The sequence below is a fragment of the Ictidomys tridecemlineatus genome, chromosome 1 (assembly GCF_052094955.1).
Source record: "Ictidomys tridecemlineatus isolate mIctTri1 chromosome 1, mIctTri1.hap1, whole genome shotgun sequence".
Lineage (NCBI taxonomy): Eukaryota > Metazoa > Chordata > Mammalia > Rodentia > Sciuridae > Ictidomys > Ictidomys tridecemlineatus.
The window spans coordinates 61425186-61569364 of NC_135477.1; the positions used below are offsets into that span (position 1 = coordinate 61425186).

The 144179-nt window shown below is 36.6% G+C and overlaps 1 long non-coding RNA gene across 1 annotated transcript; it reads left to right on the forward strand.

Annotated features, from left to right (window-relative positions):
* Positions 1 to 7379: 7379 nt before the first annotated feature.
* On the forward strand, positions 7380 to 109098 carry LOC144366268 (uncharacterized). The gene is made up of 3 exons (XR_013425282.1): positions 7380 to 7427; positions 87284 to 87648; positions 107379 to 109098. It is a non-coding gene; the product is annotated as an uncharacterized LOC144366268 (long non-coding RNA).
* The last annotated feature ends 35081 nt before the right edge of the window (positions 109099 to 144179 follow it).

Here is a 144179-nt window from a genome sequence, read left to right on the forward strand (position 1 = left end):
TCTCCTTTTCTTATTGATTTTATACTCCATATAAGAATATGTTAAACTTTTTTTGCAAGATATTTGAGATTGCTTCTGGAAGAAGAAAGATTGTAAATTATAAATAAATGGTCATGAATTATAAATATTTGGCCTTAAGATTTCAGCAATCATAGGTTATCTCCCTGGGGCATGCATTAGAGCCTTCACCAAAAGAAAGTAGTTATTAAGGAGCAGCAATACTCAGACTTGGTGACCTAGCATGAACATGGAAAGTGAGTCCAGTAAATGTCCATTTTAACATTTTCTCCCTCTGTAAATGACACATGAAACTGTGGCCTTACCTTCTCCGCAAATTAAACAAATAGCTGCTGAATTCAAAGACCTGCTTCTGAGATGGGTAGGGATAGAATAAGAGCAAGAGCTGAAATGTTCTTCAGTCTAGGCAGCTCTCCTAGAGATATTTCTGTTTGGTGAGCAACCACTTCTTATGTCAAATCCTGTGGTTAGACTAAATAACTGTGTGAAATCAAAATGACAGTGAGGATAAGTTACTCTATCTTCCTCACATTTAGATGACCTCTTGTCATTGTACTTGGGTGCTGCTGCATTTCCCTGACACTGAACTGGAGGAGTTAGAGATTGGCAATAGAGAAATGAGAAACCTATAGTTTGAGAGGAAAAGACAAGATGCTCCAGGTGAGAGATCTTAAGGAGATAATGGTCTGAAATGCAAGTAGCTTGAGAAGATATCTGGTATGAAAGGAAATGGAAAATATATGAAAAAGAGATTTGAAGTAGTGTCAAAAAAAAAAGAAAAACTGGTTAGGACCAGATTATCAAAGGCCATAAAAGTGCAGTAGTGTTTCTGAAAGGCTTATATATACACACAATACGGATTAAAGGCTATAAAGTTCACAGCAAGGAAGGATATAAAGGAGCTGTTATAAAAGTCAAGCAAGAGATGAAATGAGGAGTTGAAGAGCTCTTGGACTATAGTGCTGGCAGGAAAAATAGAGAAAAGCTATGTTCAAGTGAGTACCTATCCTATGACTTACCTTTTACATAATTACTGATCCCAACAAATTTGAAAGGTAGGTAAGATTATTCCAAATCTATAATAAAGTAGAAGAGCTAACACTCAGAAATTCATCGAGCTACTGTCAACAGATTAACAGTCAAAATTTTAACTCAGTTCTTTCCAACTCCAAACTATTATCTTTTCATTAGTTTGCTTAAATATTAAAGAAAAAAGATATATTTCCAAAAGAAAATAATTTCTACATGTAATATAAGAAATAAAAATGATGTAAGAGAGAGAGAGACAACAGTCTATGAAAAATTAGTGAAAGAAAGAATGATAATAATCCTAACTTTTGTTGATAATTACTTTGTCCTAAGTGCTATTCTTAAGCACTTTTTCTTTATTATCACATTTACTACCTTTTCTGGTAAATGTAATTATCATGCTCATTTAGCTGAGGCTTATTTGTAAAAGTGAAGGAACTCATCTGATGTCTTAATTTAGGATCCCCAAAAGCCCTGGCACAAGGATTTGCCTGTCAGGTAGTTCGTTTTAGAAAGTGACCCTAAGGAATAGAAATCCGGGCCTGAGAAGAGTGAAGGATGCAAGCAGGAAAAGTCAATACAAACTGTATAAATGACACAATAACTGAGTAGACAAAGACTCGCAATCTTCACAGGACCAGAGAAGCAGCAGCCAAAACCTTGCCCTCAAGGGAAGGAAGAAAGGGCTATTTAATTACTGACTCCCATCCCTACTGGTCAAAGGTTACCCACAGTGATTAATCCTCTTGTACTTTAAGGTTTGCACATATAACAGAATGTAAAACATGTTCTTAATATGTCCCATGTGGAGATAACAGCAGAAAATGAGTGACATAAGTACAGCTGAGAGAAAATGTTCAGGATAGTTCTTATAGCAATGCCTGGAGTAAAAAATGCATATCAAGAGGATGCAAAATGGAGCATTAGAGGTATACAAGGTACAGGGACAGAACTAGGATTTGAATTTCAGTACTCTGATTCCAGAACAAAGGTCTTCTTATAGCACTAGTTCTCAAACTTGGCATGCTTTAGACTCACCCAGAGTGATTGTTGAAACAACTTACATAGCCCATTTTAGAATTCCTGATTCTGTAGGTCATAGATAGAGCCTAAGAATTTGTTATTATTATAGTTCCCAAGAGATGCTGCTAATACTCATCTATGGGCCACATTCTGAGAACCACTATCTTGGCAAGGGTCTCACAGATCAGCAAAGGGAAGATTCATTTCTGTAAAGGGAAGCTGTGATCAATTCACTGATTGATCTTCAAGATATTGAGAAACAAATTAAATTCCCTGAAAAGGAAAAGCTATTTCTATACAATAAATTCATGATCTATATCATAGACACTTGTGTAAGAAATAATAAGCTTGGTTTAAGAGGCTCTAAATAAACAGAGAAATGCTACTTATGGACTGTCACACTTCAGGAAGAAACCCTAAAGAAAAAAAAAATCTATGAAACTTGGAGATTCATGAATAACTAGGAGGTTTGGAGCATGATGAAGCTTATGAGAGTGAAAAACAGAGCAACTGTCATAGTTGAATCTTTGTATCTGGAGTGTCCTATGATGAGCTCTCAATTTTTTCTATGTTTAATGAATACCTATTAAATATGGGACTGAAAAAAAATAAACGATATTCCTTCTACTTTCAAGGAGTTTGCAGTCTAGTGTGGTTGGGATGCAAGAAGGCAAAAGCATAGAAAAGGAAATTGCAAAATACCTCAAAGGCTGAAAAAGATTTTCACAAGGAAGTGGGAATTAAACTGGGTATAAAGGAGAAATGGGAGTTGGCATGTAAAGACAGGAAAGAACATTCTGAGCAGAGGGGACATCATGCAAAAAGTTATGAACGACCTGGACTGTCTGGGGAACAGTGTTTCACTCAGCTTGATTGGAGAGCATCAAGGTTTATACTAGAACCAAACTGTGAAATTTCCATATGCCAAATAAAAGGTTTTAACTTCATTTGATAAGCAGTAGAGAGAGAGTAGAGGTATGAGAAAATAATTTGGTATAAACAGATTTTTTAAAGATTTTATTTTTAAAAATATTTTTAGATGAAGCATGGAAAATAAAGTTGATTAGAAAAATGAAGTGTGGAATATGAAATATGGAAATGAAAGTTCTAAAACAAAGCAATAAGGACACTCTATTACAACTGAAAAGGTCAGATTTGAGAGTCAAAGAAAGACTAGAACAAAAGTTAAAATGGACATAGGATATGGGAGAGAGAAGAAGGAATTCAGGAACTGAAGGTCCTTCACAAGTGAGCCCTTTAGCTGGTACTAAGGGTAATGGTCCCTGTTTTTTTCCCGTAAGTTTTTTTTTTTACTGTTTTGTTTTGTTATTAAACATCTAGGCATAGATATCTCAAAGAGGCTAAGGCAAGGCTTTCCATAGTTTTCTTTAAGATAGTAAATATAGGTAGAACAAATGATTCATGTTTAAATAAGCTCTCAACACCTTCTTAAATGTGTGTTGGGATCCTCCAAGTGCTCATTGTTTCCAAATTTTTCCATGATTTTCATAGAAAATCACTTAGGACTTCTGTTCTACTGAGCATTCTTGGAAAATTCCAAGATAGGGATACCAGAACCTCATCCTCCTTGGCAGTAAGGTAACTCTTAGCAGGTAGGAAAAAATAAAGGAATATTATTTCCTCAATGGAGGCCATATGATAGAGTAGATAGGTCATGGATTCAGAGATAGTCACGCCTAAGAGACTGTCCTGATCCTTTTTAGGTATATGATTTGAGGCAAGTTAGGGAAACTGTGTGTCAGTGAGCATATCTATAGATAGCAAATAATGATGCTTACCTTGCAAGATTATTAGGGAATTGTGGAAGTACTTAAAGTATCTTGTACTTAAGCAACAAATTATGCTAGTTTTATAATAGGAGTCTCAGAATTTTAGATTATATTATTATTATTTCTCTTATTCTGACTTCTGACTGAATTAAGGGTGTCACTTATCCCTCGTTATCTCCTGGTCCTTTAAATCTTCACCTGTTGACTCACTACTTTTGTTATTTCTGCCTATAACCATCTATTGGTGTTTGTGGTTGTTTAATTTGACTTTTATTTGATGAACCAACTGATTAGTTTATGAGAAAATAAAGAGTCTGTTTTATGGATCTAGACTTGGTGGTTTTTACAGTCAAAAAAATTACACAATTAAGTAAGTTTGCTTTTCAAAAAAATTAAAGAAGAGTGAGAAATCTGGAGATCTAAACCATGAGCTATACCTATACAATTCCATGGCTCCAGATCATTTCTGTTTTGCTAAGAAGGATGACTCATAAAGCTAAATCTCAAACCTGTCAGAAAAAAAGAACTATTATGACTGCTTCAGATTGTGGTTGAAAATGATAATCACACTATCATGAGGATGTCTCTTCTGGCAGGAGAGGAAATTTTAGCTTAACAAAATTTGACATAGCTATTGACATATCTATCTATTCTCAATTATAAAATTTTAAGCCAGTGATTTTTTTAAAATAGTGTTTCATGTTTATGCTAATATCTGAATCTAATATCAACTCCTACTCAAATATCAATCAGCTATTATTCAAATTCTCACACAGGCCAAAGTAATTTAGACACTTTAGTACAATAAGACTCTCATTGGTCATCAAGACTAACAAATTTCAAGCATGTGCCTTTTCATTTTTCAGCTCAAAATTTTTCATGTCCCTCCATTGCTTACTGAGTTAACCACAAACTCCTTAATGTACAATTTGAGGTTCTCCATGGACACCATAAAGCAAGGGAACTAAATTATGGGGTAATCTAAGTGCTTCTCAAACTTTAACACACACATAGATGACCTGGAAATCTTGAAAAAGTGTGATTCTGATTCATCAGGACTGGGATAGAGCTATTCAGAGAACAGTCATGGCAAGATAGTGAATGATGAGGAACTAAGGAAATACTTTAAGCATTAAATCCCAGTATGGTGGGAACAAACCAATGGGAAATAGGAGCAAGGGACAAAAAATCCAGAGATCCCCCCAAGATATTTTCCCTCTAAATGCAATATGCTTTTAAACAGCATGACTGTAATCCCAGCTACTACTTGGGAGACTGAAGCAGGAGGATTGCAAGTTCAAGGCTAGCCTAGGCAACTTAGAAAGACTGTCTCAAAATATTTTTTTAAAAGGGGCGATGTAGCTCAGTGCTATAGTGCTTGCCTAGCATGTATGGGGCTCTGGTTTCCATCTCCAGTACTAAAACAAAAAAGGAGGTGGAATCCAGTACTGCTCAAATATTTGACTTGCTCTTTGTGGTTTACATTTTTGTCTTCCCAGGTACTTTATACAAAGTTTCCTAGGGTCCTGGAACAAATACTTTAAGCTCCTTACCCATTTTTTCAATACTAGTTCTGTGTTCTAAGATAGGCAATATGTTCTTTGATTCTCCCATACAAGAAAATATCTCTGTTTTCCTGGGGATAGAGGATAGGGAGGTCTTCATTTCTCTTTGGTTTGAGAACTTCAATCAAGTACTTAGGGGTCTGGTTCTTAGTTACAAAGTCTAGCTCAGAGTCAGCTGGGAGTTGTCATGACATTAAACTTGGTATGAAATTCCAGAATCCCAAGGTGTTAGGATTTTAACTTACTAAATTCTTACCATACAATGGATGCATGATAAAGGCTCTGTTTATTATCTCATTAGCCATAACACATAAACACTGAATGAGTGTCCGTTCAATTGAACTGCATGTCTTATAATAGTAAAACCTTCCTCAGGGTTTTAGTTTTACCCAGTTCTTTGTACAAATGTACACAGTGGTTGTAATTTTTTGTTGTTGTTACTGGATATTGACTGTTTAACTTCTCTTCACAATTTTGAGAGTATGAGACTCACTGAAGGCTCTGTTTCTATAACTGGAGGCACTTTTAAGCATTAATATGTATCCAAAGTGTTCTTATTTGGTATTTGGAGAACAAACTGTTCTTAAAAAATGTGAGCTCCTGGCACCATTATTCTTTCTGGGATTTTGCTTAGCTCCTTAATTAAGTCATTTTCATTTTAATCAAATTGTTGCTTGGAGCTATGATAATACCATGGGAAGTCCTAGTATGAATCTCACTCTGTCCTTCACATGGCTGATACTCCATTTTGAAAATCATTCCATGGGTTTGTCTCCCTTCACTGACTTCTGTAAAAGTAAAACATTAACAAGCATTAAAGTGTTACTTGCTTACTTGCTAAGAGGAGTCCAAAAGTTAATAAAATGGAAATGTTTCCTGAGTGAAACTTGCTTATAATATTTAACTTCCAGTTTGTTTCTGGGACCAGGTCCACAAGGAAAATTTCCCTCTCTGTGTGGAATTATTTAAGTATGGATTCTTTTGGTATGGTCTCGGTGGCTCTAATTACATGGCTGTGTGTGGAATAACCTTGGGAGATTTGTGAAAGTATAAATCTTCAGCCCCTAGCCACAGCTCTAGTTAATGAATATCTAGGGTGTGGGCTGAACATCTGTATTTTAAAACAGGACACACTGGCATCACTTACTACCAGCTCACTGAAGGAGTCTTGCACCCAGCCAAGTTTAAGAACTACTGCTTTGAACAATAAAGTGGCCCTAGCTGATCAAAAAGTGGAAGTGAGCCATGTCTTTACAAGTTAGAAATTCAAACATATGCTCTGGCGAACACCTACATAACAATCTGTTAAAGCTTATTTAAAAGGTCAAATTGAGGAACCTAGCCTGGACTTTCTGCATCTGAGATTTAGTCTCGAAAGTCTGTGCATCTATCAGGGTCTCCAAGGGATTTGCTTGTCCACTGATGTGTTAGAACTCTTCTCTAGATGAATGACCAATGAAACACCTAGATGGATACTTTGTTTAATTTGTGATCATATTTAATTCTATCCCTTATCTATGGAAACCACTAGAATCATTCTAAGAAATTGTTCTTAAAATTTTTTATATTGAGTCCCCTTTAGTGAAATCTGTGAATCCTCTCTCTAGAAAATTTCACTTAGACACATGCATGTTTGTGAAATATATGCTTCTTGATGACATGCAAGTCATCGGTAAAATAAAGCTGAGTCAGAGGCTGGGAGGGGATGTTAGAGGTGTTAAAGTGAAGAAATGGTACAGAATAATCATCTATGCATGTGGGAGAGAAAATAAACTACAGAAAAAGTTGGATTAGTGGGCATCCCTACAGTTCAACTAACCACTTTGGGCACTCTTAGCAGGATATGTATACTCGCCTTGCCCTTCTTGAGTCTGCCAAAATAACTGAATGCTGATGACTCTTGCCCTCTGAGTGTTAATGAATCATTGTGGTCAACAAATCCATTTCTCGTCCTGGTCTTAGCTGATGCACAGTCAAGTCAAGTGGATGCAATTCACTGAAGGTATTGTCATGTTTGCTCAGATTTTCTGGGGGTTTATGTTTCTGTGAAAATAGAGACTTAAATTCACATTTTAGCAACAAATAGCTATTCTGCTTGCATTGTGAAATTTTAATTGTATTACTGGAGAATAGCTGTTCAATGCGTGTCTTTTATTGGTGATGCTCTGTTTTCTAGCTTACTAGACATTTACTTTACTTCAGATAATTACTGTGGCTTAGATTTTAATGTCCTAATTAACTATCCTTATTAGCTTTATGGCAAGAACTGCAGCATAACAATTATGTCTCACAAAACATGCTTGATAATATAAATATTAAACCCCTTTCACCTGCAGAGAGAAGAATAAGGCAAAGAAGGAATATTCAGTTAGGTTTGGTTGCTGAACTTAATTTTTTTTTAAGCCCAGGCACGTGGACCAGTCCTGTATGTCATGGTGAGACATCTTCACCAAGGCAGCTGTTTTGGCTGGACAGTTTATTTTCAATCAAAACATTCACTCCTCAGACACTTTTTAAAACTGCCAAGAGAAACACAAAGATGCCTCTATTTCCTAAATAGACTTTATTCAGTCATGAACCTCTGATGTTTATTTGTTGTGATGACTTAATTAGCTAACCTACAGGCACTTCTCAGCACCTCCCACATATCCACATTGCTTTGTATATCAGTCAAGATAGGGTAGGGTCTGCCATGGCCATAAATAAACCCCCAAATCTCAGAGGCTAATACAATAAAGATTTATTTATCACTGCACAGATTGGGTCAGCATTCTTTATCTTTTAGCTATTCAGTCTGGGTTAAGGGGCCTCCAATGTTCCCATGGTATGGGACAAAGGCCCTAGGGGATTAAGCAGGATGGATTTAGCTAATATTACTATTATCTATAGTATGTTATCTATATATTTAGCTAATATGTACTATTATCCATAGTATGCTGGCCAGAATCCATGACCCTAATTAACCCTGGATATTGGGAAGCAGAAGAATGTAGTTAGGTAGTCCTAGTGGTCTGTGTTATACTGTGTCAGGTGATAATAAGGGACACAAAGAAGAAGGCAGCTAAATCCTTACCCCTGAGATTTTAACCTATTAGTATGATAAAAGACAGGAAATTCATATTCATGAAGTACTTCTCCATGGCAGATTCTTTGCTAGAGATATTTTAATATTTTAATTAATTTATATAACACTAGATTTATCATTTTTCCACCAATTATTGAGCAACACCTATTTTCCAGAGACTAATACATACATTGTATTTCAAAGATATCAAAGACTCAATGACACTTTTCAAAGAGAAAAGAGGAAGACAAGCAAAAAATGCCTAGTTAATTCAACATAGTGTGATAAGTACCATGACAGGAGTATTAGTTTCCTATGGCCACTGTAACAAAATCTGGGTGCTTCAGAGCAACAGAAAATTATTCTCTCATAATACAGGAGGTTAGAAGTCTACAATCAAGATGTCAACAGGGTCATGTTCCCTCTGAACAGAATCTTCCCTTGCCTCTTCTCAGCTTCTAGGGGTAGCTGTCAATCCTTGGCATTCTCTTAAGACTGCACATTCCAAACTCTGTCTCTGTCATTACATAGAATTCATCCTGTGTATCTCTACCTTCATATGATGTAGTTTTCTTCTTATAAATAGGTCAGTCATATTGCATTATGGCCTACTCTAATGACTTCATCTTAACTTGATTACATCTGCAAAGATCCTATTTCCAAGTAAGGTCACATTCACAGATTCACAGAGGGTTTCAACATATTTTTAAGGGGACACAATTTAACCTGTAACAAATGATAAGCTAAGGATGCTAGGAAAATTCACAGGCGCAACTTTGGTCAGAAAAATTTCCTAGAGGACATAATGTCTAAATACCCCTAAACCAGCAGTGGACAGTCAAAAAAATTGTGGAAGAAAAGCATCCTAGGAAAAGCAACCAACATGTGTAAGAGTCCAGCAACAATACAGAATCTGATGCACTGTAGGAGCAATTTAGTTCAATTGGAGATGAATTTCAAGATAGGTATAATGATTAATTTTGTGTCAACTTGCCTAGGTGAAGTAAAAGATGCTGAGACAGCAGATCAACTATTATTTCTGGGTGTTTCTATTAGAGTACCTCTACAATAGATTAAATTTGATGAGTGAAGAAGATAGATCTGCCCTCACAAGATGTATGAAGGTATCATCCAATCCCCTGAGCACCCAAATAGAACCAAAAGGTGGATGAAGGGTAAATTCTCTCCTTGATTTGAGACATCCATCTGCACCTTCTCTCAGATATTGGAACTCTGGGTTCTTGGGCCTTTAGACTCTGGGTCCACCTAGCAGTGTTCCCCTCAACTCCTGCTATCCTGTTCTCAGGACATTACCCAAGTTCTCAAGCCTTCAACCTTAGACTGGGAGTTACACCACTGGATTCTTGATGCTCAGGCCTTGGCATTTGAACTGAATTATACCACCAGCCTTCCTGGCTCTCCAGATGGCAGATTGTGGGGGATTTTTTTTGGCCTCCATAAGCGCACACACCAATTCCCGTAATCTTATCACCTGTCTTATTGGTTCTGCTTCTCTGGAGTATCCCAACTTATATAATAGGAATGGGGAAAGAAATGGGGCTGGAGTGATGAAAAGAAACTTAATCATGAAGACCTTTGAATGGGTTGATACGTTATCAACATTGTCAGAGCTAAAAAGTTTAAGCAGGGAAGTGAGAGTATCAAGAGAAGTGACAGTGTCAGGTGTGGTGGCACACGCCTAAAATCCCACTGGCTCTGGAGGTTGAGGCAGGAGGATCATGAGTTCAAAGCCAGCCTCAGCAAAAGTGAGGCACTAACTAAGAAACTCACTGACACCCTATTTCTGAATAAAATACAAAATAGGTTTAGGAATGTGGCTCAGTGGTTGAGTGCCCCTGAATTCAATCCCCAGTACCCTCCACTCCCCCAAAGAGAGAAGTGACAGTATGAGAATTTTAAAAAGATCATCCTGGTTGTAGAATAGAGCAATCATTTAAGTGGGCAGGGTGGGATGTAATAAACTATAACAATCTAGGTAAGAAGGGGTTCAAACCTAAGAATGGTAGCAAGAGTTGCAAAGAGATGTAGATGGATTCTGGAGATGTTTAGGAGTGAAAATTATACTTTAGGAAGATGACTCCTGTTTCGTGGCCAGATGCAGACACATAATTTAGTAAGAAGGGAAACAGAGGAAGATGAACAGGTTCCATTAGGTGGGGTTGGGTGGACTGAAAATGAGAAATCTCCAGAGCTAGTGATTCCCGTAAGACATGATGTAGTGAACCCAGGCAGATAGCAATGTAGACTAAAATTTTTATCCTCTTTAATCATATCCTATTGCCTACCAAAGCTTCACTAGCAAAATTCTAATGGAAAACAAAAATACCAGTATATACTATTCAGTATTGAGAATAACAAGTTCATTAAATGGAAGGTTCTTATGACCCAAGAAAAAAAGTTTTGAATAAGGAGACAAAGACTAGATTTAGGTCTTTGAATGACAAAATTTGGAGAACTAAGGAAAGGAAAGGCATTTATTAGGTTGGGGCATAACAGGAGGAAAGTTGAAGAGAAAGAATGAGTCCAGCCTCCTTGGGGGCGGAGAGTTCAAATGGAGAATCAGTGAAAAAGAAGATTGGACAGGGCAGGTAAAGACAAGGAGTAGAGGACTTAGCAGCCAAACTGTAAGATAGTTTACAATGTTGCAGTACTCAAATGGCACTGCCTTCTCTTGGGAACATTTCCTGCTGGCTATGAGGAGAACTATCACTCCACATACCTACTAAATGAAGAAATGAATGAATGGATGTTAGGGATCGTCAAATCATTAAGATTTCCTTTTGGTCCCTGAGTCAGCAGCTTTGTTTATAGTTTTGAATGATTGTTTTCTTTCAACAAGAAGATGAAGACACATTTTCAGGAAAAAAAAAAAGATTGTTTTACCTTTTTAGTAGTGAGGATTCTAGTCTCAGGGGAAGCACCATGGAAATAATCCTCTACCAGAAGTAATGAGCCTCATGGCCTTCCTTGATCACTAAGTCCTTCCAGGCTCTGGTTTTTGAAAACTCCAGACCAGGTCCTCTTTAAGGTACCTTTCAGCTGTATTATTTTATGAGTTCCTCTGGGTCTTTGTAAGCCATGGCTGATGAGTTGCCTCAGTGAACTCAGCTCAAATGATGCAGAGGCATTGTAAATAGCTGACTTCAAATTATAGTACAAAGCTATAGCACTAGCATAAAAAGAGATACACAGACCAATGGTACAGAATAAATTTATAAGGAAGGACTGCTGTGAAAAACTCTTGAGATGACTCTCCTTTTAGACTAAAGACAGTTTTGTATTATTGACTCCTGGAAAATTTTAATCAAGATCTTCCGTGTCAAACGGAAAGAAGATTCTCTTCAGAGCTGAGGGCAGTCTGGAAAATATTTTCCCTTTTTCAAATGGGTTCGGTTACATCTTTTCCTTTCAATTCTGAATTTACAATGAGAGGCTTTCTGTTTACAGAAGTTTTACAAGAAATTTACAATTTGCAGTGAGCACATTTAGACCTCAATTGACCATTCCGTCTGATAGAATATAGGCACATATCCACAGCTCATCATAGAGTCATTGCTTATTTTTTATCCTTCCCTACATTCCCCACCCCAACCTTGGGCAGGCTAAACCAGACAGTACTAAACTTGTATTTGTCATACTTTCTCAATAGGTGTCAGGGTGTGTGTGTGTGTGTGTGTGTGTGTGTGTGTGTGTGTGTGAGAACCTCTATGTGAAGATTCCTAGTCCCCACTTTCAAGTATTTTGAATGAATTAGTTTGAGTCAGGAAGCTAAAAAATTAAACACCCAACACAACATAAATGTCCTTTTTCCTATAGCATTCTCTCAAATTCTTTTCCCCCCATATTTTTGGGTGTATTTCAGTTGTACAAAATGGTGGGATTTGTTGTTACATATTCATACATGTACACATTATAAAAATGTAATTTGGTTAATATTATTCCCCAGTATTCAAATGATGCAGAGGCATTGTAAATAGCTGACTTCAAATTATAGTACAAAGCTATAGTACTAGCATAAAAAAGATACATAGACTAATGGTATAGAATAAATTTATAAGGAAGGACTACTATGAAAAACTCTTTGAATATTTCTCCTTTCTCTCCCCTCTTACCTCTCCCTGGTCCCTGTACTTTACTATTCTCCCTTCAATTTTCATGAAACCCCCCAAAACTTTACCTTTGTTCTTCTCTAGCTTCTACATACAACCCTTGACCTTCTTAGTTTTGGCTTATTTCATTTAACATAATGGTCTCATGCTTCATCCATATTTCCTACAAATGACATAATTTTTCTTTATAGCTAAATAAAAGTCCATTTTGTATATATACAACATTTTCTTTACCTATTCATCTGTTGATGGATACCTATGTTAGTTCCATAGTTTGGCTATTGTGAATTATGTTACTGTAAACAAGAGTATGCATGTAGTATTATAGTATGATAACTTTGACTCTTTAGGATAAATACCAAGGAGTGGTATAGCTAAGTCATATGGTGGTTCCATTCCTAGTCTTTTAAGAAACCTCTACACTCACTGATTTCCATATTAGTTGTACTAATTTACAATCCCACCAATAGGGTAGAAGTGTCCCTCTTTCTCCACATCCTTTCCAGCATTTGTTATTGTTTGTATTTTTGATGGCTGCCATTCTACCAGGAGTGAAATGAAATCTCGGGGTATTTTTTATTTGTATTTCCCTAATTGCTAATGATACTGAACATTTTTTCATATATTTCTTGGCCATTTGTATTTCTTTTTTTGATAAGTGTCTGTTTAGTTCATTTGCTCATTTATTAATTGGGGTTATTTATTTTTTGTGGTAAGTTTTTTTTAGTTCTTTATATATTCTGTATATTAATCTTCTGTCAGAAGAGTAGCTAGCAAAGGACTGGGATTGTGGCTCAGGAGTAGAGCACTTGCCTTGATGTATGGAGCAGTGGGTTTGATCCTTAGCACCATGTAAATAAATAAAATAAAGATATTGTGTCCATTTACAACTAAAGTTAAAAACAAACAAAAAAAGAGTAGCTAGCAGAGTTTCTCCCATTTTATAGACTCTCTTTGCACATTCTTGTTTCCTTGGCTGTGTACAGGCTTTTAAATGTGATGTCATCTCATTAATTAACTCTTGGCATTATTTCCTGAACTTTACAGGTCCTATTGGGAAAGCTGTTACCCTGCCTGTATATTGCAGTGTTGACCCTATGTTTTCTTCTTGGAGTTGCAAATTTTCTGGTCTAATTCCTAGGTTTTTGATCCATTTTGAGTTGGGTTTTGTGCAGGGTGAGAGATATGGGTCTAGCCTTATTCTTTTACATGTAAATAACCAGATTTCACAGCACCATTTGTTAAAAAAGGCTGTCCTTTGTCTACAGTATTTTTGGCACCTTTGTAAAGGATCAGATGACTGTATATGTGTGGGTTTGTCTCTGTGTCTTCTATTCTGTACCATAAGGGAACTTCTAAAGTGCAGATTCCTAGTCCCAACTTTCAGGTATGTTGATTGAGTAAGTTTGAGTCAGGAAGCTAAAAAATTAAACACCCAACTAGGTGTCTATTTTTATGCCAATTCCACATAGTTTTTTTAATTATTATTATACTTTTGAATTCAAGTATTGTGATTCCTCCAGCATTGCTTTTTTGGTTTGGATTGCTTAGGCTATTCTGAGTCTTTTATTCTTCCAAATTAATTTTAGGACTGTTTTTCCTGCTTTTGTGAAGAATGTCATTGCATTGAACGGGGATTGCATTGTATCTATATATTGCTTTTAGTAGTATGACCATTTAAACAATATCAATTCTGCCTATCAATGAACATGGGAGGTCTTTTCATCTTTTTGTAGCTTCTTCAATTTCTTTATTCAATGTTCTATAGTCAAACTCTCTCTTCTCCACCATATTTCTTTACTACTTCATCTGTACTCCTATTATATTCTAAGTAATAATGTACAGATATTTTTTCCTATCTGACATCTAAAGCGTTAACTTCTGAAAGGCAGGAGCCCTATCAATTTTATTTCCTTGGTGTCCAGTATTATATCTAACATGTCTTATGGACATACATGCATTGTGCAAAAATGCATTGATTTCAATATACCAATACAGACACAGCTACAGGTATATGATACATCAGCACAATAAAATACACAGCTAATAATTATTTTCTTGTAAACATTCTAAAGTATAACAGTATTCTCTCAACAATATAAATGCACAACTGGATATGAAATCTTGGTGGATTAATCAGGACACCCTATCCTTGTGTGAATCAGTCTTTCCACTTAGGGTCATATTTACCAAAATTGGGCTGTAGAATCAATACTTTCTCTTGTGTGTTACCTTGTAAGGGAGCAATTGATCCTGGGATGCACAATAATGAAAAACAGTCAGAAGAGACAGATTTTAGTAGTGGGAGCTGGCAACTGATTTCCTCGACCAGACTGTTTCTTTTTATCTCCAATAGGAGGCCATTTTCTGTCTTGTTCTTTGTCTGTTTCGAACTTTCTCAGATGCAGTGGCGCCATGGGAACAGACATTGCTGTCACATGTCAGGCATTTAGGCATCTATTAAGGAGAGATGAAAAGAATATTAAATGTGGCAAGGCAGAAGAGAGGCAGTGGAGAAGAGATATGGGGACATGATTTGGATTGGGAATGGACATCTTCTTTCCAGTGGGAATAACCTGTGCCTAGAGGGGGGATGTGGTGTCTTCTGTTGCTGTAAGATTAAATTACCAAGGGACCTACAGTTTCCCTCCTTTACTCCAATCAGCTGAAAAGATAACAAAGTAGGGAGCACCAGAGAGTTTTCAGAGTCTAAAAGTGATAAAGCTCTTGAAAATATTCAAGTTAATCCTGTAGTCAGCTTTCCTCCTCTATCACCCCAAAGATTTGAAATTCAGTTTGATTTCAGCCCAGAGTCAAAATGTCTCAGAATCTCTGTTTCAGTAAATATTTTAAAAGATGGTTATATTTATTATATTTGCTTTTCACTATCACACTGTGAAAGAAGCAGGCAATATTAACAAGTCATATTTTTACTGATGAAAAATCTAAAGTCCAATAATTTTTCTGAGATACCTCCATTAATTTATGACAGAGCAATAGCTGAATGAGAAATCTCCCCTCTGCCAATCATGCTGAGATATAGGTTTGGGTGTGAAGACAAAAATTTTAGAAGAATCAGAAAACTAAGAAATTAAATAAAAAGCTCAGTCATTTCAAAGATCATGGTCTTAAACTCAGTGGGCTATGGTGGCAGATATATAAATAGTGAAATCAGAGAGGAGGCTTTAAAATCCAAAGGTAATGACAAACCCAAAGTGAGAAGAATCAATAGACTATTATGTGAGTCATTGAGTACTGTTGTGAGCAACAGCCTTTCTCAGCAAGCACCTTATTGTCACAGAATAGCACAGGGCTTCTAATTCTTCCCACCATAGGAATTAAAGCTATAAACATGTTGGGAAGACATTATTTTTAAAAACTTTTATCACTTATCTACACCTGTGGAGTGCTAAGACAAAAGGGGGTAAGCATTCTTTTCCAGACCTATGATGCCAGACTATCTGACACCATTTATTACAACTCCAGACCTCTAGTAAATATTAGTATTAGTCTACCAGCTTCTGGAGCATTTAGAGTTTAGATGATGGCTGGAGTTTAAAGTCCTGAACCTCCAAGCATATACCCTTAAAAAATCAGTTAACCTAATCAGTTATACATTTATAAGAACCTGAACCACTTCAGACCATATTTCTTTGATGGAGCAAGATGGGTGCAAAAAGTACCAATCTAGGGGCTGGGTTGTAGCTCAGTGGCAGAGCACTTGCCTGGCATGTGTGAGGCACTGAGTTTGATCCTCAGCACCAGATATAAATAAATAAAAAATAAAGGTACATCAACAACTAAAAAATATTTTTTAAAAAGAGTACCAATCTACCAAGCCTATACTTCAGTAATCCTTTCAACATTGTTTTGTCATAAAAGTCCATGAAAAAAACATATATGTGGATTACATAGCTGAAGTGATATAGTAATTGTTTTCTAAAAGTCTAGATTAATAACAGTGCTGCTGGTTTTTATTCTTCTCCTTTAAAAAATTACTTTATTGAGGTATATATCACATATTGTATAGTTCATTCACATCAAGTGTATAATTCAATAATTTCTGAGTACATTCCCCATGTTGAGTAACCATAAATGAGTTTTAGAACATTTCCATCACACCAGTAAGATAACTCATGCCAATTTTATGGATTCTCACTTGCCTAACTCACCCCCAACCCAAGTAACCACTAAACTACTTTATGTCTATTACAGTTTATATTTAAGGCATCCCCCAAAAAAGCTCACATGAGACAATGCAAGAATTTTCAGAAGTTAAGTGATTAATGAGAGCCTTATCCTAATCAGTAGATTAATCTACTCATATGGATTAATTGGACAGTAACTGTAGGCAGCTATGATGTGGTTAGAAATGGTAGGTCACAAGGGGTGTAACTTGGAGTATATATTTTGTTCCCAGTGAACAAATCTCTCTTTTTCTCTGTTTCCTTGTTACCATGTCTTGAGCTGCTTTCCTCTACCATGCCTTTACACCATGTTGTTCTGCCTCCTTACCTTGGACCCATTGTTGTAGAGTTGGCTGACCATGAACTGAAACTCTGAAACATGAACCAAAATAAACTTTTCCTCTGCTGTGTTGTTCTTTCCAGGTCTTTTGGTTACAGAAAAGAAAACAGTGTTTCTAGAGATTTGCCTTTTGGGAATATTTCAAATAAGTAGAATCATACAATATGTGCTGGTATCTGGCACCTTTCACCTAGCAAAATATTTTTAAATTTTATCAATGTTGTAGGATGTATCAGGAGTGTGTTCCTTCTTTATTGCTCAACAGTATTCCACTATATGGATACACATTTTTTGTCCATCCATTCCCCAAAAGTTGATGGACTTTTTGGTTGTTTACCCTGTGGGGCTACTCTGAATAATACTACTAATACCACTAGTGTTCAAATCTTTGTGTGGATATATGTTTCATTTCTCTTGCCTAGGAATAGAGTTTGTTTTTGTTTGTTTGTTTGTTTGTAAGTTAGTCTCAATTCCTTTACCATAAAATTCCATTTTCATGGTGACCCATTCTTATGTTCCATCTAACTGTCCCTTTGGAAATTCAAAGTGAAAAAAGATGGTGGATCAAGTAACCAAGAGATATTTGGAGGTAGAATTCCTCCCATGTGAAAGAAAACAATTTTTCCAAGATAAGCCATATCAGGGAATGGGTAAAACATGAGATATTAGCCAACTCAGAGGAAGAAGGGTTGAAATATTCTGGTTTACATTTTCTCCTGTCTTCCAATCTCTTGCTAGTGTATCCCTTTAATCAACTCCAGCTGGAAGCCAATTGGCAAGGATATATGGAAAACAGAGAAGGGCAAGAGAAAGGTAGGAAAAAGATAAGAGAGCAAACAGGTAAAAGTCTAGCTCTTCTGCCCACAGACTTAATTTGAGCCTTCCAAATAAAGCCAGCATAAGTTTCTATAAACACTGTGTGTCTTGAATAGAATTCTAGTGATAGAAGGGATGTTATTGACCATTCAGGCCAATGGTGTTTAAAATCACATGGAGGAACTGCTGAGCAGAAAAAAAAAGCAATGTGGTTTATTTACTTATTTAGGGTACCAGGAATTAAACTCAGGGGCACTCAACCACTGAGCCACATCCCCAGCCCTATTTTGTATTTTATTTGGAGATAGGGTCTCACTGAGTTGCTTAATGCCTTGCTTTTTGCAGAGGCTATTTTTGAATTCGTGATCCTCCTGGCTCAGCCTCCCAAGATACTGGGGTTATAGGCAAGTGCCACCACACTCAGCTGCAATGTGTTTTTTTCTGTTTTACATGTCAGCATTTCCAACCATAATTCTCATTGAATAAAGGAGTCTGTGGCTTTAAGAAGGTATAAGTTCATTAGGGAGTCCAGCTCTGCATTGTACAAATAGGGAAAAGGAAACATCGTGGAAAATTTAGTGGTCTTTTCAGGATCATACTGCTGAACTTCCTCCCACAGTACAGAAATGTTAGTTAGGGGGACAACCAAGACTCAGGTGACAAGAGCTTTGTTCACTCACCACCAATATTAAAAAGTGGTTTTCAGCCTCTGGTGTCCTGAAGAATCACCTGAAGAATATTAAATATTTGTGTAGATGTCCTCCTTCTCCCACATCAGAATATCTAAGGTCAGGGCCCAACATACTATGTTATTTTCTAAAGTTCTACTGGCTCTTAAGTACAAGCCCTTGAACAAAACTGCTCTACTGAATAGTTAACTAATCACCAAGGCGCCCCAATCAATAGCAAATTCAACTACAACCAGTACACTTCACATTTGTCAAGCACTTTTCCATTTATTATGTAATTTAAGCACTGCAGAACCTTAGGTGGTAGATGGCAATGGAAACTAAAATTTTCTAAAGTTGCACAGCAGAAAATGAACCCCAGTATTAGAATATTTTGTTTCAGATATCCAGTCTAATGTTCTTTCTTATCACTGCAGGTTTACTTTCTCTACTTGTGTTAGTCAGTTTTTTTGTTATTGTGATAAAATACCTGAGGAAATCAACTTGAATAATGATTTATTTTGGTTCATGGTTTCAGAGGTTTCAATCCACGGTTGGTGGGTTCCATTGTTTCTGGCAAGACAGAATATCATGATGGAGGGTGTGGCAGAGAAAAGCTACTCACCTCATAGCAGTTGGGAAACAGAGAGGGGATGAAGAAGGGACTGGGGACATGATATACTTTGCAAGGGCACATCTCCCTATTTCCTCTAACTAGGCCACCTCCTAAAGTTTGTTTCCACTACTTCCCAATAATGCCATCAAATTATAAATCCATCAAAGGATTAATCTACTCATGAAGTGGAGCCCTCATGATCTATTCACTTCCCCAAAGCCCCTCCTTTGAACATTGCTGTATTGGGGACAAAGTCTTCAATACCTGAGCCTTTAGGGGACATTTCAAATCCAAACTGTAGCATGACTCCATTCCAATTACTATGGCAGGAACATGGCATTTTAGAATGATTTCTGAGAAAGAGACTATATACAATCCCTGTTAAGCATTATGAATTTAATGAAAACAGCATACATTAAAAGATAGATACTGGCAGTCACTGATGAACCCAGCCTAATTCCACCTTAAAATTGGGAGCCATCTTGTCACAAAGTCATGAAAAGTTCATTTCTGTTTTACTGTAAAATACTAAGATTTCTATTTGGCCTGGCCATAATTTCATGTTTTAAAAACTTGCTTGGGATTCTTGCCTGTGCTTTGAACTTACAGGTGCTGGTTCTCCTTGACCAGATAACAACCCTCCCTGAAATCCCAGCTTCCCCTCATTAACTCTGATGTTGGAGTTAGTTTCCTCCCTACCTTGAGATGTTAAACAATGTAGATCATAAACCTACTATCCGCCCTTGTATTACCCTTGTCTGAACCCTGTCCCAAGAAAACCCCTTTTTTGTAACTTTTTGTGCTATTAAAACTTCCCAGTAATCAGACCAGTTGCTGTTCTCTGGCCCTGTTTTTCTGAGTGAGACAGTCACTGACCAGCTCTCTTGTGTACACAATATAAGCTAGCTTTAATTTGGTTTAAATTGGAGTCAGTAGTCTTTTCTTTGCATCGTGGTTCAACAGTCATCAACATTTAGTTATTCTAAATCAGAAATTGTAACTCACAAACATTGGTGTGTGTGAGAACAATCTGGGGAACAGATTTAAAGTACAGTTTCTTGACCTTCCCATTCCACAGGTTGCAATTCAGTAAGCCCCGGGAAAAGCCTGAGAATAAGCTCTTTCTTAAGCATTCAGGGGAGTCTAGTTAGAACAGGATTACAGCCTGAAAAATACTAGTTTACAAGCTAAGTTCTCTAAATCTGAACTGACCGGGAAGCTTTTCCTAAAAAGCTACCACATAGATTCCACTTCAGAGCCATTCTGAGCAAGAATCTAATAAGAGAAAAGGAGGTAGAATAGTCAAATATCACTGCAGTAGATCTAAAATATCATTAGAACTGGGAACCAAAAGTTCAGTTTTATTTTGGAATTAAAAATCATTATCAACATATTGAAAATTAATTCTTTGATTCGAGGGCCAGGCTTCTCATAAGTCTAATAAAAAGAAGGAAACAACTGGCTTTTTTCTATTGATCTATTGAACTAACAAACATTTAAGATATTAAGCACCACAATAAAATATAATACCTTAATATTTCATCCTTAAATGATAACATTGCATGTTTAATAATTTTCCTAGATTTTGCTTCTCTCAGACTTGTATCACCAGACTATTTGACCATGCTGAAAGGTTGAAATTAGGATAAATCCTGTCATTCCATCAGTTCTTTTATACCTTCATTTTCCTGACTATTTTCTATTTTAGCAACTAGACAGATTAATTTTATGTATTGTTACCATATCTCTACAGATATCAGAACAAAAATCTAAAACTAATATGCTTAAAGAGACAATAAGACAGAATGTTTAAAATCAGAACTGCCTGGTAAAATGCAAAACACATGTGTTTCTCTGACTGCAATCCTGTGATTTTCTTATCCTCAATTATATCTCTCAGCTGTTAGAAGCCACCTCCTCCTGGCATACCAGCTGCTAGGTGTTAGCTTAATTAATTTAAATACAATGTAGAAGCTTACTCTGCAACTACTGCCCTCAGATTTACAAACATGTTTCCAATGCAAACTGCTTTGATGATGCCTGCTTTGGAATTATAGAAGCTCTAAAAACTCTTTTGTAAAGTACATGTAAACCTGGTTGGATTTAATAATAATGGTTTTCCTTCTTCCTTTCCCTCCCACTCATTTATTCACCTGTTTGTTCTACAAAAATCTGATGTGACAGGGACTCTGTTAGACCCTAAGTACAAAGATGGAAGGAGCCCAATATATCTCAAGGTCTGAAGAAGGAGAGACAGTAAAACAAATTATAATAGCCATGTTAATTATAACTGGGTATTAAGAACTACAGTAATTTGAACAAGAAGTTGTGGAGAAACTGCCTGGAGAAGGATGAGTGAGTGGATGTCTCTCCAAGGAGATGACAGTGCAACAGAATGTTGAAAGTTAAGCTGGGGCAGTGGAATGCAGAGAGGAACAAATAGCATAACTAAGAAACAAATTCATTCAAAACCATAGAGTGAGGCATGAAACTAGAGTGGTACACCCAGATCATCAGTGAGCTTCTAGGGGACAGACAACAGAGGAAAAGTCACTGAAGTCTTTTGCAGGAGAATTGTAAAGGACTTCTGGAGTCTGCCCATTGTCCTGGGAAACTGTTTTATCAGGTGTTTGAATGAGAGCATCCATCTTCGGAGGGGACATCATGACCCCACCTCCCTAGTGACACTGATTGGCATGAGTTTAAGTAGTAACTAGAAAGGGACCAATCAGAAGTATTAGACTCTCCTGCCTCAGTGATTGGCCAGAGACTTCATAAATAACCAATGTCAGGCTCAAAAGAGGGATTCTTACTATTAGAGAAGGAGGTAGACAGGCTACTGCTTCCACAAGATATTCTCCTGCCTGAAAGAAAATAATTTCTGGCAAGGAGAACTGTAGTGGACCCTCCATAACTCTGCAATTTCAACCAAACGTGGATTCATCAAGTGTGAATCAAAACTATTTGAAAAATAATCGGGTCCATGCTGGACATTATTATCTCCTAAACAATATATGACAATTATTTGTATAGCATATACACTGTATTAAATATTAAAAGTAATCCAGAGGTGATTTGAAATAAATGAAAGAAGATATATGTGCCACACCATTTTATATGAGACTCGAGCAGAGTTTGCCTTCAACAGAAGTCCTGTAACTAATCCTCTGTGGATGCTGAGGGACAACTCTATGGTTTATATATTGAGGGGAATGTACAACACAGGGAGAACAAAAACTGAGCCACTGAGTAAAAGAAAAATTTCTAACAGCTTTCAAAGCTCTCCTGCTAAATTTTGAGTTCTCCAAAGCTGCCCAGGTTCCCCTTTCCTAAAACTTGATTCTTTAGGAACCGCTCCTCTCCATTAACCTTCTAATTGTTTGGGCTACTGTCAATAAAGTTTTGGGCACAGAAAACCAGGTGCACTGACTAATGATGAGGCCTCCCATTTTCCCCTCCTCTCAGAAATGCCTACAGCCTTCCCACAACCCAGGGAAAAGAGGCTGTATGTGAACTTCTCATGTCTAAAACTCCTGTTCAAACATTTCATGGAAAATAAAACCAGATGAAATGTAAAAGACAATACAAAACAAGACTATTCTTGGAAGGAAACCGCTCACACCAAAATTGAAAGCTATCATACGGAAATCCTGATCATTTGTTTTTTAAACAATTAAAAGAGTTGAACAAAAGAGCAAATCGAAGAACAATTGCAACTCTAAAACACTAAACCAAGAGTCACTGCTGTTTGGAGCTTCCCCAATTTTTGTCTATTTGAGGATGTTAAATACCCAATTTAGAAGGTTGAGTCTGTGGTTTTTATTTCCACCACACTCAGAATATAATCAGAAATGGATTTTATTTTTTTTCCAGTTTGCTTCTTGGAGAATCCCTGTGCTTTAATTCTTCATAAAGTGAGTTTATCCAGTATATGGTTAGAATTAGAAACCATGTTTATTTCAAAAAAATAAAAAACTACATAAAGTAATCAAGACAAGAACAAGTAAATCAGTTCTCTAGGCCTAAAACCAACTACTTAGAAAATGCCCGGGAATTAAACTTGTTTTTATTCTTTAGAAAATAAACGGGTGATCTACTTCAACATTAGGGGCTAACATGAAGGCCTTTATAAGCAGAGTTCTAAGTCATCCAGCTGAGCTGGCAGGAGCCTGGCTGTCTCCAACCTGGGAAGATAATACAGTCTAGCACCAGCCTCAGCTTCTAGAGGCATTTTGAGGGCAAACCCCAAAGTGACTGCATTGTTGTAATTTGGCCTTAGTGTTCCCACAGCACAGAGGGAAGTCAGACTGTTTCTGAGTTGCCAAACTCCATCTGAAAAAGCACACCCATTGGCAGAGCCTCTTCTCCTAAGGATTCTGGGAGAAGATCCAGACAGAAGCACTTTATGTGGGGCAAACTGGGCACTTTAGAATCCTGTTTCCTCTCTTGGCAGGCAGACATTTTATTTTTTGTCTCTTGCAGAAACTAGAACTGGATCATGTGCCTAGGGCACCTATAAGATGGAAATCAGCGACTAAGGGAGAACTCCAAAGGTTAATGTGAGGAGGCCAGGAAGAGAGGAAGGAGGGCAAAGAAGACTCTAATGTAGGTTAACAGTGTAAATATCATGAGTTAGGCTAGTATTGACAGAGGTCCTCTACAGGGAGATGGGGCCAGCTTGCTCCAGGCACTGATGTTGGCAGAGGAAAATCTAGCTTTGGGAACTGTGGGCACGACCTGCCATGTTTAGGGTGAAAGTCTCCTATTTTTATCTGAGGATGAAATGGTTACTTTTTTGGTGGCAAGAAAGCACTAAAATTACACTTGAACTAAAAATCTGTTCTTCTTGTTTTCAGACTACACTGGAATTTCTCATAGATCCACAAATTTGGTCAATACATATTCAACTATGAAGTTTTTATTTATTTGTTTGTTTTTATTATTTTAACTATACATTCTCCTTGGAGGAAAAGAAAGAAATTAGGGAAACATAGAAAAGTACTATGTTAAAAGTAAAACCAAAAACAAGTCCATCAACCACTATAAATATTTTGGCAAAAAAATCCCCCCATTCCTTTCTTCTTTCCTCCTCCAAATATTTGTTGAACATTTACCATGTGACAGATACTACAGATTCGAATGTGTATGTGAGAGAAAAATCTCTCTGTCCACATGCCTTAGAATCTGTGTTCTTTTAGATCTCCATCTTTCTCTGCATAAACACTCATATGCATATTTATATATATACACACATATATATAATTTAAACATTTTGTTAGATACATATATAACTTTACATAAATAAAACTGCTTTAAAATCATCATGTAATCTACTTATTTCTCTTTTAAATAATAAGCATAAAAATTTTGTTAATGGTTCTAAAATAAGATTGCTCATTGAATAAATATTTTACATTTTGGCACAAATGCCACACTGTTGTCCACAAAGATCATGCCTGTTTGAGCAGGCAATAACAATGTACAGAAATATAGTGCCTGCACATACAGTTTACCATTGTCACTCAACCATATTTATACAGATTTTTTACATTCATGTTTTGCCATTTTTTTATGGAATTAAATTTAACTTTCTTTCGTTCATGGTTTATTTTTTATGATGCTTAGAAAGGCTTTCCCTATCATAAAATTAGATACTTTCTTCTAACATTACTATGTTATATATGTTTTATATATATTCAAACCTTTGATCCATCTGGAATTTAATTTAGTATAAGGATTTACATAAGCATACAGATTTATTCTTCCCCAAATATAGTTAAAAATTATAATTTTAAAGGGCTGTTTTTATACATTGACTACAAGATTCATGGTGAAATTTTGTATTTTTTCCTATATGCACATTAATACTAGAAAGTTCCATAATTTTTCCACCCTTCATTAAAATAAAATATTCTATTAAGATGAAATACCTTATTTATTTGTTTTGTTATACCTTATTTATTTCTTTGACTTAGTATAAACCATGACTTTTCAAGAGCAATGTAGGATTGTGGGATGAATTTTGGAATAAGAAGGTGGATGATATAACATTTCCGGAAGAAAAGAAACACAGAAATGAAAATTTGGCATTGCTGGAGTGTGGAGCTAATGGCAAAATATGATGAGAGATAAGACCAAATACAAAGACAGAGTCAGTTGCTGGCAAGTCTTATATGCTATTTCAAGAGGCATAGGCTTACTCTAATCTGTGTGAAAGTGTAGAGAGCCATTGGCATGGTTTAACATGATATACACATGTCAGATTTGGTTTGGGGGTAGATCATTCTGAAGACTTTGTAGCTAATTTACTTAGGGGCTAAGAGAAGAATAATCTACTGAGGAAAACTGAGGAAAAATAATTAGTCTGTGAACAGGTTTTGATGGTAACTGGTAGCAGTGAGCTAAGAGATTTGACATGTATTTATGTGGTATAATTATTATCGAAGGGTAAAGAAAGAGAAAGGAAAAGTTGATGCCCAGATTTCCAGCTTGTGACTAGGTATATGGTAATACCAACTTAATAAAAACATAATATGCAAATTAAATTTATACCTGCCCCTAAATGGCTAACTTAAAAAAGAAAAAAACCAATGCCAAGTGTTGGTAAGATAGAGAAATTGAAACTTTTATGTGCTGACGATAGAAGTATAGATTGGTACAAGCACTTAGAAAAGTGTTTAGATATGTCTACTAAGGTAAAATTGATTAACGTAACCCTGAGTCAGCAATCCCACTCTGTATGTTTAGCTAACAGAAATGTGTACTCATGTTAGCCATAAAGCATGTGCAGGTACAACAATATTACAGCTTCACTGTATATAATGCCCTCTCACTTAAAAGAATCAAAAGTTCATCAGTATTAGGATGTAAAACTAAATTGTGATGCATTATATAATAGAATGTCAACTACTTATGATAATGAACATTCCATAGATATATACAATAGCATGGATGTAGTTCATCATTATAATATTATTCTAAAGAAGCCCAGCACAAAGGGAATATACTATATGATTCAGTTTTTATAACATTTTAAAAAATCAAAGCTAATCTATGTGTTAGAAGTAAAGAGAATATTACTTTTAGAGTGGGGAGTAAAATGACTGAAAAGGACTATGAGACTACTGGTAATATCTTCTTTCTTAATATGGGTTCTGCTTGCACAGATATGTGCATTTTCTGGAAATACCACACTTAAGATATGTGTTCTCATTGGGCACAATGGCACACACCTGTAATCTCAGCAGCTTGGGAGGCTGAGGCAGGGGGATTGCAGGCTCAAGGCCAGCCTTAGCAATTTAGGGAGGCCCTGAGCAATTTAGCAAGACTGTGTCTCAAAAGATTTTTTTTAAAAGGCTGATTAAGAGCCCCTGGGTTCAAACCCTGGTACTAAAAAATTAAAAAAATAAAAATAAAGATTTTAGGTGGTGTATGTATGTGAATTACTAATTCAGTTTCAGATATGTTGGATATCAAGGAGCACAATCAGACACATAGATCACTGGATATATGTCTGGATCTCAGGGCAGCAGAAATGGGCAGATGATAAGGAGTTTAGCTACACAATGGGAGAACACTGTGCATGAGAGCAGTAAGCTTTGGATATATTGTGGACGGAAGAACTCACAAAGAAGGAAAGAAGCAAGGAACATGTAGAATGTGAATAGAATTGTTAGAAAGGACAATGTAGTAAAATGCTCAAGAAATAAGTGATCAACAATATTAAATGAAGCTGAAAGATTAATTAATTAATATTAGAAGTGAAAATGTTCATATAAGTTGGGACTAGTAGGCCATAACCCATCTCAAAGTGATTTCTGCAGACCAGTAGAGACAGCAGTGGTGGGTTCTAGCTGGTTTGAAGTGAGGCTTCAATATTGTCTAAAATGCAGATTTCTGAGAGCCACCTTAGAGATTTTGGTACTGTAAATCTTGCTTGGGTTTCTGAAGAGTTTGAAATAAACAGTTATTTTCTCAACTGCATCTTGAGAAACTCTAGATTAGAACACAAAGTTTGTCTTCTATAAAACAAAAGCTTCCCTCAAAATTGCAGGAGTCAACTGATCTCTGAGTTTGTTTACTAATTTTATTAAAATGAGAGTATCAATACCCAATACTATTAAATGTGTGAAAATTAAATAAGTAAGTGCCTGTTAATGTGTGTTTTCCCTTCCTCTCCTATTATATGTATATAAGCCTATGACATTCTTTTTGCTGAAGGCAAATTCAAAAGTAACAATGACAGTGCTAAAAAATAGTGTCTAATGGGAACCCAGCCTGAAGACAAGTCTTGATTTTAAACAATTTACAATTTTTAATGAATGCCAGCAATTCACAATCTAATATTTACTGTATCCTGCAAAGTTATCTGTTGAAGAGACTCAGATATAGCACAGAATTAAATGTTTTCATAAAGGAAAATGGAAAGCTTGTCTAAATTTTAAAAAATAAATAATGCATTGATAAACTAGATGGATTATCAATGGACCTTGTGGGCATCAAGGGGGCACTAGGGTCACCAGTTTATTGCTTAATAATTCTTGCATGACCAAAGATAGCCCTGGGAACTATGAAAAGTGGTATTGTGCCTCAAAGTAGATATTTTCATTAAAGACCAGTCAATTTAGTTTCCATAGTAGGATATATACTACGAAAACAAGTCAAAAGTATAATGAATCAAATATGGATATAAAACTAATCTTTCTTCAGATATCAAATTAATTTATTTTTTCAGTTTTTTAATTTATTCTAATTTGTTATACATGATGGCAGAATGCAATTCATTTCATATTACACATATAAAATACAGCTTTTCAAGTTACGGATTTTACACAAAGTATTTTCACACCATTCGTGTCTTCGTACATGTATTTTAGAGTAATGATATCTAAAGAGCTTCTTATGTGCCAAGGGCTTTTACCCTAATTTAAATATGAGGAAATTGATGATTATAGAGATTAAATGAGTTACTAAGGTCATGCCTAAGTATATTTGGTCTATTGCCTCTGCAAGTGCTACAATAAAGCTTTGGGGTCTTGTTATTCTTTCAATAAGGAAATGAAGTTTAGACTAGGTTCTGAACTTATTGTACTAGGAAAAATACAGCTTAATGTGCCAAGCAAATGAGATAGCAAATGGTATCACCTATCTGGCACAAACTGGCTAGGGATTCCCCTCACCTATTTCCTCTTATTCCTGGGAAAGCAGGAATAGTATTCCCCAAGCTGATAGCAGTGAGGTGTGATCATGTGATTAAATTCTGACTAAAAGAAGTTCATTGGACATGATATGTGGCACTTTCAATCCTAGCCTAAGAGAAATAAGCTGGAAGAAAATTAGGCCTCTTGATCACTGCTCAGAAAAGAAGCATCCTGGTAGTTAGGAATATCCATTTTGGTTTTGACCCAAGTTGAAGGGAAAAAACCTTTTATTTTGTAAAACTATTGAGATATGAGATTCTAGTCATTCATTTTCTGCTCCTATAACAAAATACTTGAGCCTAGCTACTTTATTTTAAAATAGATTTATTTAGCTCATAGTTTTTCAGTTGAAGTCCAAGAGCAAACAGTCCCATTGGTTTAGCTTCTGGTGAGAACCTCATGTCAGATGGCATTACAATGGTGAGATGTGCACTGAAGAGATCACATGTTGAGACAGGAAGCCAAAGAAAGACAAAGGCCAAGCTCACTCTTTTTATAACAACTCACTATCACAGAAATTTACCAAAGTCCTGAAAGAACTACATTAATCCCTTCCAAGGACAGTGGCATCACAACCTAATTGTTTTGCACAAGGCCTTCCCTCTTAAAGGTTGCACAATCTCCCAGAATTTAGGATTGGAGAACATGCTTCCAAACTTCCAGCACATGAACCTTTGGAGACACATCCAACCCACATCCAAACCATAGCAGGGAGTTTATCTGTTATTGATAATCAGAATGACCTTGAGACTTTCTCATTGGTATCATAGCAAGCAATCCTATGATCAATATCAAAAGCCATTAATTAAGATGGTAGCTGGATCAAGTTGGTAAGAGCTGACAACACCTTTCAAGATAAAAATCAACTTTATTGTAAATTGTGAGAAGATCTTTTAGAAATGAAACAGAAATTCATTGACTATAAAGAACACAATTAGAAGCAAACACAAACATAAATATATAATGAGGAATATTAACTAACTGTTTTATTTCTACAAAAAAAAACATTCATGGTAAAAATGGAACACAAGTTCCATTTTGGATAGGCATAAGCAATAATGTTGCTAGTCTAAATGCAATTTATATATATATGTCTAAGGTATGGAAAGAAGAAAGTCACAATGGCACAGGAATTTGGGGTAAAAGGAGCTTTTTAAAAATCTGAGAGCCTATTAACTGTAAGCTATTAAGAAAGTGAAGATTGAACAGGTTTTTGGTATAATTTACTATTCCTTGGCCTTTAAGGAATTGGTTATGGTTAAGGTAATTATGTGTCCTGCTTTGCTCAGGACATTGTTAGTTTGTGACTTTTGTCTAGGCCTAATTATTAATAGTGCATTCTTTCTTTCTCTAGAGTGCCCTAGTTCGAATGATATCTTATATAATCACCCTTTTTTTGGGCCAAACTTCAGGAGATGAATACAGAATTTTTTCTCCAATTCCCAAACCAGATGCCCATATGAGGCTATCAATATTGTTAAAATATGACCACAAAAGTTAGCTTGATGAAGCAGAAAGTATTCTTTCCCTTTTAACTTCATATGATAATTATTTGATTAAATTTTAGAATGAGTTTGATGCACCATCTCTCTCCTCCAGGTTCCACTTCCATAAAATAATAGAAAGAAAAGCCTTCTCTTAAAGGCAGGTATCATGGCCTTTCATTACACACCCCGAATGAGCTTAATAAACAATAGGTTCTTTATTATATATAATCATTAGTAGAATTAAATGCAACAGAGCAAGGATTTTAAAATTAAAATCATTATTTTAGGTAGATGTTCCAAATATTTTACCTGGATAGTTCTAAATAACACATACCATAAGGCATTGAATTATCATAACAGACATTTAACAGTGTTAATAGAGGACACACCAGGATGTCATTCTGAGTCATGTTTAGTCTCTTACAGTGCTTTATCAAGAAGATTTGGGGATGGGGGTCTGAGGGGTGGTAAATAATTAAAACTCCTTTGAAATATTTTCCAGGGTAAAGTTATTAAAATCATTCCTTTGGCTCTAGTTCTCTATTTGGGTTTTTCCATCCCTGAAGAATGTGAAATAACAGAATAAATAGGATGTGTCTGTTTAGATATTCAATTTTACTTGGTGTTTATAACTTTAACTTTTTTACGTTTGAATAAACATGAATAGATCATGAACGAAATGCAAAATTTACATGAATTTTTAAAATAAAAAAAAATGAGTTCCTAAAGAATCCCATTTCTGGTGGACCATATTATTATTCTCCCCATGTCTTCTGAATACTAGGCTGCAAAATTAGAGAAGCACTACTGTAAGGTAGAGCACATTGGGTCTTTAATCATTAAATCATCTGTTTGTTTCCACAGTCCCAAACTTAGTGGGCTGTAACATACCCTGGAGGTTAAGAGCCCAGGCTTTAATATTGAATAGGCCTGGTTTTGTCCAGGTTCTGCCATTTACTATGCCTAAAAGTCTTACATCAATGTAAAATGGGAATAATGATAATTAATTCATTTTCTTTTGACTATTAAAGAATTATGTGAATTGCTTAGCACAATACTTGGGGCATAATAAGCATTCCACAATTGTTGATCATTATTATTTCTTCAGGGTTTTCTTGATCTTATTCAATAGAACTCTCTATAGTCACCTAGTCTGTACAATTTTGTTCTAGAAAATATCAAAGGAGATGTGAAAAGCTGCAAGTGATCCTGAAAAAAAAAAAAGGAACAACAAAGCCATTTTTAAAAACTGGGAAGCTATAAAGGAAGATGAAAGAGGCTGGGTGTTTTTAGCTTAGAAAGAAGAAATCTATAAAATGGCAATAGCATTCAAGCATAAGAATTATTAGGAGGATGATTCTAAAAAGTTGTTTGCCATTGCTCTTGTTGTTTCTGTAGGGGTTAGCATACATAAATATTATGGCAAAATAACTTGATTTGACACAAATAAGAGTGTCTTTTCAGAGAGAGTGACAACACTACAACACCATGCAAGAGAGGGCATGGCTACATGACCCTGGGTGCATCTAAAAATCCCCTGGCTAATTTAGGTGACAATTTGGTTGTGGCTGCCATGACGGACCTTTTAAATCAGAGTCCTGGGTATCAGTTTTCAATCATTTTGATATACAGTTTTTTGCAGACTCTAAAATATATAAGACAGAGACAAAATTCTATCTTTTGGAGACACATTTATAAAAATTAATGGGATATATAATCGGAATAATAGTCTTAGATTTTTAGTGACAATAATAATACTTAACATTTAGTAACTATTATTATGAGAAAGACTCTGTTCTAGGTATGCTACATATCTTACCTCTTGCTGTTTTATTAATTAATGTTTGCATTTAATGACATGAAATGTTCAAATCCAATGTTCCTTGAACCTTTTATTTCAAATCTACATAGGGGTGAATGCATGATGAAGAATACCCCACCTAATCAAATTCTACCTATCCTTCCATGATAAGCTTAACTTATTCCTACTCTATAAGATTAGCCTGACTTTCCCTAGTCATTTCTTTCTCTCGGAACCAACAGCATTTAGCCTCAATACCATTCATATATGACTTATTCAGATCATTACTTTGAAGTATTAGTGTTGTTCGTTTGGCTATTCAGCTCTCAAACCTTCATTTAATTCTTCATGGATATATGCCCTATCTTCCAAGCCTGTTTGTAAAATTTTCAGGGAACCAACTGTAGTAGTCATATGTTGACTTCATTGACTGTCCAGTATCCATTTTCCTACATTGGTAACAGTAATCACTTTTGCTCATTATGTGCAATTTTAATGGGACAGTCATTCAAGGCTCTCTGACTCTCTTTTTCTAAGAATACCTGTGTGACTCAAGCTAGGTGAGTTGGAATTTTTCTCTCAGGATTTTGAAATGAATACATTATCACAAATACAGGGACAACAGTTAATTTATTCTAGTGTCAGTAACCAGAGAAAGTTGTCTGTTTTCTGCTATTTTGGCCCCGCTATGTCTACCAGATTCTGCTCTGACCCAAGCTTGCTATCCCACTTTTCTTTATACTACCTGATAGTCTTGCAATAAGCCAGCCAGACTTTATGTTCCTGGTAACTGAAGCATGCTAATTGTCACAGGGCAAATCCTTACCACTTTGTATGCCTTACCCAACAAAGCACAGTAATTGGCACAGAGTAGGTGTTCATGAGTTGTGTTCATGGGTGGAAAATTGATCACTGACAGAAAGAAATAAGATCTGTGAAGGTATTTTATAAACAAGAGGGGAAAAGAATTTCAATAGAGCCCCTAGAATATTACATTAATTATAAAATAATTAAATAATCATTTTATATAATATTACTGTCCACCCTATCTGCCTTGACTTTGCTCATTAAGGCATCTGAAAGGAGAACACACATTCTACAAATCCCACTAAAATGCTCCAAACATGTTAATATGCATGTATTTACTGCTAAAGTTCCCAGCACTTCCTGGTCCAGAAGCCCTTCCTTTTTGGAAAGTTAAACCAATTGATCTGAGCCAGGATAAATGACACTCACTGGATCACACCAGGAAGGCAGTCCTATTTTTACATTTTCAAATGGATTTAGCACAGTCATGCAAATGTGTACTACCCAGAATTGGAAAGAAATGAGGGCAGAGCTCAGACAAGTCAGGCAGGGGTCAGAAATGAGACCAAAATAGAAAGTAATACCCAGAGCAGTTGTACTGCTACACACATTAGGTAGGGTGCTGGACCAAAAGACCCCTAGTGGCTCCTCCAGTTTAGAACTTCTAGAATCTTCTTTAAGTTTTTCACAGTTATAACTCTCAAAATTAGCCCCACCTAAGAGGAAGTGATAAGTGTAGAAAGGGTATTGAAAACGAAGTTTCAACAGTTTTCTTTACAAAAAAAGAAAGAAAAGAAAAAAGAAAAACAAATCTGTTAGCCTACAAATATAATTCTTCACTCAGTAAACATTTATTAATGGCCTTTTATATACAAATTACTATGCTAGGTGCTAGGTGAAAGGATGGATAGGGATGCAAAGAAAAATAGTTGCATCTGCTGCCCTTGAGTAACTTTTGATTTCCTTTAAAAAGATGCCGTGTTATTTTGCACTTTTTTGCATCAAGAGAACTTTTAGTAAATATCAGTGGTTCCTAAAGTAAGTGACAAACATTTCTTACCCTCAAGAGGCATTTGGTCCTGTATTGATTCACTGATTACTTTAGCAATGTTTGCTAGCAAAGCTTCATTGTATCAGGCTTTGAGGTAGGTGCAGGGGACAACACAGTGATTAACAAGATCTCTGCCTTCAAGGAACTCAGAGGGAAACCCTCCTATTTAGTTTTACTATGGAAATTCTTAATCTTCTCCAAGTCGACTCCTCCTGTGGTCGCAGTGCCATGCTGAAAATTTTAATTTTTGATATTTCACCCCCTTCACTCTACCTCCTACCAACCCCCACACTCCTGTTACCACTTGCAACACTCCATTGGTTCCCCTTGGTAATTCACTAATTTGTGGAGGCAGGTGTGGTTGAAATTGTGAAGATCCAGGCTTGAAGCTCATGGAGAAGTAGACCAAAGGCAATGCAGATGCCTAGGTAAAATGATTCATCTTTTATTGCTTCCAGGCAAGTACTCTAGCCTCAGTGAAATAGATAGAGGGATGGATGCTGGATGCTGAGTTGGGAAATAAGAAAACATGATATCCTGAAAAGATAATAGAGGCAAGGATTTTTATTGCATTGTTAGACCTTTGAAACACTTTCTGAACAGTTATTCAAGATATTCTTAGATGTTCTTCAAGGCTGCCCTTGAAGATTATGAGTCAATTTGACCCTTTACCTAAAAGATACTCTAAACTAAAAATGAATTTCAAAGGATCTGTGATTTCTGCTGCCATCTACACTATGTTCATCAAATTCCCTAAGGAATTTATAATTCAATAAAGGTTATAAAAAACACAATGAATACACCAAACCTGTGGTCATAATTCCAATATTGGATTCTAGTTATATTTTTAATAAGAAAGGCAAATCACATTTCCAGATTACTATATGAGCCAAGTAGTCACTGAGATGTTAGCTTATTGAATGCTTAGCTTACTTAATAATAGAAAACTGTCTACAATCTCAGTTTCCTTAGCTGTAATTGGGAATATAAATACTTATTCCACAGGGTTATTTTAAGTGTTAAATGAAATAATGTATTAAGAGTACCATGCTTAAAAATTGATAGGCACCCAAATTGCTGTTTTTATTGATGTTATTTCTCTGATTCTCCCATAGAGTTCATGTTCACAGAACTGAATTTTCCTTAGGATTCTCCCATGTGCCATTTTGTACACCCTGCCCCTGCCCTTCAAAATGAACATTCTTCTATATCCTCCAAATATTTGTAAAAATATAGAATGTTATAAAAGGAAAAATTTGGAAAAACTCCTGATTTAAAGGATGAGTAAGATGAGACACAAAGATTAAAGTGCCATGACTAATTACTTGCAAACTGGAGCTTTATCCAAGCTTTCTGCCTATTAATCCAGTGAATTTTCACCTGTATTATCACTATCCAAAGTTATTAGAGACAGTTCAAATCAATACATCGACATAATATATTGAACACCTACCTAAATGTACTTAATCTGTGCTAAAACTTTGGAAAATATAAAAGAACTATGAGATGCATTCTTGATAATTAAGCAATTATAATTTATGACACAAACAAACAAATTGCTTCTCTCAATGCAGACTTCTTTCCTCACTGGTTTTATGCTAATTTTGAGTGCACCTTTTTTGTTTCTGTCTTTGACAATAAGAATAAAGGAATGAAACTAGACATAAATTCTTGCCAAGCACTTGATGGCTGATTATTGCTATGTGGTAAGCCATGTTGAGGGTCAGGCACATATTCATTCATTTTACACACGTAGTCCAATTAGATTTCCCAATAATAATGTTTTATAGATTAAATGAAAAAAGCATGAGGACATGAAATTACTTGCCTTAGTCTCTCTGAGATGCCAAAGCCAGTGTTCTCACCACATAGATTTCTTTGAACTTTTTAACTTCAATATTAATCCCTTACAGCAAAATAAACAAAAAGAACAAGACACAAGTAGGATGCATATAAATTGCTTAATTAGTGGTAATTTATTCCACAAATGTTTGTTAGGTGTGGATTATTTACCAGGCTACATTGCAAAAGGGTAAAATAAGTGTCCCAGCCAAAAAAAAAAAAATAGCCACAAATAATTTTTTTTCACTTTCCCCCTATTCTCATCACAGTACCTCACATTCCTGGGTCATACTGTGTTGTAAATGGTCATTCCAGCTTCTAAGAGCTCCTAGCTATTTCTGCGTCTGCCATTTCATTTCTGACTGTCCAAGATTGCTGCTTAGGCATCCTTGACCTTTTTAGGTTCTAAAAGTTATCTCTGGGGAAAAGTTTACTTCAAACTGGTTTGTAATATCATGCTCATTACAAAACCATGTAAACTTGTGCTCTGAGTGCCCTACTGAAGTATAGTGGAGGTTATTTCTTTTTATTTTAATCTTATTTCACCCCTACAACTTCAAGCATGAGTCCCAGAGTCTGGACCACAGAACATTTCAATAACACATAAAATGAAGAATTCATTATCACTCTTCTCACTGAGCCTGACCTGTGTCCTTAAGTTGAAACTAGAAAAGGTCTTGTCCAGAAGCTTGCTCAGGCCATGTTATTAGACAATGGGGAACCAGACACAGAGACCTCTGCATGTGCCCAATCCCAACTGTGAAAAATGCTTAGGTTCTGAAAAATTAATTTTGTCACATTCTCTTATATCATGTGGAAGTGCTATAGGTATAAAAGAGCATGACTCCATTTCCACCAGTAAGTCATACCCTATATTTACCTGCTAACCCAGGCCCTCAGATCCCTCTTGAGTTTATAAATACATGAAACTCTTCTATCTTCAAGTCTGAAATAGTGATTCTGTATATAGTATGAACGAGAAATCACCATCTACCCATCAAAACACCTTTTATTTGAACTGACATTAATTAGTCTTTGACATGAGTCTGATATTAAGCTGCATTTTTCTATGTCATTTAGGCTTCAAAAGAGTATATTGCATAGGTATGAAAATAGAGACTCAAAAAGTTTAAATAATTTACCTTAGGTCATCGAGACCTTAGGTAATGGAGATGGGAACAGAACAGAAGTCTGATCGCAAAGCCCCTTCCCTGACTACTAAGCTGCTTTGCCTTGCTTGAGCTATCTCAGCTTAATACTGACTTCTGAAATACAAAACAGATAAAAGGGCAACTTAAGTAAAGGAATACAAATACATAATTAGCATGAGTAAAATGTGCATTATTATTTTTATGTCAAAACTGTTTCTGTGAATGTTTCATTAAAGAGCATTTTAGTTGATAAAAATTCAAAGATGCACATTTGCTAGTTGAAGCAAGAAAATGTCAATAATCTCATTTTATTTCATTAATTTAGATAAGGCTCAGGCAAGTACAGCTGGTACTGCTATTCTTAGAAGGAACGAGAGGGGGAAAAAAACATTTCTGTTACCAGACAGACTCAATCAGATTCAGGAGATGACTCCACTATCCCAAATCCCTAGTCATCCTGCATTCTCTCTGCCCCTAACAAATCATCCACCACTGAAAACTGTGCCAGAGAGACAAATGTGAGAATGGAATTAATCAAAATCAGACGAGGGACCGGCAGTCTATCACAGGTGGCAGTTTGATTAATGAAAGCCAGAAAGTAGCTAGTACAATTTGGGAAATCAATGAGATCCAGGCAAAAGCAAAAACAACCAGAAAACTCTAGCTTTTCCTAGAAAAAATATAAAAGACTTTGTATTTCTTTAGACCCTTTGACCTGAGGATGTCAAGGCATTTCACAAGCAATTTCTTTTATTCTTGTTTCTGTTATAGAGAAATCAACAAAGACATTAATGCAACTTTCCCTCTAGGCTAACAGAGGAAACAGGGCAACAGAAGAAAAAAGTCATAGAGTTAACAAATTTCCTCGGAGTTGATGTTACCATGAAAGAGCAACAGAGATTTTGATTGATCTTGTAATAGATTTCTTTGGGAGCATCTGCTTAATTCAGAGTGCTCCTTCTCTGACACTTACTCCCTGCATTCAGAGAAGCGAGTCCTAGCAACCACATTTGTTCTGAGGATCTTTTCCCATCTTCATACTGACCATGGTTGATTGGATCACAACTGATACACTGGGGCCAGTCAGTTTCTTTCTATAATGATTTGGATTAAAATTCAGGGCACTACTTGATATGTAAGTCTGTCGTGTGAAGTGGACAAGAACAAGGAGATGGTCTTCACAAAGAAACCGTTGCCTCGAGAACTGAACAGGTTTCTCAGTTACTTGTAGCTATCCAGTTCCTGGTTTCAAACCCATAAGACTCAGCAATATAGTCTGCTTATAAGTTGATTGAAGTATTCTGGAACCATATTATTAAATTCTTATCTTCCACTCAAGATAGTACAAGTGGTTCTGCACTTACAATTAAAAGTTGTCATCACAAGTATTTTATTGATGGGTCTGTTGGTACACATTCTTACTGAAATGTCTGCCTCCTAATCGAAAACTAAAAAATTTTAGTTTTTCTCCTGTGTCTCTATTTTCTCCATCTCCATTCACTGTGCCTTTTCTCCTCCTGCCTATCCCTTAAATACAGGTATTTTCTAATGCTCTGTGTTCCATACATCTATCCATTCATTTCCTGGGGAACATCACTTACTCTACGGTTTCAGTTAATACTTAAAAGCACTAAATTCCAAATCTATATCTCTAGTTTATACTTCTTAACTGGTATTGCCAAGTCACTCTGGATAGGCATATAGACTCCTTAAGCACCCCCAAATCTAAAATTAGTTGTTGTTCTTATTCTCATCTCAATTAAATAAATCATATAAAACTCTTTTCCTTATGTTTTCAATTGGGAAATGTTATTACACTCTTGTCAAGTACTTAAGATGGGTACTACAGAATAATTTTCATGTAGTTTCTCTTGTCATAGTTAGGTCTTTTCAGAGTTCAGTCTTTATCATCTCTCAATAGTTTCCTAAGAATTTTCCTCCTACAATATAAACACATCCCACCAGGGTCAATCCATCCTCTATATTCTGCTAGAATTATGATTCTTAAACAAAAACCAGCCAATGTGATTCATATGCTAAAACAAAAAAATAGACAAAAAACAAAAGTCAGTGGATCTATATTTTTTATAAAGGATAAACTCCCTTATTTATGACATATAAGTCCCTTTAGAATTTGGCTTCAAAAGGCCTTTTTAACTTCATTTCCCACTCTACCTTGTATGTTAATCACACTAATTTATCTGCTATTTCTCATTTTATAGTGTTCATTAATTTATTCAATCATCCATTCATCCATATGTCCATATATCTTATACATCATAAGTACTTTTCAAGGCACCAAAATTATAGCTATGACATGGGATCTAGTAAATTCTCTAAAGGATCTTCCCATCTAAGATGAGAGACAGGTAAGCTTCCATGTAGTTTTCATATTGTACTGTTTGCTCAAATATTCTTCCTTGACTCTTTAACCAAAGAAAATTCTACTCATTCTTCAAAACCAAAACACAGATGCCACCTTCTCTCACTCTCTCCAAGCCTGAATGTTTCCTCAGCATCTCTTCTCCACAGAACTCTATTGTAATATGGTCTGAATTAAAATTAAGCTAGTGTAAGTCAATTTCTCTCTCATGAATTTATTGAGGATAATTTGTTTAAAATTTTTGTGGAATTTAGGAATAATTCTAGACAAAATGTTTTGAATGTATATCATGTTTGCTGAAAATTTTACTTTGGAGCCAAAGATTTTCTCTTTGCCTGTAGTCAGGTTGGATATAAAAGAGCAGGACTTGTCTCCTAGTCTTCTGTGAGAATCAAATGAGTTAAGAATATGAAACTTTTAGAAAACTGAGAAGATACATAAATAGTTAGCTATTACTTTTATCATCAATCTAACCAGAAGATTGCTAACTTCACTTTTACGTGTCCTCAAACTTGAGAATATATAGAACCATATGAAGAATTTTTTTAATAATGCCTTTATTCACCATAGAATTTAATCAAGTGTATAATTCAGTGATTTCAAATATTTTCATAGAGTTGAAAACCATCACCAGTTTTATTACATTTTTATTAGGGTTGTATCCTTTAACAGTCACTTCCCATTTCCTACGTCAATCACCTATCTATGTTTTAATGATGTAGATTTGTCTATCCTGGATGTTTCATGCAAATGAAATCATACAATATATGGTTCTCTGTGTCTGGCTTCTTTTACTTAGCATAATATTTTTTTCTGTTTACCATTCTTTTTTTTATTGATTGTTCAAAACATTACAGAGCTCATTATATATCATCTTTCATACATTTGACTCAATTGGGTTTTGAACTCCCATTTCTACCCCAGATATAGATTGCAGAATCACATCTGTTACATACTCACATTTTTACTTAATGGCATATTAGTGACTGTTGTATTCTGCTACCTTTCCTATCCCCTACTATCCCCCCTCCCCTCCCCTCCCATCTTCCCTCTCTACCTCCTCTGCTGTTGTTCAATTCTCTCCCTTTTTCCCCCCTCCCCCTTGCCCCTCATAACCTCTTATAATTTTGTGTATCATTGAAGGTCTCCTACCATTTCCATATGCTTTCCCTTCTCTCTCCCTTTCTCTCCCCCCATTCCTCTTTGTTTACTGTTAGTCTTTTCCTCATGCTCTTCCTTCCTGTTCTGTTCTTGGTTACTCTCTTTATATCAAAGAAGACATTTGGCATTTGTTTTTTAGGGCTTGGCTAGCTTCACTTAGCATAATCTGCTCTAATGCCATCCATTTCCCTGAAAATTCTATGATTTTGTCATTTCTTAGTGCTGCATAATACTCCATTGTATATAGATGCCACATTTTTTTTTATCGATTCATCTATTGAAGGGCATCTAGGTTGGTTCCACAGTCTAGCTATTGTGAATTGTGCGGCTATAATCATTGATGTGGCCGTATCCCTATAGTGCGCTCTTTTAAGGTCCTCAGGGAATAGTCCGAGAAGGGCGATAGCTGGGTCAAATGGTGGATCCATTCCCAGCTTTCCCAGGAATCTCCATACTGCTTTCCAAATTGGCCTCACCATTTTGCAGTCCCAGCAGCAGTGTACAGGTGTACCCTTTTCCCCACATCCTCGCCAACACTTATTGTTGTTTGACTTCATAATGGCTGCCAATCTTACTGGAGTGAGATGGTATCTTAGGGTGGTTTTGATTTGCATTTCTCTGACTGCTAGAGATGGTGAGCATTTTTTCATATACTTGTTGATTGATTGTATGTCCTCCTCTGTGAAATGTCTGTTTAGGTCCTTGGCCCATTTGTTGATTGGATTATTTGTTATCTTATTGTTTAATTTTTTGAGTTCTTTGTACATTCTGGATATTAGGGCTCTATCTGAGGTGTGAGGGGTAAAAATTTGTTAGAGCGCTTGCCTAGCATGTGTGAGGCACTGGGTTCAATCCTTAGCACCACATAAAAATAAATTTTAAAAAAGGTATTTTGTCCATCTGCAACTACAAAAAAAAAGAAAGAAAAAAAAAGTATTTTCAGTACTTGGCAATGCCTTAAAAAACTGTTTTGAATAAAAAGAAAAAAAACATGCCCACTGATTAGCTAGCCTGTTTTTTTTTTAATTATGGGAAAATATATGAGGCATAAAGTTTCTATTTTTGCTCTTTTAAGTGTACAATTCAGCAGCATTAATTACATCTGCGATGTTGTACAACTATCACCTCTATTTCTAAAACCTTTTCCTCACCACAGAAATTCTGCAATGATTAAATAATAATTCCACACTTCTCTGCCCTTGGTAATCTCTAATCCACTTTGTACCTCTATGAGTTTGCCTCTTCTAGATATTTCACATAAGTGAAACTATGAAATATTTCTTCTTGTGTGTCTGGCTTATTTCACTTAGCATAATTTTTAAGCTTTCATCCATGTCATAGCATATATCAGAACTTTTTATGGTTGGATAATATCCCATTGGATGAATATATCATATTTTGTTTATATAGCCATCTTTTGATGGACAATTCGATTGTTTCTACACTTATATTGTTTTGGCTATCGTGAATAATGTTGCAATAAACATTGATACAGTGCCATCTATTTGAGTCCCTGTTTTCAATTCTTACTGTCATATATTTAGTTGAAGAATTGGTTTAACTGAACATTTATTATAAATAAAGTGGTGCTTTGGAGTAAGGGGAGTCCTTTGTGTTCGTTCTCTCTCTCTCTCTCTCTCTCTCTCTCTCTCTCTCTCTCTCTCTCTCTCTCTCCTTGTCCTTATGAGGCTAATCTTGTCACTATTCCTTTGACCCACACATCTGCAGTTCATTATAACTGCTGCCTGGGCCATAGAGATGTGAATACCTCTAAAGCAGGGCAGCATGGAAACAGGGAAGTTTAGACAATTCCCAAATGACAGGAATCAGTGGCAAGGCTCAAAAGAACCAAGGAGTCTACCCTGTAGTCCTTCTTTGCTTCCTTTATTCTGATACCTGTTGCTTTTGACAGAATGTTCTGGTCATCTCAAGAGACTAGGAGGTCCTGAAAGAACATGGAAAGGGGTAAAGAAGGACTCCGTGATTGTACATAATTGACCTTTCCAGTTTCCCAGGCTATCATATCCTGCAGGAGCCATGGAGGTAAAAGTACAGGGAGGTTGGGATGAGGTTGATAAAAAAAGTCTTCAGGTTGCTAAGGATATTCATAAATTGGAAGGAAGTCCTCATTGCAGTTGTGCGTCCCACTTAACATCTTTACTGGAAAATTTACTAGCTTTGCCTTGATCTTAAACCAGGCACTGCAGCCCTTGATGCTGCTCTGACCTCCCCAGCTCACAGCAACCTTTCCCCTTAGTTTGGGAAGGATGAATGCAGAGGGAAGTGATGTTGTTTGTTCATCCTGGTAGAGAGAAGTTTTCACTCTAAGCACTATAAAAGAAAAATACACCTTCTATTATATTCAGTACATAAAAGGCCTAATTCTTTTTTTTTTTAAGGCCTAATTCTTGTGGTTGTCTACATTTGAATCTGTTTTGACTTATTTTTGGCAGAATGAAATATAATATGGTAGTAGAATTAACCAAAAACAAGCTAGTGAGTAAGAATATTATGCCACTACCAGCCTATTTGGGGTATACAGTCTTGTTAAAGGAGAAAGAATTATATAGAAGCTTGAAAGAAGTTTCTAATGGGATTTGGGCCCCATTACTGAGAACGTCTGGAATTGTGAACAGAAGAGGGTGTCATAAATGACACTTGAGGCCTCAAGCAGCATTCTTGACTCTTTTTTTTTATTTATATATGACAGTGCCTATTGTTTCTTCATTAACCTAAGAATCAAGATAAGTATAGTGATGTCTATAATTGCCTGTCCTATCTGCTACGTTCATTGAACGGCAGAAACTCTAGCGTGGAGATAGGAAGCTGGTTCTCCTGGTGGCCTTTGGGAGTTGTCTTGGATCACTGACCTTCTTGATAGCTCACTTACTTGAATATTTGTATTGTTCCTTGCTGGTGGCAGGAAGTCATGCCCAGCTGAAAAAAGTAGGTCAACAGAGAGAAAGGTGAAACATGCAAACCAAGTATATCAAATGATTTCAAAAAGTCGTTTTTTTAGTGTATATAACTTTATTGCCGAGATAATTAAACATTATCAAAGACATTTTGACTAATATAGGTTAAAAGACTTAAAGGCCTCTCTTAGTGTCCTCAAGCTATATTGTTGTAGTATTACCTAGACCAGCAGGTCTACTTAATAGAAGTAGTGCAGATTTTACAAAAAATTTTAATCCCTCCCAGTACTTGGTTCATATAGGAATGAGCAATGAAAATGAATCCACTTCTCCCAACCTGAGCTGCCATCATCTCCTTACCTACTGCACTCTTGCCAAATTAGTCCTGATCCTTAACCCCTAAGGAGAGAGGCTGCCCTACTTGTCATTTTTCCATAAAGTCTAAAAGAGAATTCCTATTCACGATTTCTCTTTTAGACTTTATGGAAATATAATGTTTATTGACACTGCCTTTGTCTCTCTGATTTTGAGTTACCAAGTGTTTTATTCTCACTCATAACTTTTATTTATAATATTCTTCAGGTGGTTATAAAAGACATTTTCTCTGACTTGATTTTAAGGTTCCATTTATATCTCAGAGGTGCTGTGTGGTAAAACAGAAAAAAATAAGCTCTGCACTTGGGAATTTCTGTTTGTCAAATCTAAGATCGACTCCATATTAATTATTTATATTTCACTAGACCTAAATTTTCTCAACATATAAAATGAGATATTAATAGTTCACAAGTTGTGGTGGGGGTGGGGAGAGAATTTAAAAAAAGGGTGAGTATAAAGCGCAAAACAGAGATCAGTATCAGGTTCTTGATCTCCTTCTTGTCCCCTCCCCCATAGAAAGTTCCCCTTGCTTATATATTATGCAGGTAATAAATGTGCATGTGGCTCTCCTGTGATGATTATCATCTAACATTTCCCAGAGCCTATATCATGTCACACAACTTTTCTCACATCAAAATTTCATTCTCTGGTTTGGAAACCACTGAAAATCATGTTCCTTGAAACATATTTAATGATACAAGAAAATGAGCATAATATATTATTGAAAAAGATAGAAAATAAGAATACAGTTTTCCAAAAATAATAGAGGTGACTCTTCATAATCTATTTGTTCTAAATCTGCAGATTCAACCAACTTAAGATCAAAAATATTTGAAAAAAGAAAATTGTGTCTGCATTATTACAGATTTTTTTCTTGTCATTATTCCCTAAATAATATCCCAACAACTACTTACATAGCATTTACATTGTATTAAGTATTGTAAGTAATCTAGAGATGATTTGAAGTATACAGAATGTGTGCATAATCATATGCAAATACTATACCATTTTATATAAGGGATTATCCCATCTTCAGATTTTGGTGTCCTTGGGGGCTCTTGGAACTAATCCCTTAAGGATGGTGAGGGACAACTGTATATGTCTAAATATGTATATGTTTATATACAAGATATTTGGTGCCATCATCATTTTAACCTCACCTGCATAATACATGGTTAGTTGTTCATCAAGAACAGGTGCTTTTTTTTTCTGGTCTTGCTGAATAGTGGCATTTTAAGCTGAAAAGAGGAGCAGAACTGCCTACATGTGGGAAATATCCAAAGGGAGGGAGGATTTAGCTAGGAGCTAAATAGAGAACAGAAATTTTTAAAGCAAAATGTATGTGTTCTCTGAGGCTGTTTCAACCCTTTCTCTCATCTGTCTGAAATTATCAGAAAAACAGCAATTGCTCCTTGTATGTGGAATTCTACAAGATGAGTATGGGGGAAGCCACAGGCTGCTTATGCACCCCAACCAAGTGAAGAGGTTAGATAGTCACACACACTCACAGGCACATGTACCTTGTAAAAAGACAACTCTGTGTAACGATATTTCCTACTGAATTGCACTTTGCAAGCTTAAAAGTGCATCTTGGACTTTTATCATTTCTGAGTAGATATAATGGAACAACAATGAGTACCAAGAACAAAAACAAAAACAAACAAATAAAACAAAGCTGTTTTGGGACACCATTCTAATCCCTCTACTTTCCAAGAACTTGGTATTCCTAGTAGATTCCTTAAAAGAATAGTGTTATCAAATTTTGGAGTTAATAGTTTTTCAACACCCAAATCTTTCTGATTGTACAACGATTTATTACACTACGAGGAGATTACTTAGAGAAACTCACCACACCTAATAAGTAGCAGAACACACTTGAAATCTTTGACTGCATGTTACCTCGAGACTCCTCCTCCTTTCCTCATTGCTTTTGGTATACATGAGCATTAAAAAACTAAAGAACAACAACAAAAAATCCACGTATGTGTTTGTATATGTATACACATGAGCATATGTGTGTAGTAGGGACAGAAAAAGAGAGTGAGACATATTATGTATATATGCATATGTATACTATTTTTTCTTAAGGATGTAACCATCTGTATCTCCATGCTAGAAATATCTTAAATTTTTTTAAACCTCTATCAGGGTTACCCCATGATAGAGCTGGGATACTTAGCTGACTTAGGAAGCCAGCCAAGAAGTTATGCTCAAGAAGCAATTCTTGGGAACTGATCTTTCAAATAAAGGCTTCAGATATCACATAAAACCTTCAGGGCCCAGGGCCCAGAAAGTGCAGATTTCCTCTTTGGAAAATGGCCAGCCCTAAGTCTTTTGATCGGTTTGTATTTTAGTCAGGTTTTGTTGTTGTTGTTGTTGTTGTTGTTGTGACAAGAACAATTTTAGAGGAGGAAAATTTTATTTGCTGCTCAAGGTTTCAAAGGCCTCAGTCCATCCATAGAAGGCCAGGGCCATTCCTTGTGGCTCTAGGTAAAGCAGAACATCATGACAGAACAATGTGGCAGAGGAAAGCAGATGGGAACATGGAATCAGGAAGCAGTGAGAGAGTTCCTCTCATCATGACAAAAGAGAAACCCCCAAGGATATTCCCCCAGTAACCTGTTCTCCTCCAACCACCCAGTTCATCCCCAACAGGATTAGTGCACTGATTAGGCTAAGCTGCTTGTAATCCAATCATCTTACCTCTAAAGTTTCATTGGGAGACACTTTACATCTAAACCATAACTGGATGGAGTCTGTATACTCCATCAATTGCAACCCATAGTGAGCCTTGGGCAGATATTAAGTCTCGGTTTCAGCCATGGGTCCAGTCCCCTTCTATGGGTAGTATCAAAGAGTGTCTCCTACTACTAGTGCCTCACATTAGAATTACCCTGTGCAAAGGGAGACTGAATGAGTTGGAGATGCTCAACTGCTTAGCCTAAACTTCCTTCTTTCTTAAGTCAGTTAGTGCTCATCTCTCTTCTTCATTAACCCACCCAAAATTCCACCTCACTATTCAATGTGGCTATTATCGTTGTCAGAAAAACCTCCCAGAGAAGAGTTAGGCTCTAGAAGGGAAACTAAAAAGAATAAAATATCTGTTGTTTTAAAAATAGGATTTTCCCCTATGTTACAAATTAAAGGTCAGTGAAGGGCAGATGTAAGTTAAACACTGGAGGGGTTCTTCATTAAAGATTATCTTAAGGATTTTTGGAACTGTTTTGTGGTACTCAGTACCTGTTTGGATGATTGTTAAGGATGTGTGAGTTGAGGGCTTTTGTTCTGCCTCATGCTCCTTTTCAATTGTCAGATTATGCTCCCATCATCCCTCTGGTGCAGGACACATTTCCCGCATTGGAGCCACATGGCATAATGGCATGAACATGGGCTTTGAAGCCAAACTAACGGGGCTCCATTTTCAGGGCTGTCAGGGCTCCATTAGCCTGGTGCTTTTGGCTCTGGGCCTCAGTTTCTTTATCTGTAAAATGGTGTGTGGGTGGGGGATGTATGGGAAAAATTAAGTGAGATTATTGCTTGAACAGTGCCCATCACATGGTAAGAAATGTTTGCTATTATTATTGCTATTGGCCTAAATGTCTGAGCCAGGTCTCTGTATACTGCTACCTGGGGGAGGAAAATTAATGGCTAATTTGATGCCTCCAAACAGAATGATACGGAAAAGAAATGAGAAAAATACTGTAACATCCCACCCCTGATCTTATTTCTAGTACTTCATTAACATTGTTATAATTTTTGGAGTTCCACATCCATTTCTGCAATTTTTTTTTTAATTCATGGATCATAAGTTTCAAGCTGCTGTAATTCATGATTCATTATAATTTGCCATATGTGGACATGTTCTCTATATTTAGCCTACAAATATAAAACTTTACCATGTTGCAAAAATGTCAGGATTATCGAAATTTGAATATAGTCAAAACCGTTTCGTTTGCAGAGGAAATAACTGGCCCAGGAAATTAAACAACCAAAATGGATCACAGACCAAAATTTTTATTTTTCTCTTTCCCTACCAGATAAACCATAACACTCAAAGAGCCTCAATTTTAATAAGATACCTAAGAAGCACATTTAACCATGAGTTTGAAGCAGATACAGCCTGAAAAGCAGTGAAGTTATTATCCTTCATCCTAGCCCACATTCTCCTTCCAAAGGACACCAGGAAAAGAAACAGCCTGAAGAATTAGGGTCCAGTGCTCCTTTTTAAAGTCCAGCCAAGGATTTTTGTTGTTGTTGTGGTGGTTGTTGTTTGTTTGTTTTTTTTTTTAACCCCTGTAGTAGGGGGATGAATCCAGGGCCTTCACTTGCTCTACTATTGAGCTACACCCCTATCTCCAGGATTTTCTTTTCAAATTCTAGATTTTTAAAAGAAAAGGAGAATGGAGTTGGAAGTGGAGGAGAAAATGGGGAGGGGTGCATCCGTTTTCTTTGTTATCTGACTTCTTCACATTCTTTCCCTCAGAATATCTCTTGGTTAGTTACTATATATGCCATTAAATTTATTTTCTCATGTGACAAAAGGTTAGAAAGATCCTGAATATTTTAAAGATGATGTCTAAATTACTAAGTGGCTGAAAAAATCTAGTCTTTTTTTTAAAAAACAAACAAAAAAAGAACCTATTTCTACTGTGATGATTAATTTGAGAGAAGATTTTTAAATTCATTCTTTTATTATTTGTATTATTGTTGGTTTTTTTGCTTGCTTGCAAGAAATGAGCTTATTTTCCTGTAAATCATCTTGATAAGGTAGCTGTAGAATGTATTAGGAATCTAAAGAGGACTTTGAAGAATGCTTTCTAAAAATAGTTCCATACACACTAGAAGATTGATTAACACTACAAAGTGAATGCAAGCAATTGCTAAGACAGCAATTTACTCTCATCAATAAACATGGCTGCTATAACTTGCCTAATGCCTAGGTCCACCCCACTTTTCTCACTGCCCTTTCCTGGGTCCCCTAACACATGTCTGAACTCAGTACCTTCCAGGCTGACTCCATACTGAGTTAATTTCCAACTAGTGACACAATGCCAGGACCTGAGCTGCTATTTTTGTCCCCTGTATCATTATCTTTATGCCTTTTATCTATACAGTGCCAAAGTTTTGCCAGGATAAATGCTTACTTTTGTTTCTGTCAAATTCCCCTAAAAACTAGAATGTCACCCCACACTTGGGATTTTGTTTCAAACCGTCCCAATATCAGTTCCTAGATTGTTGGCCTGGCTCACTAAACATCACCTCTTCTTAATCTGTTTCTGAATGTCACCTGTTCTGGCTGGCTGCTAACCCTGTCTTATAATTTATTGAGCAATTGATTATGGATCAAACACCATAATTAGCACATAACTTACTATAAGTAGTATATTGTGCTGTAGTTAAGAATACTAACTCCAGATCTTAGAAAAAAGAATACTGACTCACAGTCAGTAAGTCAGAGTAATTGTAGCTCCACCAACTATTAGCTGTACGATTTAAGGCAAGATGCTTAATGCCATTATGTTTCAGTTCCTTATCTATAAACTGAGGATAATAATACTACCCACTTCTTATGGTTTCAGTGAGAATCAATTTAAGTAATAACTATAAATCATGCATTCTTCTTGGCATTCAATGAATATTAGTTATAATTATTATATAGTCAAGACCACAGGAATTACATAATGACTTTATGCCATAGACATTTTTATACCCACTTCACAGATAAAGTAAATGAAACTTAAAATCTTAGAGTTAAGTAAGCTACTCACGAACAAGTAATAGGACTAGGATTTGAACCCAAGTCTGACTCCAAATTCATTCATGCCATAAATATTTCTTCACTACCTAAGAGATACTGGGTGTCAGTGCACTACATCATGTCAGTGTTTCTTCGTCACCTATAGCTGGGTTGGGTTCTTCTTCATATAGTCATCTTCATGCACTCAAGCCATATCGATCGATGTAGTCATTCACCAAAAATGTGAGAGGTACCACTTTCTGGCCTCATCCATAACACTTTCCCATATATGATCCTCCCAGTCTGTTTTCCCAACTGATGGCTGCAGGGAGAAGACTAAAGATCCTAGAAGATTCTGAACAATAAGACTCAAACAACCTTGGTTCCACAGTAGCTGCTTGGAGAAGAAGTAACTGACCAGGGACACCTGTGTAACCTGTTGAATGGAGAAAAAAAATAAGTAGTAAATAGTGCTATAGTTAAACCACTGAAATATGAGACTTTGGTTATTGACTTAATACAACCTCCATTGGGTGTAGCGTTCCTGCTACTTGTGGCGTTGCACGCAACTAAAACACTCAGGGGTCATTCCAGGGGAACTGTGGTGCACGAAATAACCACACAAGAGACAGAAATACCTTTTTTTGGGGGGGAGGGGGTGCTGTGATTGCTCCTCTGATCTTAAGGGTCCGTAGAAAGAGAGAGACAGCAAGCATGTGTTGACCCCTTTTAATGAGGAGAAGCTATTTAAATGAGGCAAGGAGTCAGGTGTCAAGGGGCTTCATGAAGTCTACTGTCAGCAGGTTGACTGACAGCTAGGAAGGCCTCACCCAAAGACAGAGTAAGAGAAGGGGATACACAAAGGGCGTTTCCATGGAACATTCTATCCCAAACAGAGCAAGGGGTAATATCACAAAGGAACAGGTGAGCATAGCTAGACCCATTGGGGCTGTAGGAAGGCACACCTACGCAGGAAGACACATTTGGTTGCATTATTTCTACACTCAAGATCGGGGCAACAGTCTTCAGCAACTTAAGAGAAGCCAGATCATCAGCAATGACCGACAGTGCCTCAAACCAATCAGGAGGGGAAAAAATGATGGTCACATGATATGGCGGCCTCCCACAAGTGGGCATGCAAAGATTGACCAAATCTAGGTCCATCCTTGAATCTTGTGCTATGGCTATGCTGAGCTACTTGTAGGCAGGTCTTTCTCACATTGAGCCTCTGCTATTGTAGTCCTTCAGGCCACAGGGCCAATGTGACATCTGTGAAAGAAAACATGGCTGTGAAGACCGAGCCTTAGATCTGACAAAGTCTTGGTCAACACAATCAGGAACTCTAGAGTAGTAGAGTAAAAGTCCCATGTTGTGCAGAAATATTAGACCCTAGTACTCTTGCTGTGCTTAGTCAGTGACTGGGCTATCTGAAAAAAAAATCATGGCCTGAATTTAAACACTGAGACAGTTCCTGAAGGCCCGTCAGGCAGCCACTCAGCTAATTTGCTGATTATAACTAAATAACACACCTCTTCTTAAAGGAAGATCTAAGCATCCAATTGATATACCCATAACTGCTACAGTCTGCTTATAAATGTCTGTTACTCCAGAGGAAGCAACTCCTCTTCAATTTTAGTATCTTATTTTAGGCATCAGTTCTTCCAAGAAATTTTTTCTGATTCTCCAAATTCAGGTTGGGTGCTACTGCTGACAGAAGAGCCCCCTAAAGATGCTTATGTCCTCCTTAGCACTGTGACTATGTTCAGTTACATGACAAAGGGAATTTAATGTTGCAGATAGCATGAGGGTTGCTGATCATATGACCTTGACAAGGGAAAAGTAACCCTAGATTATGCAGGTGACTCGAATCTAACCCAAAGTCTTTAGAAGTAGAAGAGGAAAAGAAGGAGCGATCCAGAGTGAGAAAGATTTAACCAGCCATTTCTGGCTTTGAGAAAATATGGCCTTTATCAACTAAGAAATGTGAGCAGCCTCAAAAGTAGGAAAAGGCAAGAAAATGGATTCTCCTCTACACTCTTCAGAAAGAAATTAATAATCCTTGCTGACACCATGATTTCTTAGCCCAGTGAGACTCATTTCAGACTTCTGACCTCCAGAACTATAAGAAAATTAATTTGTGGTGTTTTAAGCCACTAAATCAACAGAATTTGTTACAATGGTAACAAGAAATCAATACAGGTACCCACCTTATGTGACACAACTTGTATTTCCATAATCACTGCATATTTTTATGCCTTACTTAATAGCTCACATAGCATGTGCTTAATAAATATTTGTTGAGTTATTCCAGCCTGCTCCATTCTTAACTATCTATGAACATATCATAGTTGGATATATTGATACATTATCTTCAAAATTTCAATCTCTACTTCTCTCTGTTTCACATCCAGATTAATAGATTTTTAATGCTATCTTCTTTTAGGACCAACTCCAGGTACACAATGAGTAGTTAAAATATAGTTGCAGAAAGGAAGAATGGATGGATGACCCATCATTGCAAGGAAATCTTTATGGGTTCAATTATCTGTTTGTGTTCTGTGAAACCTTGAAGAAATATAGTACAGTTAGTCTTAGTGAACTAGAAAGAATTAGAATATTCAAAATAGACAATTGTGTCATGAAAAAAATATTACTTTGGTTTCAAGATATCTTTTTGCTCTCAGCAGATCCACAATTACTTAAGGATGACTATTAGTGTTGTGTCTTTAAGATGCAAACATTATATTATATATTTAACTTATATTTTACTTTCCTAAATTATGTGTAGAATAGACTGTTTAAAAAAATTTACAAACCCTGATAACTTATATTTGCTTATTCCACTGGTTGATTAAGGGAAAGGGGGAATATAAAAAGAAAAGGTAACAATGAGTCACAGGTCATTGATTGTTAGGCCAGGAAAGCCCACAGTCCAGTGTGACTCTGAGGATTATTGTGGATACTTCTGTTTCAGATTCCTGCTTAGATTCCATTCTTCTTTCATTTGATGAGTACACTACTCTCTTTAGAAGCCAGCCCTTTCCCATTCTTCATCCTTATGAACTGGGAAGGCTCACTATACCCTCTAACTACAATGTCATCCTATGATCTAAGTCTCAAACCAATCATCACATTGTATTTCCCTGGCCCCACATTTACCCACTTGACTCACATCAAGGAAATTAGATACTTGTTCAAGATTTAGGGTTTACTATTGGAAATAGAGATTTTCTTTTTTGCTCATTGGAGTGAGTTAAAAATTAGGACTAATTTACATCTATTTACAACCATTTTATTAAGACAAAAAGACTAAATAAAAATGTAGATATTGGAATAGAATGGCAGAGCCTAATGAAATGTCCTTAATTGAATTATTGAAGGCCCTGCATCCTATTCACCTGAAGGCTGTGCCACTATAATTATCTAAGTTAAATGAGGCAGTAAATTTCTAATTTTGTTTATGCAAGTTTGAGTTTTAATTTATCCTGTCATGTGAAAACCAAAAATTCTCAACTAATGGGTATTCATCATAGTCTTACAGATCCATAAACTTAAAACCCAGGTCTTCATGATCAGACTTAAAGAAACGAACTTGCATTAACCCACTTTAAAAGAGGCTGACATATAAAATAGAATAGCTTTGCAGGTCTCTTCCACCTAGGCAAGCCACTTGCCAGAATTCAATGACCTTAAAAGTCAAATCAACAAATGAAAGGTTACTTCAAGATTGAGAGTCAAAACAAAGGCAGCTAATTGTACCCTATTTAATCTGTACTAAGATGAAGTCTTAGGATCCACATAGCAGCCCAAAGAGAACAACTGAATTTGAATCTATTAGATTCAGCCATTTCCTCCCTGGATGGCATTACATAATCCTCCAACTTCCTTTTCATGTTTCAAATTGACTATTCCTCCTCTGTTCACAGAATCAATTGTTTAGACTCTTTGCTTTCTCCAAACATTTAATCAGATTCCGTTTCCTAAATTCCAATCACACTCTTTTGCTGCCATCACAATGTCCTGATCACCATGATTGGCATTACAGCTTTTTTTTTTTTAACAGTATCAAGACATGCTTTCACAGGAAATCTCTTGGTTTGCAGTCACAGGTATGCAATTTCTTTTCCTGATTTTGATTTTTAGTAGTTTAACTCACAGAGGACAAATGTTGTCTATAAAACGAAGGCTAACTAGAACTTGAGAAGTTGCTGTACATTTGGGTTGTCAACTTTTCCAAGTATCCAAGGACTTAGCTTTAAATATTGAGATAAAAATTTATAACAGCATAACAACATAACAGATATTATATATAAATATATAATTCAATGCATTTAAATAAATGTCTTTGGGTAGCCAATACCGAAATCAAGATATAGAACATTTGTATAACTTAAGAAAGTTCACAGAAGCACATTTTAATACCCAAAGTTTCACAGAATCAAAGCAATATTAGTCACACTTTCATTATGCATTCTTTGAGAAACTACATATTGACAGAAAGCTACTATTAATTCTGTGATGTTTTTACTTACTTATTTGTTTTAAGAGTCATAATTCTATTTAAATATTTGAAAAGCAGAACTATTCACATATGTTTGTGATACTATCTGGTGTGTAGAATGCTTAATGTCCATGAAGATTGCCTTTAGAAATATCCTTCTAACCACCATGCTAGGAGTCTGTGTCTCATAGATTCCTGCTTTAGCTATTCCAAAATGTTTATGGCCATGAGAATGTGGTTGAAAGTTGGAAGGTATATAGCAAATACCAAAAGATTCCTAATATCATTGTTTCCATTTCCATAAATAATTTACAGTGGGGTTAGTGTCCATCTTTGTAATTTACAAATTAGGCAAAAATGAGCAAGATATTAATCCTTTAATATTTTAGTTCTTTCTTTCTATTAAATTGAAATGATGACATTCAGAGTTTTCATGAGGTTAAAATGAGAGAATGTAGGAGAACTATGAAAATTCTAGCTTTAAATCTTATTACTACTCATTATTAAATGTGGTATTTGAAGATATTTGCTTTACTGATATATTCTATTTATTGTTTTTTAATCTGACCAGTCACATGCTAACTTATGTGGTTAGTCTTTTGGCACAGTTCAAAATGTCCCTTCTGTTTGAAGAAAAGGTTTAATCCCAATCAGAAATCTCAGAATCTCAGGTAATCTTAGAGCTGATATATCTGAACTTTATGAATGAGAGAAATAGACCAACTGATTTACCCAAGTCAACATAAACCATTGCAGAGCAAGGACTCAAATTCAATTTTGACTCCTCATTTAATTATTGATGCTACTGATTAATAAATAAACTACTCAAAAGGTATGTTTTTCTTAAACATTTTTCACTACATCCCTAAACACAATTAAAAACTGAAATTCTTAGGAGCTTCTTTGATATGTGGAATCATATCCCTACTTAAGGAAATATATCTGCATAAAATTGCCTTTCTGAGACTTTCCATTCTCCTAGTCTTTCTGAGTATTTTAATTGCCCAAGAGACTAAAACAATCATTCTCCCTGCATTCTTATAATTCGCTGTCAGTATAGAGTTTGTCCAGGGCTGGTTAGGCAGCTAACAGCCTTAACAGGAATTCTAACTTCATAAGCTCTGCCATCACCATTCTCTAACAGTAAGTACGCTCTTTAAAATCACAGCTGTGCTCCACCTCTGCTGTCCAGAGTTAGTAACAGCCTAACACACCATGGAGTCCCCAGGGGAAATATTAAAGTGAATGATTTCAGAGTAACCAGAACTGAATAGCAGTTGAAGCAACATGCTCAGTTAAGCCATAAAACACACCTTCAGTCATTCCTTTGGGAACAAGAAATTTGGCTTTCTCTCTTCAAATCCACAGTGACAGAAATAAGAAAGGTCATAAAAGGAAGCCAGGTTTGTACTTCCACTATTCAGTTCATCTCCAGCCCTCAGACTTGATGGAAGGCAGCAGTATTGGTAATTAAGCTGAGACGGAAATGAACAATGCTGCCAAGTTGGCCCCTTTGTCATTTGATACTCTAAGATACTCATCAAAAGGCCTATGGAAAGTTCTGATGGCTCCTAGGTGAGACAAATGTACTTTTCATTAATCTGGGGACGTCAAACTATATAGCCAGTAATTTTGAAGAGATTACATTGGACAAACTTCACCACTATAAGTATAATCAATAGCTGCAAGCTCAATACCACTCAGTCATTCTATTTGGAACTACTCAAGATGATTTATAATAAAGCTTATTAGATCTATTTGTACCATATATTTCTACCCATGCTCTCAATGTGACTATAAATTGCACATATTTATTGAAGCCTACACATTACAAATTTAATTAAGCCCTGGATAAGAGATGAAGTTCTGACTCACATATCCTATAAGTAAATTCAATCTAATAAAAATAGCTTCTATTTTTTGAGCACTTATTTGTCAGACAATAAAAATGTATTTATGTGTAGCACATTAGTCTTCAGAGAACTCTGCATGACTGGTATTACTAACAGTATAAAGCTGAGGAAACTAAGGCTCAGGAAGGCTAAGTAAAATTGCACATAATTTCTAAGCTGATAAGTGATGGAGTCAAGAATAGGACCCAGGTGTTGCCAATCACAACTCAACCTTTCTATCACATGCAGCAGCATTGTGGTAAATAGTTCTTTACCAGCCACTCAGCTTTCAAAGACTACAAGTCTTGCCATTTCCATGAAGTCTTGTTGGAGTGTTTCTTGTTATTTCCTAGAAAAACCATAGATTCCAGAATTAGACAGATATTCATGATGATGAATGATTGGATCAAATCATACCACCAGCAAGTGAGAGAGCCAGTCAAGCATTTTGACTCCAGAACTTGAACTTGTCACCACTACACGATCTTTACACTCATTAGAGAGAAATGGAATCAACTTAAAGTTTCATTAACCACATTTTTTAATGAAATAGAAGAAAAAATATAATAGAAAATACCAGTATGCTTTACTCAGTAAAGGTAAATATCATGTGAAAATTTTGTTTCAAGTTGTGGGGGAGTGTGTGTGTGTGTGTGTGTGTGTGTGTGTGTGTGTGTGTGTCCTAGACCATAATATAGTCTATTTATTACTGTAAGTTATGAAAAATTCGAATACAATACATTATATTCTTTCTAGATAATAGTCTCTCCAAAATGTATCATCATTCTCTTCCCTTTCTAAGCAATATTTCACAGTCTTATCCTTATTTTTAGTTTCACTTGGTAACATTTAGTTTGACTACTACTTATTGGCCCATTCTGATATTTAGTGACAATGACTCTAAATAGTGATTTCATTGATTTCTTTACTCATTTATTTAATAATTATTTATTAAGTACTTACTATGTGTCAGGTATTAAACTAGGCTCAGGGGATTCGACAGTGAACAAAAGATAGTTCTTGCCTCAAAGACATTACAACTTGAGTTGAATTAATTCAGGAGTAGGATAGAAAGCTTCATGACAAAAAAAAAAAAAAAAGAAAAAAGAAAAAAAAAACCATTTATACTTGAACCTGAAACCTGAACAAGAAGATGGAAAGCTGGGCACAGTGGTTCATGCCTGTAATTCCAGTAGCCAGGGAAGACTGAGGCAGGAGGATCACGAGTTCAAAGCCAGCCTCAGCAATGTAGAGAGACCCTAAACAACTTAGTGAGACCCTGTCTCAAAATAAAAAATTAAATAAAAACAAAGGTCCAGAGATGTGGCTCAGTGGTTAAGCACCTCTGGATTCAATCTCCCCAGTACAAAAAAAAAAAAAAGGTAAGTATGCTGGGTAGAGAGAAAGAATGTGAAAAGGCCTGGAAAATTAAAGAAAGAATAGTCCCAAGGTATGGAAGTATGGAAAAATCTGTCATAACTGGAGTATAGGACATGAGGGAGATGGAGAGGGAGCCAGGATGTCGTCTTAGGCATCAGCTCTTACCAGTCCATCAGTAAGAAAATACAGCACTGTGCTAACTTACAAATTGCTGCAGACATTCCTAGACAAACTCCAAGATCCAAGATCCAGTCTTTATTTATCTTCTCCAGAAAAATTGCTCTTGAATAGCCTGAAACTAGTAACAGAGGAAGCCATCTTGCCTTGTTCTCTCCACCAACAACCCTTAACTTTAGGGATCCTTAAGAATCCATGAGCTAACAAAACAGAACATCCTTTCCTTTTCTCAGTCTCTCTGTGATTGTTAAAATCTTGGTCTCTGGATTGAAACAGACTTGACTTGAACAGGTTTCTTGGTCTCTCTAAACCTGTTTTTTCACTTACAAATGAGGAGACTAATTGTTTCATTTTCAGTTACTGAGACCAAGTAAGGTAATACATATAAAATGTTTGACATATAAGAAGTGCTCAGTACTGCTGAAATGTTATTTTTAACTTTACTGGAAGCTTCTATATTTGCCGGGGAGGGCATTTCATGTAGTTACAAAGTCAGTCTGTATTTTTCTTACTTCTATGCAATGATCACTGAAGAACAATTATGTTATTTGATTATATAATAAGTAGCACAGAGAGACATAAAAAATCAAGGATTTGTCAAGTCAAATTAAGCAAAGGAACCCATTTTTATCTTTATCATTAAGCTGCAATATTGCTGTTCCTCTATTTTTCCTTAAATACAAATCTTCCCATTTGCATCTTTTCTAAGATGCTAGAATAATATATGAAGGTTTCTCCAGTACTAGTAAGATCAAAGTAATTTCCTACATAATGTACCACAAACAGATCTAGAAATGTCTTATTTAGATGCTATGATGCATATTCAAATTTTCCATGCAATGGATTAAATAGCAGCATGACTAAGTTGAAGAGCCAGTGATCTAAAATGACTCCTTTATGTTTCATATACTGAAATATTAATAAAGTAGAAAATCAAAATGAGAGCAATTTAGGGATTCTCATGTCCTCTGATTACAGGATCATTTCCGTGGGTCCAATTTCAGACAAAGAAAAGAGCCATAATGGAAAAGAACAGAGCAGAGGAAACACGAATGACAAAAGGAACAGAAAAAAAAAAGGAATAAAAGCAAAATCAAAGGGTCAGCAGCAAAATATTCCATCTCCATGAAACAACACTATTATAGTCCTCCCTCTTAGCAGAATTCCCCCAGCTGAGCCACTGTGCTGTTCTGTCGAAAATTGGCAACCTTCATATACTGCAGTGCATCACTCATTGTTTATTGCCAGTTGGAAAGAAAGCTTCAGTTTGCATTTTTGGAATACTATAGCTTGAGATGAGTTTTCATGTTCCCCCGAAGGGGTACAGGGTCTCTTTTTCCCTCACCTTTTCTTGGACCTGTTTAGTGTATGAGGATATCTTCTTCCTAGAAGTTGGACTACAGAAAAGAGTCCTGCTCCACACTGAGAAGCTCCATATTAGAGTGAGGTTGTAGCAGTGCTGACATGGCAGGGTGACACTTTCTTAGAATTGAAATATGAGAAGAAACAGGCAATAAGGATGGAAATTTTTCATTAGAGGCAGAAGGGTAATTCTGTATTCATTAGATTTCTTTACCATGCCAGTGAATTTACCCCAACTCAATCATGTCAATAACAAAGGACACTTGACTGGCTTGTGTAATCCAAAAGTCAGAAATCACAGATATTCAGTTCATATGTTCCAATGATGTTTTTGTATTCTATCTCTATTTTTTGGCCAACTGTACCCTTTTATTCTTAGGCAGAATCTTCCCAGTGATAGCACAAATGCCCAGAACAACACCAAACTGATTTCTGAAGAGTTTCAAAATCTCATCTGAAGAAAAAAAAAAATCTCATCTGAAGGAGTTTGCTCCTCAATAATTTCAGTAGCGATCTTGGGACTATGTGCCCAGCAAATGGGTATGAATGACTATCTAAAGGAAAATTAAGATTTTGTTGCCAAAAGAAGGGGATATGGACTTGGGACAGGCAAAAAACAACAAAATCACTTACTTGCTAAGCTCTTTGGATTATCCTTTTGAGCATCAACCAGAAAAAGAACTTTTAAAATTGGAGATAGCTCTTTATTTATCCCTTTTTACACATTGACTCATAATCTATTATTTCTCCTGAGAAAAATGTCAAAGACCTTATGATACACTAGGGCATCTGAGAACTAGACAGAACATCAGTAGAAATGATAAGTTCTTCCTGTAAGTTTGCTGACACAGAGTACTTTAACACCCATGCTAAATCAAGCAGCAACCTTCTATAACTTCAAGGTAAGCAAGGCTATGTCAGCTAATTTCCCTACAGGATTTGATAGCTTTGGTTGGAGACTTCATGCGTGTGTGCACGCACGTGTGTGCAGAATGCCTTTATATTTCTGATTTCTTTCATGTTTTCTCTCTTTTTGCTGGTCACTTGAGAACTACAATTATTTAAGCAAGTGCTATACCACTCAGCTATGTCTTCAACTCACCACCATCATTTAGATTAATGATTTCCTACTGTTTGAAAAATGAGAACTTGCCAGGCACAGTGGCACACACCTGTAATCCCAGAGGTTGAGGCAGGTGGATCACATTTTGGAGGCCAACCTTGGCAGCTTAGTGAGATCCTGTCTCAAAATAAAAAATAAAAAAAGTTTGTGAATATAGTTAAGCAATTGAGAAACCCTGTGTTTAACCCCCAGTACCAGGGGTTGGGAGAAAGAACTCCTTTCTAATATATGAATTTATAAATGTCTCATGATAATAGTCAACTCTTTCTGGCTTCTATATATTAACTAAGAAAACACATATTATAAAAAGCTTTAATTATATTAATGATATTAAAACAGTTGTCATCATATTGACTACAATAAACCTATTTCCATGTGAAAAATAAGCAGTACATGTACATGTAAGATGTATTGTTTATTCCACCTGCATAGGGATGTATAGATCTCTTGCAGTAATTGCAGGTATTACCCATTCTGTAACTGATCAAGAATTTGGGATCAAGTGACTTAGAATGATTCTTTTGTAAACTCTGATATTTGTTTGAATCCAGAAGGCCAATGCTATAAATGTAAGGTCAGAGCCATATGTTCAGCCTCCCTTTCCCCTCTCTGTTTCCACATCCTTTATATAAATAGATCAAACTCTAATTTCAATAGAAAGAGAACCAACAGCAGCCAAAGGAGTTGGCATAAGACTAACTACCGAGCTGATGACTTAACACAGCTTCTAGACACTGAAAATCTAAGTTACTGACACAAGGCATGTACTCCATGTTGAAGGCATATCCCAAAAACATAAAAGTGGGACATATTGATTTTAGGCCTATCTTTTCCAAAGAGTAATGGTGAATCTCATTAGAGGCATAGCATTTTACTTTCAATCAGGTACAAAGATAGCAAGGACATATTTATTCCAAAAGGGAAATGTACTCAAAAAGTAGAAATGTAAAGCAAAGATCATTTTTGAAGTGGATATTGGACAGTGGCCCTATTGTCTGTTTAGAATTCATTGTACACACTCTGTGGACTATCATCACTGCCATGCTCCAATGAGCTCCTAATCTCCCTCCTAAATCCTTCCTCCAGCTTCTCAGATGAGGCAGAATGGAGCTGAGTGAACCACTCTTAGGAAACAGTCTCAAAATTTTAACCCTGGGCTAGACAATATCCTCTGACCTTCTGGACAGAGAACAATTTAAAAAAAAAAGGAAAAGAAAAAAAAAACAAATTTGAATTTCCCTTCCAAATCACAAGCATTTGTAGTTAGGACATTTCAGTAGTAATTTGTAAATGACTAACATTAGTAATCAGTATGTTAATACAAATCTGGGTCCAAAATAGTACATTTAGCTGAAAAAAGCAATGGAAGTAAATCGTATTTCTTATATTCAAACAGCGCCAGTGTTTCAATGATTGCTTTATTTTCACTGTCATCTTAGCCATTGGGAGATGCTGATTCACAGAGGTTATAATAATTAAGAACATGAGCTTTGGAAGGAGACGGAGATTCAGAAGCACTAATTCTACCATTAACTAGCCATGTAACCTTGAGTGAGTCACTCAACCTTTCTAAACCACTGTTTACTTGTTTGTACAGTGATACTACACATAAGATGAATTAATCATAATTAATAAAAAGATACTTAGGAAAATTAGTGGAATTGTTAACTACTATCAAATGTTAGCTCTTACTTTAGAATGCATGGGACAAGATATCTTAATGCAGCAGTAACTTGAACCCCTGCTCCCACCCAGCTAATGAAAAAACTTTTGTGTTTATCCAGATTCTTCACTTGCCTTCCCTCTGAGAGAATTTTGGCAAGGTAGTTCCTAACCCTTTTATAATTGGTAGAACCACATTAAAAAAAAAAAAAAAAGACAGGGAAAAAGCAAAAACAAACAAACAAAAAACAGAGTGGCTGAGTTGACATGCAAAATAAAGAAGTGAAAGTGTGGGATTAGGGATAAAAGGTCACATGGGCCCCGGGTTATGTGAGGAAAGCCTTCTGGGATTTGATGTGGAAGCTTCTAGAATATCTTTGGAGTCTGAGAAATTGGAGAGGAAGCAAAGGGAGTTTTGAAAGTTGTTTTGAAATGAATTATAAATTGAATCCTATTGTCTTTAAGAGATAAAAATAAAGATTGGTTTCAGTTGTCGTTGCCATGATGCGAGGACTATGCTTTTTCACGGAGCGACACATGGAGATTAGGTCATGTTTATACTTGGTTTATGCAGCAAACTGCATGAAGTGGCACCTTTGGACAGTGCTGTAACAGGTTGCCCTGATGGGAGTACTCCTCCTGCTGGTTTCCATATTTATAGGGTGCAATTAATTCGCCTTCCATTTTCAGAAGTGGGTCTTTATTCTTTCACCTTCACCACCAGGCTCTTCTCTACCTGTAACTCCTCATAACATAGCACTGGCATCAGCAAAGGAATATACAGTAATCAATAGTGCACTTGAAGATACACAGTCTTTATTGCTATTACCCTAGATTCTAAGCCTAAACTTGGGTATATTGGAGCAACTGACTAAAGAAGGCATCCTGTAGACATTAGATTCTCCTATGATAGTCAAGTGCTAAAGCAATCACTGGTACCATAGTGTTGGCATTACCTTCCAAAAGATAAAGTTGTGATTTCTCCTTGGAAACAAGCATTACAACTATTCTTTATGGGCCTGTTCCATGTCATACACTGCTCTTCTAAAGACAAAACATCATCTGTTACAGAGATTTGGATACTGCTGAACACCTTAAACTCATTTAGTGACTGACATAGTACTGAGGATTCCAGAAGGAATAGATCACTTTCACATATTTCAACTACACAACTAAACAATCAACACCATTCCAATGTTTCAAACAATTTAATTCATTCCTGTTCTGACCTATCCTTCAAATAACAAATTCCATAAGACAGGCAGTTATTACATCAGCCTCTAAATCACTCTTGTATAATCAATTAACCTCATCACATTCAAATATTCAGTTTCACCAATGGATAATTTTGTCATCATGAACTCATTTTGTTTTCAATTACCAGCCTCACTAATGGCCCACAGAAACCAATGCTTAGGGAAATACTGAAAAATATACTGTGCTCTCTCAGGGTGGTATACATTTTCTACACAGCAACACAGTTATTTGATGTTATTACATACATATTAAGACTTGGGGATTTTACTTTTCCAATAAAAAAAATGTGTAAATAAAACAACCCAAACCACCCCATTCTATACAGAGAACTTCAAGCACCCTCTCTATTTTCCAAACAAATAAGCTCTCCACAGGCTCCTAACCCCAAGGACTTTGTTGTGTTTGTTATAAATAAGTCAGTGGATAATCATAAAACACTTTTTGATGGTAACTAAATCAGGAAGATCAGTGATAGCCCGCCTAAGCCAACCATAAATTTTATGGCTATTTTTTAATGAGGCAGAGAAGGGAGCTTATCAGCATTCTTTCTTTCAGGGCCAAATGAAAGAAAGAAGAAGAGAGGCAGGGAAAGGAGTCTAAAGTACCTGGTGTGAAGGGAAGGAAGAGAAAAACAATGAGTAAAGAGGAGAAGGAAACAGAAGCTGGTCAGGCTTATACAGCCTTTGAGCATACAAAGTTTAGTTTGATGTTGTCCTTCAGGGAAACCTGAAGAAAGATTTTTGTGCCAATGCAACATTGGTAAACATGAAAGTAGATCATAACTTTGTCATTTGGGCTGAAATATCAGGGAGAAAGAAGGGAAGAGATAAGGAATAGATTGGCTAGAAGCAGCAGATAGCAGAAGAGAAACTATGCCCCAAAGATAATAACCAGGGCTGGATCAGGATTATTATACTTTAGGTTTCTTTGACCACTCCTGACCACCATAAAATTTCCTCTGGATACTTGATTAAATACTTCTATGAAAATAGAAGTCCTTTGCCAATTTTATGAGAAAACTTGGCATTTCCAGAGGGACTATGAAATTTTTTTTCTGATTCAATAAGAACCTGAACAAGCCAAAGTGAAATAAAGGTTCAATGTTCCAAATTAAATTAGACATTTTATTAATCCAGTTAGAAGTCATTAGCCAACTAGAAATCCAGAATAGTAATTTTTTTTCAAAGGAAAAGAAGTAGGGGAAGGGCAAACAATCTGAGAACCTGCCCTGCATCTGCAGTTGCATAGGCAGGGCCAGATACATGTGAACTTTGACAAATGAAAGGTAACGGGGCTGAGGTGTGTACTTGATGTGTCAGCAAGTAATCTATAAGCAAGAACCAGTATTAATGCAGAAAGCTTCCAATCCCTATAAATCAAACACTCAGCTAGCATCCAGCATTGGTATTCAGTTGACCTGACCCTTATTGCAAAACTGAGCTGTGTTCCTCAAGATATCCACATTAGCTTTTCCACATGTGCTCAGAGTTGTTTCGCATATCTGACTTTTGTTGTTATTGATGCTTTTCACTTTGTCTTCCTAGATCTTGTCACTTTTATTGTCTCAAAAAAAGAGGCCACAAAAACTTGCTTTTTCTAGAAAAAGAATCAAATCAACAAATTCAGCTCTGTTACTTAAGGAGTAACTTTTAGATTTCCCATGATAAGCCAACAAGAAAAATCTTGGGAAATCATAAGGAGGTCCAATTTTTTATATTTTAATTTAGTTATCCATAAAATGATAGAAATTGGTTTACTGTAGAAACAAAGATTCTATGATATTTAACTGCAGAGTCTTGAGTAAGTCAAAGAAGTATGCTCAAAGTGTGACAAAGTTGGTTAAGGAAGGGGTAATATATAGACTGAGCTACCTTTTTTCCAGAGCTCTGAAGGAAAGATAAGGGTTCAGAGTTTCTGGAAAAATAATAATGGTCATAAATAAGGTGAAATTTTTGAGAAACAAAGAAACTAAATCTTTGTTACTTAGCACCTGAGAATCTCCTACCTAAAAAAGAAATGAACAAAAGAAAGCAGATATGAACAGAAATAGCTAAAGAAACAATTCAAGTAATTTATTATAATGAACAGCAATCAACTTCACAAAGAAATATCATAAAGATATAATTGGAAACTGCAAATACTTCATGTAAGAATTCTAATTACAGCATTTAGTTGTTTGAATCCAAAATCCCATTTTTCTACACGACCTATGAAGAATTATAAGTTCTTCCTTCTGAATCAGACCTCAAACCAGAGACATTTTCTAGTTCAGATTTTCTTCCTATAGTTCTGGCAAAATTGAAAGAAAAGAATAACTGGAGTGAGAACTAGAAGCCTTAAGTCTTTCCCTTACTTCTAAAACCAGCTATTAACAAATATACCAAATTGGGGGCATTTGGGGATAAAGCTCAACCAGATGGACAAGTCTTCTGAAGTGATGTCCTTTGACCAATTGCCTAACACTGAGCCAGCTTTATGGGCATACAACCTGTACAGTCACAAAGTACCCTGCACTTAGAAGGGTCCTGTGGTTGGTTTAGTGCTCTGCTATAGTCATCTTGAAATTCTCCCTAACTTTTTAACAAAGAACTGATTATTTTCATTTTGTGCCAGTCCTATAACTTCCGTAGCCAGTTATACCTTAACACTTCAGAGCTTCTGCTTCCTTATCTATAAGACCAGGTTTGGAAGATCCCCAGAATCCTTTTGGTCACAAAATACAATGAAAACAATTTTTCAGGATTGTCTAGCATTTAGGGAACAAAATGCCATAATGGCTGTAATGATGTAATTCCAGGATTCCAATATTCCAGAACATATTCTTATCCTTAAAAGTGGCCACTATTTCCCTAATGATAGAAACTGCAGGACCTAACATGATGAGAATTATCTGGCTCCCTTTGTCTCCTCTCATGACCAACCTCTCATTATAGCACCACTGACTAGCCACCCATGGCCACAAGAATGCTACAAACAAACCACCCCAAAATTAAGAGGCTTAAGGCAATATCTCTTACTGTTGTTCGCAAGTCCACAGTGGCTGACTGGTTCTGCCAATTTTGGTCAGGACTTAGTAGGCATTTCTCTGGTCTCAGCCAAGTCATTCCCATGTTTCAGATAGGATCAATTGGAACACCTCAGTTTTCTTCATGTGGTCTCTGTCTTTCCAGCAGGCTGGCCTGCCTTATAGAGACAGGACACAAGAGAAGAAGCCAGGCTTTTGAGGTATAGGCTCAGGACTTGAACAGTGTCACTTCTGCATTCTTCCATGCAAAACAAGTCGTGAAGCCAGCCAAGATTTGCAAGTGCAGAAAATAAATCTTGGGAAATCTTGAATAGATTTCTTTATGGGAGAGTTAAAAATTCACATCTTAAGCTTCCTTGAACACAGAAAGGAAAAGAATTGGAGCTACTTTTACAATTAACTGTCCATACTCACATTAATCAAAAATTCTCTTTGCTATAGATATTCCATCCTAACAACACATTGCTGAGCAACCGTAAGCCAAGCATTCAGAGTCTCCTTTCATTGCATCATCTGTATAAGTGAAGGTATCCAGCCAGATTAGCTGTAAAGCTCCAGCTCTGACATCCTCAGAGTCTACAGACCTTTCTATTCTCACTTCAATCAGTTTCCAATCTCTTCTTCCTTCTCTGGACCAGAAACCTCTCTCTTCATCCTATACAGCATTAAACCTAGATTGATCAAACTTAACCTATTTTGATCTATACAGCTTTGTAGGGCCCTGAAAAACAGAATTGCAAACACAAGAGTTTGGAATTCTCAGGATAAGGTAAAGTTTTTCTCAGCTATACCAGAAACCCTCCATTTTAAAGAGTAGCAAGTGGTAAATCCCTCATATCCAATGTCTGCAGTTCTGTGTCTCCTTTATTTCTGTAGAGGAGAATACATAGCTCTCTATGCTATCCCCACCCTTCCACAAGACTGCATCAAGCCCTCATAGTTCAAGCCAAAACACTCTGGTAGAGCTCACTGCTGGCCTTTGAGCAGGGACAATGTCTCTGTCTTTTAAATAAATGAGAGCTACACTGTGTTCTTGATGAAGTCTGCCTGGTCCTGTCAACTTAATGTTTGCTGATTTTCATGACTTTTAAAAGATAACCATAAAACTTCAGTCCAAAATTAAGTCTAGCCAATCAAGGCCTTGCCAGGCTGGAAAATTTTAATTTATCAAAATAACTAGATAATTGTTTAATTTTCTGCCATTTTGGAAGCCCCTTGCTCTTCATAAATCACAATACATCTCCTTTTCCCAGTAAGCTCTCTGATGGAACTATATATAGATCAGATTTTTTTCCCCTAGAAAAATCAGTTGAGTATAAGAACTATTCCTTTAAGGATCTGCAATCTACAGGACCAGCAAATGCACCACAGAGATGGATAGGCATGCTGCATGTGGCTTGCCAGGCACGTGCAGTGGCTGCTTTTGCTGCTGGTTCAGGGAATGAGAGCTAAATTTGGTCTCTATCACTGTTTTTTAAACCGCAACTGCTTCTTAGGCTGCCAGATATGCCTTTTGTTTTGTGCATTCATTTGTTTCACTGTCTCCAAAATAAACCTGTCTTTTCAAATCAGAAAATCTTCCACTAAGCAAAAAAAAAAAAAAAAAAAAAGTGGTGATGATAGAGGATCAGCCAGTCTGTCTTTCACTTGCTGACATGCCTATTTCCTCTTCAGTGGTTTCTTTTTGTCATTTTGCTGCATGTGTCTGTGTTGGCATTAGGTTGGAGAAACCCCGTGGGTTTCTTGGTCCTCAAGGTGGTTATTGAAGGTCACTGTTTGGTCCTTAATTACCTTATATCCCCTTCAGTTGGTACAGTGCTTTGGTCTAAGAAGTCCAATGTTCTGTGCATACAGTGCCGTGGACATATTTTTCTAATAATTAGATAAGAAAATAAAATCTCCAAACCTTCTAGGCCAGGGCCTGTAAGGATGGGGAAGATGGGAAGATGCAGGGTAGAGGTACCAGTTTGGCCCAGCCTCACATTTGCAAAAGTCCTCATATTTTCATTTATTGCTATAAATTATGTTACATATATAATCACAGAGATATAGAATTGAAAGCAGGTGTTAATCTTATATCCCATTTATCTTCTAATGTACCTTAGTGTTTATAAAAAACAATAATACTTATTTTTAATATAGCATACACTTACAGCATACTTATTATGGCAAGTTTTCATTTATTCAGTGGAAATGTTCAAAATATACTATAAATTTTGTCACCTTATTTTGGCTATTTAAAAAAAAGAACAAGGAAACTTAACCTTAATAATGCTATTAAATACCCCCAGGCCTTCCTACGTATCCCTCCTCCTATCTGCATCATCCCCTCACTTCCTATAGCAACTTGTCATGAAAATGCTTATCCATTCGTCATAAATCAGTCTGTGTAATCTACTTTTAGATAGAGAACACTGAGAATACTTCTACCAATTATTTCTCTGTATTTTAATATGTTTTAGCTGTTGGGTTTCTTTTTTGTTGTTTTTGGCATTGGGGATTGAACCTAGGAATGCTTAACCACTGAGCCACATTTCCAGATTTGGGGTTTGTTTGTTTGTTTTTTTAATTTTTGAAACAGGGTTTAGCTAAGCTGCTGAGGGCTTTGCTAAATCACTGACACTGGTCTTGAACTCACAATCCTCCTGCCTCAACCTCCTGAACTACTGGGATTACAGGCATGTGCCACCATGCCTTTCTACCTGTTGGTTCTCTTCTTGAAGGAAAGGCTGAATTTTCATCATTGTTTTAGCCCTGATTTATAGCATATACATGGTATGCAACAGATTCAGTTGTGAACAAATGTACAAATGCATGAACAAATGCAGTGGAGTGTAAATCTGTTAGAAATGAGAATCTGAATATCTAAGCAATAGAACCAACCTAGGTGCTCTTCAACAGATGAATGAGTAAAGAAAATGTGGTCTATAAACAAAACAGAATATTACTCAGCCATAAAGAAGAATGAAGTTATGGCATTTGCTGGTAAATGGATGAAACTGGAGACTAACATGCTAAGTGAATAAATTAATCCCCAAAAAACAAAGGCCAAATGTTCTCTCTGATATAAAGATGCTAATACACATTAAGGGGTCAGGGAGGGAAGAACAGAAGTACTTTTGATTATACAAAGGGGAATTAAGGGAAGGGAAAGGGAATGGGTACAAGAAATAAAGTAAAATGAATTGGACATTGCTTTCCTGTGTTTATATATGAATACATGACCAGTGTTGCTTTACATCATGTACAATCACAAGAATGGTAAGTCATACTCCATGTATGTATATAATATGTCAAAATATATTCTAATGTTATGTATAACTAAAAATAACAAATAAAAAATTTTAAAAAAAGAAATGTAGACTCTGGGACCCTGCCTTAGATAGATGTCTAAGTCTTCATTTTGCTAAGATCCCCAGGGGATTTGATTGCACATTAGAGTTTAAAAACCTCTAATCCTGCTTACCTTTATCTCTCCTTTCTGTAAACATCTGGAACATTAATAATTCAAAGCTCTGGACTTGATAATTATTAATGTACCTGCCTTGCATTGTGCTTAATTGGTACAGTGAATGTGCAATTGTATATCCATGTATTGGTGTGTGGTCACACACTCTCATTCTTGCCTCCTCACCTAGAAGGTCAGAAAGGGACTCTTTTGGCATTCTCTCACTATTCCTGGCAACACCTACTCCTAGGGTATACCCATCATCTTTGCCTGATACAAATTTATGCAAAAAAAAACAAGAATCACTTTTAAAATTAGGTTTCTTATAACTGTATTATGCATGTTTCTGTGAAATTAAATCTGAAGCTATTATGCAGGAGAAGAAGGTGAATTACCTTACCTCTTCTAAGCATCAAGTAAAAGATGAATTCATAGATGAATCATAGCTCTCACCAAACTGGTCCTCCTCAGCTTCCACCATTTTCCTCAAAGGACAAGTGACAATAGATTAGAACTAGATTTTCTGGTTCAGATTCTCTATTTAAACTTTCCTTAGTCTTGGTACGTCTAGAGAGTCAGACATATTGATCCCAACAGCTTCTAATCTTCCCTTGGACATGTAAGGAAATGCTAATACTAGCCTACTTCATTCCATTCCATATTCCTTGAGTTGTTCCTGCTTTGAAATTTAGTGGTTTCAAACACTAATGCTGATCAAGATAACTGTTGATGTGTTATTCACTTCATTAAGGGGTCCCACAACACATATGCATTCCAGCTATCTAATGAGGGGCCCGAGAAGCAAGCTAAAATAAGTAGACAGTGTTTTTGTCCTCCCTGGAAAAATATTTCTTAGAAAAGTAAAATCTGCCACCAAAATAATGGGAAATGGGGTATTGGAGGATGTTAAGAGATTCTACAGCATGAAGTACTGACAGTACCATATATATATATATATATATATATATATATATATATATATATATATATACTCATTTAACCTCATCAACGTAATTTAAGAATGATAACCTCAATTTTATCAATGAGGAAAACAATTCTTCTTGGTATTTTCACTTTCATATAGTTAGTCATGTAGCTAGGTTTTTTCATCTTCTTAATTGCAATTTAAAAAACATAACATGACATTTATCATCACAGTGATTTTTAATTGGATTTTAAAAAATTTTATATTTGTTTTAATTAGTTATACATGATAGTAGAATGTACTTTGATACATCATGTATAATAGAGTATAATTTCTCATTCTTTTGATTGTATATGATGTAGAATCACACCGGTCATATGGTTATATATGTAGGGTAATAAACCATTTTTAAGTATACGGTTCAGTAATGTTAAGTACATCCACATTGTTATGCAACAGATCTGTACAACTTTATTGTCTATTAAAACTCAAACTCTGTGCCCCTAAACAGCAACTCCTCATTTCTCCCTCCTCTACCATTCTTTTTGTAAACTAAACTAAGTAATATTTTGTTCATCTTTTTCTCTTTCCTGATTTTTTTTCTACTTCCTCCCCCTTCTCAGGGTACCATATTTTACACGGCTCTGGCCAAACTCAACAATAACAAAAGTGATTGAAGTTTCTCAGGTCTCAGGATGTTAACCTCCCTATGTAATCTGTGGAATAAGCTGTGATGTTGAAAATTCATCTATACACTTCATCTGTGTTCGGGGAAACTCAGGATATATACCATTATTTCACTGAAAAACCAATTAAGCCTGCCCAACATTCTCACTTTGTCACCAAGCCATATTCCTGAGGCCAGGATCTAGTGCTTCAGCTCAGTTATATCCTTCCAAAGCACCATGAGGGCAATATATGTACATATGCCCAGTCTAGAAACTGGCCTGAGGCATAGGTTTGCACATCTTTGAATTGGCACTGTGACATTATCTTACTCAGTCTTAATCTTTGCATATTCTATATATATGACTTCTTTAGTTATTCTTTACTCAAAGTCAGGAAAAGATTCATGTTAAATGTTAGAAAGAAATCAGGGACCAGAGAGAATAGTTATAAATGCCAGCAGCGACATCCCCAGTCTACTCCCTTCAGAGTTCTGTGTCATCCATGAACACATCACGAGACTCATCATGCTAGGCAGTCAGCATTCCCATGCTCCATGGGAAAACACAAAAATTTCCTTCTCTCTAGATTTCATGTCCCCGTGATGAAGTTACTAACTATAGCAAGGGTCCACCCTCCCAAAGTTACTTCTTTCAGGTCCTGCCACTTTTTTGTCTGATTTTGATGAAAACCAAAGCTTCCTACATAGGCCATAGGCTTGAGGGGATGCTACAGTAGAGATTTCTGAGTTTAAACTCAGTTCTATAATTTCCATGTCCTGAAGTGAGTTATATAACTTTACTATGCCTATGTTTATTAAATGAGATCAATTGGATGAAATAGCATTCCCCAAATCACTTTAATAAATGTTGTCTATTAGTATTTTTGTTATCTTATTGTTGTTTCTAATAGTATGGCTTAGGCTAGAACTTAGATCCTCTAACATTCTATTATACTAGAGAACCAAAAAATATAGTCTATGTGCCAAAGCCAGCCCACCATCTATTTTATAGATCAAGTTTTATTTGAACACATATTTATATATAGTTTATCATTGCTCTCACATTATAATGGCAAAATTGAGGCGCTGTATGGCAGATAGTGGATTTAGAAAGAGCCTAGATTTTGAAATAAAAAGATAGAAATTTTCAGATGTTCCTCCCTTCCTATATAACATTGGGCAGATCATTGCAATCTGAGCTTAAATATCTCTGTATGATGGAAATTATAAGAATACCCACATTACATATTAGTAGTGAGGACTAAACAACTTATAGTCAAGCTCTGTATAAGTATGTAAGAATGCATTTATTCATTGGTTCATGTCACTAACAACATACCAGAGACAAAGGATTCAAAGTGAAAAACAAAACAAAACAAAATAAACAACAACAACAAAAAAAAACCAACAACAAAAAAAACAGACACAGTCTCTGGTCTTATGGAGCTTATCTTCTAAGCAGAAAAGACAGGCTACTTGAGCAAGATGTGTTTCCTGATTCATCAATCACAAATTCCTAAGACATCAGTTTTAATTGTGAAAGTATACAGTATAGAAAATGCCTATTGTATAGTTCTGTCTATGGCTCAGCTTAGATCAAAAATATTAAGTTATACTTTTTCAGTATTTAGTTGGTTATTTGCTTTTATTCAAGCAAAAAGATTAGCTGCGTCCTTGTAAAGAAATATTTACAGAATTAGACAAGTTGGTGAAAGTGAAAAATGCAGAGATGCCCACAGGATGATTTAAGCCCTTCTGCATTTACAAAAAATGTCCAACCAAGCAAAATGGTGCTCTGACAGAAAAAAAAAATACACACACAGACCAACAGACCAAATACAAATACGCATGAATTCAGCACACATTAAGAAAAGAACACAGCATCAGATGCTTTCCATGTGATTTTTCTTTTCATTTAAATAGCATTACTTTCTGGAAAATTACAAAGGTAATAATAAGTAAAAATAATTCGAGTAAAAATTTCCATCTCTAAATTACATTTTAGTTAATGATAATGAGAAAGAATTGCTTATTTGTTCTAATTCTGGAGCAATGTCTCATGATGCTTTTATATGTCAGTTTATCTGGAGAAAATATGCATTAAGAACACATCACTTCTCACTAATTTTGTATTAATAAGATTCTTCTCCTTGGATTTTCACTGCATTATAGGAAGAATAATAATGTGTTAAGGATTTATAATTTAGTATAAGGTCCACCAACTTCCCTATTAAGAGCATATCACTCTCCTAGAAAAATAAAAAAAGAGTACTCAGATACTGATCAGACTACAGGCATGTCTCCCAAATCAGTCATCTGACCATGGTTTTTATGCCTTATGCACAAAAAGGACATTGAGTAGGAAAGCAGTAAATGAAAACTAGAAGCTCTTGTCAAATTGTCAGCCATTGTGCTCATATTAATAACTACTGCAGCTGTCTGGGGCTCAAATTAGCATCTTTGAGATAAGTTAGACACTTTCAGCACTATTTAGAGCCATTTCAAAGAGAACAACAAAAGTTTATGTTGAAATCTTTCCTAGATGGACTTTAAAACAAAAATCTCTTCAGAAACCTAAACTATGCTTTTCTTTTTTCTTTTTTCTTTTTTTTTTTTTTGAGGTACCATGATGGGATTACTTGATAAATCTTTAATTTCAATTAACTAAATATTCCAAAAGCTATATTCCATAGGCACATTAATTATGCACACATGCTCATATGAACTCATGTTAATTCTTACAATCTAAAAATGGAAAGCCTCTTTCCCTAAAACTGGTATGCTTTTACTTATTCAGATACCCCAAACAAAGTATTAGTCTTGACTGCTCACCCTGGTATTGGAAGAGAATAAGCATTTTCAGCAAAGACAACTTTACTCAGATTAGAGCCAGGTGACTGTATCTCTTTGAATCTCCTGTATTGGGGAAGAGAACCAGCATCCCTCAAAATGCACATTAACTTGCAAAAAAAAAAAGAGTCTATATTGAGATTCAAGAAAAACTACAACTTGATGTAGATGAGCTGACAATGTGTAAGTCCGTCATTGTGTCAACTGGCCAGAGGAGGCTGACAGCATGGACTTCTAGTTGTATTTCTTAAATTCTTCAGATGGGCCTTATATAGGAAAAACTTTCTGTGTTAAGTTAATTTTTACTTCATTCTGAAATGAAGCTGTATTCCATAGGCACATTAATTATGCATACATGCTCTTACGAACTCATGTCCCAATTTGCACAGCAGCAAGTCAAATTTTTATCAAATTTTATTTAGCAAATAAGGGGATTTCGCTGAGTGTTTTACTCAAATGGTGAATCAGTTCAACTCCCTCTGATTTTTTCATTTAACACATTGAAGTCTAAAGTAATTAAGTTGATGAAGGGTTCATTCCATTGTTCCCTTTGGATTTACTCTATTGGGAAATAGCAGATATACTACTAGGAAGTCAGATGTCCTGGGTTCTAATTTTATTTCTATCCTCATCACCTTTGTCTACTTCATTGGGGTATTAATAGAACAACTAGATAATAAATATAAAAACATTTTTTAAAAGTATAAAGTAATTTTCTGTTTGGTAAACATTAATTCCTTACCATGTACTAGGCATAGCCACACATCATCCCATCCTTAGAACAATGCTGTGAGGTAAATATTATGTCCACACTTTTACAAATGAAGAAAATGAGCCTCAAAGAAATTATGTAACTTTCCTCAAATCAGACAGCTATGACATGAAAAGCTGAGATTCAAATTTAGGGCTTTTAGGTCCATGTCTAGGTCTACTTGATCCTATGTCAAGTCACATCATTTTTCCCTTTTTTAAAATTAATTTTAATTAGTTATATATGACAAGAAAGTGCATTTTGATTCATTGTACACAGCTGCAGCACAACTTTTCATTTCTCTGATTGTACATGATGTAGTGTCACACCATATGTGCGGTCATACCTGTATCTAGGGTAATGTTGTCCATCTCATTCCACCATCTTTCCTGTACCACTGCCCCCTCCCTACCCTCCCTACCCTCCCTACCCTTTGATTTTATGGGATTGGCTTACTTTGCTTATCATGATATTCTCCAACTCCATCCATTTAACTGCAAATGTCATAATCTTATTCTCTTTTAATGCTGAGTAATATTTCATTGTATACCACAGTTTCTTTATCCATTCATCTATTGAAGGGCATCTAGGTTGCTTCCATAGTTTTAACTATTGTGAATTGAGCTGCTCTGAACATTGATGTGGCTGTGTTGCTATAGTATGCTGATTTTAAGTCCTTTGGGTATAAATCGAGGAGTGGGATAGCTGGGTCAAATGGTTGTTCCATTCCAAGTTTTCCAAGGAATTTTCATACTGCTTTCCAGATTGGTTGCACCAATTTGCAATCTCACCAGCAATGTATGAGTGTGCCTTTTCTCCCACATTCTTGCCAACCTTTCTTGTTGTATGTATTCTTGATAACTGCCATTCTGACTAGAGTGAGAAGAAATCTTAGAGTAGTTTTCAACTTAACAAAAGAAGTGAAAGACCTCTACAATGAAAATTACAGAACACTAGAGAAAGAAATTGAAGAAGACTTTAGAAGATGGAAAGACCTCCCATGCTCTTGGATAGGCAAAATTAATACTGTCAAAATGGCCATACTACCCAAAGCACTATTCAGATTTAATGTGATTACAATTAAAATTCCAATGTCATTCCTTATAGAAATACAAAAGGCAATCATGAAATTTATTTGGAAAAATAAGAGACCTAGAATAGCCATAGCAATCCTTAGCAAGAAGAGTAAAGCAGGAGGCATCATAGTACCAGGCCTTAAACTATACTACAAACCTATAGTAACAAAAATGGCATGGTATTGACACCAAAATAGACATGTAGATCAGTGGTACAGAATAAAAGATACAAGAAAATCCCACATAAATACAGTTATCTCATATTAGACAAATGTGCCAAAAACATACAGTGGAGAAAAAATAGCCTCTTCAACAAATGGTGCTGGGAGAACTGGAAATCCATATGCAGCAAAATGAAAATAAAACCCTATCTCTCACCATGCACAAAACTCAACTCAAAATGAATCAAGGACCTAGGAATTAGAACAGAAACCCTGTGCTTAACAGAGGAAAAAGTAGGCCCAAATCTTCATCATGTCAGATTAGGCCATGACTTCCTTAACATGGCTCCTGAAGCACAAGAAATAAAATCAAGAGTTAATAAATGGGATGGACTTAAACTAAAAAGTGTCTTCTCAGCAAAAGAAACAATCAATGAGGTAAGGAGAGAGCTTATATTTTGGGAGAAAATTTTTGCCACATGCATGTCAGATAAAGCACTAATCCCAGGATATATAAAGAACTCAAAAAACTTAACACCAAAAAACCAAACAACTCAATTAATAAATGGGCTAAGGAACTTAACAGACGCTTCTCAGAAGAAGATATACATTTGATCAAGTCACTTCTACATTTACACTACTACATTAAAAAACACTTAGACTTAAGTATCATATATAAAACTCCAAGTTACCAGGTGACCTAAATGCATTAACTCAAGGTATCTTAACCTTCTTGTGTTAAGATACCCTGTGGGAGAAGCTTCTTTTCATTTTCTTGAAACCTGAATCCTGATGCTTACAGGAGGCTGGTCAGTAGAACAGGTGAGAGGACAGTGGTATTCCTACATGATTTGGCTTGAAATTTCTATCCAGGAGAGAGAGTACAGCAATGAAGAAGACAGTGATGGCAAGTGAGTTGGAGAGCAACCATATAGGTTGCAAAATGCACTGGAAACCTCTCGTAATCTTAAACAAGCAACCCTATCTTTCGGTACACAAGTACCGAGTATGAAAATGTTATGGAGTCTTAGTGGAAAAGTTTAGAGGGGAATGGGACTTTTCTTTGGGTCTTTTAAGTCTCAGCATATAAGAAATGCCCAATTCTGAAGTAATGAATACAAGGTTAAACCTAAAGTTTCTCAGTCTATTCATCCTATAGAAGACATACAGGTATAACTGAGAATACTTAGTTTTGTATTTCTCCTGTTCCTGTTCAGCCCAACAAATTTCCTTCTCATTCCAACAGATAATGACATTTTAGACTCAGGTGTACCACTCTAAGTCCACACAGAAATATAAGTCAAATAATTCTGTCTAGTAACATGAGTCAATCTCAGAAGTCAGCTTCCCCTAAACCTTCTGAGTTCATGAACATGGACATGCACACACACACACACACACACACACACCACATGCACAATCCCGATATCTACTCTACAATTTCCAGTCTAGTCTTTCAAAGCTGCATTTCAGGGCTGGGAGTTCAGCTGATACAGGCTCAAAATAAAATGTAGGACCAAATGTAGTAGATCTGCAGATTCCCTCTTTCTCAAGAGGCAGCTTCTTCTCAGGTAGCTGTTGATGCTCCAAGACCAACACTTGAAAGTTCCGTTTCTACAACAAGCACAGAGGCTGTAATCCAGGCGACAGTGCTGGCTACTTTTTAGCAATTGGTATGGTCTGTCACTGTGAAGGGAAAAACTGCCCTACAAAATGGCTCCCTTCCTTTGTAACATTGGCTTCCACCCGAGTCAAAATCTACTTGCATTACCTTCACTCTCCCACAAATCAGGGAAATGATTGCCATATGCTCTCATCTCCCTGAAAGTTCCTTTATAACATTATCGATGAGAAAGCAAGATAACTCTGAACTCACACCTATAAGGTGGAGCCGGAAGATGACGAATAACATCCATTCCTTCAGAAACAAGATTTTTGCATATTGTGTACAGCTCATGTGGTCAGACTGCAAACAACAAAGGAACTGAAGTCTGAATCTCCTTTGTCTTTTCCTTGTACATTTGACATCTCCCTTAAATATGAAAACAAAATCCACGATGTGCCTAAGAGAGTCCCCTTCCAATGAGCAGCTTCAGTAAAATTTCTATGATGTTGTAGAAGCCATTTTTGAATTCTGTGAAAGCCAATGGGATATCACCAGACCAAGCCAGGCACTAAGACTTTTCCTCAGTAATAATAATCTGCCTTGATCCACTGCAGAAGTTTGCCCTCCCCAGCCTTTCTGGTTTTGATATCTGTTGCTCCTGACTTCACTTCCTCCTTATTACGTCTATTTCTCTGCATTCTTTATCCTTATCCTTATGATTATGATTCTGGGTCCTGGCAACCTGATCCTAAAGGTTCTTCTCTTCTTTGACAATTTGGAATTAGAGTTGTCCACTTAAAATGCATGATGCCTGCAATGCCCAAAGGAAATAAAAGCTCTTTGAGTAAAAACTCAGCTTATTCCTAGTCAATGAATAAATAGCAAAGACTTTTCTTTGTTTCATGGCTTTACAAGGACTTAAAAGCAGTTGGCTTAGAACTTAATTTGAGGAGTTTTCTTTCAGCCATTCCTTTTCTACAGGAAAAAAAGAAAAAGAAAAATCAAGTCAAAATGTCACTAGGAAATCCAAAGAGACCTCTTTGCTTCCTCTCTGGAATTTTGTGCTTTTCTACAATGATATTCAGGTACAGAGGACAAAAATGGCTCTGTGAATCCAAATGTGACTTCTATGGTCAAATAGATATTCTAGCATTTGGGTATGAAAAAAGCTCAAAAATGAAAAACTATTTTTACATATACTTTGTGACTCTTTTTTTTTTCTCCATAAACTAGTCATTTGCTCCCAAGGCATCTGTCTTGTCAGTGTAATTTAATGCATCTCAGCCTAGAAAAGGAGAAAGTGATGAGGTATCATCATCCCTTCCTTCTTAGCTATACTTTGACCAGAGTGGAAATACAACTCTGGAAAGAATAATTTATAGGTTTATAAATGAAGAAATGACAAAAATGGATTTGAAAAGTCTGGCTACTGCTAGTCTCATTGGTAAAATAGCTACGTGTAAAATGAAGGTAGCTTTGCACAAAGTGTCTGTGGTGGGTTGAATTATGTCCTTCAAAAGCATACATTGAAGTCCTAGTGGTAACTCTAAATGTGACTTTGTTTAAAAATAGGGTCTTCACAGATGTCATCAAGTTAAGGCAAAGTCATACTGGATTAGGATGGGCTCTGAATCCAATGGCTGGTGTAATTGATGAGCTTCTTTCCAAGTGCCCAACTCAGCTGGGTTTCTCATGGAAAAAGTGAATGCGGTTAGATTTTGATTTTCATATAAAAGTCCTCAGGTTTGTGGGGTTGTTTATTTGAGATCCAAACAGCCTGCACAAGCTCCTCAGCTTAGCCCAGTTCTCTTTGACAATGAGGCTTCTGTCTCATCATCCTTCACCAGTTGGCATAAGTCCCTTTCTGCTCCATCAATTGTACTATAAATGAATCTCCCAGCTCAGACTTTCCAACTTCAAGTGTGCATAAAAATTAACTCAGAAGCATGTAAACTGCAAACTTTCAGGTCCTGTGCTTGAAGATTCTGGAATAAGTTTGGAAGGAAGAATTCAGCATTTCCATTTCAATTTCTCTCCCTCTTTGACATTCTCTGTCTCTCCCCTCACCCAGCCCTCTCTCTTCCAATAAGTCTCTCTCTGTCTTGACTTTTTTCTCTTTTTCTCCCAAGAGACCCAAATGAGTTTGAAGGACATCAGAAATAAAACTGGCAAACATTAGACATTGCTACTCACAAGCATTATCAAAGAGTTTTTAAAAGAGGAAGAAAGACAGAATAAAATATAAGAACATGGCCCTTGATTCTCAGACCTGGTTGCACAGAAGAATTACCTGGGTAAACATTTAACAAATGCCAAAACCTGGGCCCATCCCAGAGCACTTAGGTCAGAACCACTAGATGGAGGACAGTGGAGAAATTATTATTTCATTAATAACCCAGGTGACATGCAGACAAATGCATCTGCACAAATGGAGGTCTACAAATGTCCTCCTCTTTCTTCACAAGGATGCTCCAGCTGATGAAGGGTTAAGAATCCAGTGAAATTGAGGCTCTCTGAAAAGGTTTCCTAGAGTTTTATTCCCTACCCAACCTCCCACCTGTATTAACATCCAGAGGTATTACAGGCTACTAGGTAGGGATAGAATTATGCTATTAGGCAAGCCATGGTCTCCAGGATTACCTTCTGGGATCCTGGCCCTGACATTTTGCTATGCCATACTGAGGTGGTCTTTTTCTGTGTCTGTGTCATAGATCATAGAGCTTCCTATACAATGGAATCAAGGGACTTTCTACTTGTCTCCATAAGGATTTTCCAGGGACATGTCTGACCATGATATACTCTTTAAACTATCTCTTTTGTCCTCTTCTTTTTGCACTCAGAGATGTAAAGAGCAAAAAGATCTATGCCCTCTGCCTGTCTAAATTTATTTATCTTTCTAATTATTCTTTGTTATAATGAATATAACTGAAGAGAGCAGTCACTATACATAATCCCTCCCATCCTCCTTTGAGATTTTGCCAAAATAAAAGAGACCTTGGAAGTGTGCTGTGGTCAAAACAGAGCTAATATTTAAAACTTTTAATTTTTAATAGCTGCATGATATTTCATTATATGCATTTAACCAGTACCATACTAACATTTAGGTTGTTTCAATCCCTTAGTATTATAAACAATAATAGAATGATTATGTTTCTACATGTTCTACATACATATGTGATAATACAACTGTAGAACAAATTCTTAAAATTGGAATTTCTGAAATAAAGGAAACATGTATTTAAAATTTTAAAAGATATTGCAAATTACCTTCCAAGAGTACTACTGATCACTGTACCATCCCTGATATTTTGTTTTCTTAGTGCTAAAGATTGATGCCGGGGCACTTTAACACTGAGCCTCATTCCTAACTCATTTTATTTTATTTTGAGACAGGGTTTCACTGAGTTTCCCAGGCCAGTTTCCACTGTGATCCTATTGCCTTAGCCTCCCAACTTGCTGGGATTACAGGTATATGCCACTGGACCTGATGTCTGAAATTAACTATTATTTTGTTCTTTACTAATGCAATACAATAACTATTTTATCTTTTACATTTGATATGTAAAAACATTATCATTGTAGTTATAATTTAATTTCTCTCATGATTAGTGTGAGAAGACAATTTTATGTTTTTAAGAATTCTATATTTTGCTATGAATTCTTCATATATTTTCCAATTTTTCTACTGATTTTTAAAAATTTTCCTCATATTTTATTATATTTAATAAATTAGAAAAATTAGTCTAAGATATGTAGATACTTTTCTCAGATTTCCATTGGAACTTATTTGTGTTTTTTCTTGCAGATTAAAACATTAATTTCAATAAATATATTGATATAGTTTTATGATTTGTAGATTTTGTGTCTCAACTAGCAAGGCTTTCCTCTCCCTATACGTGTGTGTGTGTGTGTGTGTGTGTGTGTGTGTCTATTTTCTTCCAGCCCTTCTCTGATTTCTTTATCTTCTTCTATATAATTGTTTAATTCTTAGTGAAGAATTCATTTTACCCTACTGATAAGCAATACTATTTTTACCATATCCTAAATACATATATGTGTGTATTTACATCTATTTATGGGCTGTACTTTATTAATTTATCTGTATTTAGCATCAAGTACCACATCATTTTAATTTCTATTTACAATTTACTCTGCCATAGGACTAAGCCTAACTCATTGCTCTTCTATTTTATAATTTTTCTTGACCATTGTGGCTTCCAATTTTTTTCATATAAATTATCGGCAGCTTATCTTGTTCAAGGAAAAAGTTTTAGAGTTATTTGATTATAATTATATTAATTTATACATTAATTAAGAAAATCAATATATTTATGCTGATCTTTACAGAAACAAGACTGGGTTTCAATTGTGCAAGCCATATTTCTATCTTTCATTAATGTTTAAAATGTTCTTCACACAAATCTTGTACATTGTCATTTAAGCTTAGTTTTTAGTCATTTTATCACTTTTTCCTCTGAGGTTTAGAAGAGATTTTTTTATTCCTTATAAGCTTTAGCATGCTAACATTTATATGTGTGTATATATATATGTATTATATATACATATAAATATTGTTGGTTTTTGCACATTAAATGCATATTCAATATTCTTATTTTCCAAGGCCATGAAACACAGACAAATAAAAAGTCACTAAGGGGTAGGAAGAAAAGAATACAAACTGCTTGCTAACTCAAGAATATTAGATTTCTCCTTTCTACCTTAAATCTTTTCTTTCTTTCCATCTTTTTTTTTTTTTGAAGGAACAAAGAAAGGCAATTTGGACAGTTCCCATATCTGACAAATTGAAAATATAAATTGATTCCAAAAGGTTTACATAAAATCATGGATTATAGCTTGATGATCAACAAAGTGATGCAGTGTGTTTGCCCCAAGCCTTTCTTAGGAGGGATCAGCTTCCTGGTCTGCTCTTTTTCTAATATTCCCCAGTACCCCTACATTACCACCCATGCCAATCTTAGTGTTCTCTTTCCTGTGTCTGATACCTACCTCCATTGTTTGCCAAGCCCACAAAATCATACTTCTGTACCATTGCTTATGGTGCCTAACCTAGAACACGTCCTACTATGTTTTATCGACTCCAAATATTATCTTCTCTTTGAAGACCAGAGTTTCCTCATGAAGCATTTGTGTACCATTACTTACTTACTAACTGTGGCATTTGCCTTTAAAGTAATTACCAGATTTTTCAGTTAAATATCTCAAACTTCAAGTTCCAAATATGCCACTTACTGGCTCTATCATCCTGGATAAGTTCATTAACTCCTCAGAACCTTGATTTTCTCCTAGATACAGTGAGTGTAAAAATATTTAATCCACCTCTTACTTATAGTTTTTATCAGGATTATGTGTACTTAAAAGTATTTAAGACTGGGGGCTGGGGTTGTGGCTCAGAGGTGACGGGCTCGCCTAGCATGCATGAGGCATTGGGTTCAATCCTCAGCACCACATAAAAATAAAACAAATGTATTGTGTCCACCTACAACTAAAACATAAATGTTAAAAATTTTTGAAAAAAAATATTTATAAACTGTAAAATGGTATGCAAATATAAGGTGTAAAGAATCACCTACAGACTAGAGTCACTCAGCAAAGAGAAAGGAACAGAGCTCTCTCCCTCTTGCTTTGGGAGTCATTCAGAAGGGGAATAAAGAGAGGACTAATTGTTTTCCTTTTGTTTTTCAATGGATAGGGTCTGGCAGGCAGTGGACTCCAGCCTTCCACCAAGAATAGCAAATAGGCTGTGTCATAGTGCTAATGCTAATGGATTATAAATGCCCACTAGAACACTGTGCTTTTGAGTCTGAGGACCCATCTGGTTAGAGAGGGCAGACTGCTGACATCAGTTAGTAATGGGTGTATAAGCATAAGAAGGAAAAATGGCAGAGCAAAATGCCTCATGTCTGTTTTTCTGCCTTCAACTTTGGGATCCCATCATAGGAAAGCAGCCACTATTGACCTTGTGATTTTTTTACCTCAATTTTCTGTCTCTGTTAGCCTGACTATGTCTTAAATATGATCTGAGTTCCATTTGTTCCTTTGGGTATCTGACTAGAAATATAGGCCACCCTTGGGGAATTCATCTCAATGGACACACTTTAGTCATGTCAACAATTATCTATTCTAACAATGTACGGGACATTTTGTGCTGGGGGAATGGGAAAACCAATAGCATTTATTGAGTATCTCCTACATGCCAGGCACTGTAGCAAGCACCCCATGAATTGTTTTTCTGTTATTGCTGTTTGTTGTTGTTTTCCATCCTTCAAAACCTCTACAAAGCAGGTACTATTCTCTCCATCTACCAGTGAGGAACAAATGATGAAAGTCAAATATGGCACCATTAAAAATGCAGAGTTCTTTTCGCTACAGTGTAATATCCCAACTTCAAAGAGTCTATGACTGTGCTATACTCATTTCTCCTCTGCAAACTAAGAGCAGCTTATTGATGGTTCAGTGAGCTGATGTCCAGTTTCCCTCCCTGCTGATACTGGAGCACTCCCACACTATGCAGCAGACCTTCCATTTAAAAGGCGTGGTGATCTTTCTGTTGTTTTCCCATAGAAGAGAGAGACTGCTAACCCAGCCCTGGGACCTTTGAAAGATTGCCTGCTGATCTAAATTTATACTGCTGGAACTGCTAGCAGTTATTTTATTTACAGCATTTTAGATCTCAGTCTCCTTAGTTACATTACTCCCAATTAAACTCATGTATGCTCACAAAGCATGATTACATGATTTAATGACAGAGCATTTTGAATTAATTATATGCCAAAGTTCTATAAGATATTCTAGGTGCCTCACTAAAATTGGTGCTGCTTTTTATAGATGCACAAATGGGGGTGACAATGTTATTGAAGTTCTGTTTCCAAGAATTATCCCCTAATGAAGGTGAAGTCTGTGTGCTTCCATATGTATGTTCCTAAGATTTCATGATTTAACATTCACCTACTTGGTCTCAGTAAACATGTAACTTAAAAGAGAACCTTGCCTGTCTCTACCTCATGAAGTTAAGTAGGCTGAATAAATTAAAGCACAAACATTTACTAATTACTTTCCCTTTGCTGGTTATTTGTGATGGATGGGATTAAAGGTATGTTCTCATTCCATAATAACCACAACTATATTTGAGTCAGGGGTGTTGTCAAGGCTTCCAAAAAAATAGAAGAATTTATATTTTAGCTGGATTTAACTCCATGGTTTAGTCAAGTGAGAAAAGTGCTCAGCTCTACCTGAGGCAAATGAGGTTACCACGACTTCTAAGGCTCCAAGTGGATCCTGGAAGCATAATTTTATGTCCACATTTTTTTACATTTTACTCCCAAAGTGTGTTTCTCTCCTAAGGCTGGAAAGAAAGCCTTGCTTCTTTTATTCTCTCCCCTCCAGCCCATTTCTGGAGTCTGAACCTGTGACTCAGTCTCTTTGACTCTCATGTTGCCCACCCTACTCCCCTACTCAACCTTCCCAGTCTCTACCCTCCACCTGTCCTCTCTTTTTCCCACAAAAAAAACCCACTGACATTTGACCTTCCTGTGTCATAGCCCCACCATAAAAACTCATCTGTCCTATATCCCATTCTTTCAGGCTTCTTCTCACAAACAGAAAATCTGTTCAATAAGTTAATACTAGGTATAGATGGTTGATACCTAGATCAATGTGTTACATTTAAGCAAAATCTTTTTTAAAAAAAATCCACAGATTGACTATGTACAAAGCTCAATGCTTGTGGCTAAAAGAAAGCAAAGATGAATGATAAGTAATCTTGCCCTTCTCTTTTATTTCTAGTTGGGAGTAACAAAAATGATATCATACAATGTGATCATCCACTCAGACTTGACTTCAAATGAATTTAATATTCTAAACAAATTTACATTGAAAGAAAAACTCTCAAATACTAGTGGGGTTATTTGGAAAAAAATATGCTGATGATTCTGAACATAAATTCCAAAAGAGGTAGCTGCTTTAGTTCAAAGAACACAGACTTTGGCACATCTGGATAGAAATGAACTCAAATCTTAATTTGCTGGATGATTAGTACTAGGTGACTCAGAAAACATTCCTAAGTCTCAGATTTCTCATTTCCATGAAAGGAATAAAATTACTAACTCATAGATTAAACATTCAAGATTAAATTGCAGATCGAAGCTTCTCGATGCCTTTTCTTCTTCCCCAAATATTTAAAGCAAGGCTGCATCTTAAATAAGTATAAAGTTTCCCAAGAGAAAACCCTCTTTTCCACAATTACTGCTTCATAAGTTTGTCTGAACAATTTCTAAAAAGCCACATATCTTTGTAGTAATGATTCCTACAGCTGGCCAAAGACATGTGTGTTGACAAAATGCCACTTAGTTGTACATACAAAACAAAAAATCATTGATTGATCTGAAAGTTCCCCAAGGGGAAGACAGCTGAAATTCTTTTGAACCCCTGATTATCAGGATTGGATAGTAGAAATAGAAAACCAAGCTCACATTCTAGCTGTCCCCTGGTTGCATTTGGGTATGGGCAGTCTTCTGTTTTCAAACAAGAACCACACTCTCATGATCAGGTGGGTGTAGTCCATGCTTCTGTTAAGTGAAGACTTGAGAGTTTTTGGATATATGTAAGGACTAATAGCTTTTAAAAATTTAAAGGGGGAGGGAAGAGCAGGGGACTGGTTTTCCAAGGCTTTATAGGGCACAGTCCTCTTGTGTTGTAGTGCTGTTTGGAGACTTTGTCAGTGATGGATGGAATCTCTTTAAATTCTGTTTCAGACCCTTAGAATTCTGGAGCAAGTGGCTGAAAATTCTCCAGTCTCAGTGTCTGCCTTGTGAGAATAATAACTTCATAGAACTGATAGGATAAATGACAGCATGATTAGGTGTTTCATTAGCAGGCATAATGAACCTGTTTAAAGTGGGAAGTACAGCACATAATAAGTGCTCAGAAAACTCTCCTGCTTTCATTTCGCCCTAGTCACAGATTCAAGATCAAAACTTCTAGGTAACAGGAAAATTGACCAGAAAATAAACAATTCAACAAAATATGGCTGATTTCCTGATTCCTTCTCATAGAGCCTAACCTGACTTACTCCCTGTTTTATTTAAACTCTGTGCATATGTCCATTCCCTAGAGACATCTTTCCTGTCCATTAAGATAGTTCTACTCCAATATTACCTGCCCACTATCTAAACTAGCTCTACTGCAATCCACTCCTTATCTTATTACTCTTGTTTTTTTTTTTATCCATGGCAGTTATAACTACCCAAAATTAATTTGTGCATGCATTTGTCTGTTTCCTGTTTTCCTTCACAAATATGTGGGCTCCATAATGGAAAACGCTTTGCAGATCTTGTTCTCTACTGTTCTCCCAGCACAGCATTTGGAACAGTATATGGATACATTTGGCAGATACTCAGTGGGAATATACCTAAAGGAAATTAAACCACTGACTACCATTATTGATAGTGAACTGTTCAATATTGTCAAGCTAAAATATACCTATCTCTTAACATAGTTACATGTCTGTGTGTGATGAGAACATTTAAAATGTACTCTCATAGCAAATTTCATGTATACAGTACAGTATTAGTTACTGTAGTCCCATACCATACATTTGATCTCTAGCACTGACGCATCCAATGTAACTGAAGCTTTGCACCCTTTGATCATTTTCTACCTTTTTTTCTTTAACCCTCGATTCCTAGTAAGCACCTAGTCTATGGTTCTATAAAATTAAATTAGAAATTTTTTGGTTTCTTTTTAAACAGACTTTTTAAGAATCTACCTATACATGATATTATATAGTATTATACTTTCTGACTCAGGCTTATTTCGTGTTCTCCAAGATGATTCATGTTGTAGCAAATGGGAGGATTCCCTTCTTTTTTAAGTCTGAACAGTACTGTGTATATATACCACAATTTATCTATCCATTCTTCTGTGAATGGGCACTTAGATTATTTCCACATCTTGGCTATGGTGAATAATGTGCACTAAGCATGTTTGTATAGATAGTTTCATTTTCTTTTATATACCCAGAAGTAGTATTGCTGGATATATGGCAGACATATTTTTAATTTTTTGAGGAATCTCTATACTGTTTTCCATAACAATTGTACCAATTTCCATTCTCACTAAAAATATACAAGGTTCCCTTTTCTCCACATCCTAATGTGCTATCTATTTTTCAACTTTTATTAGACATCTTAATAGGTGTGAGATGATATCTGATTATGTTTTTCATTTGAATTTCTCTTATCTGTAGTGATATCAAAGGACTTTTCATACATCTATTGACCAAGAAAGAAAACTGAAAAACTGTTAGAAGAAAGTGTAAAGAACAAGCTTCTTGACAATGGTCTTGGCCATGGTTTTTTGGATATGACATCAAAATGAGCAAAGAAATAAAAACAACAAAAAAGTGGTACTACATCCAACTAAAAAGTCTCCTAAGCAAAGAAAACAATAAGGTGGAAAAGCAACCTATGAGTGGAAAAGACTTTTTTTTTAAAGAGAGAGAGAGAAAATTTTTTTTTATTTTTTTAATTTTTTGGTGGACACAACCTCTTTATTTTTTATTTTTATTTTATGTGATGCTGAGGATGGAACCCAGCGCTACGCGCATGCCAGGTGAGCACACTACCGCTTGAGCTACATCCCCAGCCCTGAAAAGACTATTTACAAAGCATACATCTGATAAGGTGGTAATATCACAAAATATATGAAACTCATTCAATTGACAAAAAAAGAAACTCAAGGAAAAAGTAGGAAATGGACTTGAGTAGGTTGAACTGATTAGGTAATAACTCTTACAATCTAACCATTTTGCCTCTGAAAGTGCTTGCATTAAGAGGAGCTGTTGGGGGGAAACCTTGTATCCAAACTATAATATTACACCCCTGGTCCACAAAAGCTCAGGTCCATCTCACAGTGCAAAATGCATTTAATCCATCTCCAAGAATTCCATAGTCTTAACAGTTTTAGCATTGCCCAAAAGTTCAAGTCCAAAGTCTTCTCTGAGACTCAAGGCAAACTCTTGACCACCAGTGCCTATAAATATCAAAATCAAGATATCTAGTATAGGTAGTGTGACAGAGTAAATATTCCCAATCCAAAAGGAAGGAATAGGGGCATAGGAAGAAGGAATGGGATCAACGCATGACAAAAACACAGCTGGGCAAACAGGTCCTGTAGTGCTACGCTCAGCATCTAGGACTCATGTCTACAAGATGAGCTCTTCAAAAGGCCAGGGCAACCCTACCCCCTTGGCTTTGCCTGTTGTAGTGCACATGGCCTCTCTTTACGCCTGGCTCTCAACCCTGCCAGCAGCTTTTCCCAGCAGACAGCCCACATTATTTGCACCTCTTTTTTTTTAAATAAATTTTTTTAGTTGTAGTTGGACACAATACCTTTATTTGGTCTATTTATTTTTATGTGGTGCTGAGGATCGAACTCTACCACTAAGCCACAACCCCAACCCCTTATTTGCACTTCTTAATTCCTGGAGTCTCCATTCCAGTTTCAACTTCATCTTCATAGCTTCATGCATCATTCTTCAAGACAGCAGTTTCATTTCCTTTTATATACCCAGAAGTATAACAAGATCTGCAAAGCATTTGCCATTATGGAGCCCATATATTAGTGAAAGAAAACAAGAAACTGACAAATGCATGAACAAATTAATTTTGGGTAGTTATAACTGCCATCCTGCAGGGATTCCAACCCTGCTACAATTTGCCTGGCCTCCCAGGCCTTCCTTTGATATCTCAGTGGATACCTCTTCTATTTAGCATTCTATATTCCTACAGAACCAGCACCATATGGATGATGCCAAGGTCTGCTACCAACTAGCCAAATAGCTAGGCTCCTTGGAATCAAGGCTGCAGTGGCCTCTGAGTGCCTGGGCAGTCCAGCCTACATCCCTTGTGCAAGCAGGGTACTCCCTTGAGTTACTCTAAAAGTAATTTTCCCTTCTACATCCTGGAGCCTGCTTGGTGTGTTCCTGAGATTTCCTCAAGAAATCTTTTCTATTATCATCATATAACATTTCTTCAGGGGTCACAATCTCTTCAACAAGCACAACTTCCTTAGCTCTAGCATGACATGAACTTTTCTGGCCAAACTGAAAGTTTTAAAAATCGTTTAGCTCTGTTTACTGCTCCTGATTCTTATAGAAAGCCAAGCTAAAAGATGTAGGCAATATCTAAGCCCCTGACTGAATACCGTGCTGCCTTGAAATAATCTCTGACAGATCAGTTAGACCATTACCTTTAAATTCAGTCTCACACAAAGTCTCAGGACATGGGCAAAATGTATCCAAGTTCTTTGCCAGAATGTAACATAAAAGGTAGCCTCTAGTATATGCCCAAGAGAGGCCTCATTTCCCTCTGAGACTTCATGAATGTGTTCTACATTCCTAACAGCATTCTGGTCTTCTGAGGTCTCACTAGAATCATTCATTAAACTATGCTTAGATTTCAAAACTTTTTAGCTCACATCTCTAAACTTTTCAAAATTCCTCCCACAAACCCAAAGCTTCCAAACCACATGGTCAGGTTAGTCACAGCAATAATCCTACTTGTTAGTACCAATTTCTGCTTTAGTTAGCTGTGTATATATGTAGCCAAAACACATGACAGAAACAACTTAGAGGAGGAAAACTTTATTTTGGGACTCAATGTTTCAGAGATCTCAGTCTATAGATGGTCGAATTAATTGCTCCAGGCCCCAGGTGAGGTAGCACATCATGGGATAAGGGTCCAGTGGAGGAAAGCTGATCATCTCATGGTGGAGTTGGGAGTCTCAAAAGAAGGAAGTAATGAAGAAGCCACAGGGAAAATACACCCTTCCAAGTCATGCCCCTAGTGACCCACTTCCTCCAGCCAAACCCCATCTGACTATAGTTACCCCCTATTCAAACTAGGATGGACTAAGCCTCTTATAATTTAATCCTTTCACTTCTGAATATTCCTGTATTAATGGCACTTTGGGGGGACACCTTGTTTTCAAACCATAGTAATGCTGTCAGATCATTTACCCAGATATATTCTTATCCTGATATATCCTCTTATTGATTTTCTATCCACTGATTCCCACCCTGTTCCTTAGATATAAATCTTTATTTGCCCATCTGCATTCAACAGGTCTATATTGAGGTCTATTCCTCTATTGCAAAAGTTCTTAATTAGAATCCATTTTTACCACTTTACTGCCCAGCTCTTGTTTTTCTTTGGCAAATGTTTATGAGATGGGTGCAATCATGATCTTCCAAAATAGGTATGAAAATTAAGGTTTACAAGGTAAAATAACTTGCCCAAAGCAGAAGATCATTCCATTTTATTTGGCTATACAGAATCAACTGCATCTCTAATTCTCTTCTTTCCCCTCTTGCTTCTGCCTTACATTCTGCTATAGTTTGAACTACAACTCTATTTCCTACAAAAATTCAAATACCTCTGTGAATGGATAATATTTTAAGCTATTGTTAGTCGTTTACCTTTTTTTTTGCTGCATGTGAATTTGTAAATAGAGAAGGGAACAGAGTTTGGAGATCTAAATACCTGAGATGGGAAATCTTAGCTATAGGATGAGTAGCATACAAGACTGAGGAGATACTGCAACATTTTGCCAGAGGCTACTCCACCTTAATAATTTCATATCCAGAGCCCTCTTTCCCCTTAATTCTGACATGTTTTCCCTTTACAATTTAACATCTCCAAGACAGTACAGTTCTAGGGAATTTATAATTTGACAATACCCACCTTGGGTATACAAAGTAAGACATACACTAAGAAATTGTCAAAGATTGTTTTGTTGTTTACTCCACTGTCATATATTCCTGCATTAGTGAGAGTCTAGGAAAAGGTGCTAAGTGAATTTGAATATCACCTGTACAGTCAAAGCACTTAGCAGTTTTTCATGACTCAGACCACAGCCAGCCTGTCACTATGATCACAGCAGATAGGCATCGATGTTTAGCAAAAGAAAGAACAAGAATAACAAGGGACCATGTTGGCTCTGTACATAAAGTAGAAAGGAAGACTGCTTCCAGGTTGTAATTTCAGAGGTGCCACAGACTTCTTGTTTCAAAATATCTGTCTTAAATCTTTGTTTCAGATTCCCCCATTAGTGTCATTTCACTTCCAGGAAGAGATTGTCTCCTGAAGTCTCCCTTGCTTGAGAAGGCAGGAAGGACACATTTAGCTTGAATTAGCTAGCTGTTGCCATAGCAACCAGAAGCAAGGCCCTGGGGGGATGAAACATTGGGCTGATATGTTTTCATGAGAAGGAAAAGGGACAGAGTGAGAGGTTAGACAAGGTGGCACTATAATTGGTAGCCCTGGGCAGCCAAGGAGTAGTCATCTATAAAACAAAAAGTTACTTTTCATTTTAGTCAGGTACAATTATCAATTTCTCCATCACAAGGTTTGCCATTGCTCACTTTAGATTGGTTGGTTATCATTCTCTCTAACAATGCATGGGATTTTTAACTCTTAGCCTTCCTCATCTTCTACTCCTTTTATAAGACAAATAATTTTCCTGGGCAACAACAAATGTATTAGGAACTAGTTCAGTCTTGAATATGAAATGCAAAGAGAATTAGCCTGATAATGGGATCTTTCTTATTACGTTCTCAGATATTTATCTGGGATCATAGCTCATAAGAGGGAAGAGATTGTAATTCACCAAAAATAATAATAATAATAATAAAACTTAAATGAAGATTTCTTCATCAAATAAAGGTTTCCAATGCAAAAATAAATCTTAAAAATATATTAGAACAGGAAGGATTCTTTCAGGCCTTCTAGCTTCATCCCCTCCTTTTATAGAAGAGAATACTGAGAGCCAGAGAGGTTAATTATGTCCTCTAGCCACCTAATCACTCTGTCATTTCTAATTATAGCTAGGAAAAAAATCCAGGAATTCCCAATGCCCTCCATTTGTGTGCACTGAAAAATCAGTTTGCATATCAGCAGGAAATGTCAGCACTGAGGCCAAGAATGTTCAATTTGTTCATAATAAAAATAATAAGAGATGACATGTAGCGAGTATTTTCAATGTGCCAGGCATGATGTTAAATGCTTTACAACCTGAATCTCACTTAACCCTCAAATTGTCCTATAAGGGAACCTAAAAAATAGTCCATTTCACAGATAGAACATTGACACTGAGAGTCACTAATTAGCTTGTTTATGGTCAAACAACTAGTAATGTACAGACTCAGTTCTGACTTATACTCATTGCTTCTTAACATAACACTAAACCATCTCTCCTGGCTCTTTCCTCATCTCACATTCCTTTAAGAAAATCAAGGATCACTAAGTCAACTATACTCATGAGCTTAATGCCCTCCTTTGACAGCTAAAGCCATTCCCAAGGAAAGTCATCTACCTTTACCAATCTTTACCACATTTCTTAGGAATCCACTTTTGAAATAAACTACTTTTTCCTGATAATAAATGTTAATCATATGTATTATACAAAGTTTTAAAACTTAAACAAGGATAAAGGAGAAAATTAAATTCTTCTATAAATACCAATGATCTACATGCAAGGAAATCTATATTTTCCTTCCATCCATCTCAAAGGCCACTATGTTTCTTGCAAAAAATTTGCAATAGCCTCTAATATTTTTCTATCTGTATCATTTCCCTCAAAGAAATTCATGTAGTGAACAACCACTGTCAAAGATTTAATCTTTAGTTCATTCACTTATTCATCTGAGTTCCATTGTTCAAAAGTCTACTCTGTGCCAAGTGTTCTGCCGATAGAATTCATTGGTGGTTACAAATGGACTCTGGTCCTGGCCTCATGGAACCTACAGACTAGTTCTCGCAATGAAGTTTTCAGCATATTTTGCCTTAACTATCTTGGAAAGATAAAGATGCTTTTAATTCATATGCCCAACTAAAGTGCTTCTTTCCCTCAATGTGATAAATGGAGGGCTGATATAAAGACAGCCTTCATGGTAACTTAACTGACACAGAGCAAAATCAAAAAGCAACAAACAAACAAAAATGTATTTAAACATTTAAAATTGCAAAGGCATGGAGCATAGCTCAGTGATGCAGCACTTGTCCAGCATGCATGCAGACCTGGGTTTGATCCCTAACACCTCACTCAAAATACATACACATAAAATTGCAGGTCTTGGGATACCTTTTCATGGCAAACATATCCCACAGGGTAACATTTTTGAAGTCTCCTACCTTTAGTTATTGGGACATTGGATATTCCTTTGATGCTAAACTGGCAGCCTTACATGTAGAGGGGTTAGGAATGGATCTTTGTGCTTGTAATTCCTTTAACATGGACAAAATTTACCATTAGTCAAACACTGCTGGGGTAACTGAAATGTGGGGCTAATGATCATTCTAAATGGCAGATAACAAGGCTTTCCTTCCTAAGAACAGGTGCTCATAGGTGTGAGGCTACCAGAAGTCTAATGACTGTGGGAAGAGAGGAGGTGCATCAGAAGTAAAACAGGAGCCTTGTCTTAATTTTCCTTTTAGTTCTCTGTATCAAATTGCCATACGTTTAGTGACCTAATGCAACACAACTTTACCCGTCCTCTAGGTCAGAGTTATAATAAGGATCTGCAGGACTGTATTCTTTCTGCAGGCTCTAGAAATGAGTCCGTCGTTGCTTCTCTAGTCTTCTAGAGGCTGTCTCCATTTCCTTGGCTCATGGCCCTGTAATACTTTGACCTCTGCTTCCCTTATCACATTGCCTTAATTGACCATTACCTTTCTGCCTGTGATTTCTTTGGGCCCATTCAGATAATCCAGGATATTTTTAGTATCTGAAGAATTTTAAACATATTTGCAAAGTTCCTTTTACCATGCACAGAGACTGTGGATTAAGACTTGGATATCTTTGCAGGTGTCCTTATTCAGCCTCTTGGGAGCTCTAAAGACATTTTTGTTGAGTTGGGGGTGTCTGCAATAAGGATATGAGTCCTTCCCCAACCCTTTTCTAGCTCCTCTCTACCACCCTACTGCTGTTCTTCCACTGATTTTTTATCTGGTTTCTAGGCCCTGAGTCATCCTTTCTGGACTTATCTTTCCTCCCACAGTCAGCAAGATATTAGCAACAGAGTCCTGCTCCCAGCTACTCTTTATTCATTTTACCATAACTGTCACCACTGCCTGAGATGCCCAAGGACCTATTGGGTAACTAGATTTATGCTCAAAACTACTTACGTCAGGCCCTTGAAAGGAGACTTAGTCACTGAACATTTATTTTAGCCATATAATTGCAAATTCCTGATTGCTTAATTTAGGGAGGATGAAACTAAAAATAAAGTTCTGTTCTAGCAGGCATAAATTTTGTAGGCATTTTGGTAACTGAAGAAGCCAGTGGAAAAGTGTTTCCACACCGCTTGAATTATAAACTTGGCCAATTCCACAGGACCTAGGGAAAAAACAAAAGACATTTCAATCTGTTTTGCCTTCCCTTTTAGATTGAAAACTTCTTAGCAGCAGAGTTTAAAACACTGAGTATCAAATGGAGAGATTATTACATTGATAACAATGGTGGTGATATAATTTACAGATGAAAAAGCATCCTAAAGAGATAAAAAAAAAAATAGGATGTGCACAGGGGGCCTTTACCATTTTACACCCCAGACATCGCTGATAAATCAAGCATATCCCCACCCACCCACCCCAGAGCCTGGATCTGACCTTAAAACCCTTCCTGAGTGCTCTAGCCAGATACTTATCACTCCACTAGAGGTGGCAAGCAAACTGAACTCTACCTGATGTCCCTTCATTTGAAAGAGAGTCAATGGTTTCCTGTTTCCAGGCATTAAGGAAAATTCCTCCTACTTCAATTCAGCAATAAAATGGCATAATTCCAATTTGTGGAGCTGGCAAAACCCTGGAAGAGATGTTTTAACAGTAAAGCAAATTCCTCCTTCTCCCTTTTTTCTGTTTGAAGACCTTGTGTGGGCATCTTAGTTCACCTTACTTCCTTGAGCTCCTCCTCAGGAGACACTGGATAACATGGTTTCTTCTCTTTTCCCTTCCATGAGACTTCTGTGCTTTGAAATTCTGCAAATAAAAGCGCAACTCCAGCCCCCAATTTTTGCTTTTTCTTCCTTAATTATGCAATTCTCTTTACTCAAGCCAGAATGCTGCTAGACCCTCAAAAGCACCCTCTCCAGGGAGTACTTGGCAGTATTATCAAACTCTTCAAAGGCAAGGAGAGGTAAGAAACATAGCTCATCCATCCTTGTCTCTTTTTACCTTGTGGTTTCTGTGCACAATAAGCAACCTTGGAGGTTATCAAACACCCCACTGTGCTTTGACAGTTATTCATCCATTAAAGCCTCTGATTACTTGGCTTAATTGGACACTGTATTCCTACTCTATAAACATGGCTCCTCAACTGCTCTCATACACTGACTTGCTTTTACACCAAAGCTTGGTAGGAAGGAGGAACCCAGCTCATTCAAACAGCTCAGTGACAGGTGAGCCAGTCACATCAGAACATGGAAGGGGTGGGGTGGGGGGGCGGGGGGAACAGCACGTGCTGCTTTTTATTAAAAGAAAATGATTTATGCAGCTGACTCCCTAAAATTTTAGCTAGGATCAAAGGAAGATTTTTTTACTTTGGACCAGAGCCACCTGGAGCCTGCAAAATGCTGGAAGAGACCAAATCAAAAGAGCAGATCTCTTTAGGCTCTCTATCACTTCAATGCCTCCCTCAGTCCCAGTCAATAATCCAGCTGCAGGCTCTGCAGTGAAGCACACTCATCCCATCTTTGTGTCTGAGTTGCTGCCTTCAGAAGGGCTTTTCAGCTTGGATACAAGCAGACAGATTGCCTTCCCCACAAGGTTCCTGCAGGAACGCCCACCTGAGCACTTGCTCTACAACAGCAAGCACAGGAGCCTGCCAGGGTCACACCACAGGCACAGGAGCCTGACTCTGCCCGCAGGGGCACAGTGTGCTGTGTCACTACCCGCTGCCATGGAGTCAAGAGAGAGAGAAAGCAGCAGCAGTGGAGCAGAGATCCCCTGAGTAGAGAAGCTGTGAACCTCAGACCCAGGAGGTTAAGGGAATGCTAAGAAGGCATGCCAGGCTTTTAGGGATCTGGGACTCCACAGAGTTTAATAGCAGGGCCCTGATCTTGACATGGTTACTAAATTACTTATGCTTTCAGAACTTGTAATTCTCATTTAAAAACAAAAATCAACTGTGTCTGTGATCCCAGGTATTTGGGAAGCTAAGGAAGAAGTTTCCCAAGTTGGAGGCCAGCCTGGGCAACATGGAGATCCTGTCTCAAAATATTTTTAAATAAATAAATATAGGGGCTGGGGATGTGGCTCAGGTGGTGGCGCGCTCCCCTGCCATGCGTGCGGCCTGGGTTCGATCCTCAGCGCCGTGTGCCAACGGAGATGTTGTGTCCGCCAACTAGAAAGTGAATGTTAGAGGTTCTCTCTCTCTCTCTCTCTCTCTCTCTCTCCTCTCTCACTCTCTCTTTAAAAAATAAATAAATAAATAAATAAATAAATATAAATGAAAAGGGTTGGGGATGTAAATCAGGAATAGAGTTCCCTTGGGTTCAGTTTCCAATTCTGAAAGAAATAAGGAATAAAATAAAAGAAAAAAACAAAAGAAAGGAAAAAGAAAATTCTAGGTGTTAGATCTTTACCTTAAAGTTTATTTTCATTTTTTTTAAAGAAAGTGTTCAAAAATACAAAAGCACAAAAGAATATAAATATGTGCATATCTTTCAAACAAGAGACCATTGCTAATATAATGCAGTGTTTATGTCTACTGTAAGTCAATAAAGCACAACACAGCAAGATGGATGCACTTTAGACCTGTATCTCCCTCCCCAGTTACTTTCCCCGGCCTCAGAGACAACAACCTGTAGGAACCGGGCTCAATTCATTCGAATCCACTTTTAGATTTCTACTTATGTACAAACAATATAGAGAACATATCATTGGAGGTCTGCATTTTATATTGTAAATCATTCTTCATTTCTTTTATGTAACTTTTCCCCACTGCATATTGTGATGTTTTGCCAATTCTGTTATTCTCCATGTAGATATACTTCTCTCATTTTAACCATTATCTGGCATGGGGTCCAAAGGTTTCTAAGCCCCACCTGCTCTTATCAGTATGTCAGTGCTTCTGTATGCTGCTTATTACAATCACCTGAACTTTGAAATGCAGATGCACAGGTCTCTTTCTCAGAAATATTGATTTCGTTGGTCTAAAGTTGGGCTAAGCATTGCTGTTGTTAGGAATCTCCTTAGGTGGCTTTAATATGCAGTTAAGATTAAGAACCCCTTTTCTCAGGGAGAAGAATTGCAGTTATCCACTATGCCTTTCCTGGTAGATTAGAAGCAGTTTCATGTCTTCTAACAGAATTAAAGCAACCAATGAATTTGCTAGGGATACTCTCTGAAATCTGCAGCTAACTCTGTCTGAGGGATGGCAAGGGTCTCTATCTTACTATCAAAAATCAGTGCTGGTGGCCCTTCCAGTTCACACAACTTCACCTGTTTCCCAGATTTAGAAAACCTGGGAAGTAGAATGGGAAGGGAATGTGAATTTCTCTCTTCTTTTTCCCCTGTTTTGCATCATGAAAAGGAAGACACTACTACAAAGTAGTGTAAATGCAACTGTTCCTCCTTCACTCCATTTTATTTGTGTTTCTTCCTTCTCATAGAAAGATATTTATTAAATCACCATGTTTAGCTTTGTTAGAGAGAGGAATCATAGAAACCTGAACCTTGCCCTATAAGAACCACACTGTGGGACAGAGTTCAAGTACCAGGTGAGCTTGATGGTATTTCATATTCTTTCTCTCATCTGCATTCTTTTTTTTTGTTATTTCTTTTTTTTATTGATTGTTCAAAACATTACAGAGCTCATGATATATCATCTTTCATACATTTGACTCAGTTGGGTTTTGAACTCCCATTTTTACCCCAAATACAGATTGCAGAATCACATCTGTTACATACTCACATTTTTACATAATGGCATATTAGTGACTGTTGTATTCTACTACCTTTCCTATCCTCTACTATCATTCTTTATGCTAGCCACAGAGGAAATTTCCTGGAGGATGACACAGTAAGGTGTAGCTGGACTCTCTGCCCTTCTTGACTACATTCACCAAATATTTACTAAAAGCTTATTGGATGGTGGGGATCCTATGGGTGCAACCATCACAGACTTTTCCCTCTGGCTTGAGATATAGGTAAGTGAACAGACAACTTAGCAGTAGGAATAAAATGTGCCACAGCAGAAGGAAACACAGGCTTCTCTGGAAGAATAGAGGAGACTACAAAGAAAAATCAATTTAGTCTTGGGGTACCAAAACGTTGTGAATTCTAATTTTATGTTGTCTTGGCATCCACTTTGAGTATAAGTTGAACTTTCTCATACCAGAAACAGGACACAGAATTTAGGGACTTTGGATTTTCTCTCCTGGTTGAACTCACTCCAGTTTACTTTTTAAAAATAAGTTTAGGGATATGGAAACAATGTATCCGGTGTTAAGGCTGGGATTTCTTAGAGCGTAAAGAAACATACATCACTGCCCTTACTGAAAATTTTTACTTTCAGAGAATATTGCTCTTTAAAGATGAGGACAAAAGGTTGGGATGGGGAGAAAGAGAAATAATATTGAAAACGATCAGAATAGGCAGCCCCCAAAATATGCCACTTTGGAATAAGGATTATTTTGAGCTGAAATCAGTTGGGGAAACATACAAGAAAAGCTCTATGCCTAAAAGCAGGACATGAATTTGTAAATATGTCTTTCTTCCCCTCTCTACCAGAAAGGACAGAAGTTAATCCCTGAAGACAACTCTAGACCCTTATCAGCTCAGAGACACATGATACCAGAGGAATTTACATAGTAACCCTTCCTAAAAACAAACTTTATCATCCATTACTTTTCCAGTTTACTTGCCTTCCTATAATTTGCTGCCCCTAGAAACTCAAAGTCCTTTCTTTCGTCTTGTCACTTCTCCACAAATATATTGTTCTGTCGTTAACATGCTATGTAAGGGGCTGGGATTGTGGCTCAGCGGTAGAGCGCTCACCTAGCACATTTGAGGCCCTGGGTTCGATCCTCAGCACCACATAAAAACAAATAAATAAAATAAAGGTATTGTGTCCAACTACAACTAAAAAAAAAAAAAAATGCTATGTAAGTCCAAATTCTAACCACCCCTTCGGTTTACTCATTACTAGCATTCCCTTGGGTATATGCAATGCTCAAGTTAAAAATTTCTATTTGTTTTTCTTCTGATAATCTGTCTTTTGTCAGTCTAATTTACAGAGACCCCTCAAGATACCCTAAGAGGGGTAGAGGGAAAAGACTTTTTCCATCTGCTACAGTACCACCCCATCTAAAGACTTCATTTTGGCATTTTGATTTCCATTGTTTGGCTTAACTAATATTTACTGAGCATTTTATACTAAGTCCAGGGTGGTGAAAGCAAAATCCAGATCCCTGCTGCTATTTGAGCAAAGAGTCAGTCGCAAGGTAGGGAGCTCAGACAAGCAAATGATTTTTCCAAAGAGCATTATTTTGAGTCTGGTTGAAGACTTGACAGTGCTGTTAAATGGGAAGATTCTGTGCCATCCAGCTCCACTTAAGCCCTCAGCTAAATCTCAAATGGCCCCATTCATGCTGCAGCTGCGGGATTCCTGAGGCCATGCCAGTGGGCCCCAAGAATGCAAACAAGGGCTCCGTCTTGGCTTCTGACACTCTGTGAGCTTTGAGGAAGAACAAGTAGGCATTTGTTAGGGGAAGGCCCACAAAAGCACCACAGGAGAGGGGACTGAATGCTCCAGGGATTCCAGGCCCAATGCAAAAGGCTGGTGTAATCTCTGCCACCACAGCTTGTGTGACCTCATTTGATTGCTGGCTTTGGAGGCAGCTGAGGGCCCAGCCAGCTGAAGCAGGGTCCCTAAACAGAGTGGGGGTAGCAGCTCTTGAGGAACGGAGCCAGCACTCTATCACCCACAAGGTGAGGACTATTAGTCACAGTCCTGTGAAGGAAAAAATGCTTTGCAAGGCAAGGAGTAAATAAAAGCATTTTTTAAAAAAAACTGTGATCCTTGGGGCCCTCTCTATCTGTACCCAAGAAAAATTGAAGTGGAATATAAGAAAAAAAATTTAAAAATGTAGAAAGGAGACATAAAGGAAGGACAAGGAAATAAGATATTAATTCCAAAGGATATTAATTCAGAAGCTCTTCATACTTTCCCAGGCCTGTCACTCCCTAAGCCCTTCTCCCAGCCTGTCATTTCCAGATTCCTGGGAAATCTGTAAATCTATCTGTGCATTGTTCTTTAAACGCCCTAGTAAATCAATTAAGTAAACAGAGATACAATATTTCAAGAAACCTATAATATAAGGGATTTTCCAGCACTACATATTAATCAAATAATAAAGACCATGTTAGCCTGAGGATCCTGGGATTGACCAGACCAACAGAACCTGTCTTGAGAGCACCACATTGATATCATTCCTATACCTTTCCATATCTACCCCTTACCAAGTTTCCTTTCAAAAGAGGAGCCAGAAACCCCCAAAACTTTTTTCTCTGTCTCCCACTCTCGAGCTAGCCCACATTGTCTCTTGAATGGGTATTCCTTACTTTACTTCCCAAAGCATCTCTCTCTTGAGATTGCTCTCATTCTCCCTTGATTATATACCTACATCCATAAATAATCTGTCTTTGGTTGGCATGTGCTGAAATTCGTTTCCATCACATAAGAACCTCCCTCTCTGGTCCTGAGTCAAGTTCCTCTTCTCTCTGGTAACTCCTTGAATCCTTCAGAGACACCTTTCTCCTGTGATGAAATGAACACAGGTTCCTATAGAATTCCCTTAAAAGGCTTCCACAGCCAGCAAAAAAAGCAAACCCCTCCTAGATTACTTTTTGTGAAATCCAGTTCTCCCAACAACTCATGTGTTGTTAATTTGCTCCTAAAATTTGACTGTGCTATCATTTTCAGTGATATGGTTTCTTATGTTATTCAATTGCTGTGTATAGGCATCACTTTCCATCCGTCATTGCACTCTGGATATTACTACAATTTCACATATCAGGGATACTTTGCTTGTGTCTATAGAACCAAACTACTCAACTTCAGGGGTCAACATTTTGGACCACAAAAGTCATTATTGGGGGCTTTCCTATGTATCCTTATTCTCTACTGGGTAGAAAACAATAGCACACCTCTAATTTGTGCTGAAAATATATCCAGGCTTTGCCAAGTATCCCCTGGGGACAAAATGGCCCCCAATTGAGAACCACTGGCATAGAAGAAAGTTAGAAAATGATTTTGATATAAAAGTTTTAAATAACAAAAAATGGATTGATAGTCTTTGTTGCTTATAATTAGCAGTTTTTATACAGGAAAGGCATCTCCAATGACCTTCAACATAAAATTTTTACCTTCAACATAAAATAAAAAGTACTATATAATACTAAAAAGCCAGAGGTATAGTCAGTCAGTTCAGTCAAATCAGCCTAATGGTTTATTTTACATTCAATGGGCATTGTCTGTAGTTTGACCGTGTGCTTAATATTATTCTAAGTACTCATGCAGCCCACACACTATCAGAATGATTTGATTAAACAATAATGATCAAAATCTCTGGGAGTCTTTTAATGGTGTTACATAGACAGTATCATGGAGCTGCAGAATGCAAGTTACTTTCATCAGGACTCTGAGCTGGAAATGATTTTCCCAGGCATAAAATTTCAAAATACTGTTCTTATTGTCATGGTACACAAAAGATAGCTAATCACACATAAAAACATAACTGCCAGAGTGAATTCAGACATAAGAATTCTGGAGATTAGACAGAGACAGAATGGAAAAGACAGAGAGAGACAGACAGAGAGATAGCTACAAAAGCAGCCATCTTCATTAAGAACAAAAGCAAGCAGGCCATTTTTAAAAAGCAGAAAACAAAATCCTATGGCAGCAGGAAATGAAGGCCTGATCTTTTGAACAACTTGAAAAATTATTTATAGAAAATGTTCCCATTAAAATGTAAATTCAATTTTTCTTCTTCTTTTTTGTTCACAGCTTTAGTCGTATATCCACAGGGCCTGGTGCTTGTAGGTACTCTACAGTATTTGTTAAATGAATTTTCTAATTATTAATAAGGGGCATAAAATAAGAAACAGAATTCCCTAGTGCTATGTAGAATCTATGAGATCCCTAGGGAAGATTTAAACTGAACTACTCTAAGATTATTACCTCAGAGACCATTACAAATATGTTCAAATAACTCAGGAGATAGTTTGATGGGAATCCCAATGACCAAATTGGAACAAATGGAAACAATGGACATTGGATTATATATAATACATGGAATAAAAACTAATCCATGGGTCCATGATCTCATTTATATTCCAAGATTGTCAAGAATAAACTAGGCCTGGGAGGAGACAAATAGGATTACTTAATGGGGGTCCTGTCAGAAATGTCACATGTAGGTGACAAAGGGCAGGTGCATGGCCTGTGCTCTGATGCCACCCCATGGAGGGAAAATTCAGAGCAGCTTTAATTCTCTAAGTTTTACTGTCTGTCAGGATACCAAAAGGGTGAGAAAGCAAAGATGTGAATTTACTGGGTAAATGTGTGAAAAGAAAAGGATACGCCAGGCTTATGAAATGAGTTCGGAAAATGCAGGCACCATATTTTGGTACTCTTAGCTCCAACAGCAATAGAAAAAAAACATTTTTCTGTTGAACAGTGCATATGGTAGGTTAAAAAGTAGGGATAGCAGATGAAGTTTCAAGGAATTAGCAATATAGTCAATGAGGTTGCAGGGAAACTCTGGGACACCAGACAATAAATTCTGGAAAAAATACTGTAAATACTGTAAAAACAACCTTGCATGGTTGCCTAATAATGAAAAAAAAAAGTGGTTCTTTTCTAAACTAGTTTTTGAGTTAGTAACAGCCATGGGAAGAGTTTGTGGCACATGAAATATAGTGTAAAATTGTGTTTCTCTATGAAGACGGTAATTCTCTGCTTCAGAAATCCTAGAGGTATAACTGGTTGGATGTACAGGTTGAGGCAGGGAACCACCAGGGTACAGACCCTAAGAATGCTTAAGAGTTCTCCATGCCTGGCTTTTGATTCTCACCACAGCATCAATCCTAGTGGCTACTGACAATGTGTTGACTTTACAAAGTGCTTTAAGTTTGTCAAGCACTTTAATATACCCTTTCGTATCTGAACCACATCACTTTGTGAAGTATAGACAATGAGGATTTAAATGTGTTTTATTTTAAGGATCTTTAAGCTCAGAATCCAAGGCCACATTGCCAATACTCAAGTCCTAACTTTTAATTCCTCTTTCCATTATGCTTCTGGACAGGCAGGCAGGCATGATGGCTAACTAAGGAAGGATGACTCTGATGCTAGCTTTTAGATCCTCCTCAACATTGTGACTTAAATACGGTTAATAGATTGGATTGCTAGCTACTTGCTGGGCAAAAGATATCAGGCCTTTAAAGACAAAGGAAAGTAGATATGTATTTCATGTGGAAGTAACTATTCATTTTAGCCTAAAGAAGGAGGAGATCAGGCATGGGGAGGGAATTCATGGGTCCAGGATTCTGTGTGCAAGAACCAGATGGACAAAGAGAACAGATCCTAGACTATGAACTAACTTAGAGAAATGACTATATCCACCAAAAGATTTGGTGTCAATTCCATCTTTTAGGCAAATGTAACCTGAGGCTAGCATTTAACTGTTTCTTCTTGGGGGAATTGACTTTACTGAGAGTATCCATTTCAGCAAGCTAAAGAATTCCTGAGCAGGCCGCTAATTTGTTGTTTCTCTATTCACCTTACTTCTCCTTCTTGCTTTAATATTCAGTGTAAAGGAAATTGGACCTGATTAGTAATTAGGAGTAGGTTCTGACCATTTCCCTGGAAGGCTGTGCCACAACTCTCATGTAACCTTCAACCTCTCTGGATTTGGTTCAGTTACTTGGAAACTGGAAGGAGACTTCTTAAAATATACCTTGCCTAGCTCTGTTGCTTCAGTGTCATTCAGCCTCAGTGGATGGAATGTAGAAAATGTTGCTCTCAGTCCGTCCAATATCCCAACTCCAAAGTCATTGAGAACTATCATTCTGTCCAGTCAGAGGTACCTGGACATATGCAGAGATGATCACAGCTCTGTTGGGAAAGAGCTTTGATGATCCTCATTTCTACATTTTAAGAAGCTGCCCTGTGCCATTGTCTTCCCTTCCCCTCAGCATTCCAGTGACGACACATTACTCTGAAGTTCATTATCCTTCAGATAGTCAGAGAAGCTGTTTCTGAAATTTTCCCTTAGACCTTAGAGAGACCATGCCCCAACTTCTTCAATAATGTGGATTATATCAGAGTTGATTTTGTTATAGTTTTGTTTTGACTGCTACTACTTTTGTGATGATTTGCTAATGTTCCTTTTTATATATAAATTTGAATATAAGGGTATATTTTGAGTAGAGAAGAAAAAAGAATGCACAAAGAATTTAACCTAAGTTTGGGGTATATGTCATGCATGGGAAGATCATCTCTCATGTCTTTTTCAGAGGAAAAACAGTTTTTTTAACCAATTATACCATTCACAATTATGTCTAGGTAGCCATTTCAGGACAGAAAAATATGAGGTTGGGGGCATTTTGACTCACCAATTGGTCAGTCAGGTTGACCCTAACCTCTATGGTTCCAGTTAAAATGAGTTCTGTTTGAAGCAATGCACCCAATCTACTAACAGATATCATATATATATATATATCATCTCTAATTTATTTTACTGCCTGGGGGTTGGGATATGGCTGAGATGATAAAATAAGTAGTCTAATCAATTTTATGTGTAAGAATGTACAATATTATATTAACAAGATTGTATGTGGAATATAAATATTTATGAATACTAATAAAACTGTCTAGGACTTAAGGTCCCGAAAGAGATCCTCATTATATTTATAGTAACATATATGAACATATAGTTAGATTAGGCAAAGAGATGGTAAAATAAATGGCTGGCCACTGTTTTCTGCCAAATTGCAGTCAAGCCCTGGATTTTTTTTTTTCTTTTTCCTTTGTTTCTAGGTAGTGTAAGTATGTCACTACCTAGTGTGTAGACACTGAATCAAAATTTCCCAGTAGCCCCAGAGCATCTCTGATTTCTCACATACACAACTGCATTATGTAAATGTGCTTAGCTCCACATAAAGGCAGTGAGAAAGAGTCATTGATTTTGGATTTTGCATGCTTTAGAGCAAATGTCTAGGTACACAATACTTGCTATTCCAAGCATTTAAAACAAAACTGGACTGCAGGGGGCAATGTGTAGATGAATCATTTAAGTTCACTCATGTAACTTTGCCTACATTCAGTGTTAAAGGCACTCCACCATACACAGCAGATTACAGACCTAACTTTGCCTGTATTCAGCCTGCAAATCTTTAAAAATCTAATACTCGTTTTGGTTTTACGACTAAAAAATCCATAATGGCATGTTATCTGTTCCCTCTATTATGTAGAAACACTCTGGGAGCTAACTCACAATGTCATTTGCTAAGTGGCCACGTTATTGAAGAACTGAGATTTTTCAGAGAAAACCAAATGCTCAACTGATATGGATTCATGATAGTGAGGGGCTGGTAGGAAAATGAGGAGATGCACAAACCTCTTCAGCAAACTCTATGGTTGCTTTGGTGGATAGTGTTGCAAATTCTTGGCATTAAAATAGTAATCCCCATGTGTGGCACAAAGTCTGTGATTAATGTTAATGAGAATAAATCAAATGGGACACAGATGTAAGAGAGGTGGTTTTATCACTTTGCAGTCAAATTGAGTGCTGGCCAGCAAAGAATAGACTAATTAATCTTAAAAACATAACCATTATTCTCTTGATCTAAACTAATTCAGGCTAATATTGATTACCAGAGTTCCACGCGCTTCTATTTTGCTGAAGTTCGGAACAATGTACCCCAAAGTATGACAGTTTAGCATGTTGTATACTTTGAACTGAAGGACATTGGAAGGTCCTCAGCAGCAAGATCTCTCTGACCATCTCCAGCCCTCCAGCCCTTTCTTTCCCTTACAAAATGAATAACATAAACCAAAATCCTCTTCCCCAAGGCATGTCAGAAACTAGAAGCCCTCTCCCCTAAAGTAGGCCATAAAATCTAGAAAAATCACTCCCTTATCCCTTGAAGACCCTCATTCTGGAAGAGGTCCCATACCTGGAGGAAGGAATGCTGCAGAGAGGCCAAGAAGAATCTGGCCAGGCCCCTCGGTCTCTTACCATTAGACCATACCCTTGGCCCAATCACATTTCTACATAGCTGCATTCTTCATTGAACCCAAGTACAGAAAAAGACCGTTTTTCCTGGATCTCTGGGTTTTCACTTTTAAAGACTCCTGTGTCACATGAAACTTTGATTAGATAGATTCCTTATGCTTTCCTCTTGTTAACCTGTCTTGTCACATGTATGTGAGCTGTAACCCTTATGGTGACTAGAGAAAGACATCACATCTTTCCTCCCCTACAACTTCTCAGTCAAAAATGAATCTGTTCTCTCTTTTACTATCAGACCAAACTTCTTTACCCACCAAGACACCAGCTAACTAATCTGATAAAATTGTCCTGGCCAATAGCTTCATGGGGCACTCAAGAATTTCGTGAAAGCAGTTTCCTTGGTTTCGTGGTATAAAGGGCCCATGAGCCCTAGTCTCCTCCTCATCTCATACCACACTTTGACTGCTTCACTGTCACTGTCATTCTGGTTTCCTTTAGCCCCCTCAAATGCACTTTGCCTTTTTTGCCTATGCAGTTTTTCACATGCTGTTTCTTCTGCCTGGAACACTTCTCTCACCAATTGATTTCCTGTTTGCTAAGAAACCCCCCTCATTATCACTCATCCTAACTTACTTCTGTCACCCCTTCCTCCAGCACCTGTGCTAACGGACTGATATCTATTTCTCTGTAGATTTTCACCACAATACTTGTTCAATGGTGACTCTGGAGGGTGAGCTTCCTAAGTACAAGGAGTATCTTTTCTTTTTAATTTTAGTATCCTTAGCACTGAGCCCCAAATCTGGAACACTATGGACACTCAATAAATAGCTACTGAATTAATTAGTTAATTAATCAATCAGAGAAGAAATTCATGGTTTGCTCCACTACTCCAATGTGTATGTATTGCATTCACAGCATAATTTAGAAAGACCCCAATTGTGTAAATGTGGTGTCACTGTCCATTATAATGGAAATAGACTCGTTGCCTAGGAGTGCATGGTCCTGCTGGTTAAGAACTTTTTTTTTTTTTTTTTTTTTTTTTAAGGCCATTGTTCTGTACCCATCTTGACAAGCTTCATCTCCACTGGGACTATCAGTATTGCATCCTGGTATCAATTTCAGTCTATAAGGCGAGTCTGCCATCTACTGGTAATATTGGGTGGTACTGTGAAACCTGTAACAAGACATGTTCCTTTTCTCCTATGTTTTGAATGGCTAAAAGCTAGGGGGCGGGGGGGGGGGGTCTTAGATTCCAACATACCCAACCATTCCCCTTTACCCAAGGAGAAATTGTTTCCTATGGAGCATCAATGATCACACAAGCTCATACGAGCTAATGGGGTATAAAGGTTTGAACTCTAATCTAAGCATCCTTTTCTTTCTTTCTTTCTTTCTTTCTTTTTTTTATTCTTAATTATAATTCTGGATACTAACAGAAGTACATATGGTCAAGAGTGCTGACTTTAACATTTTCCAAAAGGAAATGGAACAATTGAGATTTGTTCCAGGTTACACGCCAGGAATCTCTTACTCCTTTGTATAAAGCTCCTCACATCCCAGAAAGCAGATCTGCTTTCTGTCCAAGGATTTCCTGGATCTGAAAACAGATGCACAGGATTATGTGGGAAAGACTAGACTTACAAAACTTGGAATTTCACACCAAAAAGTTAGGCAAAGACGTGGTGCAGGATGTGCACTGTGTGCCATTAGATTGCACGCCATCAGCAAGACTCTGAGGGATTTGAAACACAACAGACGCTTGTGTTTCAAAAAGCCAAGATCTTTAGTGGAAAAACTGACAAACCATAACGGAAAGAGCTAGGAACTGCCATCCTAATCAAAATAGACAGGACTGGTGTGAAGCCTTCCAGAAGCCTCCTCTGTGAACCTGGCAAAGTTGGCCACAGAAGCATTAAGTTTTCCAATAGGTACATATTTTATTTTTTAGCTACCTCATGGGACTGGATTTAACCATAGTCATCTTTTTATTGTGTGGCTTGCATGGCAACAGGCCTGTTAACATTCCTGGGATCACTGCAGAGTCAAAACAAACCAAACATATCAGTACCTGCCAGGGAGAGCCTTTCCCTAACGATTGTCAAAACAGAGCACTTCAGAAAATGGAATTCTGCAAAGCAAAGATGATGTGGCTGCCTGGAAGTTTTCACTGAGTACTTCAGAAAAATTTCCCTGGCACTTTGGCCCTGAATGTCCTTTAAAATCGTCTTTACTCAAAATAGTACCACTAGCAAATGAATGGTCTGGGTCAGTCATTCGGAAGAGTAGCACCTTACATCCTACCTCTGGTCCAATTGTTGTCCTAGAAAACCTGGTATTTTAGTCAGCTTTTGTATCACCTTTTTTTTTTTTTTTTTGTGACCAGAACAAAAGACCTGACAAGAACCGTGTAGAGAAGAGAGAGTGTATTTTGTTTCATGGTTTCAGAGGTTCAATCCCTAGTTGGATGACTCCACGGCTCAGGGCCCAAGGTGAGACAGAACATCATGGCAGAAGGTCATCATAAAGGAAAATAGCTGAGAACTTAACAACTTGGAAGCAGAGAAAGTTCTGATCACCAGAGAGAAAATATAAACCCCAAAGTCATGTTCTCAGTGACTCACCTTCTCCAGCTACACTCCACTCTTCCAGGTACCACCCATTTAATCCATATCAGTGGATTAATACATTGATTACGTTACAGTTCTCACAGTCCAACCATTTTACCCTTGAACATTTCTCCATCATCTCGCCCATGAGCTTTTGGAGAACCCCTCATACCTAAAACATAATACCTAGTAAGGAAAACAGTATAGGATCATAAAGGGATCAACTGAAGTTTGTGTTTTTTTTTTTAATTCCCATCAGGGTTGAAACAACAACATCAAATAATTGAACTCTTGAAAAAATAAGAAATAGTTAAGGGAAATGTTAATATTCACTTAAATAATTCCTTTTTACGATTGTGTTCCCTTCAGCTCTAGTATTAGCCATTAGAATAGAAAGTGATGCTCACCATTATCCCACCCACAGAAATGATCAGAAATGTCACTGTTTTAAAGCTGAATCCCTGTGTACTCTTTCCATCTTAACATGGGCACAGACAATGTACAGTCTAGATTTCAGGTCTCTTTGCTTCTAGAGAAGGAAAGAATTAGAATGTTCATGTTTACTTAGAATTTCAGTGTGTGTTTTAGAAGAGGATTGTAGAAAGTCCAAATGAAGCACCCAAAGCCAAATAAAGGTTCTTGAGATCTGATCATTACTGCTGCCTCCTTTTCCCGCTCAAAGAAGAACTCAAGAGTTCTTGGAAATTCTAGACTCAAAATTATGCTGTATATGCTGCCCCAATAGACTAAAGACACTGCTCAATGCAGAAGACAACTCTCCTCTTACAAGATCGGTGAGAGACTAAACAGCACCTGCTCTTCCTTCTTCCCTTTACTGATAGACATGGAGGAAATGTGACCTACTTCATCCAATGAAGTCCCATCTCCCAGTAGTCCATTCAGCTATTAATCCTACTTGCTGAATGAATCCAGTGGTGAGGACAGAGCTCTAATCATTGCATAAACACCCCAGCCTTGCTGTATGGTGAACCAGGCTTCCAACATATAAGCTTTTGGGGACATTTCAGAACCAACCATAAAATAGCTCTTGGAATAATTCGTTTGACCACTCTTAAAATTTCTCATTTATCTCACTGACTCACAATATCAGTATCCTCATTCCTTCACTTTGTGCCCCATCTTTCTTATACTCAATATTTCAACCACTCTCATTGATTTCCTCAATTCCTTTGCCCCACTGTTCTTTAATCATATCTGTTTAGCCTCTCTACATGACTACACCTATCAACTAAGGTTGCTGAAAATCAGTGCAGAAAATACAACAGGGCAGATTGTTGCCATGATGTGTTCATGGTCAGCATCCTCAGCAAGGCAAAAAAACCTGCCAAGAAAAAATCATTTTTAATCATTTCTCTCCTGTTTTCCATGGTGAAGAAACTAAACTTTCTCAACTATCTCCAGTCTCTAGATTTTATCACATCCTCCAATACTCAAGGCAGATGGCATCAACTCCTATTCACACAGAAAGCAGAGCCCCTTGGAGAGGATATCCTTCAGCTTCTTCCCACCACATTTATAAACCCACACACCTAGGTAGCCATTCTGCCTTCCCTCCTGCCACTATGGAAGAGTGACCCTTCTTCTGAATAGGCTTATCCTTCCACCAGTACCCTGCATTCTTTATCAGGGAGAGATCTTGCCTTTTGAATTATCCCCATTTCACATCTTCTGCTTTATTGGATCTTTCCCATTAACTTTGAAATGTACTAAAATCTTTTCATCACTTAAACCTGACAATAACCTGGAAAGTCATATTCACCTATTTATATTTCACAAATGAGAAAATGTAGGCTCAGAGAGATTTATGAGGAAGAAGAAAGGGGTCTGAGCCCAGGATTCTGCAATCACACTGAATATCTTTCATTGAGGAGTCATGCTAAGTTCTGTAGCACTGGATCTGCCTGAATGCCTGGATATAAAAAGTTCTCATCCGTGGGCTGAGAAGATTTCTCTATTTTAGGTGTCTTCACTAGAGAATTGTACTGATTTCTTGGCAAGCCAGTCTGCTGATCAATGCTCCAACATTATGACTCCCCTGCAGCCCCAAATGATTAAGGGCAATAGTTGTATAGGCCTAATCTGTACAGTGGTTGTTCTGTCTGTGAGGTCTAATCAATAATATATCTTATTCCCACCTTCTAGTATCATTCTCCTCCTACTCCCCACTTCTGTTTCTCACTGGCAATGAGACGGCAAATCTCTCCCCTATGGAAGGTTCGCAATTGCTGAGGGGGAAGGTGCTACATAAAGGCTCAATATAACCATCTTTTTTAGGAAGCTAACTCCCTGTCTACGCTGACAGAAATTTGTGATGTGGATAGAGCTGTGTACATTTTCTTCAGAGAGGAGGAAAATAGAGCAAGGAGGAGGAAAATTTATTAAGCATCTGGGAGGGAAAACTCAGAGAGCACCAAGCAAAAATGTGGCCAAGCAACTAAATCAACATCCACTGCTGCAGCTATTTGTGTCTGCCCTTTGTTAGGATTAAACCCAGGAGGAAACAAGGAGGTGTATGGAGGGTGGGATATTATTAAAGGAAAGAGAATTTGAAGTGGAGAGGAAGTGAGGGAAGTGTGAGCCTTATAAGAAAGATTTAAAATAAAAAGAGGAAAAGAAAAGAACATAAGCCAAAAAAGCTAATCTCCACTTGCCAAAAAGAGAGGGATGTGGAACACAGAGACTGCATATCAATTGAGTCCTTGGATGTTACTTTTTTTTTTTTTTTTTTTTTTAGCAAAAATAGTAAGGCCTCTACAACGTAGGGCTAAGTTGAAGAACCCCAAGAGACTGAAATTCAAGAATTATGTTGCTTTTAACAAAAGAATAATTGGACAGCCTGAGATAAAAATTTAAAAATTGAAACAAAATTATTATAAAATCTAAAGTTTTAAAGTATAGACACAAGTAATGTCAGGGTCAAATCCTGGATGTTGGGCTAAGTAACTAAGTGCCATGTGATGTTGACTAAGTCCTGCCAATCTGTCTGGGTGTCAGTTTTCTAATTCATAAAATTATAGAGATTGGTTATTCTTAAACTTTGTGTTATATTCCATTAAGAGTCACTATTCTAATGGGACATATGACTAAGGAAGATTGAGCATGGGAATAATATGGAAAGAGGATAAAAACTTGAGTATATAAGATACAGAATAAGATAATTTACAGAACTGGCTTAGGACCAATTTCATCTACATAAATTAATATAATTAGGTCAGTTGAAGGGAACATATGTGAAATTTGGCTTATCTTTTTTATGAGCACTTAATTTCAAATAAAATGTAAAGGAAAATGATAATAGCTGGCAGGAACAATGTTTGGTAGACTCTCCAGGAAGTCAAAGTCCCTTTTATGTCCATGTGTGTCTTCAGATAAATAATAGAAAGTTTCAAAAATAGCTTTTTCCTTACTGTTGAACAAGGGTTAAATAACCTGGGGTCGAGGGCACCATTGAGAGTAATGAAAAACAATCAGTGTCAATCACTCTTTTTTTCATGAGGCAAAGAGGCAAAAGACTGGCTCCAGTGCCCAAATAGCAGAGCACTGGCCAGGGAGCCAATCCAAACTAGTTAACAGAAGTCAGAACCTGGCTTCTAAACATGGAAGGACACAAGTTCTTGCCTACCTCATCAGAGTGGGCAAAATATTGACTCCCCCAAAAATGCCCCCATCTAATTAATCCCCAGAACCTGTAAATATGTTACCTTGCGTAGCAAAAAAGGATTAAGTTTACAGACATTGAAACAGGGGGATTATTTTGGATTAGTCAAATAGGACCAAATTAACCATGTGAATCATTAAAAGTAGGGAACCTTTCCTGGCTTTGGTCAAAGAGGTGTACAACAGAAACAAGGTCAGAGAAACACTTACACTGTTGTCTTTCAAGATCAGAGAAAGGTACCACTAGCCAAAGTATATGGTCAGCCCTAAGAAGCTAGAGAACACAAACAAAGAGATTCTCTCCCTGACACTTTGTCACACTTTGATTTTAGCCCAATATGACCCTGTCAGATTTTTGAGACATTGTACTATAAGATAATAAATATGTGGTGTTTTAAGCCACTAAATGTGGGTACTTTGTTGTGGTGGAATTGGAAACTGAATGAACTGCCTAACCCTTAAGTCCACTTGCATTCTGTGCCACTGCCTTATAGGACAGCTAGATTTCCTGCTTCTATGTTTTGGTTCGTGTTGCTTCTTCTACCCAGAATGTCTTTCCTAGTCTCTTCTTTTTCACTCTTATCTTCCATGCAACACGAAGCTATTCTTCAATAAAGTCTCAAGTATCTTGTTATGGTTTAGATATGTGGTGTCTCTCCAAAACTCATGTGTGAGACAATGCAAGAAAATTTAGAGATGAAATGATTGGGTTATTGGAGCCTTAACCTAATCAGTGTATTAATCCACTGATATGTATTAACTGGGCAATAACTGTAGGCAGATAGTATGTGGCTGGAGAGGTAGGTCACTAGATGCATGACTTTGGGGTTTATATTTTGTCCTTGGTGAGTGGAACTCTCTCTGTGTTTCCTTGTGCCATGTCCTAAGCTGCTTTCCTCTTCCATGCCTTTCTGCCACGATGTTTTACCTCACTTTTAGCCCAGAGCAATTGAGTCAACCACCCATCTTAGTCTGAGGACTAAGACCTCTGAAACTGTGAGCCCTAAATAAACTCTCATTCCTCTTTATTGTTCTTTTCAGGACTTTTGGTCACAGGGATTATCAAGCTGACTAAAGCACTTCCCTTCCTATTTAGAGTCTTTTCTAAATATCCAAAACAATCTCTTTCTTCCCCAAAACCAGGGTAGACCCCATCACTCCCATCTCTATGCTTCCATCCTACGAGGTACAGATGTCTCACCATACCATTTGACCCACACCCACTAGGATTTAACAGTCCAATTGACTCTTGACATGACTAACCTGATCTTGTACTGAGGCCAATATACTGGTCTTTTATCCACACGTTGGAAAATCTTCATACTGAGACAGATTCCTGGCTGCTCATCCATCAAGCCATTGGGAATCTCCCTCCAAACTTATCTCCTTATTAGCTTTTTACTTCATGGTCATACATGATGAATGAGAATATAAAGCCAAACCTGTTGTTAACAGGTTTTGTGAACTGCCTAAAAACATCAGTAAAGAAACTGGCGAAAGAGAAAGAACCATCTGGCTAATAATAAAAGTGTTTAAGAAAAAGGGTAGCATCTTGTGGTGCATGATACTAGGGAGGCTGAGACAGAAGGATTGCAAGGTAAAGCCAGACTGGGCAACTTAACAAAACTCTGTCTCAAACAAAATAAAAAGGTCTTGGGGAGGTGCTCAGTGATAGAGTTATTGACTAGTATGTTTTAAGCCCTAGGTTCAGTCTCCAGTAATGCAAAAAAAAAAAAAAAAAAAAAGAAAGAAAGAAAAGAAAAAGAAAGAAAGAAAAGGAAAGGGATGGGACCTACCATGTCTTTGTGCTTAAGGTCCAAGAAAGATAACAGATAGGACTACAAGAGGAAAAAAGATTAAAACAAGAAGCCAAAGATAAAAAAAAAGAAGGAAGAAAAACATTTGGCTAAGTGTTTATATGCATCATTTTCTGCCATTAACCCATGTTTTATTACCAAATTCTTCGCAGCAGCCAATTTGGGTTCAGAACTTATCTGATAAATGATGTATCATTAAGTTTCTTCCATTTTCACTCCCCCATAGATACAGGGAAGGCAGAGAAGTCTAATGCAATCATCTTTCCCCAGCATTCCCTACTATCCCATGAGATATAATGAATGTTCCAGAAAAAGAGTTTCCATGCTAAGAAAAAACTTAAGAAAATACATGGTTAAGCAAAGCAAAATCAAGCAGGTTTCCTTATTGCAAGATTTATCACAAGCTTTATTATTCTATTATGAACTAAGATTCAAAGGTAAGAGTTAATGTTGCAAGCTCATTTGGCCAGAAACCATTTTGTCAAAGGAACATCTACTAATATCTTGCTGTTTGCCTTGGAAAACACTTCTCTAAACATTCCCATAAGGCACATCATATCTGAAATATAGTAGGCTTTGGATAAACTCTTGACTGGTAAAGAGAGCCAAAATTTTCAAAATGACCAACCAATTACTTTACCACAACATGTCTCTATCAGAAAATGTAAATGGTTTCCATGAACCTATTTTTCTCAGGTCAATAAATGTTTCTCAGGTCAAGAAAATGTTTTCGGGCAGTAAACAAACTATTCTGATCAAATATTTAGCACTCTAGTCATAAAAAAGTCATGCATTTCCTAATGTCAAGTATACCCAATATTTTTCGCATTTTAAGTCTGCTTATTGTTTTCATCTTGGAGTAAAGGAGAAAAATGTTCAAACAGAAGGCATTTGAGGAGATACTAGTAAGAACCCAGTAGAACTCCACAAGAAAGTCTTGATATGTGATAAAGGGAATGTCATCCAAAATAACCCCAGACAAAAACACAACAGAAGTCAGACCAAGGCCAATTAATCAAGGAAAATTTACAGAGAGCATTCAAGGTCTTTGGCCCCACTTCTTGGCTTACTTCTGAGACTTCCAACTATTTGAAACTAACCCCTTTGAACAGCTATCAAACCTATTCGAATTTTCTGAAGATAAGAGATTCTTCATCCCTTTGTCAAACTCAGTGAAATAACAAAATTGATTAAGCAACAAGCTGATTCTTTCTTTTAACATTGCTTTCATTGGTTGTCTAACTGCATTGATGGGTTTTCTTGGCTTCCTATCAATACAGTCTAAGTGACATGAATAACCAATATGTTCCTCTCTAGGTATTTTCCCTAGTTTTCTCACTATGTCTCTTTATAGTTTGACATTGTTTATGCTCTGTTCTTTCTTAGTTGGTCATGAAACAAAAACATTACCCATCTGAGGCCTTCTCTGACTTCAGAAGATCTTATTGTTCTCTGTGATTTTGTTCCACATGCATGAATACTCAAATAGACAATGTAATAGCATAATTATGTGCTACCTTATTTTGTCTTCTAGTAGAAATCACCCTAGTATCCCTAGTATACCTGATTGCCCTGCAGTAACTTCAGGATTAAGTATAGATGCTCTATTCTACTTTGGGGCATGAATATTATCATTTCAACACTCTATCCAATAACAGGTCAATTTTAGGCCTGACCCTAGCAGATTGTACCCTACTTCTCCAGAGACTGGATATGAAAAGAACAAGAATCTATAGGAAGAACAAAGACAGAAGCCAAATGACCTAAGGAAAGATGTGGAGTAAGTATGGGCTCTCCTCATCACACCCCTTTTCTCTTAAAGTTCTTGGCCCCTTGAATCCTAGCTGGTTTGGTTGCGACCCACCTTCCAACTATGATTTTATAGTTCCATCTCTTAGAGTTTGTTTTGGCAGAAAAGCCAGTTTGATACAAGTCACTCTACTATGCCAACAATAGAAATCATATGGCTCAGGAACCCTATGGTAATTTCATGTTTCTCTGAAGGCCTTTGTAACCAGAAGACATTCAGATGCCCATACTTGTCCTAACTACTCTTAGGTATTTTCTTTAGATCCCTTATTAGCTCAACTTCTGACTCTGACTGCTTGTTTCCCAGTCATGGGAAGTCATACCTTTCTGACATGTTCTTAATTTCTAAGCTACAGGAACTCTGGATGAGCTCTGCTGAACTTTCATCCATGAAAGAACAAAAGGAGAGCTGTGCTTGTCATATTTCTCTATTCATCAGAAAACGATGTTTCAAAATTTTTTCAGAAAAGTAGCAATTAGTTGTTGTTGTTGTCATAGTCATCTGCTCACTGAAAATGTATGGTGACTACAAATAGCTTTTTGTGGAATAATTCAGAAAGAGGTCTTCATTTGACCTCATCAAACCAAGAAGGAGCTGAGCTTACAATGGGGACAGAATGGCTTCCTATCAATACAGCCTAAGTGACATGAATAAAAAGGTAACAATTATAGGAATAAAAAGAAAAAAAGAAGGTTTAGAAATAAATCCATGTTCAAATTTTTACAAATATCTCAGAGATTCTTATATTCCTTGAATACTAATTTATCACTACTAGCTAATCTTTCTTTGCTTTAATTGATCAAAATTTGTTTGCCTAGATGCTACAAATCACTTCCTCACTTCCATGTCCAACTTTCCCTCCAGGCCATATCTTTCTAGTACATGTGGTGTTTTACTGGCTTTATAGGCTACAAATGAGAAACATTTTTATTTTCCATCCTTCACACTTTACAAACTTACCAATTCTTCTTTTATTTAGATCATCTGCTTTCTTTACCTTATCATATTCATCAGGCATCAACTAATTGATACTTTCAACATGGTGTTTAGGGATCTTCTTAGGCAAATTCAAAAGGTCATTAGGGACCTAGCTCTGTGGCACACACCTATTATCCCAGTGGCTCAGGAGGCTGAGACAGGAGGATCAGGAGTTCAAAGCCAGCCTTAGCAGAAGAGAGGTGCTAAGCACCTCAGTCAATGGTCGAGTGCCCCTGAGGTCAATCCTTGGTACTAAAAAAAAAAATCATTCAGGACATGTTCCATCCTCTAAGCTACCTCAGATAACAGTTTACTGATCATTTTATAACTATATGACATGGGCTGCCTCCCATGTTCTAACTGTTCCTCAACATTTTTCTAGTCTTAGATTATATTTTATCCATGATTTTTATAGGTTCCTGCTCTATGCTCTTACAAAAAGCCAGTGCCACATTTTCAAGTCAAGCTATTATAGGATAAATAAGAGTTAGACAAAAGAATAAAAGGGAGAAACATGTTCCAGGTCCCAAACCCAGCACTTGGAAAAATATTAAGATGAGAGAAATCCCATTAGGTTTTAGAAACTTGGGAACACAGTATTTTCCTAATATAGAATATCCTCTCTCAAGCTGTCCTTGAGCTTATATCTTTCTTTGCTTAAAAGAATTTCAGACATTCTCCAGGGAATCATTCTTAATTCACCCCTTTCATTCTCTAATCTATCCATGTAACCACATGTGGCTTTGGCACTGGAGTCAGAATGGCTGTGTTTCAATCCCATTTGTTTGACCTGCCATTTAAATAACCTCTGTGTGATTTAGTTTCCCCATCTGTAAAATAGTGATAACAACCTATAGGGTCATCATAAGAATTAATTTTATAAATGCATGTAAAAATGATTACAGCAAAACCTGGCACTTAGCAAGCTCTCCATAAATATATTTGGCTCGTGTTGCTGCTGTTAATAGTTTTATTTTTGCAAAGAGCCAATTTGAAATTCCGCATGGAACTTGTTCTATATGTTAGTTTGTATGTGTTTCCTTTCCCTCGTCTGGATAAACATATCCCCAGACATTGGAGCTAGGAGGTGGCGGGGAAAGAAGTGGGGGGTAAGAAGTGTGGTGCTGTAAGGGGTTAAAGAAGCAAGCCTGGGATGGGAGTGACAGTGGAACAAAGCATACTAATAGCTGCAGAGTGAGGGCCAAAGGCAGACCCAGGAGCCCTCCTGTGTGGTGAATCAGGTCTGGGATCAAAGTATTCCTATCAAAGAGCCTTCATGAGATGCATCAAAGTGAGGGCTGCTTCCTATAGGGCAGAGCAAAAGGGTTTGGGAGGGAAGAAGTAGGGAAGGCTTGAAGAGGTCTGCTCTGTAGCTATAGGATAAGACAGTCTCAAAGACTTAATTAAAACAAAACATCTTTGGAGAAGTAACCCCTATTCTTAAGTCTTCTATATTATCCTTAAATCCATATAAGGCAGAACACACAGAAATTGCCCAGTAATTGTGGTTGATTGATTAAAAATATCACCCATATTTTCATACTTCTTTTGTTTACTAAGAGCACATTTATGCCTGAAACACTCAACACCATCCCCTTCTAAAAACTTCTTCCTAGGTTCTATACTAGTATCAACCCCCATGTAAACTTCTAGAAGATGGGGTTTGGAGAACTTTGAGCTTGTTAATACCTTGAGGATGGTACACCATACCTACTCCAAGGAAAAAGAGGCTTTCATGCTAGGGACACATTCAAATCTCATCCTTTATACCTCTTCATCTAGCTGTTTATTTGTATCCTTTACAATAAACTTTGAGTATATAATAGTAAATATTGCATTTTCCTGAATTTTGTGAGTTGTTACAGTAAATTATTGAACCTGAAAGAGTAGACATCATGGAAACCCCTAGATTTATGGCCTGCTGGACACAAATGTGAGTAACCTAGTCATTCCATTGTGTCTGGCTTCTGAATTGAGGGCAGGGAGACTTTACCAACTGAATTGGTAAAATCCTAGTTTGTGTCAGAGAATTAAAAGATCACAGATATTTATTCATTCACTTATTCATGACATCGAACACTGTAGGAAACCAACCTCACTCCTAACTGAGTTAACTCTTCTGCTGGGCGATGTGGCCTCAGACTGCCCCACTCTTCTAGGGTTCCAGTGACTGTCTTCATGCCCAGGCATGGTTTCCTTTAGCCCCATGGGTGGAGCTATGCTCACCTGTTCCTTTGTATATTACCCTTTGCCCTGTTTAGGATAGAACGTTCCAAGGAAATGCCTTGTGTGTGTCCCTTTCTCTTACTGTGCCCTTGGGTGTGGCCTATCTAGATGTCAGTCAACCTGCTGACAGTGGATATCATGAAGATAGACTCAGCCCCCTGAAACCTGACCTTTTGCCTCATTTGAATAGCTTCTCTTCAATAAAAGGGGTCAGCACATGTGCTCGCTCTCTCTCTCTCTCTCTCTCTCTCTCTCTCTCTTCCTGCAGACCCTTAAGTTCAGAGGAGCCATCACAGCAACCTCAAAGAAAAAGGTATTTGTGTCTCTTGTGCGGTTATTTTGCACAGCCCTGAGCCTTTTAGTGATTTTGTGATCCCTGAGCCTTTTAGTCATGAACAGAAATCCGGCAGAACACTTAACATAGTCTTCCATCTTAGTATTCTGTCCCTTCCTCTATCCCAAAATTTGCTTCTAACTTGACCAAAACAATCTGTAGAGTCAGAAGATGTCAAACTTTATTTGGTAAATGTTTACTTTATCACTACTCTTCCCCAAATATCTCTATATCAAGCCCTAAATATACCCATCCATGATTCTCACAAACCATTGCTCCCTTTCCATCCCTTGCAAAGAAGTTTTTGGGGAGAATTCCTGCCATCCAGCTCAGACACTTCACAATGAATCTCCACATTTGATAGATTCGGAGCTATAAACCTACTTTCCTTCTCTACTTCCTGCCTCTCCTCTCTACAGAAAAGATTATAACTCCTGCTGTAACACACTGACTTCAAACATGGAAGCAACTCTGGAAAAAACTAATCAATCTCCAATCTAACCAAAACTCATTTCCAAATAGCCAGTTTTGAAGGCCAATGATCTTATTCAACCTTCTGACTTTTCTGAAAATTGAGTTAGTTATTATTAACAGGGTAGCCCAGAATCCATCATCTGCCTATTAATTTGCTTAGCGGAAATATGGAATTTTCCATAAATATTTTAGGATTTCAATTATGAACCAAGATCATTGGAGTATTCTAAAATTAATGTCCAATTATAAAAGAATAGTTAATTATACATAAATAAAGGTTGTATTATACCAACATTAAGTTTACGTTCATGAAAAAATTTTAATTGCAATAAGAAATGCTTTATAGTCTAAGAGTAGATGGGAAAAGGCAATATTCAGAGCAGTGTATAAAATATGATATCAGAAATCTACATACATATGAAGAAAAGAAGCTGGAAGCATGTGCATCCAAATTTTAACAATTATATTTCTTTTTCAAGTTTGTGTATTTTCCAGTTTTCATTATCAACATCTGTTCACCTCTTACCATGGGTTAATTTTTTCCTTTAGGAACCATGAAGCAAAATGCAAATTACCAAGAAGTTGACTTCAACAGTTCATAAATTTGCTCATTAAATTGCTCCCTATCAGAATAATAGCAAGCAGTCCATTCTTTCCATAATGAGTTATTTCATTTTTCTCTAAGATGGGCACAATCTTAAATTTATCTTAATCAATTTCCTCAAATTAAGCAGCAGCAAGACCTACTTTCCTCAGCTTGTTACAAGTGTTATCAGTGAGTCTCTAATGAGAAATACAATTTAACAAATGCAAAGAGCAGGATGCCTGAGTGGTGACGACTTTGTGATTTGCTTGAGCTCCCAAAACTCACAATTGGATCTTCTAGACTCACACTCCTCTGTCCTCCATTAAGTTAACCAATTGGCTCATGCATGACAATGAGGCTTCACTTTTGTAGAAAAAGCACAAGACAGTTTTTCAACACATTTAATTTTTCTTCTATTATGCAAGACCACAATGCTGCGCCCCCTTGTACTTAACGGAAGCTAAATGGCAAATGAAGTAAAAGAAAATGAATTTGATGGGAAAAGCATTTCTTGGGTGGATAAAATGAACAATGTGTCCCCAGATTGATCATTAAAGAAAAAGTTAAAATCTGAGGAAAAAGCTTAAGGTAATACAATACTGTCGTGATAACCAAATTGCCTTCACATTTCCCCTTTCTTGTTTCATAACAATTGCTGCATACAAATGAGAGATTTTTTTTTTTGTACCAATCTTCTAAACAGCCCAGAGTACTTTTACATTCAGCCAGGAACACAAGATGGAAATAAATAAATACACACACACACACACACACACACACACACACACACACACCCATATAGTCTTTCTTCTTTGGTTCTGAATATAACTGAGTGTTTTTTGTTTTTGTTTTTTTAAGAAAATGGGATGGAAGGATGGAAACGGAAGCTGCTCCACTCCAGGGCCACACATTGAGGTTTCTATCCAATGCTTTAAAGGAAAGGAAAGATCCACATGGCCACCCAGGGGTCCATTGCTACATCCTAGCTGCAGAATGCAATTATGTTAGGTACTTCACGATTCAAAGAGTCTGGCATTTACTAAATGAATTGCATTTGTGGCCAGAATATTAATGACTATTATCATACTTAGCCCATAATAATCCTCCAGTGAGTCATTTCACAAAAGTTGTCATTAAAAAAAAAAAAGTCAGTGAAAGGAAGGCTCATTTTCAAAGCTAGATTTTTTTTCTCTCTCATATTTTAACAAGCTGTATTCTGTCAGAATGTCTGCACTGAAGTTCAATGTCTGTGCCAGTTTTCAGATACAGGGCTCCCATAAACATGTAAAATTCTCAGAAATTATCTTCTTAGCCAGGATTTTTAAGGGTATTCTAACATCCCAGCTGCATTAGAATTGTGAAAAGATACTTACTTAAAAATACAGATTCTGGAATACTTATCCCAAAATTTATTATAAATAATCTCTGAGGGTAGGAGGTCAAGACACTCCATTTATTAAAAAGTTAATTCCCTGGGTGATTTTTTAAGGTAATTTTTTTAACTTGTCAATGGACCTTTATTTTACTTAATTATATGTGGTGCTGAGAATCAAAACCCAGTGCCTCATACATGGTAGACAAGTGCTCTGCTGCTGAGCTACAACCCCAACCCTCCTGGGTGATTTTAATGCTCACTAAAATCTGAATAACCACTATTCTAAATACTCATAGGAAACTTTTCCTTAGAAACAAACTGATGAGCAAATGATAAAAGTAAATAATGGACAAATTAATTTACCCTATCTCATCCACTGTCAGCAGATTTGCCTGGAGGTCTAACCTGAAGGAAAAGAGGCCCAAGGTGTTCCCAGACAAGGGCTCAAAGGGCACATTTAATCTCATTAATTTAGAAGTCACAAGGACATGTGGAAATGAAGTCTCATTTAATGATCTTTTAAATTAAATATCAGATGTTTTACATTCTATATTTAGCCTTTCAAGAAATGTGCCTGCCTGAAATCTAAAGCCACATCTAAATCTGTAGATGCCAGGAAAGTATAGCATAGACAGAAGGACCGGAAGAGAAATATCAGCTCAGTTGCTTGTATGCTGCCAGCAACACACCACAAAGGCACCCAGATGAATTCAAAGGGATAGGAGTGAGCCTGGGGTTTAGATTCAGGTTTCATAGCCAACTCTAATCTAAGACAGAAGGAGAGTTGTTTCTCAGACAAGTGAGAAAGGGTGACATAGTAGAGGAGTTTTCCAAAGGTGGCCATATGTTTGAGGTACCTAGAGAAAAAAAGAAAATCATTTCCAAGCCTCAACTCAGTATTATTGAAATAGTACGGAAGTCTAGAGTTTAAAAAACACTTACATGGTTCTCATATGCCACAATGCTTGGAAAATAAAGGCTTCTCATACCCCAATCATATTACTAGAAAAATAATTTGAAAGTTGTATCTTATTATTGATTAATAAGTAAAAGGCACACTTATCCTTTATTATTATTTCATGTTTACTTTTTATTTTTCATAATCCTAAATGTCATAGTTGTGCCATCTCTGAGTATATGGCAGAGCATTGCTCTATTAGCCATGGAACATTACAGATTATACAGAGATATTACATGTGTATATATGAATATCAGAATATATATACATATGCATGTACAAATATACATATACACACAGAGAAAATACAAATGTATATATATATGTATATTCTCTGCGTATATATGTAATGTATGCATGTTATATATATATTAATATATACACATTGATGTATTTATCAATAATTACTATATAATTGGGTATGTGCAGATTTAAATTTAAAATTAGATTTAAATTTAAAATTGTGGGGTCTGGGGATATAGCTCAGTTGGTAGAATGCTTGCCTTTCATACACAAGGCTCTGGATTCTATCTCCAGCACCACACACACAAAAAGAATCAACAACAACAACAAAAAAAACCTGTGGTATCTTGCTGTTGGGTTGTTTCCTTTGAATTAGCAAATGTCCTTTTCTATCTCTAGTAATTCTTTGGGGGTACAGTTTTTGCATAGTATCTTTTTATTCTTTTTCCTTTTTTCTCAAAATTGACAGTTTTTTTTTTTTTTTAGCAATGATACTAGCCATTTTGTAATTTTTAAACTTTTTATCCTGAAATAATTTAAGAGTTAGAGAAGTTGCAAAAATAGTACAAGAGTCCCCCTCTACCTTTATAAGGCTTCTCCTTATCTTGTCATCTTACATAACCATAATGCAATTACCAAAGTAACAAATTTGTCTTTCATGACCTTGATGCTTTAGAAGAACAATTATTTTGTAAGCTGTCTCTCAATTTGAGTTTGATTATGTTTTCTTATGATTTGAACGACATTAGGCATTTTGGAGGAGAGAACACACAGGTGATATGCCCTTCTTAGTACATTATATCAGGAGGTACATGATGTTTATGTGTTTTATTCCTAGTGATGTTAAACTTAACCACATGATTAAAGTGTTATTTTTGGGTTTCTCCATTATTATCAAGTTACCATTTTTCCATTTACATTTAATAAATATTGTAGAGGAGATACTTTGAGTCTATGAAAATATCTTGTGCCTGCTCAAATTTGTACCCATTAAATTTTAGCATCCATTGGGGGATCTTGACTAAAACCATGATTACAATGGTATTCAAGTGGTGATTTTCTTTTCTTTTTTTTTTTTACATGTTGAGGTGGGTAGAATGTTTTTTTTTGTTTGTTTGTTTGTTTGTTTATTTATTGGTTGTTCAAAACATTACAAAGCTCTTGACATATCATATTTCATACATTTGATTCAAGTGGGTTATGAACTCCCGATTTTTACCCCGAATACAGATTGCAGGATCACATCGATTACACATCCACGTTTTTACATCTTGCTATACTGGTGACTGTTGTATTCTGCTACCTTTCCTATCCTCTGCTATCAAGTGGTGATTTTCTATTTCACTCATTCTTTCTACATTTTTCACTTGAAATTCTTCTATGAGAAAGAGTTTTCTCTCCCTCTCACTTATTTGCTCCGTTAATTATTTCTATCAGTATTCTTTGGGTTATAACCCAATACCATAATTATCTACTTTGTTGCACTTTTTGTTTTTTCAATTGGACTATCAAGAGCTTTTTCAGATTGGTTCCAGTGGCCTTTTGATATATGCCCTATTATGGTTTGGATATGATGTCCCTCAAAAGCTCTTGTATTAATGCAGTAATATTCAGAAGTGAAATGATTATATTATGGGCTATAATCTAATAATTCCATCCTAATTTGAATGAACTAACCGATGTAACTGTAGGCAGATGGGGCATTGTTGGAGGAGGTAGGTCATGGGGGTGCCCTGGAAGGGTTCATTTTTCCCTTCCCATCCTCCCACCCCCACTTCCAGGCCATGAGGTGAGCAGCTTTCCACCACCTTTGGCCTTGATGGTCTGCCTCATCTTGGCCCAGAGCAAGGAACTCAGCCAACGATGAACTAAACTTTGTGAACCAAAATAAATTTTCCCCTCCTCTAAGTTGTACTTGTCATGTATTTTGGTCACAGCTGCAATACAAAGCTAACATATGTACCCCTGCCACCACATTTAGCACTTTTTTACCTTCTAAATAAAGTACTATTTAGCAATGCAATGATAATCTTCACTCATCTGGTTCCAGTCCTAGAACCAACCACTTTCTTCCAAGGACTCCTGACTCTTTTTTTTTTTTTTGGAAAATAGTATTTAGAAATCACAATCTGAGCACTAGGTGTGCTCATTGCTACTGATTCATCATTATTTCTAGGTACTCTTAGAAGTTAGAACTTGGAAATGTAGCCCATGCTGACATACAGATCTATATTTCTGTATTTATCTCACTATGTATGTATATTTTTAAATTGATTCTTCTGATTTCAACCTAACTTGGATTCATTGAGGACTTTCCTCTCTCTTCGTTTGTAATTTCTTTCTCCAGTAGTGAAAAATCCTGGCTCTCGTTATCTGCAATATGTTAAATTATTTGTTCAGGTCCAGTATACACTTAAAGTATTTTCATAATTGCTAACCTCTGCTATTTATCAACTAGACTCAGTGGAAGGAAAATGAGGAACCTGGAGACCAGCAAGTGAGAAATGAAAGATGAAGACCAGGCAGAGATACACACGAGATTTTATTTGTCAGAGCTGACAAATAAAGGCCATCTCTCCATATATGAAGAGAAGCAATACAGGCTTTGGTTCCTTATGAGGCAGGCTCAGGGATTAGAGCCTAGAAGGTCCTAATGGGGCGGTTAAGGGTGAGGTTGGTATGAGGGAGTGGTGAGCCTTTCTCTTAAAATGGCAGCTGTCACTTAAGATCCATCCAGATGCTAAGCAAGGACCTTATACTCAGTGTTTACATATAAAGTTCTGTTTGTCTTCAGCCTTACAGAATATAGTACAAAATGCTTTGTTTTCCAAAGCAACTTAATAATTTACTCCCTTATTCTTTTCAGTGTGGTTATTCATTGTAACACAGGTTCATTTGCTACATTCATACTCCATTTTTTTTGTTTCCCCCTAAAACCTGGTTGATTTTAAAAATATTTACATGTAGTAAGTTTTACTCTTGTGGTAAACAGATATATGGATTTTAACTAAGCGTAGAGTTGTGTTCCCACCACTATCGCCATAACAGAGAACTGTTCCATCCCTGCAAAAATTCCCTGGTATTACCCCTTTGTGGTCAACCCTTCCACACTTACCCAGGAAAACCTCTGGTTTGTTTGACATTCCTATAGTTTTGCCTTTTCCAGAATGTAATAAAAATAGAAATGTTTATTATAGAGGATTTTAAATATGGCTCTTTTACTCAACTAATAGCATTTGAGACACACATGTTGTTACATGAATCAATGATTTATTCCTTTCTCTTACTGAGTAGTATTCCATTGCATGGATGTAAAATAAGTATCTTATTCATTCACTGATTGAAGGACACCTGGGTGGCTTACAGCGTGGAGCAAGTATGAATAAAGCTGACATGTACAGTTTTCATGTGCAGGTTTTAGTGTGAAAATATGTGTTCATTCCTCTTGGATAAATTTATTAGTCAGAGTTATTCAGAGAAAGAGAATGTGTAAATATAAAAAGATATTCAATCTTATAATACACTAAGAGAGGTATAGATTGTAGAGTCTGACAAGTCCAAAATCTATAGGGTAAGCTGGCAGTTCCGAGACACAGGCAAGAATTAATGATGTATGTCAGGTCTGTAAGTCATCAGCTTCAGGTTGATGCAGAATATGGAAAGAACAGTGAATTTCATGAGCATAAATCTATCACCATACGTCATTTGTTATGACATTTGTTCTTGGGTCAAAAGCAATGTTGTATGGAATATTGTGATGGTGGTTATCTACTCTCAGTATTAAAATCTTATAAGACTACTCCAGAGAAAGAGACCAAGGAGAGAGAGAAAAGAGAACAAAAAAGGAGGGAGGAGGAGGAGGAGAAGGAAAGAGAGAAAAAGAGAAGTGAGAGGGATAGAGAAAAGGGGGAGTTAAAAAAAATGGCTCAGGAGATTGTGGATGTTGATGAGTACAACATCCACAGGGTAGAGGAGGATGAAGATCCAGGGAAGAAATGCTGTAGCTTGCACCTAAAGCAGTCAGGAGACAGAATTCCCTCCTCCTCTAGGGATTTCAATTTTCTCTGAAGGCCTTTTTCTGATTGGATGAGGCCCATCCACCTTAGGGAGAGCAATCTGCTTTATTTAAAGCCTACTTATTTAGTGTTAATCTCACCTTTAAAAGTACCTTTGCAAGCCAGGCATGGTGACACACACCTCCCACTGCTCGGGAGGCTGAGGCAGGAGGATCATTAGTTCAAAGCCAGCCTCAGCAAAGCAAGGTGCTAAGTAACTCAGTGACACCCTATCTGTGAATAAAATACAAAATAGGGCTGGGGATGTAAAATTAACTCATCTCTGTTACTGTGTTTTCATTTCCATTTTTTTTCCATGTTGATTCTTATTGGTTTTTTTTTTCTCTTGGTTAAAATATCCATGTGTTCTTTTAAGTTGTTCAACTTTTGCACTGAGGCAGGTTGAGTGCCTCTGAATTCAATCCCAGTACCAAAAAGAAAGAAAGAAAAGAAAAGAAAGGAAGGAAGGAAGGAAGGAAGGAAGGAAGGAAGGAAGGAAGGAAGGAAGGAAGGAAGGAAAGAAAGAAAGAAAGAAAGAAAGAAAGAAAGAAAGAAAGAAAGAAAGAAAGAAAGAAAGAAAGAAAGAATTACCTTTGTAGCAACATCTAGGCTGATATTTGACCAAATATCTGGGCACCATCATCTAGCTAAGTTGACAAATAAAATTAACCATCCATGGTAAATTTCTAGGGGTGAGATTGTTGAGCCAAATAATAACCACACATTTAATTTTATTGGAAACTCCTGGAATGTTTACCATAGTGGCACCATTCCATTTTGCATTCTCACCAGCAATATGTAAGAGTCCCAGTGCCTCTGAATACTCTCAGCACTCAGTTCAGTTTGTCTGTCTGTCTGTTTTTAGCATTCGAACTTGTGTGTTGTTAAATCTCACTGTGGTATTAACATGTATTTTTCTCATCACTAATGATATTAAGCACCTTTCTATATGTTTGTCATTTATATTTTTTTTATTTGTTTGTTTGTTTGTTTATTTCGGTACTGGAGATTGAACCTAGTGGTGCTTAACCACTGAGTCACATCCCCAGTCCTTTTTATTTTTTGAGACAGGGTCTCTCTAAGTTGCTTCAGGCCTCCCTAAATTTCTGAAGCTGGCTTTCAACTTGCAATCCTCATGTCTCAGCCTCCTGAGCCACTGGGATTGCAGGTGTGTGCCACCATGCCTGGCCATATATTTTCTTTGGTGAGGTGTCTGGTTAGATATTTTTTAAAAATTTGTTGTTGGTTGTCTTAAATTTTAGTTTTGTGTATTTTTTTCTATATTCTGACCATCAGATCTTTGTCAGAAATGTGACTTATAAATGTTTTCTTCTAATCTGGAATGTAACTTCTTATACATTTAATAGTATCTCTCAGACCAAAAGATTCCAAATTAGTTGAGGTCACAAAGATTGCCATCTCAGTTTTCTTCCAGAAAATTTATAGTTTCAAATTATATATTTATGTCTATATATGAGTTAACTTTTATACATTACATAAGATATGAGTTTGAGATGAGATTTTTGTTTTGTTTTGTTTTCTGCTCAGTGTGTTGATTGATTCCTTTTTTTTCTGGGCAGGCTGTCCACGAATGTACAATCATATGTCATATACTTCTTTGACTTCAAATTTTCACTTTGTCTTTTGATTTCAACTGTTTATGGTATGCTAGATATGTGATATTATTTGTTTGTTTGTTTGTTTTGGTTGGTCAGTAGTTATTTTATTTGATATTCTCTGAGCTTTTTTGAGTCCATGGCTTATAGTCTATGTTTAATTTTGAAAAATTGTCAGCTCTTATTTCTTCAAATATTTCTTTTGTTCATTCTTTGGTTTTTCTGCTTCTAGCATTCCAGTAATCCTTAGATTGTATGATTTTATCCCACAGTTTTTGGATGCTCTGTAGTGTAAGTGTAGTTTTTGTTGTTGTTGTTGTTTATTTTTATTTTTCCTGCATTGATTACTTATGTTTTCATTTGAGGCAATTTCTTCTAATATGTTTCAAGCTGACTGATTTTTTCTCCTGGCTGTCATTAATGAATTTATATAAGACAATACTCATCTCTGTTACTATATTTTCATTTCCATTGTTTCCATGTTGATTCTTATTGTTTTCTTCTCTTGGTTAAAATACCCATGTGTTCTTTTAAGTTGTTCAACTTTTGCACTGAGGCTTTAACATATTAATTGCAGTTATTTTAAATTCCATTAGATAATTTCAACATATCTATAATAGCTACATCTGATTCTATTGACTGCTTTGCCTGGGGATTGTGTGTGTGTGTGTGTGTGTGTGTGTGTGTGTGTTCATGTTTTAATATGTCTTGTAATCTTTTTTAAAAAGTCAGCTATCTTGTGTAAGACAATAGAGACAGAACTAAGAAGGCTTTAAGCCTAGAAATGGACATACAATTCTGCTTGGCCTTTAGCATGCAATTATACATTAATCAAGATTTATTGTTGTATCACTTCCTTTTGTTATGCTCAGTCTTCAGATTTCTTTAGAGATAACTCATGTTTCTATGGGGAGCTAGCTGACCAGTGGGTTTGATTCAGTATCTACTTTAAGGCTTTTCTTTGTACTATAGAGAATCTGCAAATTTCAGCTTTTCTAGCAGTGGCCCATTGTTTCTTTTACTCAATGTTTGTCAGGATAATGGGAGGACAGGAACAGAGATGGCATTCTAGGAATTTCTGATTACAACTACCTGTCCATGCCTGTAATCCCAGCAGCTCAGGAGGTTAAGGCAGGAGGATGGCAAATTCAAAGCCAGCCTCAGCAACTTAATGAGACCCTGTCTTAACATAAAAGGGATGTGGCTCAGTAGTTAATCACCTCTGATACCAATCATCATCATCATCATCATCATCATCATCATCATCATCATCACCATGTCACTGGAATTTGGATATATTACCATTAAAAATGTGTTTGCCCATCCACTCCATGTAGTTCTATGCCCAGTCTCCTTTGTGTAAATGGTATATTTTCTGTCATTTGCAAGGAGTTTCCACCTTTACTTTTAAAGCAACAAAAATTGCCCTAACCTCATCTCTTCTCTGAGGGTTTGTTTAGGTGAGATAAAGGAAAATGCACTAAGTAGTTTTGTGCCCCTTCTAAGTGGCCTACACCAGAAAGCTTTCTCAATATTTTCTCCTGTCTACCCAATGAGTGTCTGGTTGATTTGTAGAGAAGAGGTTTGCAAGAGCATGTGACACCCTCCTCCCCATTATCTATTGCTCCCAAGGCCTCCAGTCCCTCCACCACCCCACAACTGCCTTTAGCTGATGTATCAACTATTCTAGCTGAATTTTTCTTACTTGTGTCAGGCTTCATCTATCCATGTAAGCAAGCTCCAGAGTTCCTTCTCTTCTGATTTCTAGTTAGTTGTTTACCCCACAACATTAGCAACCTGAGAGTTTTAAGTATCGTGTGTTTGCAGATTGCACAGCAAATTTTCACTCATTGGTGTATAAAAATAACAGACTTTGTACCTCTCTATACCCCTAAGCCCATCATTTTACTTTGAATTTTGTGTGATTTATATTTAAAGTTAAAATGTTTCATGAGAAGCATATAATTTGCTTTGTGGTTATTAATCCAATCTGATAATCTTCACTATATGAGGACTGAGTCTATTTACAATTAATGTATGTATCAAGATAACAGATTTTATAGCTTTATTTTTCTATTTGCTTCTATTTCACAGGTTTTATATGCCTTTTATCTTTTTCCTCTCCTTCATTTAGATTAATCACTTTTTTATTATTTCAGTTTTTCTGTTAAACTAGTAGATATATACTAAAAATTATCTTGTCATTCTCTTAATTATTAGCTAGAAACTGCAGTATGCATTTTTTATTTATTATAGCTAACTTACCCAATAGCACTTAAAAAATTTTTACTCCTTTCCTTCTTCTCACCTTTTACATTATTATTCTCATGTACTTTTAGTTCTAAATGTATTTTAAATGACACAAACATTATAATTGTTTTTATTATAGTCAATACTTATTTTTTTATTTTCAATATCCTCAGGTTTCTCTTGCATCTGTGTTCCTTTCTTCTACTAGAAGAACTCTTTTTCATATAATTTTTTTTTAAATGTAGTAACAATGATTTTCCTCTCTTACATACTTTAATTCCAAGATCCCTCTGGTTCATCTTTGTTTCTTAAGCACTGCAAAAAATTTTTATTCTGTTAGTTGTTTTGTTTTGTATACCTCTTAAACCTCCCAGTCACAACTTGTGACTCACCAAGTATCTGAGGCTTCTAAGATCTCCCACTTTGAAAACTTTATTTGTTTCCCTACCACAGCCAGGCCCCATTTAGTAGTTTGCACCTAAAATTGAAAAGAGCCCAAGGGGGGAAACTGGCAGCTGTCTACTGACAATCAAATGATTCTTCTCTCTCTGGAATGTTAGCCTAAGTAGACTTAAGTTTTCCACATCTCCCTACTGTTTATAAAGGTAGGATTTCTATTACCTTTCTGGATCTTCCTAGTTATTATCATCAGGAGCATAATTTAACTGCATTTTATGCAATGACCTACCATCAACTACTGCATCTTGTGTCCAAGTGGAAGATTCTTCACCCATACTTCGGATATAATTGTGAGGGGCCCTTTAGGAAAAGTGAAGGTAAAGGAGACTCTTCACAAGATTTACTTTCATGTATGCATTTATTTCCTTAACTTTTAACAAATATCTTTAGATGCCAACTGCTTAAGTATGGTTGGTATACATTCCTGCTAACCAATGAATATGAAAATATACAGTAGCCACTTGAAACCAGAAGGATTAACTTTAAAATGATGATATTAATGATGATGGTGAAGACAATGGCTATTCATAAGAACTTATTTCTGAATAATTCTTTGGCCAATTTTTGTATTAATTTTTTGTCTTATTATTGTTATAAAAATAATTATATATTTTGGATAAGTCCCTTATCTGCTATATATTTTTCCAAGCATGTGACCTATATTTTATGTTACGATATTTTTATTTATTTATTTTCGTTTTTCCACAATCCTGGGGATTAAACCCAGGTCCTCATGTATACAAAACATGTTCTCTATTATAAAGCTACATCTCAGTCCTGTGACTTGTATTTTAATTGTCCTAATGATGTCCTTTGAAAAGTAGAGTTTTAAATTTTGATAAAATACAATTTATCAATTTTTTCTGGATCATACTTTTAGCATATATCTATGGCATTTTTGCCCGACTCCAGTTCACAATTTTTCTCCAATGCTTTGTTCTGGAAGTGTATTAGTTTTGCTGACACATTTGAGGCTAAAATTCATTTTTATGTCATTTTCATGTTTATCACATTGATTTGTTTCTGGACTCTATTCTATTCTGTAAATCTATATTTCTATCTTCATGCCAATACCACATTGTATTGATGTTTCATGTTTTTAATTGAAGGTCGATATTGCTATAATTTAACTTTAAATTTATTTCACATACTTCAAATCTATTATTTATTGATTTATACAATCTTAACACCTTAACAGTTTAAATGACTGAAGAAGTAAAATGTGGCTAAATTTTAAACTCTGAGAATCCATAAACATATGCTTGCAAAACAGAAACTAGAAGACTTTATAGAGATCAAAATAAAACTCAACAATGATATAAAACTCCAGAGAACTCAAAAGAAAGCTACTGAAACCAAGAAAAGGAAGAAATTATGAAAGATCTATCAGAGTTTGTCATATGAGTTGCACAGGAGCTCTTTGAGAAAGTTTATTTTTAATTTTTTATTGGTGCATTGTAATTATACATATAATAGTGGTATTTCATATTCAAACATGCACATAACTTAATTTGATCAGTCTCCTTCTCTGGTACCTTCCCTAGTCCTCTCCCCCTCCCTCCCTTCATCTGCTTGCTCTATTGATCTCCATTCTGTTCTTATTCTTATTATTTTGATTAGTACATTATAATTATTGATATAAAATCAAGATTCATTATGGTATATTCATACATAGACAAAACACAACTTAGTTGATTTCATTCCCTAGTCCTTCCCCCTGCCCTCCTTTCCTCCCTCCCTCTTGGGCTTTCCTCTACTCTATTGCTCTTCATTCTATTTTCATGAGGTTCCTTTTATTTTTAAGTTTTTTTCTCTTTTTTTTCTCTCTAGCTTCCACATCGGAAAGAAAACATTCCACTTTTGGCTTTCTGGACCTGACTTATTTCACTTAGCCTGATGTTCTCCAATTCCATCTATTTACCAGCAAATGACATAATTTCATCCTTCTTTATGGCTGAGCAAAACTCCATTGTGTATATATATATATATATATAGAGAGAGAGAGATTTTCTTTATCCATTGGCCTATTGCTGGGCACCTAGGCTGATTCCTTAACTTGGTTATTGTGAATTGCTCTGCCATAAACATAAAAACAGACATGAAGACCACTGGGATAGGATAAGAGACACAAAGACAAATTCACATAGATACAGTCAGTTGATCTCATGACAAAGATGCCAAAAAATATATTAGTGAAAAGATAACCTTTTACACAAATAGTGCTGGGAAAACTGGATATCCATATGTAGAAGAATGAAACTAGATCTCTGTCTCTTATCCTACCTAAAAATCAATTCAAAGTAGATCAAAGATCTAATAATTAAACCAGAAACATTGCAACTGCTAGACGAAAATATAGGGTTAGCATTCTAACATATTGGCACAGGCATTGATTTCCTTAAAGATTTTTAAAGCTTAAGAAGTATAACTCAGTAAGTGGGGTGGCATAAAATTAAAAAGATTCTGTACAACAAAGGAAATGATTAAGAATGTGAAAAGACAGCCTATAGGATGGGAGAAAATCTTGGCCAGATATTCTTCCAACAGGGCACAAATATCTAGAATATATAAAGGAATCAAAAATTTAATACCAAAGAAAATAAAAATAACCCAATCAAGAAATGGGCAAAAGATCTAAATAGATATTTCTCAAAAGAAAAAATACAAATGGCCACAAATATATGAAAAATTGCTCAACATTCAAAGTAATCAGATAAATGGAAATCAAAACTATTGTGAGATTTCATCTCACACCAGTTAGAATGGCAATCACCAAGAATACAAATTACAATTTTTGGCAAGGATATGGGGAAAAGTTATAGATTTTTGGTGGAACTGCAAATTGCTATACCACTTTGGAAAACAGTATGAAAATTCCTCAAAAGACTACAAATGAAATCACCATTTGACCCAGCTATCCCACTTCTTGAATTTACCCAAGAAAACTAAAATCAGCATACTATAATGATACATGGATACCAGTGTTTATAGCAGCACAATTCAAAATAGCCAGGATAAGGACTTTTTTTCTTAAGTATCAGTGCCTGATCTCCACTCCCAAATATGTAGGTTGCTTTGGAATAGGGCTAGGCTTGAGAATCACTTACCAGTCAAATGAATATTTCGAATATAAATGGTCAACAAACTTCATCATTGGAGGGAGCATAAGAAAATAAATATGCAAGCAGAGTGAAAACTACAATGTAGGATAGTACAAAATGAACTAAATGTGTAGGAATATGTGATTATTTTAAATAATTACTCAGATATATGGGCTGGCATACAATTATGCAGATATAGGAATTTGGTAATAAAAGGTCTGATCTCTACCCTTATAGGCTAAAAATATATATATATTTAAAATCACTGTTCCTTAAACATCTTCATTTGGAATCTCCCAGAATCAGATACTGAGACAGTGATTCAATGTAATTATTTGGGGAGGAAACACAGGAAACAAGGCAGCCAATAAAGGATAGGTTATTAAGCTGGATGCCACTGGGATGAGCTGGAGCAGAATTCCATAGTGAAGCTCTGGGAAGGTTCCTAAATATAAGCCTCACAGTTGTCTTGGGGTAGGGGGATGGGTGGCAAGAGAATAGAAGGAGGTATGCATCAAAACCTGAGAGTCATAATATAAGGGTTTCTGGGAGGGTGTGTTATTTCCCAGTCACTTCTGGCCTTTCAAGTGTTCAGAAATAGCCCCCAGACAAGGAGAAGCATACACTAGCAGTTGGAAGTCCATCTGAGTACATACAGTTGTTAAAAGGTGAGACACAGACAGAGTATGTTGCATGCACTAGAGGATTTTGAGATTCCACATTATGCATTATTTATGATCTTTACAAGTCCTGCAAGGAGGTTTTTTTTTCCCCATTAAAGAGAGAGAACAAGACATATCCAATAAGTAATTATTGCCTACCATGTACCAGACATGGTTCTAGGCACTGGGGATAGAGTGGTAAACAAAACAGATGAGACCTTTGCCCATGTGGAGTTTACATTATAGTGGGGAGAGACTGGCAACCATGGAAACCAGCACTGCACCAGATGTAGATAAGAGCTGAGAAGAAAAATGAAGCAAAATAAGAAAACTGAGGATGATGAAAGTCGCTTTTTTCCTTTTTAAAAAATTTTTCTCCTTTTTTAAACATAACTAGGGAAACCTATTCTTAAGACCTGAATACAATGAAAGGAATCAAGGGAATAATTCCAGGCAGAGAAACAGCAAGTCCACAGCCCCATGGTAGATCTGGGCTTGGTATGTGTAAAAGACAAGTAAAGCAGTGTGGCTAGAGCAGAGTGAGGGAGAAAGGAATTTAATCAGGAATAGGTGAGAGTGGTAGATGCTCATGAAGGCTTTAATAAGCCTTTTTCATGTTTATCTTTGGTTTAATTTTAAAAGTGTGGCAACAGAATCCTGACATGTGGATGAAGAAAAACAAGTTAGAAGTCCAGTGTGCTGATTCAAGTACATTAATGATATTAATGACTTTCACAAGGTGATGGGATTAATTGTTCCATCTGCAGTTCAAACACCAGTCCCCTCCATCCAAGCTTATGATCTTTGCTCTCTGACATGCTGCCTCTCCCATACAGCTTGACACTTTTATTTCTCTGGAACTCCTCATGAATGTGTATAACAGGAATGTCTTCTTGCCAAATCAAAATGAGAACAACAAGGAAAATCTCCTCAAATTGATAAATTAAAAAGAAATTCCATTGACAGCTTGAATTTAATAAAGTAGTGGTTGCCTATTTTTTCAAACTCTGGGAAACATGGACACTTTGAACTTGTAGCACTAATATTTTACTAGGTCTTAGACTGCCAGCCAGCCCCCTGCATTATCTTGTGAGACTCCCAGACTCACTGAAATCTCAAATTGCTGCTTTCCTGCCTGCTGAGTGTTGTGAATAGAAAGGAGCCCAGAATCATTTGTTTCCTCCACAAGCCTGAGATACTTCGTGAATCCACATTTATTTCAGAGAGGCTTTCTTTCCCTGGAGGGAGACTTTTAAGTCCCAAAGGTCAACAAGAAGTCTTGGAATACATAGCTTTATTCATCTTGATATCAGCAGGGAAAGAATAGAAAGAAAGCACCTAACAGTAAGAAGACATGAGGAATAAAAGGAATGGCAAGGTAATTTCATTTATGTTTTTCAGGTAAAGAAGGGAAATATGAATAGTCCTAGCACAGTAATAATTATCTGGTAGCATCCTGGAACCTTGCTCGTCTTTGACGCTGCAGGAATATTGATGGATCTGACTCAGCATAACTTCAGCCTAACCTATGATAGGTTCACGACTCTTTTCAAATTGCAGATAGGCTTTTACAGACTTCCAGAGTCAGTCCTCATCAATGGTAGCCCTGCTGAGGTTCCATTCAGGTATGAATATTAGGGAGGTTGCCGCAGTGTGGCTGGGCACAAATCAGGAGCCACTCAAGCAGGAACAAACTTTATTTCCGAACTCCCCCAAACGCCACCCACGCGGTTCTTCCAGGGGCCACACACCAACCGGAACTCCCTCCCCCAGAACTCCCTCCCCCTGAACTCCACCAACCAACGCGAACTCTTCAGGAATCCCTGTGAGAGCTCAACTGGAACTCAACGGGAACTCCGCGAGAACTCAAAAGTCATCATCTTAATGGCTCGCTGGCATCACCTCTCAACCACTACTTCTGGCAAAAAGCCAGGGGCCACTCCGACTCGGCTGTGGCTCTCAACAGGAGGTGACCACTTCTCCCTCTGTTCCTTCTCTCAGGGATGGATGTGATCATCATCTTTTGCCATCTAAATCAATACTAAATTCCTCTATCATCACTCAAATACTTGAAAAACACAGGAGGGTTCGTCCTGTGTTACAACCCACAATAAGGTCAATAGAGTCATCCCTCAGAATCTGTAGGGTAAGGGTTCTGGGAAACCCCAGGGATACCAAAATCTGCAAAGTTCAAATAAGTTATATGAAATAGGGTACTATTTTCAATTAAGAGAAGTACATCCGCCTGCATATGTTAAATCATATTTATATTAATTATAAGAACTAGTACAATGTACATAATATGTAATAGTTGTTATACTATTTTGTTTAGAGAATAAATGACAAGAAAAAGTCTGTGCATATGCAGTACAAATTTGCAACTTTTTTTCCAAATACTTTTGACCTAAAATTGGTTGAACCCAAAGATACAGAACACATAGGAATGGATGCTGGCTGTATATGGTTTGTCCATGGACATCATAGGATAGACAAAAACAAGACAGAAAGTCAAATGCAGCCAGAGTGCTCAGGTTTAAAGCCCAGTTCTTCTACTCATTGGCTATGTGAGCATATTACTTGTCTTGACGCATACATGAGTTGTCCCACAAAAGCTAATGTGTGACACAATGCAAGAATTTTCAAAAGTGAAATTTTGAAAGGCATAACATAATCAGAGGATTAACACCTTGATATGAGTGATAACTGTAGGCAGGTGGGTGGGATTTGGCTGAGGAAATAGGTCACAAGAGTTTGACTTTGAGGTTTATATTTTGTCCTTGATTAGCCAAACTCTCTCTCTGCTTTCTTGCTGCCATTTCGTGAGCTGCTTTTCTCCTCCATGCCCTTCTACTGTGAGGTATTGTGTCACCTTGAGTCCAGAAATGGAGTTGGCCAGAGTAAACCTTTGAAACCATTAGCCAAAATAAACTTTTGTCCTCTACATTTTTCTTGTCAGGTCTTCTGATCACAGCAATGAAAAGCTGACTAAAACATTACCCAACTTCCAAAGCCTCAGCTCTCTGACCTAAAAATGAGGATGATAATAATAGTATTTACTCTAGGATTTATAGTGAATTAATACAGGAAATAATTCCTTCAATAATGCTCCCCATGGTGATACATATTCACATATAAGTTAATGCACACCCATATTCTTCTCAGTCCACATCCCAGAATTCTGCTGGCCCTGTGTCTCAGGAGTGTGTGAAAGAAATGGGTACCATGTAATTAGGAGACCCCTGGAATTGTTCATGTTGTTCTGGAGTCTTGGCAATGCTTTCCAGACTCAGATGGCATCAATCTACAGCCAGAATAAAAATGTATTAGAATCATCCCAGGGAATTCCTAGCTGGTTAACCTAAACTTTCAGTAATACATCTCTGGCATTTTAAATTATTCAGACCTCACTAATTGCATTAGAGAGGGATGTTGAAATATAAATCTAGCACTCAGGACAGTGTGTGGCAAAGAGAAGAGTATATATTCAACTTTTGGTTATTGCTATTATAAGACTTCTAGGAAGAAACAATGTTGTCTAATACTTATGATTTTTTTATGTCCATCTTATTGCAGCAATAAAGAAAACAATCAAACTATTTATAATAATAAAATTAAAGAAAAAATTCTAAATATACAAAATAAGAGCAAACAAATATCAACTTTTACAGTATAACTAGTTGTATGGTAGGATAATTGAAAAGTAACTGGAGTGTGGAAGAGAATTTGTATAAAGCCCCTACCATAACTGAAAGGGACATCTTGTAGAAAATATGTGATGGACATCATTATCCAAAGCACATGTATGAAGAATAAAATTGGGTGTCAACATGCTTTATATATAAACAGAAATATGAAAAATTGTGGTATATATGTGTAATAAAAATTGTAATGCCAAAAAAAGAAGAAAATACATTTTTAAAATGATAGTCCTTGCATCTTACCTCCTTGGGGTCCAGTAAGATAACAAGACAACTCTAACAGAATAAACAGATTTGGGTTTTTTTATTTTTTTGCTATAGTTATTTTTATCACATTCTTGTGGCTGAGCTTTTTACCATTAAGTATTTGAGAACGTAGAAGAAAAAGCAAGAGAAGATTTAAAAAAAAAAAAAAAACAGTTCCACCACAGCTTTCCAAGAGAATGTTTTACAACCTGAGTGCAGACACCTCATCTCTCCATCAAGGGTGTCCTTATATGTAAATGAAGACACTATGACCTGTCCGTGAAATAGGTTAAATATGCCAATTTGGGGTACTCAAAAGATATATCACTTGCTTCCTTCCTCAGATCTATAAATCAAACTTAGAAAATGGTAATATCACTGGCATAGATAGACCAGGCCTCCTTATACTTGCATTGAATTGCAATTCCCTCAAGGTCCGGCAAGGGATGGGATCAGAGCCTTCTAATTCCAAAGAAAAGGTTGGTTTCTGTGAGTTCAGGAAGCACTTAATGCACTCAGTGAGGCCGGAATGACATGGACTGAACATCTTCATCTTGTCAAAGACACAGAAACCTTTACCTATTAGAAGTCAAGTCTCTTACTTTGTACTGGTTTAAGGCCAATAATTAGTATTTTCTGGCATTTTCTGGATGATTGGTCTTCTAAATCAAAACTGTGATTTTCATGTTTTTAATCCTCATTACCATAAGCCGATATCAAGTAATTTTTCATCCTGGCATTTCCTGTCATTCATGGTAGCAGATTTTTCATTACTTATGTATCACACACACATTAGCTTATGCATATAAATATTTTTAAACATAAACTTGTGTTATATATTCACATCCAACCTTGTAGCCTTGGGTACGCTATCTAAATATTAAGAAATAGCATTCAATTTGAAATTCATGTGTTTAGAAAGAGAGAAAAGCAGCTCATTAGTGGGCAGAAGGGAAGCCAGTGAAAAAACAAATAACTGTTTTCCAGGGAAGTTTTAAAATAAAGGCTTCAACATTTAACCTGAACCATCCAAATTTATGGAGATATAAATCTGAATTTCTAAGACTCTCAGTGTTTAGCACCAAATGCAAACCACCAATTTTATCTATACATATGTATATTTCTTAAATCAGAATTTAAAATCAAAATAAAATAATTTTTGATAGCCCAAAAATAGTTTTTGCAGCATTATTATTATTATTTTAAATATTTATTTTTTAGTTGTAGGTGGACTACAATATTTTTATTTTATTTTTATGTGGTGCTGAGGATGGAACCCAGTGCCTCACACATGCTAAGCAAACACTATACCACTGAGCCATAAGCCCAGCCCCCAACATTATTAATTTATTTTAATTACTAATCATATTTACTGATGCTTTATGTAGTATAACAATCTTGCACCAAAATGTCTTGGGTTTGGTGTGCATGTAAAACGTCAGAGTAGCATAGAGCTTCAGCTCATGAGACTTAGAGGCACTCTCTGAATTTACATGGAAGTTCTGTTACTTACTTGTAGGTTACTCACTGTGGTTTCCCCTTAGGAGCTTATATGTTGGAAGCCTGACCCAATAAAGCAAGGTTGGAAGGTCCTTAGGTTATTGGGGGACATACCCTTAGATGAGGTTAACTTAGTTCTGTGAGGCAAGCCTTTCTCTCTGGTTTCCCATCTGTAATAGAGTTCTCTAGAAGAACAGAACCAACAGGAAATATAATTATAAAAAGGGGACTTATGAGATTGGCTTACATGACCAGAAGTCCACAATGGCTGTCTGTAGGCTGGAAAGCTAGGAGAACCAGTAGTTGCACAGTCCAAGAGGCTGACACCCCAGAACAAGTTGTGCCCTAGTCTGAGTTCTAAGCCTTCTGGAGAATCAAAGGCAGAGTCCACTTTGGAAGAATGAAGAAGCAAGAATTCAATATCCTAACATGATTGCAGCAGTAATCAACAGCCCCTCCAAGAAGAATCCAGATGCCATCTACTGCTGCCTCTTTGTTCTTACAACTTTTATTCCATTGATTGATGCTGCCCATGCTTAGGGAGGTGCTCCATTTCAGTTGGCTATCCCACATGCTGATCATTCCTAGACATACCCTCATTGACACACCCATAATCCTTGGTATTTCTTAAATCAAGTTGACAATTCAAAGTAATGATTATACTATTTCCCATCATGTGTTGACTCCCTCTCCCACATACTCCCACCATTGTGATGCCATGCCCCCTGAGTCCTTCAGCAGGGCTGAGGTAATGTCATTGCCATGTCCATAAATCTCCATAATTTTGAGCCAAACAAACCTCTTTTCTTTGTAAAGTATTCAGCCTCAGATATGTCATTATAGTGATGGGAAAAGGATTAATACACTTATTCTCTCTGTTCCTCATCTTTTCATTGACAAAACAGTAAAATGGTAATAGCTACTGCACAGTGTTATTATGAAGACTAGATTCAACAACTATAGAAAAATGCCCCGTGTAAAATGAGTACTCAGTATATATTACCTATTATTATGGGAGGCTCAGCAGTAAAAAGTTCTCCTAGCTTCATTTAATTTACTGTCCTACTTATTTCAGGTAAATAAAATCAATTTTAAGTCACTCTTTGCTTTCTAGTTAAACTTAACCCAAAACAATATGGAAAGATATTCAACCTTACCAATACTGAAGTGAACTAAAATAGAAAAATTCCTTTTTCATCTCTCAAATGAACAAGTGTAAAAGGCATGCTGGATTTCATTGTTACAGGGTATGCTGTAATGAAAGGGGTCCCTTTGTGCTGTTAGAAGGAGTCTAAATTGGCACAAAGTTTCTGGAAGACATTTTGGTAGTATATATCCAAACTCTTAAAATGTGCATTCTCTTTGAACCTGAAGTACAGCACACAGAAATTAATCATAAGGAACTGTTGTTCAAATGGGCAAAGATAGGTAAGCAATGATGGTCACTGCAGTATTATTTATAATTGCTTCAAGTTGGAACTTACTTTAAAATGGGTATAAGTTAATAATATTAGACCATCTCCATAAAATAGAATACAATGATAGCTTTGACATATAAAGATTCTGAAGTAAAAGATAGCATGATTACAATATGGTTTTCTTGTAATATGCATGTTCATAACGTGCAAAATGTTATCATTTGTTATGTCTGGGTGATAAAAATACCCATTTGCGATTTATTTTCACAAATGGTTTCTCAATAAATTCTCACAATTCAGCAAATTGTGAGTGTTTAAAGAAACTATGTTGCTTTAATAATCATAGAAACACCAGTGAAAGTAGTTAATAATAATTTAATCCAAAGAAACTTCTAAATCTACAAAAAAATCATGTTCTCAAACTATCAGACAACAGAGAGGCATTAGAAAGTACAGTTTCAGGTATGTTTTAGCTGCTTTATTTCCCAAATGATCTTCAATATGGGCAGGAGAAGCTGATAGAGTTTCAATCGAGGAGGCTCTTTTCAGCCTGTATCTGGAATAGAATTGTGGTTTTTGTTTTGTCTCTCCTACAGTATCCCCACTCTGACAGCAGTTTATTTCAGTTAATGCTCCTTCAGTCTGGCTGCTAGCTATAATTTGGAATTCATGGAATTGTTGACATAGTTGACCCAGACCGGTGTGACTCAAGGTTAACAGGACTAAAAGTCAAAATGAAAAAGAAGTTCTCCAGTATATAAGAAAGGCAATCATAGAAGAGCTATTCCAGAAGAGTGGAGTTAATGAAAAGCCATCTGTCTTCTGTCAGTAACACCGAAATTTTAAATATCCATATATTTAATCAGTCCTAAATGATGGCCAAAGTTGAGATAGGAGGAAAAGGAGGCTGAGAGATAAAAATCAGTGATCTGAATTTTGTATTTGGTAGGGAAGAATGGTCAGGGGTAGGCAAGTGTTTAAAAGAAGGAAACTTTTCATTTTGAAAGCATAAATAAAAATGTTGAATTTCTGAAAATTAATATAGGACCACAAAAAACTTTTTTAAATATCTCAAGTTGCCACAATCAAAAAGATGCATTCAGAATTTTCTGTGAGGAATAAACCATTATAAAATATAGGCGCAGATATCTGTTTAAGTATCATTTGATAATTGTTTAAATTATGGTGGCCAAAGAGTCCCTTTTCATAAAACATTGTGACAGAAATTTATTTGACACATTGATATTTGGTAAGACTAATGTGCCAAGATGAATATTGTAATAGAATTATCGCAGTGATGAGGTCTTTGGATTTCTGTTAAAATCTAAAGAGTAAGCTGAAGAGAGAAACATTTAGTAAGCAGAGAAGAAATTGAAGACAGAAAAGACAAATTAAGACAGGAGTTTACAATACCAAGTTCTTCTCCTCTCTCTGTGTGACCTGTATGATGTCTAAAGATCTTAATTGCCCTAGTGTTTCCTTATTCTCTGGTTCTCTGAGCTGCCATCTTATTTTGGTGGCAAACATTTAAAATGGGAAATTTCAGTCAGCCTTGGTAGAAATGGGTCACACATGAAGATTCATTTCTCTTTAGCAGACCACTAGACTACCTGCACTAAAGTGATACAAATGGGGCCTAAACTAGGAGAGTCAAGTAAATTTTTAAAAATGCAAGCAACCAAGGAAGTAGAACAACTTCTGTCACCTGCTCATTAAAGAAAACTCATTGCAGAGAGTAATAACCATAAAGAGAGTA